At 41.4% G+C, this 144,179-nt stretch overlaps 2 protein-coding genes and 3 long non-coding RNA genes across 6 annotated transcripts in view; 3 read left to right on the top strand and 2 right to left on the bottom strand.

Moving 5' to 3' along the window:
- Positions 1 to 11,630, bottom strand: part of LOC140614644 (uncharacterized) — a 14,900-nt gene extending 3,270 nt beyond the window's left edge. The window contains exons 1-2 of the long non-coding RNA XR_012015437.1: positions 10,479 to 11,630; positions 9,642 to 9,793 (exon numbers count right to left, since the gene is read on the bottom strand). This is a non-coding gene — a long non-coding RNA (uncharacterized lncRNA). The remainder of the gene's footprint in view (positions 1 to 9,641; positions 9,794 to 10,478) is intronic.
- Positions 11,631 to 23,184: 11,554 nt separating this feature from the next.
- LOC140614643 (uncharacterized) lies at positions 23,185 to 24,243 on the top strand. The gene is made up of 3 exons (XR_012015436.1): positions 23,185 to 23,352; positions 23,460 to 23,569; positions 23,955 to 24,243. It is a non-coding gene; the product is annotated as an uncharacterized lncRNA (long non-coding RNA).
- A 679-nt stretch (positions 24,244 to 24,922) lies between these two features.
- On the top strand, positions 24,923 to 27,494 carry FIBIN (fin bud initiation factor homolog). Its single transcript, XM_072793736.1, has one exon. The coding sequence runs from the start codon at positions 25,497 to 25,499 to the stop codon at positions 26,130 to 26,132; it is 636 nt and encodes a 211-aa protein (XP_072649837.1). The 5' UTR covers positions 24,923 to 25,496; the 3' UTR covers positions 26,133 to 27,494.
- Positions 27,495 to 61,121: 33,627 nt separating this feature from the next.
- On the top strand, positions 61,122 to 120,202 carry BBOX1 (gamma-butyrobetaine hydroxylase 1). Of its 2 annotated transcripts, XM_072793733.1 has the most exons (8): positions 61,122 to 61,262; positions 69,044 to 69,297; positions 70,527 to 70,641; positions 86,914 to 87,112; positions 105,893 to 105,998; positions 111,313 to 111,509; positions 117,886 to 118,052; positions 119,678 to 120,202. In XM_072793733.1, the coding sequence occupies exons 2-8, from the start codon at positions 69,079 to 69,081 to the stop codon at positions 119,836 to 119,838; spliced, it is 1,164 nt and encodes a 387-aa protein (XP_072649834.1). In that variant the 5' UTR covers positions 61,122 to 61,262; positions 69,044 to 69,078; the 3' UTR covers positions 119,839 to 120,202. The 2 variants fall into 2 exon arrangements, with proteins under 2 accessions (XP_072649834.1, XP_072649835.1); XM_072793734.1 differs by lacking the exon at positions 111,313 to 111,509 and having other exon boundaries at positions 105,893 to 106,003.
- Positions 68,793 to 114,002, bottom strand: LOC140614641 (uncharacterized). The gene is made up of 6 exons (XR_012015435.1): positions 113,676 to 114,002; positions 107,968 to 108,740; positions 99,747 to 99,847; positions 69,846 to 70,341; positions 69,487 to 69,557; positions 68,793 to 69,061 (listed from the first exon to the last, which is right to left on the bottom strand). It is a non-coding gene; the product is annotated as an uncharacterized lncRNA (long non-coding RNA).
- Positions 120,203 to 144,179: the final 23,977 nt, after the last annotated feature.

Below are 144,179 nucleotides of genomic sequence, written 5' to 3'. Positions count from 1 at the left end.
GTGAAATGTGTGTGTTTATGGTATATTTTAAGAACAAATGTAAGAGTGACTTAATCTTTCAAAAAAGATTAAAACTGTATACTAGTGGTAACGGACGAATTATGACCTACTGGTTGTGTAGATAAACAGCAGAAAACTGGAGATGTATTAAAGTGACAGGAAAAAATAAATCTAAGTTCTCCTGGCACAAACCATGTGTATGATGACTTTGTGTGTGTGTGTGTGATATCATAAAGCATTAATGTCACTGGCCATCGTTGTTAAACAAGTTGTGCCACAGTGAGCTACATATTTTCATGTATGATGTCTGCATATTTGCACTGAGAAAAATATTTAATGTTTACAAACTGTATAACTGCTTGCTGGTTTTGTTTGCTCACCCTTCTAAATACACTTGGGAAGAGGCTGGTTTCTTTGTTAAGATCTAACACAGTTGCTTATACAACATCCATTGTGAGCTAGCATTAGAGATAACAAACCTCCGCCACTCTCCAAAGGATTGTGAAGAGGGAAGTGCCAGAGAAAAGGCCAAAAAGCCTGCAGAATCTCCAGTACAAAGTCCAGAAATTCCTCTGTGTTCATTCACTTCAAGCACACACTTACTCTGGGACAAAGGGCACTTGGAGAGTGTAAAGTGTCCTGCCTTCCAAAAGCTAAAGCAATAAGGGCGGTATCTACTAAAGCTTGATCATTGTATTTAATATGGAAACAAAGAGTGTGTAGCTAATTTTGATAACCTGAAATTTTATTCTCATTGTAAATAAAAGCAGCAAAGTGGAAGAAGAAGGGGGGTGAGGGAAAGAAAAAAGGGAGGAAAAGAAGGGAAGGAAAGGAAAGAGAACTGATGAAAAACAGAACAGAGCATCCAAATTATTGGGTATCTGTCTAGCCCAGGTGTAACTGGAGTCTCTCAAGAAAAGAGGGCAAGAGAAATATATGAAGAAATACAGCTGAGAATTTCCAAAAAAAAAAGGAAAGTTAATAATCCACAGATCTAAGAAGTTCAGAGAACAGTAAACAGGATAAATACACACACACACACACACACACACTCACACACTCACCTCTAGATACATTGGAGTTATCCTGTTGAAAAAGAAAGAGAGGGGAGCCCAGGTGGCTCAGCGGTTTAGCACCGCCTTCAGCCCAGGGCCTGATTCTGGGGACCTGGGATCAGGTCCCACATCAGGCTCCCTGCATGGAGCCTGCTTTTCTCACTGCCTGTGTCTCTGCGTCTCTCTCCCTCTGTGTCTCTCATGAATAAATAAAATATTTTAAAAAATAAAAAGAAAGAGAAAGAGAAAATATTGATGGCAGTTAGAAAATCTGTATATTACATAGAAGCAAAGAAAATTCATACAGACAAGCATGTAAAAAGAAAAATAACATCTTTCAAGTACTCACAAAAAATTTGTCAACCCAGAATTTTATATCAAGCAAAAATATCTTTTAGACAAACAAGAACTGAGACCATTTATTGTCAACACCCCTGCACTATAAGAAATGTTCAAGAAAATTCTTAAGCAGAAGATTCAAGATACCAGATGAATATTTGGATTTACCCAAAGAAATGATCAGGGCCAGAAGGGTCCAAAGGAGAGTAAATATTAAAACACACTCTTTTTCTTGATTTTAATAGTTTTCAGGGATCGTCAATGACCAAATGAAAAACAATAAGAATATATTTTGGAGTACGTCAAATATGTAGAAGTAAAATGTATGCCAACAATAACACAAATGATAAGATGAAAGAATTAGAAATATATGTGTTAAGGTTCTTCTTCTAAATGTGCAGTGGTATATTGCTTGAAAGTAGATGATTATGAGTTAAATATATATATATCAAAAACCCTAGTAGAGCAAATACTTATAGATATAACAAAATGTTATGGAAATAAAATATTTAAATATTCATTTTTTTGAGAAAAGAAGAAAGAGAAAAAGAAACAAAAGGCAAATGGGACAAAGGATAAATAACCAAATGGTAAGTTTATGTACAACTACATCAATAATTTCATAAAATGTAAATTGTCTCAATCACCTCAATTAAAAGACAAAGATTGTCAAATTTAAAAGAAAAAAAATTGTATTTTTGAGAAGTTTATTCTAAATATAAACAGATGAAAAGTAAATAGTAAAATATAGTCAGTATCTGTGTGTAGAAGAATCTAAGGATTGAAGTAAAGTTTTACCTCAAGTAATTGTAGTGTTGTTGTTCATAGAAGTGAAGAGGATGGAAGAATAATAGGTTTGGGAACTACAAACAGTGGTTTAATTATGGACACTGTACTCCTCAAAATCAGAAATTGAATTATGGACTTTAGGCCAAATCCAACTGGCCTCCTGTTTTTGTATGGCCTATAAGCTAAGAATAGTTTTTACACTCATAAACGGCTGAACATCAACAGAAAAATATTTGTGACATGGGAAAATTATGTGAAATCCAAATTTCAGTGTGAAGAGGAAAGCCTGTTGGAATGCAGCAGCACTCATTCACTTACACGTTGTCTTTCCCACTGCAGTGACAGGGTTGAGCTTTTGTGACAGAAACCACATGTGACACCAAGCTCACACTTCCCATCAGCACACAATAAATCACGGCGGCATAGTTACTACTCAGCAATACTATATGTCACGTGTATTATCACGATGTGATATTTTTATGCAATTTTTATTACCAGTGAATACCCACCGCATCAAAAGCAGGAAAGAGAAAAGTGGACCTCAGATGTTATGCTTTTCAGACACAGTGGAGCGTGGATTATTCTGATATCGAATTAAACTGCAAAGCAGTGTGTTCATTATGCGATGACACTGCAGCTAGACAATGCATTATGTGATGACATGTGACCGTATCAAGCATTCACCACAATATTCCCAATTCACAGGAGATCAACAGTCCCAACAGTTAGCTTAAAACTTAATATCTCCTCGCAGCAGAATTTCTTCACACAGATATAAATAAAAGTAAGAATAAATAAATAAATAAATAAATAAATAAATAAATAAATAAAAGTAAGGCTACAACCAAAGTATATTTCCAAGGGGCTCATTTGTTAGCTGGCTAAGCAGGGAAAGTTACAGATGCTGAGTTAAATCAGGTTTGATTGCAGTGGCCCAAGAGATGTGTGCAGAGTACACTTGCTTAGTTATTACCCTTTTAATAACTAAAACCACTGCTCAAAAATAGTTGAGAACATGGGGAATGATATCAATAGTCAAAAACAAAACAACTTTTATGTGCTTTTATGTGCTTCTCACGGCTCTTAATGGGTCAACAATTGTTGCCAACACTCCTGGGTTGTTGCTTATTCAAGGAGTTAATACTGAGTTTGAAGTGACTGAAGAATTAGCCTGAGTGATCTGTGTGAAATAATTGCAGGAAGGAATGCTTTCAAAGCTGAGAAAATATATAACTAAGTATAAAATGAAGTGGAATCTGCTAAGATGTATTACAACTAATCATGATAAAAATACAGATGGAGCAGGAAAAGACATGATTTAATGCATTTACGAAGTTCACGGAAAGTACAGTTTCTGTAGTCTATGGTCATGCACTGCATTATTCATACGAATATTATTCGTTGGGTGATATAGTATGCCGGTAGAGGCAATGGTGAGCTTCGTTTGCTCATGACTTTGTCATTTTGGATTTCTTTATTTTCAAACCTGTGTGAGAAAGAGAAGGAATATGGGGAAGTCACGACTATTTTATCTATCAAAGAACGGAAGTAATAAATCCATTCTGCTTGATTTGAGATTCATCAGAATATGGATGGTATTTAAAGACATTAGAAGGAGCATGAGCATCTATGAGAAAATAGAGGGAGAGGGTGCAAGGAACATGCCCCAGGGCACCTCAACAGATACAGCCCCAGTCAACCAGAGGAAAATATGAGAAGGCCTTTGAAAGTGACAGCTACAAGAGGAAGAAAACCAGGAGAATTTGACGGCAGAAAAGCTAAGCAAAGTCTCAAAATGCAAAGTGAGGGGGCTCCTGGGTGGCTCCATCAGTTAAGTGTCTGACTTCGGCTCAGGTCATGATCTCAGGGTCTTGGAATCAAGTGCCACATTGGGATCCCTCTTTATCGGGGAGTCTGCTTGACCCTCTCCCTTTGCCCCTCCCCCAGCTTGTCCACTCTGTCTCTCTCTCAAATAAATAAAATCTTAAAAAATATATGAAACAAGAGTGTCATTTATGACCTGTGACATTAGTCACCAACTGTCACCAAGGCAAGTCACAACTTTGCGGAACTGCATTTCCCACACCTGTGTGTTAGTATATTGGTAGTACCTACCTCAAAACATCCATTACACAGGTGAAATGCAAAGTGGATATGAAAGGACTGGGAGCCCCACACAAACGATGACAGTGATTGTTATCATTATAGTCATGCGCAAAGATTCCTCCACTTTGTGCCAAATCTGCTTGAAAAGATCGAATTCTCCCATAACCCACCTCCCCGCATAGGTTTTACCAAACTGTGTCAGGTGTGGATAACCACAATCTAATGGAAATTCTGTGAGTCCTAATCTAAAACATTTCTGAGGTCAGACCTATCCAAGGACATAAATCTCTCTTTCAGTAAAATGGGAGCAGTGTGTTAAATCCTTACAATCTTTCTGGAACAAATACCCAACTCAAGTTGGCAGCTCCGGAGCCACCACCAGGCCATAGGCAGGCACAGTAAGCTATAGTCTGAATTCTGGTAAATAGTGCCCCAAACTTCGGGGAAATCATAAAAGCAGATGAATGAAAGCTGTGTCTACAGTGCTCTGGCTGTTAGGCATGATCAACAGTGAAGGTAAAAATAAACAACTATAAATGTGTCTCTACTTAAATCTGGATCTTTCTTTATAGATTTTTATTAAAATGCATTTGCAAAAGTACAAGGGTTAGTTTGTGTTTTCCTTTTTTTTTTTCCACAGTGATATATTGGAATTGTTCAATTGAAACCATATGTTGGCTCAATAATTCACATTTGCAAAATGTGTACCATTTTAAGACCCAATAAAAACAGAGGGGAGGGGACTAATGTAGCAAGATAAAGACTCTTGGATAGATGGACGTATTGTGTTTCCAATCTGTTGGAAAGGAAGAAAGCCTCCTTTTTGATCCATTACCTACAGAGCAGAAATGTAAGGCAACTGATGCAATGGCACACTGGTGTATTGGGAAACAAAACAAAAGATCTAATCTAGAGAAAAAACAAACCTAGATTCAAATCCAGCTTTTCCACCTCTGGCTCTGTTTCCTTTTGAAGCATTTGTAATTTCACTGAGACTCAGTTTCATTTCTTATAACATGAAGCTAATAATGCCTATCTTGGATCTTTGTTACATGGACTAATAGACTTTTTTTTTTTTAAAGATTTTATTTATTTCTTCATGAGAGACCCAGAGAGAGAGGCAGAGACGCAGGCATAGGCCAGTGCAGGACTCGATCCCGGGACTCCAGGATCACACCCTGAGCCAGAGGCAGAGGCTCAACCACTGAGCCACCCAGGCGTCCCCTAAATAGACTTTAGATGAAGCATTCATGTGTGGAGTACATGGTTGAATTTGACACCATGAACTGGATGACAAGTTAAAGTTCATTCTATACTCTGCCCTTCTTTGTTTTCATTTTTTTGTTAGTTTCTGGACATTAATTATGGAAAACTAAAAAGCTGAATGGGATAGTGAATCTGATATACCCAAACCTGAAGCATGAACAGGAATGAAAATGAATCCGATCAGCCATGAGCAACTTCTATGCACCTCTCCACCCAGTTAAAGCTTCTTCAAAGCTAGTGTGCATCCCGATACCCAGGGACCTTGCTAAAATGCAGATTCTGATTCATCTGGCCTAGGGATGGTTCTGAAATTCTGTATTTATAGTAATTCTCAGGGGATAACAATGCTTAATCCCTGGTAAGCAACTTTTTTTTTTTTCACAAGGGATAATTTAAGGAAAATAAAAATATTTATAAGCCACTTTTTTTTCTTCAAAATTCATAGTTTTATTGAACCTTATGGAGAAAAACTCTTGTTATTAGACTTTAGGGTACTAACAATAATCAACATTATTATTGAAATCTTACCATGTGCTAATCACAATGCTAAACACTTTACAAATATTTGTAAAGAATCCTTATGTATCTATTCCTATGTTAAATATCTCCACAATAAAATCCAGAGACCCCAAAAAGTTAAATGGCCTGACCACGCAAACATTTCAGATTTCTTAAAACGAATCAGTTAGATTTCTGAGCCTGTGCAACTTTCTGCCTATGGTTTACTACCACGTAAAATATCAATGACAAATTAGGTGCCATCCATTACAAAAATGTTACTAAACGAGAAAATTAGAAATTGAGGAATGTGGGAACTTCTTTCCAATCTCTTTGGATAGAGCTTTAGAGTTCACAAGGGTATTTATATGCATTGTCTTATTTCATCTTGGAAACTCAAGTTCAGGATTATAATTTCTAGTTTATATCCGGTGCCCAGAGCAGGACCTGGCACATAGTAAGTGTTCAATAAATACTTGCTGAGGTTCGAAAATTATAAACATCTTTGAATAACAATACTAACAATTCTTGCTGAGGTAATGAACCCACAGATGAATGAATGAATTTATTGGCAGTAATTGCCTACAACCCTGCCGAGAAAGATGTAAGGCTAAGATAGCAAGCGTGTTGTGATCGATTCGTGATGTAGGCCATGGCTGTAGCACAGCCTATGTCCTATAGCTTCTATCTTGTAGTAAGACATCAGTCCTGGAGGCCAGATTAATTTAGCCTTAAATCTGGCTTAACAGGCAAGTTGTGCGAGAAAATGAGGTTTAAAAAATGGGGACATTGGTGTAAATAGATTGGCCTCCAGGAGCCAAATTGCAAAATAAAGACACAATAGGAGATTAGAGATTGAAATGTGCAAGGGTTGGCTGCTTTACTCGTGGTCACAACCCAAATGTTCAAACTCAGAAGAGGCAGGAGATTGAGAGTTTGTCCACAAAGAATATGGGAAAGGAGCGAGTCAGAGCGGCAGTTCTCAACAGTGCTGATTGAAGACCATTCAGTGAAGATGGTGCAGTGGTTAAAGGTGCGGCTTCCCCAGTCCTCTTCGGGCAGGTAAGTCCCTATGTGGGGATGGGCGCCTCGGTTAAACATTCAAAATATTTACAGCTAACGTATCTTGCATTTGGGGTATGCTAACTAGAGTACCTGCTAATGTAGTCCTCTCAGAATACCCTAATCATTTCACATTCCCACACGCAGCACTGAACAAAGACAACAGTTGAGGCAGAAATTGACCTCTCTCAGGTCTTTCTGGATACAGTGGGTTATGATGTGGTAACAAATAACTGCAAAATTCAGCAGCAAGCAGACCTAAAGTTTATTTATCACTCATGCCCAGTGTCCAGTTGGCTTGGCAGTGGCTTCTGCTCATTCCAGTCACTCGAAGAAACAGGCTGAGAGAGGTTCCATCTTTTTTTTTTTTTAAGATTTTATTTATTTATTCATGGAGACACACACATACACAGAGAGAGGGGCAGAGACACAGGCAGAGGGAGAAGCAGGCTCCATGCAGGGATGTCCTCCCAAAGACCAATATACTGCCTCTTAAGGTGGCGTTCTGTGGAGCTCCGCCCTTGGCCCCTGTCCAGCAAGACCTAGAGGTTGACGCTATTAGCAATTCTATCCTAATTTTTGCTGCAGCAAATGGACCAGATAAAGAATATTATTTATATCCCGCTTTATTTGATGTCCATTAAAACAAGAAATGTATTCTTTTGTCACATCCCACTTTGCTAATACTCTTAAAATAGACTTATACTGAAAGATTTAATTAAAATAATAGAAAACAATATTAATGCCACCTGACAGGACTCTCTTCAGGACTCTCTCTATACCAACGGACTCTACCTTTTTTTTCCTGGTGATTCAAGATACAGTCAGTCCTTCCACTTGGGCTTTGTTTTCTCTCTAGTAGACCCCACAGACATTAACACTTTAAATCCTGGAGGATCCACTGTGAAGTGCTCCATGATCAGTCATGGTTTCAGTGTCCTTTGGTGCAAATTTTCAAGGGGGTTTAATTCCTGGGTCAACTGTCTGCTCTTAACTCAGTCATCTGTTGCCCAACGGGCAGGAGGGGTTAAACTAAAAAGAAAAATTAACAAATCCAGTACAAATATGTCTAAGCAAGAAGATATACTAGAGGGTATAGCACTAATACCACCAGATGGATCATGGCAGGATATAAAGTTTAGCTTAGCAAAAATAAACACTCTCCAATAATAGAATAAACTGCTTTTTTCTCCATCCCTGGAGAAATTCCAGTAGCCATCAGTGGCCACTTGCTAGTGATATGATTGAGACTATTCCTCTGTTGCACTGGGAGTTAGATGAGATGATATCTCAGAAACCCCCTAGCTATAAAATTCCATGATTGACTGACTCCATAGAATAACATAAGAAAAATCAAGTTGGTTAGTATTATGTCACATACACGACACAAGTAATGTACCGTATCTTTCATAGTGAATAAAGTATCTCCAGACTTAACCCACTTTGTATTGTGCAAACCCCAGCATGGACTCTATTTATTTGATCCCTAAGGAAGAGCTGAGAGATGATAAAAGGGGCCTTGGTATCCCGAGAAGATGTTACTTGTTTGCAGTTATATTCCTGGAACCTCCCAGTGGGTGGGGATGGCTGGGAGAGAGCATGTGATTCTCAATGCAAAGATTTGGGTAAGAAAGCAGCTAACCGGGATCTCTGGGTGGCGCAGCGGTTTGGCACCTGCCTTTGGCCCAGGGCGCGATCCTGGAGACCTGGGATCGAATCCCACATCGGGCTCCCAGTGCATGGAGCCTGCTTCTCCCTCTTCCTGTGCCTCTGCCTCTCTCTCTCTCTCTCTCTCTGTGACTATCATAAATAAATAAAATAATAAAATAATAAAATAAAATAAAATAAAATATAAAATAAAATAAAATAAAATAAAATAAAATAAAATAAAAAAGAAAGCAGCTACCCCAACCCAGTACTGAATCAAAGAAGGAATAGAGGAGGCATAACCCTGAGGTCTTTAATGAATAGCAGTCTCTTGCACCACATCTGGACCTGGCCTCCCAGAAACAGATGTGCTCAGACAGGTGCATGTGGCTCGCTCTCTCACTCTGCTCTTCTCCTTTGCTCAGCTCACTCCATTTTGAGCATGAGAATCTATGCTCATTGCCTTTGGTATTATAGCCAAACAGAAAAAATAGACACAATCAAAATAAAGATGATCACAAGATGGTCTATTATTTGTTGGCTGTCAAGTACTACCTTTTAAGTGGTATTTAATACCTTTTAATATAACAGTAATAGCTAACACTGTTGGACACTGGAGTTATCCAAACTATCTGGACTTTTGCAGGCATCTTTATGAAAGTAAGTTCCCATGACAAGTCTTTTCTCAAAAGTTGTATTTTCCTATAACTTTGGCCTATTATGGGCATTCCATGCTCAGAACAGATTAACAGCCTTTATTCATTCTACGAATGTATAGTGAATACTTACCCGAAGCCAGACAATGAAGCTTGCTTTGAGAGCAAGCAAATAGTTTAGAACAAAAATAATGTCAAAGTGATTTGGGAGAGCCATACTAACCTTGAAGCAGCCTTGGACCCTTTGTTCCAGGCCCCAAAGAAAGGTTAGCACAGTGGTCTGGAGCGTGGGTGCTTGTGTCAGGCAGATTTGTGTTAAAATCTCAGTTCCTCAATTTACTAGTCTTATGACCACGGGAGCTTCAATTCCCTCGTCTGCAAAATGGAGATGAAACGTGGTAATCCGGATTTGCCATGATTAAATGCGCGCTATGTACTTAGTGATAAATGCTCAGTGCTTCATTCCTTCAGTTCTAAAATGCATTTTCTTTTTTTTTTCTTTTTTTAATTTTATTCATTTACTCATGAGAGACACACATGGAGAGAGAGGCAGAGCCACAGGCAAGGGAGAAGCAGGCTCCATGCAGGGAGCCCAACTCAGGACTCGATCCCCGGAATCCAGGATCACGCCCTGGACTGAAGGCGGCGCCAAACCACTGAGCCACCTGGGCTGCCCCAAAACACATTTTCTGTAACATTTTAACATCTCTTGAAATTAGGAAGTGACTTACAATAGACGGGTAGTGTAAATACCTGACAATTAGCTAGTTTTATTATAATGTAAGTGCTGGACATTAAGCTTTGGTTGCCAAGGCGTCCATTTCAAAGACATCCATCTCAAACACATTGGCAACTGCACAACTCCATAAAGAGCCAGGCCTCCCCACCCATGAATTTCCCCTTTTAGAAAGCCCTGTCTGAGTAACCCTGCTTTCCCTTCTCTGGGCTTACTTCCCACTCTTAAGTTTTAAATCCACTTTTAGAGTAAATCTGGAAAACTCTAGGTCTGTCTCTCGGTCTCTGTCCCTCTCTTTGCCTCTCTTTCCACTACCTTACTTACCCCATGGCCCTGGATGTGCCAGGGAGCCTCCAGGACTCGGGAGTAAATACATTTTGTTGTTGATCAAAGTTCCCTAATGGTTGTTTCTGAGGTGTGCTCTGCAATCACATGAAGAACCACAAGGGCCAGTCCAGGAAGAGTATTGTCTCCAAGCAGGAAACATCTGTGAGGGTTCACCCTGGCGTGGGCCCAGGTGAGTGCCCCCAGGCACTTCTACCTTACAGCATTATTGTCAGGAGGCTCTGAGCAACCCAAAACAAGGTAATTTGTAGTCCCCGTTGACTAGGGAGCATTTGTGAGGTCAATGTGACCCTCTGCGCTTGTGGGATTTCAACCATGGATGCCCACGTTATGGTCACTTCAACTGACGTATTTGCATAGCTGTTTGCATAGGTGCTGAGCGTCACTGGCTCTTTCAGTGTTTTTTAAAAAAACAGCACGATGATTCCAATTGACACAAAAGTTAAAACGTATGCCTGAGGTCACAGAAAAGGAATATTGTGACATTTGATATTAAAGACACAAATATCATTGTTGAAAAAAACCCCACAAAATTCCATATTTTCTTGCAAAGCAACAATCAAGACCTAAGAGAGAATGATCCCTGATGTGGAGAACAGAGGCAGAAAGAAACGCAGGTAAAATGGAATGTTTTTATGACCTGCAGCCCATTCACAAATACTTGAGGCAGGCAGCGGGTAACATTCCTCCAGAAACTCCCAACCATCTTCCTGTGAAGGCTTTTCTGGGAAGGAGAAACATTAGCTTGACAATAGTTAGGCCTCCAGCATCCCGGGATCTTCTTTAGCATATGAAAATCCTTGTGGAAATTTCCCCTTATCTTTCCTTTCCCCAACTCCAAAGAGGATAATAAATTGCTCCTCCGTAATCCTGGGCCGGCAGCTCTTACTGCTCACGAGTCCTGTCCCTGTGCTTTAGTAAAACCATCTTTTTGTACCAAAGTCATCTCAAGAATTCCTTCCTGGCCATTGGCTCTGGACCTCAGAACTCCAAACCGGGCCAGTACCTGCAAGTGAGCGAAGCCGTGAACGATTTGCTACCTAGGTATCATCTGTCACACACCAAGCAGTAGAAATAAGGCAGGATAAACTGGTATCTGGAAGAGGCCAAAGGAATCTTCAAGAAATGACAAGCTGATACGACCAATTCATATTTTACATAGCGCAATACGGTATTAAACAAGAATTTGTAAAAAAAAAAAAAAATATATATATATATATATATATTTTTTTTATATATATATATCCTTCTAACTTTGAACTTAAGTTCTAGAGCTTTAGGATCATGAAGACCAAAACAAGAGCGGGAGGAGGGAAGGAAGGAAGGAAGGAAGGAAGGAAGGAAGGAAGGAAGGAAGGAAGGAAGGGAGGGAGGGAGGAAGGAAGGAAGGGAGGACGGGAAGAAGGGAGGAAGGGAGGAAGGGAGGAAGGGAGGGAGGGAGGGAGGGAGGGAGGAAGGGAGGAAGGAAGGAAGGAAGGAATTTCTCTTGTTCGTTTCTTTTAATGTACGCCTCAAAGGGATAAGTGATAAAAACCTATGTTTAAATAAGCTAAAAAGGGCTTTTTCAATAAATTATTTAAAAAATAAGATACCGGGATCCCTGGGTGGCGCAGCGGTTTGGCGCCTGCCTTTGGCCCAGGGCGTGATCCTGGAGACCCGGGATCGAATCCCACATCGGGCTCCCGGTGCATGGAGCCTGCTTCTCCCTCTGCCTGTGTCTCTGCCTCTCTCTCTCTCTGTATCTGTCATAAATAAATAAAATATTAAAAAAAAATAAAAATAAGATACCATTCTGCTGTAGTTTTATTGACTTATTTTTTCTTCTGGTACACAAAATGATGGTACATCCTAAAGCTGGTAACAGAATGGATGAACTATGGTAAGGGTTAGCTATCGTGATAGCTAGAGAACTCTAACGTCAGCAACATTTCTCCCCAAAATATTTATTCATAGAAAAACAGAGCCACTTTACACTTTTAAAATTGCTCCATAACCATCAGGGCCCATTTTATAACATGTACAACAGCGACCAACCAATTAGACAGAAATTAAAAATTCGGCCACTTATGTATCTCTTTCATCTCAAGTTAGGTTTGGTAACCTCCTGTGACTTTTCTCCTGGGGAACTTCTGGTAACACTTCTAGGCTCACACACGTGACTGATTTGCCTGTTTAATCCAAGAAAAGATTCAATAGATTTTTTTTTTTTCCCCAGTGAACTTCCTGCCAGGGCTGTAAGCTCCCAAACCCAATAATGGTCTATAGACCAAGGAAGGCATTAGAGAAGGTTCTCAAGATCATTACCAGGGATAGCCCTCAAAAAATCTTGCCCGTCTTCTGAATTTGTCTTGAGTGTCACCCTCCTTCCCCTTAATAACTCATGGTAAGTGTGCCCACCTGTGCATGCACATACACACAGAGTACTTTTCTGACACTGAGCTGGCTGTGAAATAACAGAATAAAGCTACACACAAGCAATGTGCCAGGAGAAAATATTTACGATTCTAACGGAATGGTAACCTGGGTACATGTGGTATTTTTTTTGGTCTTCTACAATCTCTCTCTGAAGGGATGCAGTGAAAGAAACACAAATAATAAAAATAAAATAACTCAACTTGAAGCTTTTAAGCTCCCAGGAGTTCAGAATTCTAAGCAACAGAATCACAGGAAGCTAACCAGAGTTTCCTCCTATAGAGAGGACACACGGAACTTCTATGGGCCGGAAGAAATAGGAAGAAAGTTTTCAGAGAAAGTAAAAGAGTTAGATAGAATGTGGTGAGCCTACATATCTTTCACTCCAAGAAGAGAGCCCTGGGATAGGAGGAAGGGAAAACAATTGAACCTGTAATATAAATCCCAAATCCCAAAGTAGAAAACTCCTGGGTCATTTTTCTTGGGTGCAGCCCAAGAAAAAGAAATACCTGACACTTGCCAGTACAGCAGTAGGAGATGTGGCAGGGGGGCCCATTGCCTCTGGAGGTATTGAGGGCGGCAAGGCCCTACAAGCTTCCACACTACCAGCGCATATACAGGGGAGTAAGGCATCTGGGTAAATGGCCAGTGTTACACCGACCTTCTAGTGTCCTTACCATGTCTGGCCTCTCACTCTACCGACAGCCTACTGCTGGATTTACTATGGGGTACGTTTGTGAGTCCAGTGATTTATACCATCAGGGCAAGCGTGATCCTACTTCCAGGCCATGTCTTCCCTGGCTTCGTTTTTTTTTTTTTTTTTTAAAGATATTTGTGGTGGATACAGAATTCTTGGTTGATAGTTTTTTGGGTTTTTTGTTTGTTTGTTTGTTTGTCTTTATTCTTTCAGTAACTTAAAGATTCTCTACTGTCTTCTGGCTTACAGCCTTTACCACAAAGGAAATCTGCTGCCACCCTCATCTTTGTTCCTCTGCTCATAATTTGTCCTTTTCCTTCAGTTGATTTTTAGGTCTTGTCTTAATCACAAGCTTGTTTTGTTTTGTTTCTTAAAAGATTTTTATTTACTTATTCATGAGAGACACACAGAGGGGCAGAAACCCAGGCAGAGGGAGAAGCAGGTTCCCTGAAGGGAGCCTGATGTGGGACTCGATCCTGGGATACCGGGATCATGTCTTGAGCCAAAGGCAGATGCTCAACCACTGAGCCACCCAGGCGTCCCTGTCCTAACCACAAATTTTAAGTAGAATGAGTCATGATTATTGTATTACATTGTTTCAAGTTTTTTGGGTCAGAGGGTTTATAGTTTTAATCAAATTTGGAAAAATTTTGACCATGGTATGTTCGAATATTTTTTCTGTTTATCCTTCCTGTTCTCCTTCAAGAACTGCCATTACATATACAGAAGGCTGCTATTCCACAGCTCGCTGATGCTGTCTTCATGCTTTCTTAGTCTTTTGTGATTCTGTGTTTCATTTTGGATATTTTTTATGTCTTCAAGTTCACTAATCTTTTTCTGCCATGACTTATCTCTACCTTTCATCCATTTGGGTTTATTTTATATATCAGGCGTTCTAACTTTCATCTCTGTAGTTGAGTTTGTTTCTTTTTTATACTTCCTATGTCTCTACATAGTATCATCAATCTTTCTTCTAGTGTCTTGAATAAAATAGAAGCAATTATAACTGGTTTAATGTCCTGTTTTAATGCCCTTGTCTAATAATTTAATGTTCTTGTCTAATAATTCAGTCTGTGCCATTTCTAGTTCAGTTGCAAATGACTGATTTTTCTCCTCATCATGGGTTCTGTTTACCTAAATGAGGAATGCCTGGTAAATGTGTATGCCTGGTAATATTTAATTAAATATTAGACATTATTTTTTTAAGATTTTATTTATTAATTCATGAGTGACACAGAAAGAGAGGCAGAGACACAGGCAGAGGGCAAAGCAGGCTCCCTAAGAGGAGCCCGATGTGGGACTTGATCCCAGAACTAGTCTTAAGTTTACTGGTAATATTTGAGGTCAAATATTCTGATAATTTCTGTTTGAGGTGATTTGGGATGGCACATTTCAATCAACAGTATTTCTTCCTCACACTGAAGTATCTATAAACATCTATCTCCATGTTTAGGATTCTAAAGCTAAGATCCTGATGTATTAAAATATCTAGAGGAAGAGTCAACCACAGAAACATCTTGCTTACACGTTGCCAAGTATCTAAAATCTAGACATATCCAAGTAGCCTGATGTTTGGTTTCATATAGACCTAACATCTGAATGCTTACATTTTCCTCTTTCCTGTCAGCTGTTGGAGCTCGGTATCCATGAGTGCAAACCACAGACAATTCACCATTCCAAAGCTAATCCCTTTCTTGCCTTCAAGTAGCTTTGGAATGTAGCCATAACTAAGCCAAGCAGGGTCCAGGAGGTTAAAAATAAGAAATATTTGTCTCTAATTGGAGACTGTAAAAATCATTCTACAAGTGGAAAGCAAAATTTAAATGACAAATCACTTTTAGTTATTTTTAAGCTTGTTTATATTATTTTTGACAGGAATATTTGTCTTCTCTGGGGATCATTTTGTCCTTTTCCATTTGGCTTCTACTTTTGAGATAAAGCCATTATCAATAAACCATTTGAGAGGAGAAAAAAGGAAGATGGCTTATCCTAGGCAGAAAGCCTCATGCTCATCTTATCCAAACATACATGGATCCAGTGACACACCCCACAGCGAAGTGGCTCAGTATACATAGTACTAACTAAAATCTCTAAACTGAGAACATTTTTATTCTGTGCTCTCTCTATAGTAAATATCTTCAATCCTATTATATTACTGTGCTGTCACAACAATGTTATTCTGAGTCACAAGTCTTTCCACAATTCATAAATTAGAATTTGCTGTCAGTTTGTACCAGGCACTGGCCTACTTTGGGGGAAAAAAAGAGATTCTCTATTTTTTTTTTTAAATATAGTTAAGAGTCTGTCTAAACATCATCAGTTATTTGGTTACTTGACAGACCTCCCTGGTGGCATATGCTGTATTTTTAAACTTTCTTAAAATCCAAACTTCATTTTTATTTTTATGCAGCTTTAAAGAAAATACTTCAAAGGATATTTTCTGTGAATTGTGTTAGGACCCAGACAGATTTTGTTGTTGTAGTTTATTAAAACCTGTCCTCTTTATTTTTCATCATTGAGAATGGGAAATCATACTTTTTCTCCTACTTTATTGATAACATTTGCATGTAGATAACAACACATCCTCAGATTTGGTTTAACTCTCCCTGAAGGAAAACTTCATTTACATTAAAAGAAATGGTAAGTATCTATTATTCAGATTTTTTAATTTTCTTGTGTATATTACTGATTTAGTCTCTGAAGCTACCTAATAGAAATTCCTTCCATTTAGATGGTGGTAGGAGGCAAAATCTGGGAAGCAGCAGTCTTAATAAATATACAAGGGACCTGGACTTGAGAAAGGAAAAAAATTAAAATCCATTTGTCTTGAATTATTTAGCTTGACTGTAATTCCTGGATTTTAGGATTTCTGGTTAGAAATCCTACCCAAGTGTAGAGAAGCTTTATCACAAAATAGCACTCTGCAACACATAGGGATGCACTTCCCCTCACCTTGCCCTCCAGCCCATCCCTTAATACTGGCAATAAAAATTCCAATCCAAAAAATTTAGGAATTTAACCTCAAAATCCGTAGTAATAGAACATGTTGTTATTTTGACAGGGGGATGAATTTACCAGAGGTTCCCAAATCCAAAGGATTTGGGTATCTGGCTCCAGCACCAAGTGGTTTAGGAGACCAATGCAAAGTCTGCTGTTTGCAGACCCAGAATCAGGATGTGAGAGAAGCACCCTGCCTAAAGAATGTAAAGTCAGGAACTCTGTAAGGCAGGGACTTTCAGAATGTGGCCTAATATTTTCCTACCTTTCACTACTATTTTCCTTTCTTTCTCTTTTTTCTTCCTAAATTTCATATTACACCGTATTATGGAAAATGTGAGAAAACCAGACCACATTAAAGTATAAACAGCCAGTACCTCCATAGAAGAAAGTATGTTATCTTTTGTCATATTGCCATCTTGGCTTTGTAGTGTTTTTATTGTTTTCTTTATTAATCATTTTTCATATAGTATTATATGACAGTACCTTCTCATTTTATTAAAATTATCTTAAATCTAATTTTCAGGGGCACCTTTGTGGTGCAGTCAGTTAAGCAGCCAACTCTTGATTTCAGCTCAGGTCATGATCTCACAGTTGTGAGATGGAACACCATCTCGCCTCCACATTCCGCGTGGTGTCTGCTTCAGTTTCTTCTCCCTCTGCCCCTCTCCCCTTAAAATAAATAAGTCTTAACAAAAATTTAACTTTCAAAGGTATAAAATCTTTCTAACATAAGGATACACTATGTATTTAATTCCTTTTTTTTTCTTTTTGGGATATTTTGCTTATTTCTACCTTCTGTTCTTAAAAACCATGCAGCAGTGGATGTCTTTGTTTATAAATCTTTCAATGTATTTCTGTATGTACTTATGTTTCTGGCATATATTCTAGAAACAAAATTGCCAGGTCTAAGGATATGAAAAATTTTAAATCTTTCAATACCGATAACTCTATTGCTCTGCAGAAAGGTCAAACCCATTAATATCTCCATCCTCAATATATGAGATTTGTCTTTCTACATAATTATAGCATTAAGAGGAGGTATATCTATTTTATACTAATATGAGGACAAATACTATCTCATTATTATTTTCATTTCTGGTTTTTTATTACTTACAAAGCTCTATACTTTATATGTTAAATAGGAAAGTAATTTTCTCCACTGAAAACTGCCTACTCGTGTCACTTGCTCATTTATCTCCTGAGGTTCTAGTGTTTTTCTTATTGAGAATTAAGAATATTAAATATTTCTTATCAAAATGTGTTGCACATGTCCCAATTCACAATCGTGACTATACCAGTTCTCACGTATGCTTTTGTATATAACCAAATCCACCATACTTTCCTTTTGTAGAACTTTACGTGGTTTTATTTGCTGTTTGTTCTCTGCAGAGCTGCAACAACAAGCTGAAGACAAGGCAAGCTGTGACCCAGACTCACTCCTGACAAACCGAGTTGTTGATTAGGAACAAAACCTTTGCCAGAAAAGGTCATCAGCCAATGAGTATGTTTCCCCCATCTAAATAATCTCTAGTTACACGATCCGTAGACCCTGTTGAAGAGTCTTAACCACACTAATGAATTGTATCTTAAGTCTGTCCCATTGAGCCCTCTTGCGTCCATGGTTCAAAACATACGATCAGTATTAAATTGACAAGCTCACTTATAATCGTTGGCTTAAAAACCTCCAACAACAAATATTTGCTGAGTTCAGATGGAAGAGCATCCTAGTCTTAACCGAGAACGTGCCCTAAACAGATTCAATGCCTGAAGGCATTATTAAGTAAATTGTTACATTGCAAATGTCTCTATGAGGCTACTTTTCTGCCTCCATCTGTTCAACATTTAGGGTCATCAGCAATAAGGACCAAAGGAGGAGGTAACAGGGGTGAGAAGTTAAGTGTAGGTGTTCATTAGGCAGCATAAACAAAACTGCAAAATAAGAAGCAGAGGAAATTGGGTCCAGCCTGGGACTAGGATCTGGAAATAAGCTTTCTGAAATGCATTCAGACTTTTCCTCCCAAAGGCAACACTGACAAGCCCATTTTGACTCGTCTTCAAAATAGCCCCTATCATCTGTTTCCAGTGCATTTCTCTAGAATTAAAAACTGGATTTGGATTCAAAACATAATCAAGGACTTTTTCACTGCGAGACAACTTTAAAACCTCCAAGATCTTGTGAAAAGGCAGCCAAGAACCAAGAAACACAAGCAGGGAAGATGTTCCTGTTTTCTGACAAAGACAGTGAAACGCTATTACTAATCCTGCCACATCCCTCCACACCACACCCCAACTGATTTCGGAGGGGCATCTGTTTGGCCATCTTGTGGACTCCTTTCTGGGTTTTATTAAGACCAGAACTAGCAGAGTTCCTTGAATCAGGGGACTGACTCAGCCCCATTGTTCCTCAGTAACCTCAGTCAGTGGCTCTCGGCCTAAACATTTCATGCCACTTGTCCTATTCCCAAGCTCGGACATGAGCTTTCACTCTGTCAAATCATCACAGTTTCTGCAGGTTCCTCTCGTCTGACCCTCATCGTATACTTCCACTTGCAGACTCTTTGTACCCCAAGTCCCCCACAACCTCAGCAGATTGTAGAGCTGCTTCTATTCCTCCTCGTCCTCCCATGTGGTTGCTGAACTAAGTGCTTGCAGAATCAAAGTGAAGCTGGTATATCCTCTCTCTTTCTCCATCTCTCTGCCTTTTCTCTTCTCCTGCAATTCTTCTGGTCTTTATAATTAAGATGATGAGGAAAAATAAAACACTGCTCAAAGAGGGGAAGCAGACAAGGTTTGATTCTTCTCCGACCTGGCTGGATTATAACCCCGGACATGCACTTCCAGTAGTGAAGCAAAGTGAAAATCTTTACCAGGCAAATAGCAAATTACTCTGCAGGGTGGGTCTGATGCTTCTGTAGCTTACAGACCAGAACACTCGCTGACCGTGTGTACAGACTGCTGCATAGTTTACTTGGGATGGATCGAAAGTCGCCCTTCTGAGTGATACTCCCTTCTGAATGTTCTGAATATTGGAATTTGCAAGACTTTTTCCCTTCCCTCCTGCCAGATTAAGTGTGAGACATCACTGCCTGACTGTTTGCCAGACAAAATATGTACTCAAATAGATAGATTATCTGACCATCATTAAATAATAGAATTCCTTAAATTCTACAGTTTAACTCTCACAACAACCAAGATTTGGCTCTGTGCTGATCACAGATAATATAAAGGTAAATAAATAAAATACACCGCTACCCTTGAGGAATTCACAGTCAAGTGAGGAAGACAGACTAGTTCAGAGACAATCCAATGCAATGCAACACACATAATAGAAGAACGAAGAAAAAAGTGCCATTGAAACACTAACCTCAAAAAAAAAAAGAAGAAAAGAAAAAAGAAACACTAACCTCAGTGCAACTGATTAATCACCAAACTCTACCTCTGAAATTACTAATCCCCTACATGTTAATTAATTGAATCTAAATTTAAAAAAAAAAAAGACAAAGAAAAAAAGAAGAAGAAACACTAGCTGCAAAAAAACAACTTGCCGAAACACAATAGAAAGCGACCACCTTCGCCTCGGGTGTTGACATATAGTCACTCAGCACTTCCTGTGATCCAGGCACTATAGTAGGCACCGGGGAGATGGAAGGGAACATAGCCCCTGTCTTTCCGTAGGGAAAATCAAGCTTGAGAGAGGAACCTAGAACAACCAAACACATAAATTAAATTACAATTATAAACAATGGAAAGTGCCTTGAGGGAAAAACCAGAGTGGTATAAAAGAAACCGAGAGGGAAAACGAATTAAAATTGAGAAACGAAGGAGAGGCTTTCAGAGGAAATGCCACCATAGTTAAGGCGTGAGGGGAGTCACTGGGTCACCCTGACTCGCAGCAGGCTTGAACTTGGTGGTAGCGAGTCGGTGATGTTTGTTACGCAGCATATCACAGCCTGCTCTACCGATGGAGACCGACTGGGAGAACTGACCTCTTCCCACGATACACTTATTTCCGTGCAAGTCCTCCCGTTACGTTTTCATGGGTGTGTTTTATTGACCATATTTCATAGGGACTTTGTGACTGTTCTTGTTAAATAATGCTCTGCCCTCATCAATGTTCTTACAGCAAATACTAATAATCACTTCACTGAGCAACTGGACAAACAGGAGATTAGATCACCAGAATTTCTCCCACTCGCTCTCCTCTTTTTTCCTTCTGTCTTTTCTTCCTCCTTTGCTTGCTACCTTTCTTCCTTCCCTAATTTTCTCTTTTCCTTCTTCTCATCTATTTCTCTTCTTTTCTCCTTCCCACCCTCTGTAGACAATGAAGATTTCATAAATGCTACTGATTAGCTGTTAATTGAAAAGATAATACCCAAAGTGCTATGTACTGGGGACTTCTTACCCTCTTTGTCCTCTTTTTCTCCATTTTCCGACCCCAAAACTTCTACTCTGGTCCAAGCTAACTCCTTGTTCTTGTTTCTTCTCTGACATGGTCCAGGGATTCAGACTGATGGTTTGGGAGAGGAGAGCTGTTGAGAGTGAGAGCTTCCACTTCCCAGAGACACGTTTTGGGTTTCCAGACCTCATAGTGGGACCTCATCTCATACAAGCCTCTTTTCTATAAAAATTCCACTAGTATCATAATCAGAAATGGTCAGGGGATCACCAAGCTCTTTGGCAGGGGGACATCGTGGAGCTTAAGAAGTCTTAGAGGTCTTTAGCGATGGTCCCAGCCTGATTTCCTGCTTCTTTCTCTGAAGTGGTAACTGGACCAAAGGAACACGAGTTTAAAGTTCACTGAAAAGAAGGAAGGATACACAAGCTGTGAGCTAGCCAACCCTGCTGCATCACATGGTGAGGATCGCAAATCAGCAGCTGGTACTGGATGACAGCGCTTACCTACTTCCATGACTCTGGCCACTGCCCTGGGGTCCTCCTTTACTCTTAAATTTACCCACTTCCTGCCCTTTGACTTCATCTCTAGTTTTCAGCCCTAGACTCAACTATCGTCCCTATCAGCAGATGGTACTTCTCGAGTTTACTCTTCCAAGTCCTCTCTCTTGCATGTCTGGGTTTGGATATTTCCTCTGGCTGCATTTACTTCAGGCCAATCCTTAGAAGCCCACTTTAACTCTGACTCTAGGAGACCAGCCCAAGATGGGATTGGGCACATATGGGGGCACCCTTATAATAAGCAACTTTTAAAAATGAACAAGATGAAGCAACAGTGCAAAAGGCCATGGTGTGCTGGAGCTGACTAGCACTGGCTCATGAGAGCCAATGGTTAGGTTTTTGGGAATTTTGCAAGTCAGTTGTTAAACACAGTCATTATTGAAAATTCTGTTATTTAAACTTGTAGTTAAATAAATTATATTACAATTAAAGGAATGCATATATAAAACTCACCACTTTGTAATTATTTTACTATTTTCTATGCTTTAGGGGTTACCTGGATCTAACGGACCCATATGATGGAAATGCTATGTAATGGTGTGCCATTGCACACTTTCTCCTGACTGTGCATTCAGTGACCCAGGCATGGTGAGTGTATTCACACCATGGAAATCAGCAAATGCTACAAAGAGCATACAGCTGGCTGTTAAATACTTGAAGGCACACAACTACAAACGAGTGCTGGTGTCTTTCAAAAGTGGTTGGTAAAGATAAATGCACGGGGTAGGGGAAATATTTGTAGCTACTTCCCCAGAATCCATTCTCATACTACCCCCTTCCTAAATAAGACCTTCAACTCTTCATCCATGTAGTTTTCATGGTACCTTGCCTTTAGCTACTGACCCGGGCCCTTATTGTCTTAAGCCCAGTGGCCAATCCCAAACTCCTGACTACAGTCAGCCTGGTTCAAGGATGAATTAATGAGTCCCATCAAACCAACAAGGCTACTGAGGTTGATTGGCAGGACCTGCCATGCATAACCCCTCATTCCTATTATATCTGAACAAGGAAGTTCGTAGCCCCAGGAGACACTGGGAGCTGTCCTGGAACCTCCAATGAAAAGAACTACCCAAGAATGAATTTAAGCTGAGGAAGTAGAATAAAAAAAAAAAAAAAATGGCGAGAGGGAAACTAGATTCTGGACCAGGCATAGACTGAAAATCTAATTACAGACTTTCTGTAAGTCAGTGAATTCCTTTTTCACTTTAGTGTGATTGAATTAGACTTTCAGTTACTTGTACCAGAGTGATGCCTTCCTGATACATGACATGGAGTTTATATATTTAGATGGGGTAATTGTAGGAAAAAATAAATACTCTTAGCCATTCTCATCATGATTATTTGTGTATATATGCCTGACTCTTTAACCTGCGAGCAAACTCTTTGTAGGCTGAAACTTCTTGCTGCGCATCTTTGCATCTATAGCTAACTTAACACGTGCACGGAGTGGGGGACTCGTAGTAATATGTGCTTAATTTAGGTTTGCTTAATTGAATTGGTTAGTAAGCCAGGGAAGGATTGTGCAAGAAGTGGAGTGAATCCGAGTAAATTCTTCTTCCTTTCTTTGGCCAAGCAACCAAGTTGAATCCATCTGTTGTCATTTGTGAATGTCCCAGGAAAAAAAAAAAGAATGAAGTCATACGGCTCTTGAGTCCAACAGTCCAGTCTCTCCGATGGAGAAGGTGGTAGTTTCCTGCTGGAATGCAGTAAAATAAGTCATGGTGTTTTTGGTTAGCGTTAGTCGCTAAGAAAACTCCTTTTGTCATTGTTTTCACGATGCCAAATATCTGGGTAAGAATCAAAATGTGCAGTCAACGTGTCTCAAAAAATCTATGCCTGTGGCACCGCAGTGACAAAAAATCCAGTAACTTAACCAGACTTCTCATTTGTCTATTCAGGCGTCTAGGTTGTTTATGTCAGAAAGTGACGGAAACAAGCACGACAGTCCCAGAACTGCAGGGCACTGAAGCTCTGAATGACACCAGTCCCTTATGACGTGGACAGGAAGGTAAGTGCTAACACAGGCCGCTCACATGAGTATTTCAGCCACATTCCAAGGCAGACGGGAAATAACTACAAAAAGAGGAACGCCGCCTTCACTTCCCCATCCTTTCCCTGTCTTTTCTCCAACCCCATCGCTGTCAACGTGCAGTCTATCTTCTTTATTTACAGTCATTTAATTTTCGAATATAAGCTTCAAGAGGGCAAGTGTTTGTTTATATATTTTCCGCCCACGGCTCTGTTAGCAGTATCTAAAATAGACTCTTGCATAGAGTAGATGCTCAATAGCTTGTCCTCATTAACACGACTTAGCCTGCTGGGCAGTTCGCCACTAAGTCATAGGTCAGAAACTAATATGGCCTGCTGACACAAAAAATACCTTGTTTTTCTAGGTTAAATGAAAAGGCCCTGGTGCTGGCTGCACTGCAGTCTGACTCTGCGACTACGAACAATTTGTTTCCCATCACGTCCCTCAGTTTCTCCACCTGGAAAATGGACATGACAGTGCCAGGCCTACGCTCTTCCAAAGGCATCTCTAGAGAGGCAGTAGCCGCAAAGGCGTCCGGCTAAAGCTGCATTGCGGACGCTTAGCGTGGATGGGGTTGCACAGGATGCAACAGTTATCTCCGTTGTCAACTTACTTATTAAATTGGCGATAAATAAATAAAATAAATAGGCAAACTTTCGTTTCAGCCTGTGTTCCTGTACATACTGGCAACCGTGCATCACTCAGTTTTCTATATTTTGTTGCTTCCAAAGTATTGCTATTGAGACTTTTAACTAAGTGAGCATTTCCACACAACCTTGCAAACTTGCCTTCAAAGTCACCAACATTTTCATGATAAAAATAGAAACCCTGGGATCCCTGGGTGGCGCAGCAGTTTGGCGCCTGCCTTTGGGCCAGGGCGCGATCCTGGAGACCCAGGATCAAATCCCACGTCGGGCTCCCGGTGCATGGAGCCTGCTTCTCCCTCTGCCTATGTCTCTGCCTCTCTCTCTCTCTGTGTGACTATCATAAAAAAATAAATAAATAAATAAATAAATAAAAATAGAAACCCTTAACGAATCCAACCTGACCGGTCCTTACATAAAATGAGAAGTAGAATTTCTCCGGGGTCACCCCCCTTCTCCCCCGCCTCATCCATTAATAGCAAATCAGTCTTCCTGTTGGAATTCTATTTACCGTGTTCTCATTCTCTGCTTTAAATTCTATTTTCTATTTTTAAGTTTCTATTTTCTCATTCTATTTAAATTCTATTTTCCCTTCCAGTCTTCCAAAAAAAAAAAAAAAAGATTCTGTACCTTTAATAACAGAGACCTGGCGAGAGGTTTCTTTCCAAACTTGTTCCCTGGCTTCCAAGTGACGAAACCAGCTGTAATTCGAGAGCGGAGAGATCCTCGGGATATCATTAGCCAAAGGAAAAGCTCCACATTCCCACCCAGTGCAGAGGTTGAGGTCCTATCAGAAGACTAGAGCCTTCCTGTGCAGCCGGAGGCTCCATCTCTCAGGAGCGAGGGGGGACCTCCCAGAGATAGAGAGGGGCAGGGAGCCGGGGCGGGGGTGCTGCAGAGCCCTGGAGGAGGGGTCCCGCCTCCTGCCCGCATCCCCGCCGCCGCCCGGGGAAGAGCAGGCTCAGCTCCAGCCCCGAGCGGACGCGCAGGCGCAGGGGCGCGCAGAGGGACGCGGTTGGAGCCGCGGTTAGGGACGCGGTTAGGGACGCGGTTAGGGACGCGGCTAGAGGCGCGGAGCCGGGCGCCTCCCGCGCCGCGGGGCCGCGCGACCCAGGCGCCCGGGCTCAGCCACATGAGGCCGGCTGGGGCGGGGGGGCCAGGGCGCAGCCAGCCGGCGGGGACCGCGGCGGCCGCCGTCCCGGGGCGGCGCTGACTCCGGGGCCCCGAGCTCCGCGCGCCGAGCATCCTCGCGGCCCGGCAGGATGCGCGCCCTGGGGCTCCTCTGGGTGGGCGTCCTCTGGCACCTGTGCGGCGGCTACTTCGACGGCCCGCTGTACCCCGAGATGTCCAACGGCACCCTGCACCACTACTTCGTGCCCGACGGGGACTACGAGGAGAACGACGACCCCGAGAAGTGCCAGCTGCTGTTCCGCGTGAGCGAGCGCCGGCGCTGCCCTCCCGGGGACGCGGGCCCGGGCCGCGGGGCGCTGAGCCTCAGCCTCCGCGACGAGTTCACGGTGCTGGGCCGCCAGGTGGAGGACGCGGGCCGCGTGCTGGAGGGCCTCAGCAAGAGCATCTCGTACGACCTGGACGGCGAGGAGAGCTACGGCAAGTACCTGCGGCGCGAGTCGCACCAGATCGGCGACGCCTACTCGCTCTCGGACCGCTCGCTCGCCGAGCTGGAGAGCAAGTTCCGGCAGGGCCAGGAGCAGGCGGGGCGGCCCGACGGCAGGCTGGGCGACGACTTCCTGGGCATGCTGCGCCGCACGGCCGCCCTGCTCAAGGACACGCTCGCCGTGGCCGCGGGGCTCGGCGACAGGTACGAGCTGCTGGCGCTCACCGTGCGCAGCCACGGCACCCGGCTCGGGCGGCTGAAGAACGAGCACCTGAAGGCCTAGGTGCGGGCGGCCGCGGGGGCGCTCCCCCCCACCCCGACCCCCGCCCCGACCCCACCCACCCCCACCCCGGGACCTGCTCCGTCGGGGGCGGGCGCGCTCCTGCGCGGACCCGGGGCGCCGAGGACGCGGGAAGCTCCCCCCCTCCCAGGGCCCGGGGCTCCGCAGACGCACCTGTCGCAGCCACGTCCCCGAGGACACGGGTGATGCAGCGGGGAGCGGCTCCACCCCCAGGGCCCGGGGCTCCGCAGACGCACCTGTCGCAGCCACAAACCCGAGGACACGGGTGATGCAGCGGGGAGCGGCTCCCCCCCCAGGGCCCGGGACTCCGCAGATGCACCTGTCGCAGCCACAAACCCGAGGACACGGGTGATGCAGCGGGGAACGGCTCCACCCCCAGGGCCTGGGGCTCCGCAGACGCACCTGTCGCAGCCACGCACCCGAGGACACGGGTGATGCAGCGGGGAGCGGCTCCACCCCCCTCCCCCCAAGGGTCCGGGGCTCCGCAGACGCACCTGTCGCAGCCACGTCCCCGAGGACATGGGTGATGGAGCGGGGAGCGGCTCCCCCCCCAGGGCCCAGGACTCCGCAGACGCACCTGTCGCAGCCACGCACCCGAGGACACGGGTGATGCAGCGGGGAGCGGCTCCACCCCCCTCCCCCCAGGGCCCGGGGCTCCGCAGACGCACCCGTCGCAGCCACGCACCCGAGGACACGGGTGATGCAGCGGGGAGCGCCCGACCCCCACCCCGTCCCCCGCCCTGGACCCCGCGGCGCGCAGGGCAGCCTCGCCTCCCGCCCTCCCGCTCCCCGCGCCCCGGGCCCTTTCCCGGGCGCCCCGCCCCGCCGCCTCGCCTTCTCCTCGGCTCTCTTATTTATTAACCAGGGTCTCCAAGGTTCTGTGTCTAGTGTGGGGGCTTTCTGGGGTTGCTGGGCTTTAACTCTGGGGGCTTTCGTAGGCGCATCGCCTGCAAACTCTATGCGCCCTTCGCAGCGGAGACGCCCCGGGTGCCTGGGTGCGCGTAAGCTCACGTGGCCACGTGGAAGGCCCGGCGCTGGGGTGGCGCAGGTGGCGCAGGTGCGCAGGCGGGCGCAGGTGGCTGCGGGTGGGCGCAGGTGGCGCAGGGCCCGCCGCCTGCCGCTCGCTGTATCCTGCGCCCTCAGAGCCGCAGCCCGTTAGGGAGACAAGTAGATAGCTCGTTTGAACACACCCCGAGGCCTGGGTCACCCATGCACCGGGCCTGCGTTGGGGGCTTCGCTTCTGTGTGCTTATGGGAAACCTGTACTCCGAGAAGGGGGGATTCTCATCCTAGTAACTCCTGAGCTAAGTTTTATTATTCAGCCAATAAATATGTTCTCGTGTAAGACTGGCTTATTTTCTAATTGATATCCGTGACTTTCCTATTGCAGACAGGGGCGCAGTGCACGAGGCACCAGAAGGGTGGGATTTAAGCCAGTTGCCTCAGAGTGTATGGCGGGTGGCTACCCACTGAGCCACCCTCTCTTCCCTGGCCACCCTTACCAGACTCGAAAGAAAAACATCTAGGTCCTGCGAGAAGCTGATCTCTGCTGGACTGCTTCAAAGCTCCATTCCCCCCACCCCCCCCCCCCCCGTTTTTCCCAGAGAAGCACCTGGAAAAGTTTATGACAAGGCTCATAAGTTATATTCCCTCTAATGCAGAGGGAGGGTTCCATTCTTGCTTGTAGGAGCTCTAACGAGGCTTCATAATTTTGAAACCAGGCCTATGTTATTTATGCCTTTAAAAGGTGGAAATGCACTTTATTTCATGTCTGTCCCTAGCCCCTCCCTCTCGCCTTGAATATGCTTTCCTTTCACACAAACACACACATATGTGCGCACACACAGAGCAAAATAAATAAATGTTCATAATCTCCCCTTCGACGGTGAGCCATCTTTTCTCTCTCATACACAAAGAATCCCGTTTTCTGCCCCTATGATGTGTCCCTAATATCCTCCTATTACTGTAGGGGAAACTGAGGCCCAGAAAGTGACTGACAACGTGTTGTAACAGCTCCGGGTCTCTTAGATTTAAGTACAGAACTTTCCCACATTGCTCCTTGCAAGGATGCTGGGGCCCGAACCTTTGCATAGCTCCCTCATTGTTTAAAAGAGAAAAGAACAACACATGGAATAATACTTAGAATAATCATTTGTAGGCTCTTTGCATCCCTCAGGAGCCTGTTTTTAGCTGCCCCTATCCTGGGCTGCGAGGAGAAGGTTGGACAGGGTTTCCGTCTGTAGCCTATGAACGATGAGGGGAAACCCGCAGAGGCAAAGGAGACAGTGTTTGGCGCTTAAATGACTGTAGCTGGGAGTCACAACACTTAATAACTCAAACCAAAAAAAAAAAAAAAAAATAACTCAAACCTTTCCTGTCACTCACTTCACAGGACTCACGTCCAACCCGTGGACATGTCAAATGCCGTCTCTCCAGTTTTCCCCTCGGTAGTAGGAGAATACTGAGCACAGGATGCGGCTGGAGAACCGGCTGCCCTGTGCCTCTGATTTCAATCAATCGGTGCCCGCTGAGCTGCACGATTATGCTAAGGGCCTAAAGGCAGGGATGCAAAGAGTGTGTCCGCAGTCAGAGAGGCCTCCCGTGGGTGCAGAAAGAGAAGCAGTGGCACATCTGCTACAGATCTGAAAACCCTGAAACAGATTATGTATGAGGTTCTTTCCAGCGCGAACATTCTATGATTCCTGCAAAACCAGAACGAAATGATCTGACATTGAATCATCCGTTGGAGGCTAGACGTACAGCCAGTAATCCCACAGGGTCTCCTGGAAATGGCCGTAGACGGTAAATGAGAATCTCCCAGTTTGGGGGGTGGGGGTGGCGGTGAGCCGTCCTGGACACAGACCCAGAGGCCCAGAGGCCCAGAGGCCGGCATCCACAGGCTTTTCCAAATCCTCTCATGGTGGGGAGCCAGCTCCACTGGATCCTTCCTCCCCACTTCCTTGTTATGCTTATTAGGACTTCCTTACTGGCCAGGTGACAACTTCTTTTCAGGAGTGCTTCTTGATTTCTCAGACCATGAAATAATATTTTGAGAATCTGAAGAAAGCTACATACTTTCTTCCCTGAGAAATCTTACCAAAATGTCCATACAATCTAGGGTATTTATTATTTTTATAAATATTAATCAATCACTTAACATGTGTCTGGTGCTGAGTTAGGTTGTGGGTGCTTCTGGGATATCACCAAGCCTTTGGGACTTAACCCAACTAAACGTTTTAAAAAGCCTCTTGAAGTTTTATCTGAGTAGAAGGCATTTTTGTTATTGTTATAATTTCTAGTTAGTTGTAACAACAAGAAAATAGCTAAATTTTTTGAGAGCTCAGGGCCTGTGCTAAGAACTTTGCCTGAATTACTTCCCTTAATTCTAGCAACAAGCTGTGTAAGGAAAGTAGCATAGAAAAGGAATTAATCTGTGGCCCCAGGGGGGCTCAGTGGTTGAGCATCTGCCTTGGGCTCAGGGTGTGACCCCGGGGTCCTGGGATCGAGTCCTGCGTCGGGCTCCCAGCATGGAGCCTGCTTCTGCCTCTGCCTGTGTCTCTGCCTCTCTCTGTGTGTCTCTCATGAATAAATAAAATCTTAAAAAAAGAAAGAAAAGGAATTATTCAATGCCAAGTGCTTTGAACAGTACCTGACACAGAGTGAATCCTCAATAAATGTTAGTTATTATTATCGTTAGTTTGGTAACTGAGGCCCAGAAAGCCAAGGTAATTGCCACAAGGTGCAAACTGTGTGATGTCTTCTATACTTTCACTTTTTAAACTGATGGTTATCTAGCGGAGTATAGATCAAATAAAAGAAGAATGTGGAGGGTAGGGGTCCACTGGGACCACCAGCTCTCTACTGCAAACGTTGTCCCTGTAGGCCAGTCAACCGGCATCTTACAGCAGTTCAGGTGTCTGACCTGTGGCCGAAGGTGAATGGCTCCTGTGTTTACAGAATTTTGAAACTTTCTGTGTGATGCATTGATAAATACCACGACTCCCCACTCTCCCAGTCCGATCACGTGAAATTTTCCGTATACCTACTTTGAGACATTCCATGGGTATCTGTCTATCTCGCGTCTGTCGATAAAGGACACCAGATGAGGCTAGCCTCTGCATCGGCCAAGGCCACAAAAGCCTGCCGGTGGAGGTGTGTGACGAAAGGCAGCACGGAGAGGCTGTTCCATAGCTCACATACTTCGCATTGCCTTTTAAACTCTTGTTTATAAATAACTCTGCTAAGGAAATAGGCTCAACGCTTTCTGAGCGAAGCCTCGAAACTTAGTTATAAACCATTTTAGCAAGTAATAAAAATGTCCTTGAAAACCACTAAAGATAGGAAGTCACCCTAAATAGGTAGCGTGCTCACATTTCCTTGGGACGTTTTTCAGAGGAGGATTATTAGAATCTTCTTGATAAGAAATAATAATTGGTTGTGAAATATAAATGCCATTGTGGCTTTACTAGCACCCTAGTAACACACTGTTCTGCAGCATATGTCTACCTCGGGTATTAAATATGCTCAATAGCGTAGATCTTTGAAACACCTTAAATCTCCCCTGCAAGACTTCAGGAGGCAGAGGTTCTGGGTTCTAGATATTGCCCAACCATGTGCTAGCTGTGCAGCTTTGAACAAATCTCTTAAGTGTTCTGAAATTCCAGCACTTTGTTTGCAAAATGAAGCTAATAGCCAATATTTATTAAACAGGCACTGCTCGAGTGTTTTTGGTGCATTATCTTACATAATCCTCGCAGAGTCATATTTCAGGAAGATGTTTTATTCTCTGAACTTTTTGGAAAAGGAGACCGAGGCACAAAGAGGTTAAGAGACTTACCCAAGGTCTCACAGCCAGACAGGAATGGGGTCGAGATTCCCAGTGCAGGCAGTCTGAGTCCTCTACTACCCTACTAACCGCTAATGATGCTTTTTCTCTCTGAAGGCGGGAGATGAGACACATGATTTCTCAATTCCCTTCCTATTCTAAATGGCCTATGAAATGAACATTTTCCTTAATGATCTCCTTAATTGAAAAAATCCAAACCCTATCTCTCTCACAGAACTTATTTCTCTGCTTGGTTTTATGTTGGGCGAAGTATCTCCTTACACGTGCGTGTGTTGCTCTGTGATTCTTTGCCCAAGAGCAACTGGCTTCTTGCAAAACCTTGTATTTTCCAAGCACTTTCACCTGTACTATCACAGCTGACAACACATGCGCATTGATGCTGAACTGGCCGGGACAGTTCGTGGTGTTCAGCATTTGGTGATGGGAGCCCAACGTTCGCATCTAGAAAAGTTATTCAGTCAAGACTGAAGGTAGACGTAAAGATTCCCTGTCCGGGCACCACCCCACCCACGTTACAGATCTGCCTTTCCCGCATCGCTTTATCCATTCAAAACACACTCATCTCATCGAGTGCTTGCTTCGGCAGCCTGAATGCGAAAGTTGGAACAAACTACAGTCATTGAATGCCTACTAAGGAGCAGGCACTGTTCAGGGTACAGCAATCAGACAAATCCATGCTCTCCTCCATCTTATATTGAAATATGCAAGTTTAAGGAAGCATTAGGAGTCCTCTAGTGCAGTGATAACAAATAAATTTAAATATATATGTATTATATATATATAATGGGATGTTAGGCAGTGATATGTCCTATTTTAGTTAAGATGGTTAAGAAAGACCTCTCTGAGTAAATAACCGATATTAGAATGGAGCATTAAATCTCGAGTAGAAGACCAAGGATATAAATGTCAGAGTAAAAAGCGTTCCTGGTAAAAGAATAGCAAGTACAAAGTCCTCCAGGCAGAGAAAGTTTTTATGTTTGAAAGGGGCGGGGACTGCAGCAGAGCAAATCAAAGAAACAATTAGAGAACTTGAAGTCAGAGAGGAGATCTGGGCTAGGTGATCTAGGAACTAGATGGACAGCATAAGAAATTTGAATTTTATTCTAATTTTAATGCACTGGAGATCTAAGGAGAGGATATTTTTGGATACTAATTGATATATTTTAGATCATATATGTAAGTAGTATATTTGAGTACTAATGAATAATATTTGGATATTATTCGAATTTCAATGATCTAAATGCCAGTTGAATTTCAATCCACTGGAGGTCTCAGGACAGGAGTGATATGATCTGATTTACCCAAAAAAGACACTCTGGGAAAGATTATCTGTAGGGAAGTAAGAGTGGAAGCAGGAAGGCCACTTGGTTGGGTGGCTGCCAGGTGGTGCTGATGAGAGATGATGGAGGTTTGTTCAAGGTAGGTAGTGGTGAAGGTGGCAGGAAGGGACCCCCATCTTCTACACATCCCATTGCTGCTTTTGTCCCAGAAGAATGTGTGTCATTCTTCCCAATCTTCTCATTTGTTGATCCAATTCCTTCACTCTTGGCTCCATTTCTTCTCTTCCTCCAATTTTCGATTTGACAGCACCGCCTCCCTCAGATTCTTGACCACCTTCCCCTCCCCCACCAAGGTGGTTGGATATGTATGAATGGAATTCAGCTGCTTTCCTGACTACACCAGGAAATATATGGACCCCAGCCGACCCCACCTCGGGCACACCAGCCCAAGCTCTGTCTAACCTCCTTGATGGGCTGGAATGACACCCCTCTGAAGGTGGAGATTTGCACTCAACCACAGGAATGCCTCACATGGTTGGCTAGTGCACAAAAATAGCTGTGATTGTACAAAAGCTTAGATATCAATCTTCCCTTCATTAATGCTCTCAAGCAGCATCACTGTATTTCTGCATTTTTCCTCACAAGAGCTTTAAGTAGAGAAGCTGTATCTAAAGGTAAAACTTCTCTCTTGAGGCTTTCTGATGACTTCAGAATTTTGCATTGCATATATTCGGTGAAGACAGAGAGCATCTTACTTTGACTCTAAGAAGCATTTTCTCAGAAGTCTTGTACACTGCACCATTTTTTGCTATCCCCCTTCCCTCCCCATCAATATGAAACCAAAAAAAAAAAAAAAATCCCACCAGAAGATATTTTGCATGTCAACAGCTTGCTGTTTACAGAGAGGAACCTGACAGGTATGATTAATGAGGTAAAGCCTCCATGCTCCAAGGTTGGCAGTAATGGCGTACATTTTCCAGTTGTAAAAAGTTTCCTCCTGCAGGCAGTTAAAGAAATGTGTTTCCTGAACGTCTTCTCTTGCTTTGATCTTTACCCAGTGTTCATTCCAAGACCAAGCAACTGCGGGTGCTCCACTCAACTTTCAAAATGTATGCTTTGCTGGCAGTCCCACCGAGTCAACCACTAACATTTTCCACATGATTCTACTACAAATTAAATTATAAAGAGCAGAAAACCTAGTGGATTCGCTTTGCTCTGAATTATATTTTTGCCTACCCCTCAAGTGTCAGTTTTCTCCTGCCCTGGTTTCCCCACCCCTCCCCTTGCCTTGACCAAGCTCTTTCCTGTTTCCTCCTTCTTGCTGCCTCTCTTCTTACTGTTAGGAGCATGGGAAGTAGAGGCAAAAAACCCTCTGTTTTCCATAATGCCTCTGCAATGTATTAACTGCAGGACCTAAGCAAGTTGTGTAACTTCTGGGAGCCTCACTTCTTCCCGCTGTGCCATGGGGATTATGATACATAGTTTGCACGGTTTTTGTGAGGATTTGATAAACCCATGTATGGAAAAGAGTTACTATAATCCTGAGTAGAAGTAAGAAGAAAGCGCCAAGTCCCACGCTGACCATGTGTACTGTAGCTCATTGAAGAACCTCTTTGAGAAGGGACAGTCTTTTAAGAAGGTTGAAATTTAAAAAAAGAAAAGAAAAAGTATTTCATTTTGCTTTTAGAAAAAGTATTTCAGATAAGCCTTAGACATTCTAAGGTCCCATGAACCAGTATTGACCTTCCTTCCCGTTCTACGCAGGCACCTCAGAAGGCAAAGATGTGCTTGTTCCCATTCATATAAGAGAGGCTCCTGTGCACGGGTTTGTGCTGCAAGCATTCTTCGCTATTTGGGCCAAGAGAATGAATTCTGCAGCAGTAAATAAGTTAGCAACCTTGCTTACCCTTCCTTGCCAAATGTTAGCAGTGCCTTTGCTTTTTGCCTCCAGCATGGGGGTGAGGTGGGAGTTTCAGCATCTAGGAGCTACAGTGAGAAAACTCTCCAAACTTGGCAATGGGGCTACCAGGTGAGAAAGAATGAGAATATTAATCCCTCATATTTTTGAGTAGCGATTATACACTTGGTTCTGGGCACCTTGGAAAACTCCAGTTGTTAGGCCAATACGACTGAAGGCCAGACCCTCTGTGGTGATCTCAACGTGGAAAGCAGTCGGGTGAAGAAGACATGAGTCTCTTTATGTAACTTCAGACTCTCTCTGTGTGATTTGCTGTCCCCAGCGGCCTGGTGGGCCTCTAGAGTCTCCAGCTCATGGGCTTGCCAGTGCTGACAGAATGGAATGATCCAAGCCTTGTTTTCACTCACATATAAGTGGGCGTCAGTGGGAACACCCGAAGCATTTGTAGTTTTGCAGACTTTCTGAAGTAAGAAGGCAGCTTTGTAATTGTATAACGCACCTGCTTCTGTTTCTGTGCGACCTCTAGCCAGGCTGCAAAGAGGCTGTGGCTCAACTGAACAAGGACTCAGGAGACGGCATGGTGATCCCACAACTCATGCCCAGAAGAGACTTGAATCTACATCCTCTTCAATATGAAAGCAGACATGTTGGCCCAGTGAACATGAATATGTGCATATATTGAGCAATAAATATAGGGGGTGAATAAACAGTATTTTTTTTTCCTAATTAGAGGTATTTTGGTCACTTGGCAAACTTCAGAAGTAGAACAATTTTTCACTGTTTGGCTCAAACAAAAACTCATTCAGGCTTAGAAACTGGCAAAGAGCAGACTAATGATAAATACTTATCCCAAATCACATTTTCCATAGACCCTCTAATTTCCAAGAGTTTTACCATTAAAAGAATCACAGTGAAAAATCTGGACTGACAGTTCATAATAACGACATAATATTAACAGGATGTCAGGGTTTACAGGGCTTTCCCATTTCCTCTGTAAAAACCTCACCATCACCAAAATATGCAGCTACCACTTTGCCTTTCAACCATTGTTTAAAAAAAAATAGGTTTTCAAAGGGGCTATTCATTCATTTTTCTATTCATTCAATAAGTACTTCCTGAGTACCTACTATGTGCAATCATTGGACTAGACTCAGAGGATAATAATTGCAATAATAATGGTAATAACAATAAAACAAGACAATACCAACAAAACCCAGACAATATTTTTATACTACTTACCATGGGCCCAACACACTATTCTGAACATGTCACATATATTTAACACGAATAATCCTCACAACAACCTTTTCACAAGAATTGTTTATAAACCGCTCAGCTCCCCTTCTAGAATATCACCTGATGCCTAAGCCAGCACTTTTTGTTGTCTCCCCCCAGATCTCCAGCCTTGCCACAGCCTCCTCTCTGACCACCAGCCTCTTCTGATCTGGTACATCCTGTCCTCTAGTGGAACCCTTATTCTGGAAGTAGCAGGAAGTCTTTAAATCAGGAGTTCAGGAATATTTGGAGAGAGTTCTTCCTCAGTGACCTAGGGAGCTAAATAAAACAAACTTCGGGTTTAACTGAGAACAAAATGAGAAGAAATTAGCAAGAGAGAACTTGACCCCAGGCTCGAGTTTCCGGGATTGAGCCAGCCAACCTGAGAATGAAACTCAAGATTCCAACATTATGTTAACCTCTGTCAGGTTAAAAGGGTAATAAAACTGTACTTGTAACTATTTCCCTACATATAGTTTTGGCCCTGGGAGCTGAGAACATCAGAGCTAGAAATAACCTTCACACATGGAGAATCTGAAGTCTAAACAGGTAAAGAAATCTGTTCTGGGTCAGATAAATTCATGGTATTGAGGCCAGGGTGTCACAGGATCACAACTCAGAAGGCCAAGCTCCATATTCACCGGGTCACCAACTGCCTGAGTCTTTCCTGTAATATTGCAGCCTTGCCAAGTGAGTGTGGAGCCCACGCTCGCCCTCCTCCAATTATGGGGCACTCCCTTCTCTCTGGAGGAGTGCTTTCTTCTGTCGGGGAGTTCCAACTCTTAGGAAGTCCCTCGGTATTTTGATCTAAAACCTCTCCTGAGAGGGGGGTCATTTGGCGGGATGAGCACTGGGTGTTATGCTATATGTTGGCAAATGGAACTCCAATTAAAAAATTAATTAATTAATTTAATAAAATAAATAAAATAAAATAAAATAAAATAAAATAAAATAAAATAAAATAAAATAAAATAAAATAAAACCTCTCCCCATGTGGCTTCCGTCATTCAGGAACCCACAGCCCCCACTTATCCCTTTTCCACGTCAAGCTAATCAAAGACCTAGCAGCTCCCTGGGGTGGGCTCAATATCCCAAGTTCCTCCAACCCCTCCTTTTGTAATTTCAACAATAACCGAACAATAGCTCTACAGGAAGCCATGATTTATGGTGGCTAGAAGCCTGAGCTTTGCAAACAGATAGACCTATGGGCTGAATCTGTTCTATACTAACGTTAATGTCTAAAGGTAAGTTTACTTTTTCTGATCACACCCTAGGTTCCCTTTATGTAAATTGGTGATGACAATGCGCACCTCCAAGGGCTGTTTGCGTGCATAAACGAAAGAACACACACAAAACTCCAAGCATCCTATCTGGCACTTCATAGAAATTGAAAACCTATTTAAATGGATGAATGAATGAACCCCTAGTCGCATGCTAATGAGGGAGTTTTATAGAATGAATAGCAAGCCTGGAGAACACCCAGTGGAGGAAAAGGCCAAAGGAAAAATGAAGAAGAAAGACCTAAATGAAAACCCAAAGTGGCCACAGCTGATGAGCTTTCTCTGCAGGCCATACTTTCACAAGCTCTTCAACCATCTGATGTGCTTCATGCTCAGGACTCTGTTCAGTAAGGGGTAAGGAGGGAAGAGTCTTAAATTCAAGCCTTTTTAAACTAATGCTGGACTTTCTCATAAAGGTCTGACCACATGCGAATTTGAAAGCCCAAACACTAAGTTATTTTGGGAATGGGAGAAAAGGTACTTTATATCTTTTTTTCCCCCTTCTACAAAAACAGCTGAACAGACTTTCCTAACCCTTTCCCAAAAGTTTCATGTTTGGGCTGAGCTCAGCCCTGGAAGGTCTCACTCTCAAGAGGAAAGCCTGAGAAAGTCATTAAAAGCAAATGAAAGTCCTGGAATGGAAATATACAGGGGAGATGGGAATTCAATTGGCTTTTTCTCCCAGGTGATCCATCTTTCAATAATAGGAAGATGAAACCAAAGCAAACTATCTCCAGGATAATATCGCCTAAATCATTATAAACTTTAGTGTAGCATGAAGGAGAGACCGATGAACAGCCTGACTTGCATTGATCACGGCTCCTTCTTCTGTTATCAGGGCAACCTGTGGTAAATGACTGAAGTCTCAGAGATTTTGAAGAAGATCAAATAAAAGAATCCCGCTTGGTATATGGTCTGGCACGGGTGTTACACCAATCCGTGAGGTGAAAAGTGACAGAGAGCAATCAGTCTTTATCCTATTAGTATGATGTCCCATTAGATTGAAATAATTCATACCTACAGTCCATACACTTTCTCCTATCCCTTGCCTGTTTGGCCTCTCCTCCTCCTCCTCCCCCTCCTCTTCTTCCTCCTCCTCCTCCTCCTTTTTCTTCTTCTCCTCCTCCTCCTTCTCCTCCTCCTTCTTCTTTCTTCTTTCTTCTTCTTTTTTCTTCTTCTTCTTCTTCTTCTTCTTCTTCTTCTTCTTCTTCTTCTTCTTCTTCTTCTTTCTTCTTCTTCTTCCTTCTTCTTCTTCTTCTTCTTCTTCTTCTTCTTCTTCTTCTTCTTCTTCTTCTTCTTCTTCTTCTTCTTCTTCTCTATCTCTCTCCTGGCTCTTAGTAGTAAGGAAAACACACAGCACTGACACATTATCCACCCCACTTCCCAACAAAAAGTTTATCAAGGTGGAAGAACCACACACATTGAGGGATAGAGTGTGACGTGGGAAACAAAGAGGGGGGGTTGAGGCCAAAGAGGCTGACGAGCATCTTACAGTGCACAGGAAAACCCCCATGACAAAGTATTATCTAGCCCACTATGTGAGAAACATTGACCTATAATGTGTAAAACACAGGACACAGTGGGACCAGGGGAGGATCCTGAATATCAGACTAAAATCCTTCCCAAAGGTAATGAGTTTATTACAGAATTCAAGGCATGAAGGAAATAGAGTTTTAGCAAGGTGTGGATTACCAAGGTTTGTCTAATATATTAGAACATATATGAGAGAATTCCAGGCATTCTCATGCAAATTCGTGTATTTTATATAGTATTATGGTTATAATGTCCCAACATCTGGCTAAAAAGTGCAAGCATCTATCAACAGGCTAATTTTATCTCCTTGGCTTCTGCAAACAAAAAGGCTGGGTTTCTGTTCTTTCCATTAATTAGGGCTTCCTCTACACGCTGGCAAGACAATTAAAGGGGATGAGAGGTGTTGATTTAGTCTAACTAATAGTTTGGCATGATGCAGACAAAACAGAAGGTTGATTGGCACTTTTGTTCTTCACTTGGTGGTTTTGACTTGGAGGAATCATAATCATCATTGGGTACTTTCTAGTCATCTCTGTAAACCCAGCTGATAACAGGGTACAATCAACTGGTCCTAAAATAAAGAATTGTAGGTATGAATCTTCAGCCTGAAAGATCATTGCTTATAAGAAAGGGGAGCTCTAGAATTGAGAACGAAGGACTCGAAGATAACCTTCGTTTATGTTTCCCTGTGACTGCTCCTCTTCAAACACCCTCTCACAGTTGTGACCCATAAAAGCATTAGGTCAAGCCATAGTCCTTGGACCAGATGGATGTCAGCCAGAAGACGGGGGCCCCTTTTTATTCCCACATACGTTCCTGTCAGCTCACCAACCCAAGGGAATGTGTCCAGCCAGAAGGGGGAATATTATCTTTTGTGTTATTTGGGTTTTGTTTTATTTTTTATTCATCAGCCAAGAAGGGACACCTTGTTCTAATTCATCTAAAGGAATATTATTGACCAGTGAAGGTCTTTTATCAACCTTTTCAAATCATCTCTATCTTTCCAAGTCTAGCTCATTCCATCTCCCTAAAGCCTTCTCTGAGGATCCTGTAGACAGTGATATGATACATAACAGTTTTGATTGGTAAAAGCTACTGGGATCAGTGTCAAGTAGGATATCAAAGTCCTACTAAAGTTCAAGGAGAAAAACTTCTATGATTCATAATGTAGTGCCTTTGATGATTACAAGGCAGAGAAGAGGTGACATGAATCAAGCATCTGCCTTCCTCATCCTTTCCTGACATTTATTGACATTGTCATTCATGTTTGGTATCAGCGTTAGGTACCTGTGTAGCAACAGTGAGCAACAATAGATACTATCACTGTATTCTTAGAACTTAAAGTCTAGTAAAACTTGTAATCAAGCAATAGTGATCATTTACCTTCTTTTTTTTTTTTTAATGATTTTATTTATTTATTCATGAGAGAGGCAGAGACACAGGCAGAGGGAGAAGCAGGCTCTGTGCAGGGAGCCAGATGCAGGACTTGATCCTGGGACTCCGGGATCGCTCCCTGAGCTGAAGGCAAATGCTCAACCACTGAGCCACCCAGGTGTCCCATTTACCTTCTGATGAATTAGATCTAGTCCCAGCTCTTTACTACTTCATTCATCAGAAAGTGGCATTTACTTCCCTCGTCTTGAATCTTGATGACCTTGTGACTTGCTTTTACCAATAGACTGTTGGAAGTGACATTGTGCCAAGGCTGGACTCAAACTTTAAAACTTCCACCCTTACTCCTGGAGGCTAGCCATCAAGGGGTGAGGAGCACTGGGCTAGACCCCCAAACATAGGAGCCCATGTGGAGAGAGACCTGGGAAGGTGAGAGGCCAATGTTGTTGATCGTAGCAGGCCAACAGATCTCACAAATGTAGCCACATTGGCAAAAACATCTCACAATGTGGAAGAGGACAACTACCCAGGTGGACCCAGTCAACCCAAGAAATTGTGAGAAATTTAAATTGCCATTGGTTTAAGCCACAAAGTATGGAGGCCATTTGTTATGCAACAATAGCTGTAATACATCATATCTAAGGTAGATCTCTACCACATTCTCTTTCTGTCACATTACTCCATTTTATTTTCTTTAAAGCTCCAATCACTACCTAAAGTTGTTTTCTTTACTTTTCTGCTGTCTCCTCCAACAGGAGAAAAACAGTGAGGACAGGGAATTCACCGGTACTGCTTCTTGCTGTAACCCTGTGCCTAGACCAATGCCTGGCATAGGGCAGAATGCTCAATAAATATTTGTAAATTAAGTGAATAGATGGATAGTTGCAACTATGACAGATGAGTTAACTGAGAAGATGTTGCTCTAGCAGTCTTTAAATGAGGGGATTAGAACTGGTGAGGGAATTCAGAGAAGATATGACTTGTTTGACAAAATCTTCACATGATTACGTCCAGCAAGAGAGTGGGAATTATGTTCTTTCCCGTTATTGTTTACTTAACTATTAGGTAAATTGTTAGCATAAATGAATGGATATTCATGGTTATATAGCTCTGAGTTGAGTTTGAGCAAAAAATACTAGCTATAGAGAGATAAGATTCAGATCAACAAGTAAATACAGACTGGATTCTTTGGGATTTTTGTTTGATTCTTTGATTCACCACTTGCAATCCCTAGAAATTAGGAACTTTATTTAGCTATTCATCTCTAAAAGGCAAGTTCTTTCCATTCAGTTCAAGAAATATTATGGATACCTTCCTTGCTAGCTTCAGAGACTACAGCTGTGGGCAGGACGGCTAGCCACTGTCCTCATGGAGCTTAAAGTTTGTCCAGGGAAAGAGACATCCGCAAAGAAGATGATAAGCGAGCTGAGAATCCCTCAAAAGATTTTCATTTAGCAAATTCCCCTTATAAAGTGGTTAAGAGAATTTTGTGGAATAATTCATACAATGTCCCTGGGACTGTGCATAGTCATACACATTCAATAATTTAGAGTTCTAAGCCGCTCAGCCTCAAAGCAAACAGAAAATAGACACCCAGTACTTTCCATAGTTGAAAGGTTGACGAGGGCCAGCTCGTATCTGCCTATTGTCCGTTACGGTGCTGGTGCTTAGAGTGGGTTAGTACATGACGAACTGATGCCTCTTAGAGCAAACACAGCATAAATTATGTAAGCACGTAGCTTTGTAGCACTGCCTGCCCTTTGAGGGCCAGAACGGTGTTTCTGCCACCTTTTACAATCCCATGGTGATCACCACAACACTTGAGAAATTATAGGAAGTGTAGACCAAAGGGAAGACACTAAAATGGTAGGAGAAATAGTTCCTTCTCTGCACATCTCACCTGAAAATTATACAACCTCTAAATGCCAGAATCCCTACTTTCAAGTGGGTTGTGAAATCCTTGCTTCCCTCACAAAACAGTGAAATGAGACAACAGAAGTTGAAAGCGTTCCGAAAACTTTAAGACACTGCAAAAGCTTACAAGAGTGTTATTATTAAGATGTTTTCAGGGTTTAACCTCCTGAAGCCTGGCTTTACTCAACTGTCTCTTCTTTGAGTCTCGTCTCTTAAAAGTTAGTCATAAACTTGGTCTTAACAGTCCCTCGGAGTTGATTACGTCTGTGATGATGACTCGCGCTGAACCGAACGTAGAACCCAGGATATGTGTTTAAAAAGACAAATAGAACAAACACTTCTGGGCCATGTTCTTTCCCAGTAGAAAAGCCACATGGAAGCCAGTTGATCAGAAGGCACCTCGGTAGGCAAAGAACTCGATCTCTTGTGGTCGACTCTGGAGATTGGAATGTTTATGACTCCAGGGTGTCCGCTTCCAGGATAAGCAGGCATCTGCCCGTGGAAAAAAAAAAAAGGGGGATGTTTGTGCCATCTAATCAGGGCACTGGCTTCTCTGGCTTGTGTCTCTGCTTCTGTCTTTTTGGCCAACATCCCTTCTGAATGACACATTCTTTCCTTTGATAAGGTAATGTCTTCAGTCAGGTTTCAATCCTGTCTAACCGGCCAGGACAGCAGCAATCTGTCTCTTGTGTAACTGCCTGTCTCCGATCCATCAAACCTGAAGCGCTGGTTTTTTGGTGTAACTCTCTGTGGCCATCCTGTTTCACTTTCTGGGTGTCCTTCGACGGTCCTTCATTGTTACCTCATCTTTCACCAACAGTAGTGGTCTTCTAACTCATCTCTGAATTCGATGGCCGCTTGTTGGTTCTCATCTTCCTTCTCCTCTGTGCAACACGACAGTGCCCACCTTGCCTGCCGTGGGCAGTGCCCAACATAATCTCTCTTCTCAATGGTCCCCCAGTTTCCTGTTGGGGAGTTACCTTGTCCTCCTTATATTTACCATTGGTGGAAAGGTAATTCCTGGCTTGCAAATGCCCACCTCCAACTGTGGACCAGACTCTGGCTCAGTCAGAACAGGACTGTGGCCAAATCTCAATCAATGGGAAGTTTCTGGGATTTTGAGGGGCAGTCATTCTTATGACAGGGGAGGACAGAGTGGCAGGCACCACGGTATCGCCAGCATACAGAATGCTACGGATATTTGCCAAATGGTCCAAGCAGAGTGCATTGTGGGCTCTGGATTAATATATGTAGACTGACATTTATATAGACACACACATATAATATGTATTATACATACATAATAAATATAAAGGATATAATACATATTATATAATTTACATATTATACTATGCATTACATCTATTGTAATAAAAATAACATTAGCTTATGTCATATCATATTATACATTGGTTTCTTTTTTTTTTTTTATACATTGGTTTCTATCATTTCTAAGTCTTGTCTTTCTACTACCTTTTTTAAAAATGTTGTAATACTTTTATTGCCTATGAGGACATTTCTGATAGATATCTTGAGTTTGAAGCCTTGGCTAGGTAATCCTTTTGTACTAGAGCTCAGATTTCTCTAACACAACTCCATTGCCAGCTATGAGATTTATCAAAACTATTAATTTCAGCACATTGAGTATCTCAACACTTATTCAGCTGCTTATCTCTAACAATCTCATTAGCTCTGAAACAAGCTGAATATAAATACTTAATATACAGTACAAATCAATAGACTTTTCACAGAAGAAAACAACAAAAGACTAATTTTTTAAAACCTGCCCCCTGCTTGTCAGACCTTCAATAATATTGCTCAGGTTATTGCAAAGGTAATAACATGTTATTAATGTTAATTAAATAAATAAAATGTTAATGTATTTATTTGTAATTAAATAAATGTGATTATACACCATTACTCACGTGTTCTCAGATGTTTTATCTGGCTTCTGAAAGGTACAAACAAGGATGCATATGATCAGAATTTATAAACTTTTGATGTTTATTTTGTCATACATCTTACAAAAACAAATACATGGAGATGAGGACAAATGTACAATGACAAGTGTACGTCTAAGTCATTAGTGGTTATATGAATTTTGTTTATATGGCTCTTTGCTCATATGGGAGTTATAAATGACAAGAGAAAATAATTCGGATTTTATGATCTTCTGAAATTCTTCTACTAAATCCATTTGCATCGAGTAGCCAGAGGATTTTTATGACTCACTGCCAAGAAGTATTTAGTCTCCTCATGAAAGCAGCAAAATGGCTTCTCATCACTTCCCCAGTGCAATGCCTTGTATATAATAGGTGCTCAATAAAGTCTGTACAATCGACCTGTTGTGTACTAGGTATTCAGCAACTAGAGATGAATTGAAGTGAACTGAATTGAACAGGCTTTTCTCAGACCCATAGCAACCATGAAACTAGAAGATTTCACCACCTTTCAGAAAACTGAGCTCACAAGATCACAGTCTGGAATCTTGACAAATAAGATTTCAGCAACTCTTTATTTAAACATTTCTTAGACAAATTATGTGTCGCACTGTTACTAGGAGTTCTGGCAAGGGTCTACAAGTCATGTCGTTCCAAAGCAACTGCCCGCGTTTGTCGGCAGCATGTCACTGTGAAGTGGCTCTAAGGGAACGCACTGTTAGCCTGGGCCTCCAGTTTCACTACAGACTCTAACAGCAACACGGGTTTGCAGAATCAGATGGAGCAATGTATGCTGAATCGGAATTGCAGATAATAGTGTGCACTGGTTTCTTCCTGCTGAAGCTCCGGATTAAAAAAAAAAAAAAAAAAAAGTGTTTTCTCCCTCTGTTGCTGGGTTTCTATAGTACCTCCCTTATCCAGCATTATATCAATTCTACTTGGCAGTTGTGCAGAAGTCTGTTAAGTAAAACTGAGAGACTGCAGTCATGTTCCTGGGAAACTCTTCTTCTTAAGCAACTTATTAAGTAAGATACATTTTAAAAATTAAAAAAATGGACTTTGTAAAAAAGATTTATTTCATTGAGAGAGAGAGACATGAGAGAGCGAGAAGAGAGAGAACAAAAAGGGGGAGGGGCGGAGGGAGAGGGAGAAGCAGGCTCCTGGCTGACCAGGGAGCCCAATGTGGGGCTCAATCCCAGGACCCTGACATCATGATCACTGAGCCACCCAAGTGCCCAAGAATGGACTTTCATTGAAAAAAAAAAAAAAAAGGCCAGTATTTATGTGACTCAAAAGTTTACCAAAACAAGACCATCTGCTAACTTTGTCAACTGGTATTTTTACTTCTTCCTGAGAATGAACGTCTCTCCCTGATGAGAACCGTTATTGAAAACCACTAGTTCTTGCTGACCGCAGAGATCTGAATTTCATCAAGTAGGCCACAGAACTCACAAAATACCACCCCGTGCTTCTACGGGGCACACAGACGCCATGGAGACAGCACCGTCTCAGCAGCTTCTCATTCCTGACCCAGTATGTCCTTCCTCAACTTTGCAGAACACTCAAGGCTTGAAGTATCAAAGTGACCCTTGAATGTCATGGATGAGACCCCCACTGAGGGAGATGCGACACTCAGGCACACATGCTTCATCTTCAGTCACTGATTACGATCAGGGAGGGAGGTTTGGGGGGCAATGGTATATGCGCAAGTCCAGGAAAATCACCCTGAAAGATCTTCTTTAAGAGAAATGGCTTAGAGCAAAGCAAATCAAATAATTGTGCCACTAAGAAAAATGTAAGAAAGAAAGTTAAACTGGGTTTGCTAAAGAGTGATGATGGGGACTTTGTCTCAGGGAAGAAAGGATTTGGTGGAACCTATGGAATGCCAAACCCAAATTCCAGAGATTACCAATGGTGTAATAGATAAACCACCACAAATTGGTTATCCATATGGGAAAAAAATTAAATTTCTGCCAGCCCCACAAAAATTAATTCCAGATGGGTTAAAGATCTCAATGTCAAAAACGAACATTTTAGTGGGAAGTATAGGTAAATTTCCTTCTGACCTTAAGGTAGAAAGGGATTTCTTAAAACATGAAATGTGCTGATGTAGGTTTAAAAAAAATGGATGAATTTAACTATATTAAAATCAACACCACTTGCAAACGAGGAGACACATTGAAGAGAATGAAAATTCATGTTATAAACTGGAAGAAGATATTTTTAACATATATGACCAATAAAAGATTAATAACAACATATATGGAACATTTGGAAATCATAAGAAAAGCATAAATAAAATAATAACAAACGGTCAAATGCACAAGCAAGCACTCGGAGGTAAAGAAAATGGCAATATATTGGTATATTGCTGATATACATACAAAAAAAGATTTTGTTTCATCAGATATCCGGAAAATACAAATTACAACATGAGATACCATTTTAGACCCTTTAAACTGGAAAATAATAAAAACGAAAATGCTAATATTTGGCAATTACCAAGTGTTGGGGAAAATGTAGGTGAGTAAGACTGAGAGGTAAAGATTAACTTTCAAAGACCCATCCACTACAAGCTGATCTTCCAGAAATGCAGCTGGCCTCCTGCAAAGCGCCATGGAAGCCAGCCCTGGCCACATCCTTAAGGCAACACGGATTCTGGGTAAGCCCAAGGCTTACACTGCAGCCCCTCTGACAATGTCCCATGAGGGACTCGTGACTCTGCAAACATAAACACTCATGTCAAGTGGCAAATTCTTCCACTCACTCACATCGGCGAATAGCTACAAGTGACAAGAGTGGGAACTCGACCTCCTGATCGCTGCGGGAGAGAGGTTGATGGTACCATCTACTAAGAAGCTTCAACCAGCAAGACAGGGCCGGACTGAAAGTTCTACTATGTCACTTTGCAGTTTTACCTTGGACGCTGATCACGTTGGGAATGGAGCTGGAGTACCTTTAAGAATCAGAATCTTCTATGGTCTTATATCTGGCTATGCGCGATAACTGTGACCCACCCCGTAATGGAGTGGCCCAAGGGGATTTTTCAAGTAAAATTCTAGTTCTTATATGGAGTGGTGAGTCCTTAGGTGGTTGTCATATTTTAAAAACAAATAAGTAATTATAAGCAAATGAGCAAATGACTAAACAAACTCATGAGTCAGTGGTGAGAGTATTTCATGGCCAAAGACTATGATTAATCCAATGCTGTGTGCTTCTAAGTGCAACACAAAAGGAAAAAATGACTTTATATAGCTTTAACTTAGGTGGTTTATATGCCTTATCTAAAATCCAAATAGTAATTTGTGACGTAGCTACTTATATGTCCATATTTCACATAAACTGACTGGCTCACAAAGGATAAGTGAATACCCCACACTAAGTATCTAATAAGAATTAAATATCAGATTTGGATATAATTTTATCTGATTATATGTTGGTTTGATTAAGCTGCAGGGACTCTAACCCCCAAACTTTTGGTGGCTTAACACAATAGATATTCACTTCTCACCCACATAAATGTCCCAGGCACATCACTGGAGTCACTGGAGTAGCTCTGCTCTGTGTGGTCATCCAGTGGCCTACACTCCTTCCACCTGTGGCTCCATAACCCTCTAGATCCTTACCATTGTATGCAGGAAAGAACATGAAAGATGGGGACTTTGGAGTCCCCATTTTAGGGAGTTGTATAGGCCAGGTTTATTTTTTTTTTTTTTTTTTTTTTTTTTTTTAGGCCAGGTTTAAAATGATATTCAGTATTCCTACTCAAGTGGCGTTAGAGAAAATGTCACTCGAGCACATTTAGCTGTGGGGGGGGGGGGGCGGCAAATGTGGAAAAAGTAAATCTGAGTGGACAGCTAGTGACTTCCACTACAGACTCCAAATCTCATGGTCTTCCCAATGTAATGCAGGTTGCTAAATGTGAAAGATCAAAAATGACTTTGTGCTACCACATGATCATGGAGACCTTAAGCAAGAAGGTCCGTGACGCTAGGGCACATGTGCTCCCTGGACTAAGGGACTGCGTTTGCTAGAGTATTAAAAACATAACCCAGGCAAAGCGGTGAGGTGCCTCCTCCTTATGCCTGAATCCATGGATGACCACTAAGGAACTGCATTATCCAAAGAGCTAGTCATTCTTGAATTAGCAACTTGGGGAAGAAACTACACTGACTGACCTGGTATGTGTGTGCACATTGGAGTGAACACAGGGAAATAAAGAAAAATGGAAATGATCGTAACATTGAAAATCAGCATATGTTGACTGTCATCCAAGACCACCTTTCCTGGGAATTACTTCACAAATTATTGAATTTTTCTTTTTCTTTTTTTTTTTTTTTAACTTTGGTCAGATAGTCAATTAGAGTCTATTGCATTCAAGAGTCTAATAATCAATATTGGGGCACCTAGGTGGCTCAGTCAGTTGAGCGACCTACCCTTGGTTTCAGCTCAGGTCATGATCTCACGGTCATGAGACTGAGCCCTGCATTAGGCTCTACGTTCAGTGCAGTCTGCTTCAGATTCTCTCTCCCTCTCCCTCCAGCTCATGCTCTCTCTCTCTCTCTCTAATAAATAAATAAAATCTTTAAAAAAAAGAATAATTGATATTTATTGTAGGTTCTTCAAAATGAAGACGTGTAAAAAGAGACAATTTTTCAAACAATTTCTGTAGTCTATGTTACTAGGAGACAATAGCAGATATTGTCCAGCCAAGCATGGACATGTCCTACTAACTCAATCAATTATCTACTTTCATATTTTTCATACTTTTTCTAACAGTAACCATTTGTTAAGCACATACTGTGTACTAAGAGTTTGTATACATTATACCATTTAGCCACAATGATGCCATCTGGTAGTTATCAGGATTTATAATTTTCAGATGTAGACACTGACTTTAGAAAGGTTAACTGCCTAAAATCACAGAGCTAGGAAGTAGCAGATCAGGATTATAAGGTGAATTTCTCTCATTCCGGCACCTCTTACTCCTCCTCACCATGATAAGCAGCCAAAAGTCTAGCTCAGAGTCAATAATGTTATTCACAATGTACTGGAAAGAATAACGATTTCCTTATTTTGATGAGAGTTTTTCTAATGGGAAGGCTACAGCTGGTACTGTATAGGGTGAGTACAGATGATATCATTGCACTTTGCATAACAAGGTGGTTCCAATTATCTACCCAATTCTGGCCCACCAAGATATAGGGTGCCTGATGTTTAACTGATAATAGAAGAGACAGATGTTCTCTTGGCTTCGTCCTTCTGGAAATAACACTTATCCCTGGGCTCCCATCAGTTTAGAATTTTAAGAGTGTGTATTTTTTTAAGTAGGCTCTGTGCCCAGTATGGAGCCCAACAAAGGACTTGAACTCACTGACCCTGAGATTCAGACCTGAGCTGAGATCAAGAGTCAGACGCTCAACCAATGGAGCCACCCAGGAACCCCTAAGAGTGTGTATCTTTAACCACTACAGGATCTTTCCACGCACTCAAGTTATATCCTGAAGGATAAACAATTTCCCTAGTAGCATGGCTGCTCTTGACTAGAAATCCACTTCACATATACTACGTAATATGAAACTGAATGGAATTTTCCCAATTTCCTTAGAATTGACTCTTAAGACCCAATGCTGACAACAAAAAATGTGATATTTTTAAAATAATGAAAAACAAAGTTGATCCAGACTCTAGGACTTATTTAGAAGCAATGGACCTGGCTCTTCCAAACCCTGCTGTATCTCAGCTACATGAATTCATCTTCCTTTCCCCCTTCTCCCTAGCCTCCAGCCTAAATAAAGAGAAAGTCAGAGCCAGAGGTGTGTGGGCATAAGGAATCATTGGGCCCTCTAACTTCATCCCAAACCAAGTGAAGAGGGCACTCAGGGAACCACATTAGAACCTGGGGGTACCTACGGTGGTGTGGAATTGTCATCCCATTCCTCAGCTGACCTTTGCTTAATCAATACAATGCAGATTAATCTGCCTATTTCAGCAGGGTAAAGGGACTAAGGACAGATGGCAGCATGCAGATGGGGCATCAATGTGAAACTTCCAAAGGTGTGCAAAAATTTCAAGGTTAAGTAGACATTGCAAAAGGTAGTTGAACAGGAAACATCTTGCTGGTAACACATCCAAGAGGGCTGAGCACTCGTAATATATGAAGACGCTGTGGGATAAACTGCCAAGAGCAAAAACTGAATGGTTTCAAGAAGGTTAAGCTAGAAAGCATCTCATATTAGAAAACTATGCAATAAGGAAATCTCAGAGGGCCCTCTTGCATCCCACAGTAGAGCGAGCAATTGAACTCTTCCGTCAGCAGCTAGCTGGTTTTAGCCAGAGACTCAGAGACTGCCAAGGGACATGTGGGATTGAAGTGACCAGCTAAGTTAAAGACACTCCTATTCCATCTTCTTCCATACTAGAGAAAGAGAGAGGAAGAGAGAAAAGAGAGATCTTTACCTTGGGTCAATCTGAAGTTCGATGCAAAAGAGCAGGGCAAAAGCAATACACTGACTATGACATCGAGGCCTTCAATTCAACTAGACTGGATTGAACTTCTTTGTATCTAAAATTTACCAGACACCTGTGAGATCTAAAATAGTTCAGATTACTAGCATAATAAATGTCATTAGGTCATTTGCAAACGGTCCCTCCACCCCCTTGACCTCTTCCATAGGCTGGAAAAAAATAGCATGAATCCTGCCCATTGGTGTGGGGCACGGCTATGGCACTTTCTTTGGCATATGGGGTATTAGCAGACCTGGTATAAGCCAGAACTTAAGCAGCATTTATGCGGATTGGCTGGCTCTTTTCCACTCCTGCCTTTCACCATAAGAAGAACATGCCGCCGTTGGTCACTGGCCAGAAAAGAATGGAAGACACGTGAAGAGGGCATAAACCCAACTCATGAGCTATAGCCAAGCCCCGTCTAGAACAGCTGGAGCCTAACCAGCTGGTGAAATGTGAGGAGTAGATGGATGGAGAGATAATTTAGCCATTCTACTATATTGATAAGCATTAGGTTTTTATCCTTTCAATTTTTTTTAAGTTTCGAATTTGCTTAAATGAACGTCTCTTTCCATATATCGTTGTGCGTATGAGAGATGAGTTCTATAAGCTAGAGAACTAGCAGAGGAATTTCTGGGCCAAAGGTATCGCACACTAAGACTTGGTCATATGCTGCCAAAATTACCTGGAGAGCTCTTCTAACTACGCATATCATCACTTCGACATTCCCTCCCACTGGCTATAAGAGGAGGGCCTGTGTTTCCCTTCCCTCCTAAGGACAGGCCTTAACATACTTTTCCAATTTTACCAAACTGAGGGTGAAAAAAGTCTCCTTCATTCAACATCATTGGTTGAAAATGATAAAGTATTACTCTGTGTGCACACGTGGAAGGGTTTCCACAACACAAGTGAAAAAGCAAGTTGCAGAACTGTACGTGACATGATCTCATTTCTTGTATGCACATAGCAACTTGCACGTGCCTCACATATAAATGTGTGCAAATGCATGTGTGTGTGTATGTAGGCATACCTTTATTTAAGTTTATATAAATTATTAAAATCTGGAAAAATATTCTCCAAACTGTTAGCACGATTCTCTCTTACAAACTCACGTGAGGACAAGGGAATGAAGAGAGAACTTTAGTGGTGTACTTTATTAGTTCTGCATTGTTTAAAATTTTATGATCATGGAAGATTTTATAACAAAAGAAAGATACAGATAATAATGTTTCTTTGAAAATAAAGCAAAAATCTTATTTTCCAGAACTAGGCGGCCATAATCTCCAAGTAATGGGTTATTTCCAACCTCAGTGAGAAATAAGGTCACAGGGTCATGTAAGAGATCACAGCTCTTGTGCGCTTGACATTTACATTAGCGTTATTTGACTTAGTGATATATCAGATATAAGTGATAAATAAAAGTGTTTTAAAATTGCTTATTGATAAGGCAGTCAGTAATGATACTCCTTTTATTAATTACAGAGGGATGAAATCTTTAAAATCTCATTCTAGATATATCTGTGACTGGGCACATGGAAGCAACCAAGTAATGTTAATATAATCTAAGACAAATGAGTCTAGGGGCACCTGGGTGGCTCGCTCCATCAAGTGTCTGACTTCAGCTCAGGTCATGATCCCAGGGACCTGAGCTCTCTGCCTCCCTGACCCGCAGGAACCTTCTTTCTCCCTCTCCCTCTGCCCTGCCTCCCACTTTGCACTCTCTCTCTGTCTCTCTCTCTCAGATAAATAAATAACATCTTTTAAAAAATTTTTTTAATTAATAAATCAAGATTTCCACTTGTATTTCAGGAGGCTTTCAGTCTCAGAGCTCTGTGTTTATCCTCTTTTTTTAAGAAGCCATTAATGGACTAACCTAATCCTTTAATTTACTAGAAGAGTAAAACAATTTCTCTATTGAGATGTTTCCGTATCTCCAGTTTATCTACCTAACAGCATCTCAAAATTGAAATTTACTGCTGTAGTTGCAAATCAAGTGCACATGTCTGGATGAAACTTTTTTTTTTTTTTAGTGTCTTTTGATACTCAAGATGACACATTCTCTGAAGAGGAAAAAATCAAAAAAAAAAGGAAAAAAATAAAAGATTTTGAGGAATTGATATCTGGCTAGACAAAAGCGAACGTACGAGTCATCGTGTCTCGGATGCTTTATATAAGCAGTGTGTCCTCCCCTCCCATTATTCCAGTCATGTAGTGAGTAAGGAGTTACACTCTTTTATGCCAAAAATGCAATCAGAGCCTTGTGAGCTAATTGGAAAAATGATCATGAAAGAAAAACAAAAAGCCCCATAAAGCTAAGAACAAATAAAACGTATTGTAAATACATCTGGATAACGATATAAGATTTAGTTTCAAGAGCGCAAAAGACATTAGTATGCTTTCCCAAATGCAAGCTTGCCCATGACTTACACACATTTGGACCACGTTCTTGAAGAGATTTCAATGTAGCATTTTTTTTTCTAGACACATTCTAAATTCATCTTCCACATTCTAAATCCATCTTCCACAGCATACCATCAAATCCTAAACCCCTTTTCCCAGACATATGTGGAAGTGCTTTGCTGAGGTATTCAAATAGCCTGGAGAGTACTTCATTTGTTAAACAACAATTCAGCCAACAGAATTATCTGTAACTTTGTTGAAGTAATTTGATTGCTGGTTTCCAGAAAGGGTTCATGCGGGAGATACACGTACAAGAAAACAGCACAGGAAAGTTCTCTCGAGTCCCACTGGGTCTCCTAGAATTTAGCTGTAGAATTAAAAACATGGTCCATAATGGAGATCACTTGAACTTTTGTACTGACACTCAAAAGAAACCCATTAATTTCAGGGAGGACGTACAGGATTCAGACCAATGTTGCCAAGTTTACAATATTGGTTTGAGAACCACTTGAAAGTCTTGGGAAGGCAATGATTTATCAGTTTAGGTGCTCAAATCCACGGGTAACGTCCATTTAGTCTCATTTCCAGCTTTTTGAGTTAAGCTCAACCACCATCAGTTTCTAAATGTAAAATCCTCAGCACTGACTTCTGGAAGGCCGTGAAGGTAGCTGAGGCCCGGCTAGTTGCAAGAAGGTTGGCTGGACTAACTGCACTCAGGACTGTAGACAACCTCCTGTCTTGTGTTCAACAGGTGTTCGAAGGAATGCAACGGTTTGCATATCTAAAGCCAAAACTGCAGTGTATCCCTCTGGGCCTTGGCGGACAGAGGCTAAGAATTGCTAGGAGCAGGGCTAGCCCCCAGAAGGAAATATCTGTGTGTATATACACACACACACACACACACACTCGGTCTCCCAAAACTCTCCACCTTTTCCTTCTTGAGCCTTTTACTTGCATCCAGGAGCAGATGTTGTTCCCCTCTTTTCTGCCCTGGGTCCTGCCCATCTGTGTAACTTGGACTCTTCCCACTGCCCCTCCGTCCGCGCATCGGCAGGGATCTGTTCCTCCAGGGCATCACCCTGACCTCCAGCTCACCATTTTTGCATGGTTCTTCTCCCAGCCTGGAATGTTCTCACACTCCCTCCTGTCCTCCTGTTCTCTCTGCCTGGAATGCTTTTTACCCTCTCCCAAAAGCTGGTCTGTCTTACCATTCAGATCTCAGCTGGAGCATTTTCTCCATAAAATAAATAAATAAATAAAACAAAATAATTTTTAAAAAGCTTCCCTGGACCATCGCACTAATATACTAATATCCTTCTCTCAAATTTCTCTGCATCTCATTACAATGCTTAGTATTTTTAGACCACTTACCACTAACTGAAATGATCTCATTAACTTATTCACTTACGGCCTGTGCTCCTCAGTGCACTAAGAGCTCTTTGAGGAGCATCTTGAAGAGTTCAAGGCGGACTCGTAAACATGCTTGTCGAATAAATGAGTAAATGATTATCGCAGTCGCTTTTACTCTCTACCTTGCTACCACAGTAATGAGAAGCTCATGGTTTTGATCTCAGAACTGCATTCGAATCCTACCCTTGCTAATGACAGTTTAGTAACTTGGATGAGTTACCCACCTGTAAAGTGGAAATAATAGCATCTACTTCATTGAGTTCTCTGAAAATTAAACAAAATAAAGCATAAAACACAGACCAAAGTTTCTGCTCCATAAGAAACGCTCAGTAAACACTAGTGAGGAAGTTGGATTTCTATCAAAGGACATTTATGTTTGAAAAGATCAGGAATGTTAAGGAGGAGATGTTGTGCTTTGCCAACAGTGGGACCCCTCCTACCCGACCCCAGGGCTGGACTAGGCACTTGGGCAGACCTGAGTAGGAGGGAAGAAAGCAGGACAGCAGGGGGGAGATTGCCCGGGGCCACCAGTCTCTGCCCAGAGACCACCCCGGCTCCCATAGATCAGCCCCTTTTGTGGTTTAGCATGGCCTGATAAGCCGGAGATAGGTGTCCAATTTTGGAGCATGCACACTTACGGAAAACCGTGCCCTCTAGTAACCCTCAGTTACTTATTAGTTATTTTAAAACCATATAATTAGTTATTTTCATATCATTATAATATCTTTTATGTTGCCTCCATGGGTTTCACTCAGGTGCTCATGGGAAGATGGTGTACATGAGCCTGCGCAAAGGTTGGAGGTGCACAAACCTGGGCGGATCCAGGGGGTGGCATGGCAACGACAAGATAGGAAGGAGGAGACCCAATCGACCGCCATAAAAGTAACCCAGTGAGGAACGCAGCCGGCTGCTACCTACCTTCGAGTCAGGCCACCCTACAACTCTGGGGAGTATTTTCACTTGTTAGACCTTCACTGCTTCAACTCTCTCTCGAGTCTCATCACTGGATCCTTTCCCTGGAGATGAAGAGGACTGAGAAACTGTACAATTCATTACCCCTAATACCAACCTGGACATTTTGGGGGGCAGAGAGGAGATCATAGTAAGAAGGCAAGTTAACTAGCAGTGTTCACATCACACTTTGAAGATAACATTGCCGGTGGAGAAGGCCAGAACTGTCTTTGGGAGAGAAATGGTTGAGACGGGTCAGGTGTTGCCTGAAGGTTACCTGACTGGTGAGAAGGTCGTATCCAGCAGCATTTCCTGAGTGAATTTCCCACGGTCCATTATTAGCCGTGTAGATCCGGGAATGTGAGTCTCCCAGAGCTGATCAGATTCAGTGAGGCTGCCCTGCAATATCCGAACTAAAGCATATAAACGAGGGATCAATTTATTGAATTAGAATAAGAGCCCTTGGGGCACCTGGGTGGCTCTGTGGCTTGAGCACTCTCTTGATTTCAGTTCTCGTGGTGATCTCAGGGTGGTGGGTCTCCTGCTCAGGGTGAGGTCTGCTTGAGATTCTCTCACCCTCTCCCTTTGCCCCTCCCCCTACTCAAAGGCATGCTCTCTCCCCTCCAAAATAAATAAATAAAAATCTAAAAAAAAAAAAAAAAAGGAATAAGAGCCCTTCCCTTCAAATAATTCACGTTAGCCTGAGAAGTTCTGCTAAGAAAAAAAAAATCCATGAAGATGAAATTTTTAGGTAAAATGGCTTGGTGAGCAAGAACTATTTGTGGGTGTTAGATGTTACTGGAGCTCTGCTACCCGACACTAAAGCATCCATCTGTACTGCCTTTGATGGAGCTGGAGGGGTGATATCAGCTTTCCTCTTCTAATTTCTGTTTTTTAATGATCCCTCATCTTCCAACTGATCCCATCCTTAGCTATCTTAGCATCATCATTAAATTTACTAATTTAGCCAGGGGAAGAGATGGAAGAAACTACACAACCGGTTAGCTATGAAATTCCACTATAATTTTCTGGAATTAATTTTCTACAATTGCATTTTCTAAGCATCTTTTTGAAGGTCTTATTATGCTTTAGTACATTCTATGTTTATAATCTATGACTGAGCTCACACATTTGAAAATTGCCAATGACTATAGGAGTAATGAGGATTTGTAGACACTGAGGCTCTTCACAAATATTCCACTTTCTTCCTTCCAATAACATAGCTGATTGCGATTCCCTACCTCCTTGAAGGGATACATGACTATTGACTTGCTTAATTGATGAAATGGGTGGAACCCATATGTCCTAACAGGTGGGAGTCTTTAAAATTCTAGGCGTGATTAGCCATTCTAACTTTCCCTCTGCCGCAGCATCTGGTGATATTCCAGGACATCATCAATCTTGATACTTGAGCTCCTGGAGCCCATCTCCCCGCCCATCCATGATGGGCATATCGTGAGTGTAAGAGACATACCTCCCTCAATTGTCTTAAGCTACTGAGCTTTTGCAGCTATTTGTTTTTGCATGATAACCAAACCTGCCCTCACTAATATAATATTAAAGTGAAAATCTCTAGTGTTCCCTGATGAGTATCTAGGTTATTGGTTGTTATTATTTTTGTTTGTTTGTTTTTTAAAGCTTAGAAATGTGGATGCCCAGGTGGCTTAGCGGTTAAGCATCTGCCTTCCGCTCAGGGCATGATCTCGGGGTTCCCGGATCGAGTCCCACATCGGGCTCCCTGCATGGAGCCTGCTTCTCCCTCTGCCTGTATCTGCCTCTCTCTGTGTGTCTCTCATGAATAAATAAATAAAATATTTAAAAGAAAGAAAAAAATAAAAAAAATAAAAAAATAAAGCTTAGAAATGTTTCAGATTCACCATCTATAAAATAATATTGCTAAATCAGAAGATGTCTAAGACTCTTCCAAAAGGCAAATTATAGTCTGCATTTACTGATGATTTTCCTGAGCTCTGCCTTTAAGTTGATGTTCATATCAATGAGTCTGTGTTTTCATTAACAGCCTGTCGGATGAGTTTCCAACTCTTTTCTGATCTGATCTTTGTGGAGATCATTTTTGATAGTATAAATAAAGGTAGGTTCCCACACAAGATCTTTTCTACATTTATGAGAGATTTCCTTCCAAAGTTTTGAGTTTATAGGAACAGAGCTCAGCTAAGCAACTTTTGGGGAGGAATTGTTGGTAAAACGAAAAACTACTTGTGGCACTGTGAAGAGAAAAAGATGTCTAACTGCTAAAAAAAAAACCAACCAACCAAACAAACAAACAAAAAAACCTGTTGAGGTGTGGGAAAAGGGGCCCATTGAGCACATAGTAGCAACACTGAAATATTTGGAGAGGAAGAAAACATCCTCAAGAGAAAGAAGATACCTGCTATTTAGGAATTAAATTAATTAATTAATTTAAATTTAATTTAAAGAAATTAATTATTTTCTTTCTGAAAAGAAACAGTTCTTCTACTCAGTGTAACCATTACCAGCCAATGGAAGATGTTCATGGGAACAACGTTCTAAGTAGAAATTATCACTCATCATTAAGCTTCATTCAATTAACCAGGCAGAAGAGAAGAATACCACTGCTGAGGCCTTTAGATTTCTGATTTCTCACACGTTTGTCTTAAAAACTCAGTATATTCCTCACTGAGAGAACATATGGAATGACTAAATCTTCAGTATTAATTCAAAGCCATTTTTTTCTTCTCTCTACTATCCCAGGATACAAAATACAGCTGAGAACAAAGTTAGAGCATTAAAAAAAAAAAAAATAGCCTTTCTCCCCTAGGCTCAGATAACAGATTTGTTGCCAAATGGAATTTTACCAAACTTTCTAAAATGAGTAACATTGTGTGAGCGCGGTTCCCTTGGGAACTATATAAAAATGAGATGTCTATCTCAAAGGGCTCTCCAAGAAAAACCCTGAAAGAAGCGGGCATTTGTCTTGACCTAGAGACAACTGCAGAAAATTACAAACACCTAGGAATGGCTTAAACTAAAAAACTTGAATCTTGCCCAAATATGATAATAAAAAGGATATTAAAATTTATTGAATGCCAATTATTCATTCTTTCAACAGCACTTATCGATTGTATATTAGGTGCCAAGAACTATGCCAGATGCTTTTCCATGAACTGTATAATTTGGTCAAGAACTCTGTAAAGTACAGATTACTTGATAGATAAATGGCTTACCTAAAGTCACACAAGTAATGGGGCTTTTTATTCAAGAGGTATTTATTAAGGGTTCACTATATGCCAGCACTTTTCTGTGCACTGGGGTACGTCGTTAGCATTGGGAGGGCCAAGGATGAGGGTATAAATTAAAGCCCCTAGACCACATGTCTAAGTATTTAAAATTATGAACAGAGGTGCGCTGCGTCTAGCTCTAGTTCTTCTAGTTCTGAGCCCAGAAGAGCCAACTGGATTTCTCGCTTCCCAAATTCACATTCAGTCGTGTTGCCTCTGTACCTTAAAATTGGCCACGGCAGGAGCATTTATACACCACAACAAAGGGCAAATGCCACAAATCGGGTGGTGACGGTTGCTGTTTTCAGGGAGCATCTTGGTGAACACTTAACAGCACACCACTGCTTCTAACAATCTAACGGCTGAATGAAATATATTCTATCCTCCAACCTTGAAAAATATACCTTCATAATAACCCAGAAGTCCAACTTTGAACTTAGAATTCCCAGATGCCATATTACACTATATGCTAACTAACTAGAATTTAAATAAAAATATGAAGCAATAACAGCAATTAAAAAAAAATGGAATTCCCAGATGCCTTGTTGTTCCGCGCCAGAATTTGGGAAGGGAGGGAGGGCCGGTCCCTAGACTATAGGTCCCAGCCTGCAGCCTGAGAGCCTCGGACCCCTCCACTTTTCATCCTACACTGAGTTTCATCCTGCACAGGGAGGGAAACTGTGTGGATGCCCCAGAATGCACGTCCAAGCTTCACCTATCCGTACACCCTACACACATGCACAGCTGCCCCTGGATCATCCCCTGGATCATCCCCTGGGCCTTGGTGTGTATATACCAGGGCTACAGTACCACCTCCGTGGCCTGGAGAAACAGAAGAGATCACTTGCAGACCCTAGAAGAGGCACAAGTCCTTGCAGCTCTGAAGTTTCAGGGCCTCGGCTTGCAGAGCATTATCTAAAATAGAGGGATGGTGAGGGCTCCGGCTGGGTCCCTTGGTCTCATAAATGGATGACACATGGTACAGAGGAAGGAGGGCCAGAGTAGGGGCCCCTAAAACCCAAAGCACTACTTCCTATTTGAAGAATGGCACAAAATACAGGAGTTCCAAAGCCCTCATGGAGTTCACGTCCCACTAAGGGGAAAGATACCAGTTTAATTATTTAAAACAAATTATTTCCAAGACCAAATTGGTCATATTACCACCCCTTTCATCAACCCAAGTGGAAAATATTTAATATTTACCATCTATGGACAGTTTGTTATTTACTCAGAATTACTAAGTTCTTGGAATCAGAATGTCTAAAAACCTCAGAGCCTAGCTAGCTGATGATTGATTGCAGTTGGCAAAATGATTACTGGTATTTATTTATTGTCACAGTATTAGTTATGGGACAGACTGAGGACAGCGTCCCACTCAATGCAAATGTTCCTTCTGACCTACCTGCCTGAATCGTTTTGCAAATTCTAGACTGGGCTTGCTCCTTACTCATGGGACCTGTCACCATGGATAATAAAAACACTTGTGTTATTTACTTGAGGATTAGGACTATGTGGTCACCTGTTCATTATTTGCCAGCACACCGCTGGGTTACACATTTGTATAGTAAATGCCTCGGTATAGGAAAAAAAATAATTATTATATTTGGGAAAAGGAATTCAAAAGAGGGAGAAGAAAAACTTTTCTTTAATCTTTCTCTTTTTTTTTTCTTAATAATGTGAGGGCAAGGGGATGATGGGTTATTTTGGTTTTCTTCTTTATATAAAATTATATATAAATTATAGTCTTTTTAATGTCATTCGAACACTTTTTGAACTTTTGAAACCTTTTGAAAATGACTAAAATTTGAACTAGGAGAATGCTGTGTATATCAACTGCTTATATGGCAAATATTCTTCGTAAATCCTACTGTTTCTCCTTCTTCAAAACGGGAAATTGTGCAAGCAGCAGAACTTCTCCATTGGTCCTAGGTTTCGCTGAAACTCGGCCCGGCCATCAACAGGTCCCCGGGTGTCCCCGTGTGGTCACTACAACCCCATGTCCCTGCCCTGCCCCTGGAGCGCCCAGGCCTCCTCCCCTGCAAACACACCTGGCTCCCCAGGGGAGTGGCACCTCTCCCGGTCTCACCCAGACCTCCTGGGGGGTGTAGCCTACGGGAACTGAAGTTCATGTGACTCAACAGGGAGCTGATTTTAAGAAGAAAGTTTTCTTAAATGGGAAGGGAAGGGGGAAAGGGGAAGTGGAAAGGGAAGGGAAGGGGGAAGGAGGAAAGGGGAAGGGAGAAGGGGGAAGTGGAAAGGGAAGGGAAGGGAGAAGGGAAGACAGAAGGGGGAAGACTGAAGGGGGAAGGGAGAAAGGGGAAGGGGGGAGAAGGGGGAAGGGGGAAGGGAGAAGGGGGAAAGGGGAAGTGAAAAGGGAAGGGAAGGGGGAAGGAGGAAAGGGGAAGGGGAAGTGGAAAGGGAAGGGAAGGGGGAAGGGAGAAGGGAAGGCAGAAGGGGGAAGGCTGAAGGGGGAAGGGGGAGAAGGGGGAAGGGAGACGGAGGAAGGGGGGAAAGGGAGAAGGGAAGGTGGGAGGGGGAAGGGAGAGGGGGAAGGTGGAAGGGGGACATGGAAAGGGAAGGGAAGGGGGAAAGAGGAAGAGGGAAAAGAAGGGGAAGGACATGGCCAAGAGTGGGTGTCGGGGTCAAGAGTATGGTGGGTTTGCTGCTTGTTTTCGGGGCGGGAATTCATTCTTCCCTTCCTTCCGTCCCTTCCTTTCCTTCCCTCCTTCCTTCCCTCCTTCCTTCCCTTCCTTCACTCCTTCCTTCCCTCCTTCCCTCCTTCCTTCCCTTCCCTCCCTACCTCTTTTCCCTCCTTCCCTCCCTCCTTCCCTTCCCTCCCTCCTTCCCTTCTTCCCTTCCTTTCCTATCTCCATCTCTCTCCCCGCACCACTCTCCCCCCTTCCCTCCCCCCCCCCCCCCCAAGCTCCCTCTGGGAGTTGCTACACCTTCAGATTGGGACATCCTTCCTCATTTGCAAGCCTCAGCCGTGTCTGGGGGCAGGGCTTCCGTGGAGCTGCCAGGAGCAGAAAGGCTCCCAAGCAGTAGCTACATCACATGTCAGATGTGGGGAAACTGCAGGCAGGTCAATCCGGGATGTGCCGGTTCCCAGAAGGCTCCCTCTCCAGAGGACGGTGAGGATCAAAGCTGACGTTTCCTTTCCTGGGCAAGTGGTGCGTGGTTTGGCGCCTGAAGCACATCTGAGAACAGGTACGATTAAGCTCAGCTTCGCCTTATTTGAAGGGCGCCGGGGCTGGGGGCTGGGACGGGGGAGCATCCCATTGGGAACCCAGGCACGTGTGTCTCCCGGCCTGTGGGCCCCCACGGGGATGGGCCCTCTCACCCCGAATAGGCTTGATTTGGGAATGCGGTGGATCCGATTGCTTCTTGGCAGCCTTCCTTTCCCAATTATGTTTGGCTTAGTCTGGTAGTCAAGTTACTTGACAGTCCCTGGGCTGATCCAGAAAGCCTACCAGGGGACAGAGAGGATACTGTCTAAAGAGCAGACTGGGTGGCGGGAAAGGGCGGGTTCGGGCTGGATTTGGAAACAGTCACCGAATAATCCACAGCCCAGCCCGAAGAAAGGGCTGCATATTGTACCTTGGCCCTTTGTTAAGGCCAGAAAGCTGAGTGTGACGTGCTTCTGCAGGATACTGCTCAGCTAAGACCGACCTTTGTGTGCATTTTCAGTTCTTTTTTTACCCCCAAATGTAGCTCAAGAGGAGACATGACAGGTGTTTTGGATGGATTTTATTATAAAACATAGGATTTCTCATAACGAATACATGTTCTGGTTCAAAGATCTAGACCCAGTGCCCTGCATTACACCCGTCAGGGAGCACTTTGATAGAGGAGTTTGGATCGGATTGGGGTCATTCTCCCAGAGTGAAGCTTTTTGTGAAAAGTTTTCCTTTTAATCATTTAGGAAGGAAGTGTTTGCACAAAATCTGATACTTTCAACACAGTGGCAGGCAGACTGGTGAACCTACTCAAGAGAATGGAGACTGTTTTTTTTTCTAATGGCTTTATAGGACTCATTACCCACAGGAGTATATTCATGAATTATTAAGTGGCTCAGCCTCCTACTAAATCAAGTCAAACAAATAAATAAAAGACAACGGCCTCTGAGCTGAAGGCCCGTAGGCAGCAAGGGTAATGAGTGTGCATGTGTGCAGCAGATACTCAGGTTCAGACGTTCAAACACGCAAATAGAGCCTGGTCAACCCTTACCTTACCAGGTGAGTTGAGTTTTATGATTTAAAGGTTGATATATAAAAGAATAGTAATACTGTCTAAGCCTTTATGGTGTAATGTCTGGAAAACTTCCTCCTCTTCCAATGATGCAATGTCGGACAGTGAGGTCAACTAACAACCAACAAACTCGAGATCTGGCGACTCTTTTAACAGCATATTTTTGGTAAATTAAAATGTTCGCCTGAGAAATTATTCAGCCACAGATTCCCCATGACGTAGTTCAGTGTAGTGGGCAGGTTCCCATTTCCCCTGCTCTCAAGTCGGTTGCTTCTCCTGTCCAAGCTCTAGGTCACCTGTAAAATAGAAGTGATGGCGCAGAGCTCAGTGTTTTCCAGAGGATTAAATCAAATTAATATAATTGAAGGCATTAGCAGAGGGCCAGAACAGAATAAGTGCAAAATGAATGATTTTATACAGAAACACACACACACACTCACACACAATTTACACGTTTCCTGCATTGTGATCATTTTCTGATCCTACCACCCAGGAGCAGGAGGACAGACACGTTGGAGGACCCCGCTATCTGATAGCAGGGCTGATGACTTACCCGAAGAAGAAGGTGGAAATTCACATTTGATAACATGAGCCCTATTCCTTCCTTCTCTTACGAAAAACGGTCCAAAAAAAAAATTATAGTCTTTTATTTTAGGGGTCGGTAATCTAGTGGATGAATCAGCCTCCTTCGATGTATCTTAGTAATTCCCGTCAATTTAAATTTCACGTATAGTAACTGGGAAGCTTCTCATCAACTTCCTGAGAAGCTTCTCCAAACCCCATGGTTCAAATTAGTTGTGATTGGTGTTTGAAGAAATTTTGCACCGTCTTTCATTAGAACCAGGAACTGTTTACTTTATGTGTGCCGGGTGAACTGGCAAAGCCAGGGTGGAGCGGCCCCCCACCAGCCAGCGTCGTGGGCTTGCACATCACACCAGCATCTGAGCGTCCGTCATGCTCGCCTATCAGATGAGGGCACTGAGCCCAGTGATAGCACGAGCTGTTTCTCTCAGGCCCGGAGACTTCGAGTTCTGAGTTCTTTCATTTCCAAGATCAAGGCATAAAATAACTTGCAGAGCTACTTCCTTGAGTTTCCAAACTGTGCTCGAGAAAACCAGCTGACAGAACTTGAATTTATGAAATTTTTAAAAGGAGAGAACCACGCCCATTGCTGAAGTAGGGTAATCTCTAAAACAGACCATTTAGTTGCGCCAAACAGGAGCCCCAAATAAACTTCCATAACTCTGAAGGGGAAAAATATGGTGAGTCAGTTAGGAAGGAACACACACACACACACACACACACACACACACGCGTACACCCCAAGTGCTGGGATTAAATTAAAAGAAATCGATCCTATCAGGTTGGAATCCCCCTGCCCCATGATCTGTTTTTCAGGACAAGCAAGTCTACTCCCTCCCACACAAACCAATCTGATTGTTTCATAAGCCAAATGGTAATTGTAAGGAGAAGCCAAGTAATAAGTCCTAAAAGAAAGAGATGTTTTTGTTTTATAGGTGCTCTTTAACTGAGCAAAGAAGACCCATTGGTAAAGTACATATTTAATATATATTTAGCTGGGAACATCTACTTTTTCCTTTTTCTCTTTTTTTCCTCCTCTTCGAAAAAACACAGTAGTTGATCAGATAACTCCACGTCTATGATGCTTCCACAGGGCTTCAATTTGAACAGGTCACGTGGGCTAAATGGAAAACCAGATTTCAACAAATCATACTCACGGATAAGCCTATAAATTTTTCAGAAAAAAATTTGCCTTTAAATACTGGTGATCCTTGCTTTTTCTTTCTCTTTTTTGAAAGTTCATCGCATAGAATAAAAGCCCAACAGAGCTTTGAGTAACAAGACAGGTTAAAGAGGGAAACAGTTTTCCCATTTCTCTCTGCTTTTGTTTGGATTACCATTCACCTTTGTCATGAGTTGAGAAAGGGATTGTGAAGAGTAGAAATGACCCAGCAAGCTCCTTCACAGACACCCAAACAATCGAGCCTCAGCAACACCCAAGTCTTTCCTGTTCTTCCACACTCTTGCCTGGGCCTGGGGCAGCTCCCATCAGCCACTGGTCTCGAAAGCACCTCCTCCCTTGAAATACCCTCCTCAGCATATCCATTTGGCCAAGCAGGCTGGTGGGGGGCCGGGGGACCGGGGGCATCAGGTTCCCCTATATCTGGAAGTGTGCTTTTTCCTTTCCAGTTCAAACATGTTAGGTAGAAAAAAGGAAAGAGAAAAAGAAAAGAGCGACAGAGGGAGACGGAAAGCTTCAAATGGCAGGTTGGAATGTAATTAGCGTTGCTTGGTTCAGATGCCTGTAGGTGTGAGCACTTGCAGCAGTCAGGGGGACATGGGCACCGTGTCGTCTTCGAGGACAGGGACAACGTTTGTGGTCGTGGGAAATGTACCCTTCACGCAAGGTATCCATCAAGAATCAAGGTATCGAGTTCCAAGTTTTGTAAAAATCCGTTCAGCCAAAACTTCTTCCAACCCGTCAATGAACACGTCATAGAAAATGAGTGGAGTCCGGAATATACACTGACAGGCGTGGGATGTTGGTGATAAAAATAAATGAAAAGAATTTATATTTTCCTTAATTGTCTCACTCCCTTGGAGAGCTTAAGACATTCTGCGGACCATCTGCAGGCCGACACCCCCTCGCCTCTTTCTTCTGCGGCCTATTCAGGTAATCGCAGCACATGTTTCATTGGGTTATGATGAAGATCCAAGGAGTTATCGTCTGTCAAGCACTTAGCATGTGATTGGCATGAAGAAGGCATTTGGTAAATAAAACGTTTACTATTATTACTAGTACTGTCAGCTTACTGTCAATATAACTAAAACCAATATTCTTACTGTACAACCAACCCGGTTACTCTATCCTAAGATCCCATAAACAGTTACCACTATTCTTCCAAACTCTCAAGGTAAAAAATAAATAAATAAATAAATAAATAAATAAATAAATAATAAAAAATAAGAAATCCTTCCTCATTAAGGTACTCATTTCTCTCTCTCTCTCTTTTAACACTAGAAATGTAGTAATTCAAAGTCCCACATTTTGAAAGACATTGATAACCTGGAAAGTAACCATGCATCCTGAAAGGTACAGAATCAAGAGACCCCACGTTATAAAGAATAGGCTGAGAAATTGAGTAGACTTGGAGAAAGAGGGAATGAAGGAGACACGTGATTTTAGTGGACTGTAACTGAAGGACTGGTAGAGTGGGATAAACACGTCCTACACGGTTTTGAAATCACATCAGGACCAAGATGTCGAATGTATCTTAAAAGGTAGCTCTGTTGAGGCGCCTGGGTGACCCAGTGGGTTAAGCGTCCTGACTCTTGATTTCAGCTCATCCTGATCTCAGGGCTGGCATCTGGCTCTGCATTGGGAGTGGAGCTTGCCTGAGATTCTCTCTCTCTCTCCCTCCCTCCTTCCCTTTCCCCCAGCCTCCCCACCCCCCCATGGCCTCTTTCTCTCTCCATCTCTCTCTTTCTCAAACAGAAAAAGGTAACTGGGTCTCAATATAGAGAAGGTGAGTTTGGAAGCCACGTACGTTTATTCAGCGTGTGTTGATATTTTGAGGTGCCTTTTGCCTTTGATTCTTGGCAGGTAGTTTGAGCAAGGGAACAACCCCTCGGTTTATAAATAGATCAGGTTAAGTACCAACAAGAATAAATAACAAGATAAACAAATTAGGATACGTGCATGTATTTTTTGTCCCCACTTGTGTTTTGCCTGTGGACGCTCCATCTTCCATGTTGATGTTTATTTGCTATGAAACCAGAACCTTTTCTACCTGTCGTCGGCTTGCCACCCACTGGAAAAGCATAGCCTTATACAAAGAAGACTTATAATAGCCTCATGTCTGGTACACAGAGGCACATGTCCGTATGGGCGTCGATAGGAGCGAGGAGTCAATGTGCCTTCAGAAGCATTGATCCCATCCCGGGAGGCTTCCTCAGATACACTTTCTCTCTACGGGGGTGTCCTGGAGCCTCTCAGACAACTCAGGGTGCCATTCTTACTTTTGTAATTACCTCACTTTTTCTCGAACTCTGGAACCTCGTGGTGATCTTTGAACTTTCTGGTACAGCACTGCTGGCCAAAAGAAGGGGCTTAGTATTATCTGAATGATGTGTTTAACTTTATATACAAGGAGAAATGAAAGATCTGTTTTCTGTGTTGAAGTATGATTGTCTACCACCGTAATGGAAGCGTGCCTTCCGAAACCCGATTGAGGCCAGGCAAGGTCTTGCCTGTGGGCCAAGTATGGCCTGCAGCCTGCTTTGTCCAGCTTAGGAGGTCAGAAGAGTTTTTACATTCTTACAAATTTTTAAAAAATAAAAACAAGAATTCGTGCTAGGGACTGTAGATAGCCTGGAAAGCCAAAAATATGTGCTGTCTGTCCTTTTGCGTGAAATATTTGTCACCCCAGACTTAAACAGTCACAACATTTCTCCTTTTCTTGTCCTTACGAATGGCACGTTATTTAAGGACCTGGTTATATTATTCTGTACTTACTGGAACCATCACTGTCCTCTGAAACCACCTTTAAGGAAAAACCTGCCAGCCTCCCCTTATGCTATCAGGGAAATTAGGCGCCCTACCCATTCTGCTTATGTTTGCACTTCCTGTGGGCCCCTTACTCGAAATCTATGAGGTAAATGCCCAAGTTTGAACTAAATAATATCTTTGATGATTTCTCTAGGTCATAGTACTGCCCTGTGGCTATTGTAAGGTATTAAGAAAAAAAAAACTGGACGAGGGTACCTGAGTAGGCATAAGCACATGAAGCCCTGCCAATTGCGTCTCTCTTTTTATCATTAGGTAACTTTAGTGTGGTTGAGCTAACTGCAGAAAACAGTCTTTTCTTGTCTTGGCCCGGCTTCATAACCTAAATCATCCAAGTTAATGATTTGAGGAGGTATATGTAAAACTATCACCTGAAAGTTGTGTTCTTTTAATGGAAAGTATTTTTTAAAGTTACGTTAATGGCACATAAAGTCTTCCTATCTGTAAGTTCAAGGAAGGCCACGAGCTGTTTCGTCCTGCCTGACCTTGAATCTCCCAGTGTCTACTGCGGTACCTGGTACATAGGGGGGCGGGATCTACTACGTAGAAGGGGCCTGTTAAGCAGTCACTGTGTGTGTGTGTGTGTGTGTGTGTGTGTGTGTGTGTGTGTGTGTGGATGTGCCTCCCCTTCATCCCATGACAGCGAAGTCCCGTTTCTATGGTCAAGTGTCACTTTCTGCTAATGAGGAGCTAATCATTATATGGAACAAGTGAAGGTGTTCTACTTCTTCTTTGTCAATCTGAAATCCTAGAATATTATATGCGAGGGGAGTGAGACTGACACAATTGAACACTGACACGTCGACCCAATTTCAGAAGGCCAAATATGTAGTCGTTAATGGAATCATAGTCAACGCTGAGGTGCTCAGTCCGCAATGCCTTGTGGCTCTCTTTTCGCTTGATTTTCTTTCCTATAAATACTTCATGCCCTCAAAATTTGGTGTGTTTCTTCATAAAAAGAAGTCATGGATTCCTAAGGAAGATGAAGATTCATAAAAATACTCAGTGAAGGTTTAGATTAAACTAAACCAGAATACGTGGGGCACCCAGGTACCTCAGTCGGTTAGGCATCTGCCTTCGGCTCAGGTCATGACCTCAAGGTGCTGGGATCGAGCCCCACGTCAGGCTCCCTGCTCAGTGAGGATTTGCTTCTCCCTCTGCTTCTGCCCCTTCTGCTGCTCGTGCTCTCTCTCTCACTCTCTCTCAAATAAATAAATCTTTTAAAAAATAAACTAACCATAATATCGAGGCACACTATTTTAAAACATAAAAATCCCAGAGAAATAAAGTGAGACAAGAGTGGGTTGCTCGCAGAGCCTGGGAACTTTTATACTGCATTTAGAAAATGAAACGTATAAGTAAAAAAGTAGATGATGGAAGAGAAATAGCACAATGCACTGGGTGATAGTACCTCCTAGAATAAATAAATTGCATTAAAATCCCCCTCAGTAGAACAAGTGTACTAATTTAGCATCTTAAAAGCATTTTTTCCCCCAAAAGTCATGTGCAATTGAATGTCAGTTAAAATAGCACAGAGATGATTAGTTGTACCTTCAATGTGTGGGGTATTTTTCTCCCTTAAGAAATTTTCGGAGCTTCTGGGGATCCCTGGGTGGCTCAGCGGTTTGGCGCCAGCCTTCGGCCCAGGGCGTGATCCTGGAGTCCCAGGATCGAGTCCACGTCGGGCTCCCTGCATGGAGCCTGCTTCTCCCTCTGCCTGGGTCCCTGCCTCTCTCTCTCCTGTGTCTCTCATGAACAAATAGATAAAATCTTAAAAAAAAAAAAAAAAAAAAAAGAAAAGAAATTTTCGGAGCTTTTAAGCAAACACAATTATGAAAGTGTGTATGTCCTTGGTTCGGAACTTATCTAAAATTTCTGGGAAAAAAACCCACAAAGAACTCTTTTCCTCTGGATCCTGATTCAGCATGTTTATCTATCTTATTTACTTTTAGCCACTGTGTTTCTGTTTACAGCACATGAAACACTCTCCCCAGAACAAAGGTCCCAGCGTTGATAAGTCAAACCCCAAACTCTGGCAGCCGACCGAACGGCAGGAGCCAGAGTCCCCTTGAATTGTTCGCACTCTTAGAAGTCGCGTTCAGACTCGATCTGCCTGAGATTCCTTGTAACTGGGATTTGTCGCTCGCGGCAGGTGGCTGACAGGATTCACCTGCAAGGAGCAGAAACATGCACTGTGCCATCCAAAAGGCAGAGGTGCTGGATGGGGCTCATCTGATGCAGATCTTGTGGCACGATGGCGCGGAGTCTCTCTACCCGGCTGTATGGCTGAGAGACAACTGCCAGTGCCCCGACTGCTACCTGGACTCGGCAAAAGCACGGAAACTTCTCGTCGAAGCTCTTGATGTGAACATTGTTATTAAAGGCTTGACATTCGACAGAAGAAAGGTAACCGGCTCTAAACTCTCCCTCCTTTCCCTCCCAGGTTGAAGGAAGGGCCCAGTCTCCGATAACTCAAATAGTGACCTCTTCGTCATTTGATTGTGCATATAAAATACTAGAGAACCATGTGCACCTGGTGCAAAGTAAGCTCGCTCGGTGAAAGGGGGCTTCTCTTATCGTCACTGCCATCTGTACCTCTGCTCCTGTGGCAGTGTTGCTCAGCATTCCTTCAGAGCGTGACAGCCTCAGACCCGGGCCGGTGACTTCTACAAGAAAAAGAATGCTTCTGGGCTTTAGGTTCCTCACCTGTAAAGTAGGGCTACTAGCACGGCTATCCGTAGAGGCGACACGAGGATTCAGCGGGAAGATGTGGGTGGAAACGCTCACCCCGGTGTCTGGCTCGCAGTGAGCACCCAGAAACGCGGACTGATGGACGCGTTTTGAGTCAAATGAGAGAGTCGATAGGCAAGGCCTGTTTTAGGATTCCCCAAAACCCTAGCTCTCAAAACCACAGACTGGATGGGGCCAGCAGCCTGTGTTTCTCCCAGACTCACCAGGAGAGTTAGCAGGAGAGCAAGTGTGACCAGCGAGGTCACGGCTCTCCCCCCGACTCCTGTCGCCATCTGGGCTCAAGGACTTTATTCCCAGGGTTCACTGGTCGCTCGCTGTGTGACCTTAGAACCACTATTTACCCTTCCGTCCCTCACTTGAAAAAGTGACTACTAGTAGTTCCTTCCTTCTAGAGTCGCACGAGGACGAGAAGAGTTACGCCTGTGGTGCTCGTCTTACAGGACAAGGGGCGGTTGTCACAGTCACTGATTATGATGACGGTGTGTCTCCTCATCATCCCTCCGAGTTCTGACACTCCTAGAGGGGTGAACTCCGTGATGTCTGACTTCAAGTCATCACGGGACGTTTGGAAATGACAGGTGTAGAGGCCACAGCACAAGAACTCTGCATCTAGCTCGGTTTTATTTCTTATGTGGCGTCCAAGAGGCCTCTGACCACACCTGTATCCCCTTGGCTTTCAGCTTGCTTGTCTTCCAAGGCCTGCAAGTACATATGTGAAAACACACACACGCACACACACACACACACACACAAAATAAATAAATAAAAGACTAAAGCCTAATTGCATCCCCTGATTATCTTAAGGTGACCTTCAGAAACAGCTACAGGGAACCCAAGGGCATGTACGCAGAATACAAGGTGACACTCGCTTTCTGTGTTACCAGGTTTGCATCACGTGGCCGAACGAGCATTGCAGTGAATTTGAAGCTGACTGGCTGAAGAAAAGATGCTTTTCACAACAGGCCAGGGAAAAACTCCAGAGAGAATTGTTTTTGCCAGGTAACCTTGACCAAGACCGTCAATGTCTTTTAAAAACTTGTAAGACATTTTGCCCAGAAGCCAATTCAAAGCCTTGTGCTTTGGTTAAGACGTTTATCGTAATTTATGCGGGATGTTTAATGATTTACCAGTGCAGAGCATTTGTTAGGATGAAAGGAAATATAGACGAGTTCTAGACGTCCTAAAGAGACAGGAAGAGAAGAGGGACAGCAAACTTGTCCCCTTGTCGTCTAACACGAACCCAGCACACTGGATACTCCCTGAGTGACCGCGGCAAAGGAGTAGGTGGGGGAAGCAGACGTGCCCTTCTTATTTTTATCTAAAGCCAGAACAACACAAAAGAGACAAAGCGGGAATTCCTAGCCGGGTACCCACAGATAAAATTATGTGATTCCCCTACAATACTGTCGAATGAGAATGGGAGCGTGTGCATGGGTGCACGCATGCTGTGTGTGCTTAGCACATTTGTGTGGGGAGAGATGGATGGGTCTCAAGAAAATGTAAATGTGTGACCACAAAAATGTTCAGAAAATCTGCCACAGTTGGGTCTGGTGGAAAAAGATTATTCTTGACTGAGAGACAGGATAAAAGAAATACCAATACAGGTAAAAAGTTAATTATGTCCTCTCTGTATACTTGGAACGTTTGTATCGTAAGATGACATGGGACAAAGAAAAACTCTGAAAATATCATGATTCCTGTGTATTTAGCAGAATCTTGACTTCTACAAGCACACTGGCCAGGCAGGTCTCCCTGAACTTCCTTTTCCACCGTTGACCAGATATATTGGATGAGCCTTGTTGAATTCTGCAACACCCCCTCTGAGAATTCTGGGTCATGCACCAAGACAGAGACCTCACCTCCTCCTTTCAGATCCGGAATTCTCAAACATGGATAGTAAGTGGTTTCAAACGCTAGGTTCCTGGGTTAGCAGATGTCACTAATTAATGAGCTGGAGCCACGCAGCTCTGCTTTGTCCCATGGTCATCGGTAGGGCACGACGTTGTCCCCTTCCTGTTCAGGCACAGGCCCGTGCGGTCCAGAACTGGGTTCCTCTATGTCCCTAGTTTCATCATTCTGGCAACTGACCAGGTTTTGCTCTCGTGCTTTCTGTCTAAACTGCCAGGAATCCGCTTTCTTCTTTAGCTAGCTAGCTGGGGGAATCCAGATGGGCATCTGGGGAAAGATGTTTATCCGGCCTTCCCTGGTGTGTGCACTGCTAGATTCTTCAAGGAGTCTCCAGTTACATAACTGAGTAGCAATTATCTGGGTCAAATAGCACTTTCACGAATGTATTATTATTTTTTATTTATTTTAGATTTCTTCTGGTACTCAAAATATTTTTCCTTAACTCTGCCCCGATTTTGTAATCCTGTTGGATTTTGCTTTCATTTCCTTCAAGTTCTTCTTTTGATTATTCGAGGAGGGGAGAAAGCCAACGTTTTATTATTACAGCGTAAGCTTTTAAGCTTTGTAAAAAGATACAGCCACCCTCCTCCACTAATACTTCTCGACTAATGCAGTTTTATAGCTTCCATTTCTCAGGACTATCGGGCAGTAGCAAAATGGAAATGATACTACACTCAGTTAAGTAGTGGAAAAAACAAGTCACACTGACAGGCTGCAGTCATGAATAATATACGGAGAACTGGCTGCTATTTAGACCCTGGAAAATACTTTAATGGTTTAAAACAAGATCAGATTTTTAAAATACATTCTCAAGCTGTGCACTTGGTGGGGTAAAGGAGAAAGCGACAGGCCATCTTTGGAATATTCCTTCTATGGCTTTTTGCCTGTAGAACTTGACACCTCATTGTCCTGCCATCGCATATTTCTTTGAACATTGATACTCCAGAACATGTAAACAAACCCGGTTACCTTTGTGAAAAGATTTTGTTTTTCATCCCCAGTGGCCATGTTCCCTCTTCTGCTTTAGAGCGAGGGAAGACTTTTAAAATCTGGCATCAAGATGCAGGCCACTTTTCCTTGATCTTCCCTTGGCACTAGCTGTCGAACTCAAAAAGTGAAAAGATGCATAATGATGAGCCAGAAAAACCAAACAAAACAACTCTTGTCAATGGACAGCCGCAGCTGGAAGGAAGACATGGATAATAGTCATTCCCTCATAAATTTCTATTCAGTTGCACATATACTGAACATCTCTTTTGTGCCGGAAACCCTGTAAGGAAATACCAAGTTAAAAAAAGACACAGATTCTGTCCTCAAGGATTTATCATGTCTAGGAGGGGGGCCCCAGCCATGAAAACAAATAAGTATAATATGTTATTTGAAGTACATGAAAGCATGCAGAGAAGGTTAATTATAATGTAGAGGAAGAAATCTGAAGAGACAAGATAATAATCCTCAGAAGCCTGGTGATACGGGAGCTGGATTTGAAAGATTGGTTCATCAGACAAAGATAGTAAGGAAAGTCTTGACAGAGAAAAGGGCGTGTAGGAAATAGTGGATGTGTAAAATAGTAGGGTAGGCTTGGAAATTGCAATTAGTTTAATATTAGTGAAGTTCAAATCGTTAAGGCAGCAGAGAAGAAGGAAGTGGCCAAACCTTGAAGCAGCATCATGCCCTACGAAGGAGCTCAATCCAAAACCCCATGGGAAGGACATTTCTCAACATCTCAACATAGAGCTCAAGTGTATTTCCTTCCATTTGTTTCCAGCCTGAGTCTCTTCCTATAGGGCCAGAGAATCGAGTTTAATATCTCTGTACGTTTAAGAAGTTTGCTTCATTTTCTTTTGAATGCATTTTACATCTTCAGAATTACATCATTTTGATTTTGACCAGATGCGTATAATTTCTAAAATGCTTACAAGCTTGTGAAGATCGTCTTAGCTTCCTCTTTCTCTAGTTGGGTTCTCCCCTCTTGTGGTAGGACCCGTTGGTTCTTGGCTTGTGTTTCTCTTACAGAAGAGAGTGGAGCGAGCGGCCCTGTGGTGGAAACTCTTGGTCATGGTCACCCGTGTTGGATGGATTGGCGTGGGGAGTGGGGCGGGGAGCAAGGGGACCATAGCATGGCCCAGAAATAGCCCAACAAGAGGCATTGAGAACTTAAGCCAGGGGAGTAGCAGAGATGATGGGAAAGACTTTGTATCCAAGAGAAACATATATTGACCTGTAAGAGAGGAGGTAGCTGGCCTCGTTCCCTATTCTCCACCAATTTAAAAGCTGACTTTGAAGCCTAGCATGTAAATGTTTCCAAACATAGGAATGAAAATTGAAAACTCCAATAAAACATTGGAAATATGAAGATTTTCATGAATGTAATTGTATTTTAGCTTCCATGTCAAATTGAAGCGATTATACACTCATTTTTGTGCTTAATTTTGAGAATCAAAATTCCCAAAACATGATAGATGGGACTAAAATGGGAAAAATCAATATATAGTATGATCTTATATATAGGAACCCGAAGACTTGTTCTTTTTATTAATATTCAGCATCAGAATGAATGCTCATTTTTCTATCTACTTGAACTGGTACTAAAATATTTGTATACTATCCTCTGACTTTAATATTTGTCATGTCAAATTGAGGTTTAAAAGATTGCAATTTGAAGAAACTCTTTTTTCCATGGAAGCAGTCTGCTCACTTTATCTCAGCAGCCCAGGTGCTGAGTACATTGCATAGTCAGAAAAGAACATTTCCCCTCAATTCACTATAGCAGAGCGAATCTTCACCTACTTATTTAGTTGAATTACCACTCACCAGTCCATAGCTATAAGCCCCCCTTTTGTTTCAAAAGGAACATGCCACAAGAGGGAGTCAAAACTCTCATATAACTCGCAGGGCCCTCTAAAATCTCTGGGCCTTTCCCATAGCAGGGGGAAGAAAAAGCAGAGCTCCCCCTTTCTTGCAGAAAGCCATGCATTTCCTTGAAAATGAAGGTTTTTATTATGGCAGGAAGAACAGAGCTGGTTAAAAAAGCAAAAATCACTATTTTTTTTAATTAACAAGTAATGAACACAATACATATGTCTAACTCCCACTGATAATTCCCCCCGTTCCCTAAGCCTTGCTCCACACTTTACTCATTCTTGAAGTCCTACAGGTGGGAATCTGCAGTGCAAGTCAGGGATGGAGTGAGGGTATTTGCTTCATCTACTACTTGGTAATTACAAAAAGGACTGGGAGTATGTTTTTTTTTCTGCCTCGGAGTGCCCCAGCTGTGTCAGGGCTGCCGTTAGTAGGCTTTGGAACAGTTCTTGAAAAAGCTGCATCAGGGGGTGTCTGGGTGGCTCAGCCAGCTGAGCATCCAACCCTTGATTTCTGCTCATGTCGTGGCCTCAGGGTTTGGGGATTGAGCCCCGTGTGAGGCTCCTCACTCAGCGGGGAGTCCGCTCGAGATTCTCCCTCTCTCTCGCTCTGCCCCTGCCCTCACTCACATGCTCTCTCTCTCATAAATAAATCAACCTTAACAAAACAAAACCAATCCGCTGCATCAGAACAGTCAAGCCACCATGTCTTGTGCCCAGATGTATTCCCTTCTCGAGAAAGAACTAGTCAGCATCCCTCGCCTGCTGTCATCCAGGCTCACACTCTGGTGTGCAGGTGGGAGACTGGCTCAGTCGTCATCTGTGTAAGAAGCCAGTCTCTGTTCCTTTGGCCTACCCTGTCTGAAATGGACCTAGTGAGTTTCAGAGAAATGTCTTTGGGGTTTTAATGAAACCTGTAATGTTTCACACACACAGGCGTGTCTTGAATGTCTGTGAGTTTATGAATGTGTGTTTTGCTCCCTGTTTCCTTTGTGCCGTATTGCTGTCTTCCAGTTTGTCCAATTTTTCTCTGAATTACAAGGCATTTATTCTTCTACTCAGTGTCTGCATGTACTCGATGAACTCGGACATACTATCTAAAGAGTCTAACATCCCGACGTGGGATGGAGCCTCCCTTGTCCTGTCCTGTCGGTGGGCTGAGGTGGGAGGCTCACAGCTTGAGAAGAGCCCTGCAGTGCCCTCTATGCAGCAGACGCCACTAACCTGGTGGATGTTCCCACAGCCATCTGCCTAGTTTGGGAATTCATTTCTAAACTTTAGGTAAAATCCTCTTTCTTTCATCCTCGCTTATCTCCATTTATACTTCCAGCAAGAAAACACATAACCACATTCTCAGAAATAAATATTAAAGATAACTCTATCTTACAGTTGGGTACATTACAGAAATACGAAAAACAGAGTCCATATATTCTCTTATTACTTTTAAGAATTCTTAGATAAGAAACATTAACGACATTCTTTTGAAGAAAAAATTTTTTGATTTTTTAAAAAATCAATTTTTAATTACTTAACAACTTCATAGAGGAAAATACCATTGCATCACCCAATGTTACTACTAAACAGGACCTTAAAAAGCTGGTGTCTTCAAAAGTCTTGAAAAAGTCTGTGGCTATTTTTGAGAACCTAAAACAAATGTATCTTAAGGAAGAATTATTGTGGTAGGTTTCCTTTTCCCATTTTCTCAGTATACTTACCACACTCAAAATTAAGGAAAATATACTAACATTTTTTACTCTTGGAAAAGTAATTTTCTGTTATTACACTAAAGTAATTTTTTTTCTTTTCTTTTCTCTGTTTTTCTTTGCTTTTTTTTTTTTTTTTTCCAAAGAGTGTAAAAGTAGAGTGGGCTTTCTTAAATGAGGGAAAAGCTTCAGTTTCTCACAAACTAGGTTTGCTTTTTCTTACAGCCCAGGAATGAATTTTATAGCATATGGCTATTGGATGACAAATTTTGAATTTATAAATTTAGAAAATTCCACATGGTGGCAATTTCAAGAAGTAAAATTGGATTACTTAATATGCTGGCTTTATTTTTCCCAAACCTATGCATAAGTTGTATACTTAACCTGTCATCTTTGCTAGGACCTACACATCAGGAGATTCACCAGTCAAAAAAAAAATGGGACAACTGATTTAAAAGCTATTATTTCTCACTCTGGTTCCACTTTGCGTTTTCAAGATGGCAGACCACTGAAATACACAACTTTAGTTTTGGGATAATAGATATCTTCATTATACTTAAATTCTTCCTTGGAATTCCAATCCCAAACTTTCAAATGTGCCCATGGGAAAAAAAAATTGATTTATTTTTTCTTTCAATTTTTCTATCTCTATAGGGAAAAAAAGATTAAAACAAGTGATGTTGCTATTTATACATTCTATCGATTTGCCTGATTTCTAATTTAGTAAACAAAAAAATAGTTATTAAGCTCTACTCCACTCAATGGATTCCCTAACTTTATTATTTTTCTCAAAATTTTGTATTTTTCTTAATCTGCAACTTTGCTATTAATCAAAAGAGCAACATTGCACGAAAATCAGTGTGCTTGACCCGTGGCCTTGTTAGGTGTGCGATTTTGAGCAACTTACTTTTCTGTACCCCACCACCCTTATCTGTATGATAGAGATAGCACCTATTTGCCTTTAAGGAGTGCCAGGTTAGGTGAAAAGCACTGTCATACTTTACATATAAATTCACTTCATCCTTACACCACTCCCTCGAAAGCACTATAAATAACTAGAGAACAGCTCTGAGAGGGGCTTGACCCTCTTGAACAGTATATCAGTTTCCCAAAAAATTAAAATTAAAATTAAAAATACAGAATTCTGTTAGTGAAATTTTTCTCTTTTACTCCCACTGGCTGTCAGGCTCCTATGCATATGGTCTGCTTGTCCAGAGAAGACTGGTATTCAACAAGTTATAGGGAGAAACGATTGTATGGGCTGTCACTCTTGCCAACAACTTAATTGGAGCTTTTTATCACCTCTTATGTAGATTACTAAAATAACATGGCCTCTGCTCACGCCCACCTTGCACAGCCCTGCAGGGTAATCTTTCTGATGCCCACCTTCAAATCTCTTCTGCCTGGCTCTGCTGTCTCACTGCAGCACGATAAAGTCCTAGGTCTTCACTGGAGCTTTTCAATCATCCCAGCCTGACGCCCCCTCCACAAATCTGTAGATTTTGTCTAAACTCTGCCTGTTTCCTAGATCACTTATTCCATTCTTTCTCTCTGGCCAAACTTCACCTCTCCGTTCTGCAAGGCCCACCTCGTATCCCATTGAAACCCTTTGCCAACAATCGTACCCTATATTTACAGTATCCCTAAGCCAATTTACAAAGTACAGATAAGAAAGAAAGCCCAGAAAACAGATCTCATTTCACTGGTAATACTGAAGTGCAAGGCTGTAACATAACAATGGAAGCATACCCGTTTCTTCAAAAAAGAATTTTGTTAGAATTTGTTAGGAGAGAAAGTCAAGTGTGGTAGGTCAAGAAAGCTCTTCACCTGTGAAACAACATTGTGTTATGGAATGAGAACAGGCTTTGGAGACAGTAGAGCTGGCTTTGACTCTCTGCTCTGTGAACTTAGTTTCATAAATGATCTGAACCTCATTTTTTTTTCATATGTAGAAAGGTAATGCCTCTCAGTTTTGGAATGTAGAGAGTTAAATGGTGAAATGTAGGTGCTTGTTCCCTTTTTCCTCCAAAGTAGACAGCTATGAACATAGATGAACATAGGAGCAGAGGCATAGAAAAGAGTATTTGGGTAAGGACGGAAGGAGAAATAAATAATGGTGACATGACAATATCTTCTGTTTGAGTTCCCATTACATGGAGAATAATCATGTCATGTTCCTGACTAAAAACATGAGGGTGGCTTGGAGGTGAATCTTTGCTATGAGAGGGATTTTAATTGCTCAGGCATTGATTTGAAATCTGAGCCAAAATTTCACCTACTTGGCAGAGGTTTTATTTTATTTATTTAAATAAATTTAAGAAAGAAGTGAAAAGACTGGTCAACTATGAACCTAATTGCAATCAGGGACATAGAAATATTTGCTGAAGCTGGGACGATCAGCAAACTTGGGAGAAAGTGGCTGTGTTGTCTATTAGCTAAGGACTGCTACAGATGAGAATACCAGCCATCAGCAGACATTTTCCACATAGGAGCTAAATATCTTCAGGAAAAAAAAAAATCTCTGACCCAAACTAGCTACAATCTCATGACCATATAAAAGCAGATAATCTCAGTAACGAAGATAAAGGGAAGGTATCTATCTAAAGAGAACAATGTGCTCATTCAAGAAGGAAGCACAGAGTCTCGAAGCCCTAACGTCAATAGAGCATAATAGGAGTTTCTAGAATAAATCGATCAATCCAAATATATGATGGAAACCAAAAGGGGATTTATAAAGTGATTTACTTGGAGCCCCCCCCCCCAATGAGGAAACCGGAGGTAAGACAGCCCCCCTGACAGTACAAATGATTTTAGAGAAACTTGCTCCAGTCTTTCCCATCTTAGTTGAGGCAATGCCATCTCTCTGGGAGCAGGACCATCCTCTTGATCTCTTTTACATACATCCAGTCTATCAAGAAAATCTATTGTTATTTAGATGTCAGTCAAAGTAATCTAGAATCCATCCACATCTCACTACCTCCACTACCAACTACCAACGTCATACACCCTCTTCTTCCTCTGCCTTTTCTACTCCTTCTCCAGTCTTCCTTCTTCGCATTTTTCGAAAGCATTACTCTGTGTCAGGCACTGGCCTCAGTAGCTACTATTTATTGCTCTATTTAATCCTAGCAACAAAAAAATAAATAAATAAAAATAAATAAATAAATAAATAAATAAATAAATAAATAAATAAATAAAAATAAAAAAAATCCTAGCAACAACCTCACAAAAGCAGCGTTAGTATTATAACTCTTTTACACATAAGGAAAATGATAAAAATTAAGTAACTAGTCCAAAATCAAAGAAACAACACAAACACACAACGGAGCCAAGATTTAACATCTGTTCTGTTAAATACCATTCCGTCACTCTCCCCTCTTCCATGTGGTTCCTGTGATTTGTGTGGGCTCCTCATTCTGCGTCACCACAATTGTTGCACTGAATGGTCATTGTCCTGTGTGTTTGACCGTCTTCCCCACTAGCCAGTTGGGGAATAACTAATCTAGGGAAATAATTAATATTAGTAAAGGTGTCATTTATTGAGTACCTACTATGCACTATGAATTTATTCAGCAAATATTTGCTTTCTATGTTCTAGAACAGGTACCGTTCTATGTGGTGGGGATGCGGTGGTGAACAAAACAGAGAAAGACTCTATTTATAGGGCGTTTACATTCTGTCAGAGAAAAAAATCAATAAATCTACAAATATATATATTTTTAAATATATATATGTGTGTACACACTATGTATAATATATATAAATTTGCAAATACATCTACAACATATCAAGTGCCATGAAGACACGGACACAGGGGGTGGTGGGGATGTATGGATGTTCTCTTCTACCTTTTCACCGAAATAAGTAGCAAAGTTGTCAGTTGAGCATAAGTAGGAGGAGGAAGTGGATAGTTTGAGGATGGAGAACATGAGAAATGGTCAGCTAGTAAGAGAAAGTTACGCAGACGTTAGCAGACACACAATAAGAGCAGTCTTGGTGGTGTGTTTTCCTGTTCAGTGGCTCTGGTTCATGTGCAGATTTAATCAGGAACACTGTGTGAAATTGTTCATAGACAGCGTACCATTCACATTTCATAACAACCCCGCAAGTCATTTTCATCCTGTATTTTCCGGGTGGAATAACCAAACTGAGATAGTGTATCACTTTCTGAAGTTCTTGCAGATGGGAAGTCTCAGAAGTCAGGTTTGAATCCAGATCTGTCACCCTCAGACCTCAAGCTACTAACGTTGACACAATGTCCCTAACAAATTGGAGCTGCATCCCATCTCTACACAGGCTTCACACATTCTCAGTGAACTAGCTTTGGAAAAGAAGACATGACTGACAGACAATTTTTATACATTTTTGTTGACTAAAAAGTTAATCTGAGTCAACAGAGTTGAGACAGACAAAAAAAAAAAGATTAATTAAATTTGGGTTGCATGAATGAAAACGAGGCAGCGAGCCCACTGTGCGGGCATGGGCCAGACCACATCTAGTGCTGGTTTCAGACACCAGTGCTGTTGGAGAGCATCAGCAAACTCGAGCACATCACACAACGGGGAGCAGAGAGCCCAGGGCAGGGCTTGGAAGCCATAAAACATGAAAAACCTGGGTAATCCAAGAGCTATTTGAATTTAGAGGAACTTAGCCCGGTAGCTGTGCTTATATGCATCTCCAGGACTGTCCTATTCTGTGTGATTAGGGAGCACGGGGCCTAAAAAAGGGGTGGCAGCAGTAGAGTGTATGTTAGCATGAGGAAGAAGCGTGTGACCACTGGAACTGTCTGGAACCAATATGGACCACTCCATAGGGAGATCTATGTGGGATACACGATGGAAAGTGACCAAGAGGGTTTTCTATAACCTTTTCATGGATGTCATAGGGGATAGTCACAGCATGAACAAAAGGTAAAACTGAATTTCCTGTTTGCCCTGAAATTCTAAGGGACGGCTGAGATAAAAATCTCCCTTCTTGACATCGTATGTGTTTGTTTTCCTTCAACATACACCCCTTCCTGAAGCTCTGTAATCACAGTAATTGTGGGGTTTCCCAGCCCTGACAAGCATGAGCTGTGTGATGCTACACAAATTATCTAAGATCCTTAGGCCTGTCTTCTCATCTATGAAATGGAACGATACTAGGACTTCTGTTATAGGGTTTGTTGTGAGGATTACATGAATGGATCCTCGTGAAGTGCTCAGAAGTGTGCCTAGAATCCTAAGCGCTCGATAAATGTTAGCTCTCGGTTTTCAAGTACTCATCACACCCTGCCTTTTAGGGTCCCTGCCTTGTTTTATCATGTGTTCTTGGATTCTCCACCTAGAAGATCACTGTTGTCATAGGGCTAAGCATTTAGAATACACCAGGTACCTACTAGTCCAAAACAAAAATGTGTTTCTCTCCTTTCAGGCAACATAAACCCGTGTAGAAGTGTGTTTTATACATTCTCGCGGAGACTTTTTGAATTTGGTGGGATTATCAAGACCCTAGGGAAAAAGTTTTATTGATTTCTCCATCTTTTAAAATACTGAAGAGTGCTCAGACAATCTTCTTTTTCAGGGGTTGCTTCCAGTCTCTAGTCCTCATTAGAAAATAAGCAAAGGTTTGTTTGGGATACAGAACGTTTGGGTTTTCTGGAAACCTACTGCTTGCCAGCGTTGGCCTATGTGCTTGGGACTGGGGGGCAGGCAGGGGCTGTGGAGGTGAGGAAGTAAAGACACCTGCCATAGTCTCCATCCCTTGCAGGGAACCTGCAGTCCTAGTGGAAGAATGAGCTGAAGTTTGGCCTGATTGACCCTTGCTTGCTTTTCTGCTTTGTCTCCCATCCTTCGTCCTTCACTTTGCCTGGGTTCTAGCCCTAGTGACTGAGTTCCTCCCAAAAGAGGAGAGATTTTCCATCTTCCTGCTGTCCCTCCCACTGAGACACACCACACTTCTCCCTGGCTTTTTCATGACTGCCTTCTCTCACCCCCTGGGATCTGGCGTAAGTAGCATCTCTTTAGCTAGAACTTTCTTAACTGCCATGTCTAGCTAGGTCCCCCACCCCACTCCCAATTGTCTGCCAATGCGCCCCATTTGTTACCTCCGTAGCACTTGCTACAGTGTTTTTATGTATTTGTTTGCTCATTCACCTTTCCCTTCACAAAGCAGATGTGCAATCACATCTGTTTTTATTCACTAATGTGACCTCTTTAGAATCGCAAGGCTTTCAACCAGTATGTGTTGAATAAGTACAAGATCATTTCAGCGTAATGTGGAGGGCGCTGAGACGGAGGTGTGTTTCGGTGCTGGGGGACCACAGGGGACAACCATCTAGCTGATTCTTACTGGCCCTAGAGGAGGGCATCGCGGAGGCGGGCAATTCCCCACCGTGGCCCCTCAGTCCTCTTCCCATGGATTCCACCACTTGCCTGTGCAGGGCTGCCACTCTGCTGGAGGGTTTTCTCTGGCTTGACTAACACAGAAAGACCCAGAAGTGCCTAGAGAAGCAGTCAATGGGAGTAGGCATGGGTGGCCTGTGCACCCCAGCCTGCTTGTCCCCGGGTAGGACAACTCTCAATTATAGTTTACAGGATTGCCATATGGTCCAGCAGTTCTTTTAACCATTCATTAGAATGATTTCCAGAAGCTTCCTTCCTAGTCTTAATGTCCCTACCTCCTATTAGTTCTTCCAGGGAAATCTCCTCAATACATTGCTTGCATTCAGATCCTCACCTTAGGTCAGCTTCTAGAAGACCTCAGAGTCTAAGAGAGGACAAGTGATCAGATACTTTTTTTTTTAATATATTTTTTTAATTTATTCATGAGAGACACAGAGAGAGAGGCAGAGACACAGGCAGAGGGAGAAGCAGGCTCTCCATGGGGAGCCCGATGAGGGCCTGGATCCCAGGACCCCAGGGTCACGGCCTGAGCCAAAGGCAGATGCTCAACCACTGAGCCACCTCAGGGGCCCCCAGATTCTTGATACGTGTTGAGTTCACCAGACAAGAAGTAAAAGAATATCCAAAGAGGCAGTCTCCTCTTAGCACATGGAAGGGACTCAAAGCCCTATTTCCACCCAGGTATTTTCCTCTACAAGGGTCGGATTTTGGTTTTGGCTGGGTCCCTGCAAAGTATTCCTAGGAAGAGAGAATAAGAGATGGGCTGATCCTCAGCACATTAGACTAGCTGTGTCAGCGCCCAGAGCACAGTGCAGCACCGCCGGACAGAAGGTTCTAAAGGCAAAAGAACACATTGCAACCCAGCATGCTGCCCTCCTGAATCTTGAACTAAAGAGCTTCTTTGTGTCTTTTCCTTTTTTGAAATACAGCTCAGGATCCAGGAATGTGATGCTTAACCCCAAAGAGGAAACCCCTGTACAAATGGTTCCTTGAAAGCCAGCATGTAGCTTGTTCATAAATTTTATGATGTGTGAAGCACATGTTCAAGGAAGTATTTATTAGTAGGCCATAAGTTAAATTAGAAAGGGTGGTTCATGCCTTAAATATTCCGTCATTTTCCATACTGTTTATGTATCCAGACCCACGTGTGAAATTTAAATTTGCTTTTAATGTATTCACCTGACGAATGATTTACTCTACTCAAACATGTTTTCTCTTGGGTCCGTGGTAGTTATGTTTCGTAGTTGGGGGAGACCGGGGAGGTGCTTTTAAATTACTTTTTCAATGTTAAATTTTCTGTGCAGCTATCATGAAATGATTTTACCAGTGGATTGAAACATAGTTTATTTCCCCCCATAAATTAGAATATTTTATATTTGGAAGCTATGATGAATTTAGAAACTGGTTGGTCACAGTGCTATCTCGGAAAGTCACATTTAGTGTAACGGAAGGTATGAGTGGCTCACGTTAGGACACAGTTTCTATAGTGAGCTGTGGCCCTTGGTTGCGATTTTTGTAAAGTCCTTGCCGGGCCATGCCAGAATGAGAGCTTTAGTTGGAAAATTGTGAACTTTGCAGAACTTAAAAGTCCTGGTTACCACCCTCTGATAGTATAATGTCCTGTAAATCAGAAATTCCTTATAGTGGAAGACTAACTGTGTAGAGTACTGACAGCCTGGCTTTATACTGGAGTCTCAGTGTGAATATGGTTAATTTTATACACGTAAAGAGTAACATATTTATTGAAACCTAACTCATTCTGTGTTTTTAAAACAAAGAATAGCGTGTGTGCGTGTGTGTGTGTGTGTGTGTATGAGAGAGAGAGAGAGAGAGATTCTATAATGGGAAAACAATTCATGTAGAAACAAAAACTTGGGGGCTGGGGTAGCTCATTCGGGTTAAACATCTGCCCTCCACTCAGGTCCTGATCCTGGGATCGAGCCCCGCATCAGACTCCCTGCTCGGTGGAGAGCTGCTTTCCCTCTCCCTCTGCCCCTTCCCCCTGCTCATGTTCTCTCTCTCTCTCTCTCTCTCTCTTGCTCAATCTCAAATAAATAAAATCTTTAAACCAACAAAGAAAGAAACAAAAACTCATTAAAACATGCTATAAACGTCTATAGATATATATACAGTATGTGCCCAAGGAGATCCTCCTTGAATCCACAAAGTAGTCAAAATATGAACTTGGAAAATGTTTTTTCAATCTCTATGTGTTCTATTTCCCTGACACACAGTCACCGACACTTTCTGGAATGTGATAATGGCCTTAAGTAAAATCAAATTATCATGGAAACCTGAAATACACTGGTATGAATCAAAGAAGAGAAGCTAGCTGGTTTTTAAGCCTTGGTTCATTTCACAAAAGGTGGACAGCAGTGGTGGTGTTGTATAATGAAACCTACTCATCATGCTTTTTCTGAATTTAAAATCCTACCTAGGAGCAAAGATATAAATATATATATATTTTTTTTTTCATTCCATTGCTTCTTGGCCTTATGGCTAAGATCAGGTATAGAATTTTTTTTTAATTCCAATATAATTAACACAGAGTGTTATATTCAAGATTTATCTTTAAGCCCCCATGCTTGAACAAGTTCTGACAAAGTGGTCCTAAGTGTAACTTGCTTTGCTTTCTTTTTTATCTAGTGGATTTCCTTTGTAAGGGACAGAAGAAGCAATGGACACTCAGACATAGGTTATAAAAATACAGGTGACAACAGTATGTCAAAGCATCACTTGTTTATGTGTAGTCATTAGAATTATAGACTTTGGAATTGGTTGCCTGGATTTGACGAGCTACCTCTGCAAATCATTAGCTCCGCATGATTTGGATCTCTGTTCCCTTCACTATAACTTGGGAATGCTGAAAGCATCTTTTGCAAATTTTTTTTGTGGACATTAAAGGATAACATGTGGAAAGCACCTAGCACTGTGCCTAACATCTAGAAAGCGCTCAGCAAATACCAGCTATTATCATAGGTGGTAGGAATAGCGGTAGTCTACTGTGCCAGGCACTCTACTAGGCTCTTTGCATGGTCAACAGATGACCTGCACAGTAAATATAATTATGACTATTTTATAAGAGAAAAGACACCAGGAAACTAGCTGGTAAGATGCAGGACAATGATTCAAACCCGGTCCCTGTGCCTCCATATTGTTTACCCTATTCATATCCTATTTCATTTGGTACCGACTGCATAGGCTGTTTAGCTGGTGGCTAACTAGCTGGTGGAAGAGCAGGAGGTGACCTCCTGAACCTGCAGGCACTTTTTCACCCCTAAAGCTACTATCTGACTCCTAAGAAATCCTTGTTTCTGCAGAAACAGCCATGTTGACATCAAAGAAGAGGGAATGATTTCCAGTCACAACAACTACAGCGGAACACTGTTCCATTCCTCATTCTTAAACTGGGGGCTTGAGGTTGTTTTCTATGACATGATGTACATCCCCCAGTTTGAGAGGTGAGGCACTGCTCAGGATGATATTGAGATCATAAGATCTCATTTGTCACTTGTTAAGGAAGGTTTGCTTTCCTAAGGCAGAATTTTTTCTTCCAAAAAATAAAGAAATCAAATGGATTAGCTAGAGTTAGGTGTCTCCTGAAGGCAGTTATTAATATCTGAGTTATTTCCCTTGGCAGAATTACATTCTGCCTCCTTTGGGAGAGCCTGGTTTGCAAAGCAAATTATTTTTTTTCCATTTGATTTCCTTTCTGTTTCTTCAAGTAAACATTTTTCATGAGCATTTGGTCATGAGGAATTAGAAAGCCAATGAATGCATTTGGCTTTATCTACAGTGGTGCTGTCATCAAAGGATCTATGCAAAATGCATTTTATATGCATCCCAGGACCACACCTTTCATCTTTTCTTCCCCATGAACCATTTCTGTTGACTCCAAAGAATGATTTGACCTCAGAGAAAGCTTCTTATCAGGTGAAATTAGAGGAAGAAGGAGCTGTACTGTAGCAAACACTCCTCCCACCTCTAGGAATGCGCATATGCTGTTCTAAGTCCGTCATTCAGATTTTATCATCTGTTTGGAGTTGACCAATGTCCCATGGCCATTGAAACACACAGTGTCCCAGTAGGGATGTTTCCAAACAAGAGTCCAGGCAAAAAAAAAGCCCTAAGGACATAGAGATCAAGAACTACCCATAAGCTAAACATTCTCTTGACAAATGGGGTATAGTGAATACTGTCATGGGTTGGGCAGTGGTGGGCAGGAGGTATATGGTAGACTGACATGGCTCCAGGGAAGAAAAACTAGTAGCTTGAGCAATTTAATGTGACTGAAATTTCATAAATTCCATGATCAATCAGAGGTTGACTTCAATGAACTAGTCCCTTTGCTGAGGTTCTTGGTTTTTGTAAAAAACAATGTAATCCCATCTGGTTTCTTCTTTTTCTTACTCACAGAATGTCAGTACTGGGGCGCAGAGCTCCAGCTACCTACACTGAATTTTGAAGATGTCTTAAAAAATGATGAACACGCCTACCAGTGGCTCTCCAGCCTCAAGAAAGTAGGCATAGTACGACTCACGGGAGCATCTGACAAACGAGGACAAGTTTTAAAACTTGGGAAAAGGATTGGTTTCCTTTATCTCACATTTTATGGGTGAGTCACAGAATACTTTATATTTTGCCACTATATACAAAGTTTGATGTATTTCCCAGAAGGGAGACTCTTTTGATTGGAGATACCCTGTTTCCATAATGGCCCTAGTGGGAAGTCAGATGGGAAGATGAGCCTAAAAGTGGCATTTCTCTGAGAATTACTGAGATTTTAAAGGATCCTAAAAGCCCAGAGGCATCAGACATCAAAGATACTAGTTGCAGGTGTTGGGTTAGTTTGCTAGGGCTACCATAAGAGGATCCCATAGAGTAGGTGGCTCAAACAACAGAAGTCCACGATGAAGGTGCCGGCAGGTTTGGTTTCTGGTGAGAGCTCTCTTCCTGACCTGGAGATGGCCACCCTCTCACGGGGTTCCCACGTGGCCTCTCCTCTCTGTACCTGTGCTGCTGGTGTGTCTTCCTCTTCTTCTAAGGGCACCAGTCCTATTGGAGGAGGGCCCCACCCTTACGACTTCATTTAACTTTAGTCACCTTCTTAAAGGCTCTGTCTCCAAATACAGTCACCTTGGTGATTAGGGCTTCGTCATTGGACTGGGGGGGAGGGGGTGGAGCACCGTTCAGTTCATAGCAGGTAGGATGGAAGACTTTGTTTCACGAAGACTTTTATAAATGCTGAACTTCATTAAATTTTTACCACCCAAGACTTGGCGCAAAATAAAGTAGGGCCCTAGGGGAATGAAACCAGCCACCAGATGTGTTAAAAAAAGATAAAACTAACATGCAGAAAATTAAGTCTACACACTGGAGCGAGGAACAGGAAATGTAACTGATTTTAACTTTGGAACAAAAGGCCGTTTGCATAAGAATTGCCTGGGAGGTAACATGCATTATGGATAATGAAACACTAACAACAGGAAACGCTTATTTGGAGGTGGGGGTTATGCATTTCCAATCTGCAGGGTGAACCCTTCCTGTGGGACACATCCAACTATTCTTGGGCTCTCGAGCAGAGGCCCCTGGGGGTGAAAAGGACCTTCAAACTTCAAAGGTTGCAAAACTGGTAGCGCACAGGCTGTGTGCGGATATGTTTTGGTTGGCCCACAAGATGCTGAAAGAAAATAGAATTAGTTGTCAACACTTAAAAACTGGGAGATTTTATATTAAATATGGATCTGACTTTATGTGAAAAATCAAATCTGGCAACAATGGAGACCAAATCTCTGCGTGCCAGGAACCTGCTTGATGTAAGCAGAGGGTGCCCCGGGGAAGAGAGCACGTCCTCAGGGGCCAGTTGCACAAAGTGTGCCCCCACTCCCACCTCAGACCTGCGAGGGCCCTGCCTGCCCTGGAGGTTGCCACCCCTGACCTAGAGCAAGACCCTATCCGTAGGTAAACAGAGGTTCAAAAATAGCTGATCATTTGCCTCCAATGATTGGATCGAGTTTTTTCAGGGCAAAAGACTCTGTCTTATGTAGGCTTCGACGACCCAGCCCCCACCCCAGCCCAAGAACCTACTTGTGCCATCAGCACACTTGTGGCCTACGTAATTTTTATCTCCCCTACATCTGCAAGAATTTAAGCTGTTTTGGGGTGCCTGGGTGGCTCAGTGGGTCAAGCAGCTGATTTGATTCTGACTCAGGTCATGACCTCTGGGTCATGGGAGCCTGCTTGACACCGCCTCTATCCCTCTGCCGCTCCCCCCACTCACCCATGCTCCTACTCTCTCTAAAATAAAAAATAAGTAGGGATGCCTGGGTGACTCAGTGGTTGAGCATCTGCCTTCAGCCCAGGGCATGATCCCAGGATCCTGGGATCGAATCCCGCATCAGGCTCCCCACACGGAGCCTGCTTCTCCCTCTGCCTGTGTCTCTGCCTCTCTCTCTGTGCCTCTCATGGATAAATAAGTAAAATCATAAATAAATAAATAAATAAATAAATAAATAAATAAATAAATAAATATTTTTAAAAATGTGAGCTGTTTTACAGATTATTATCAGTAACAACAGACAAAACAAAGAGTAGGAAAAAGTCTTGAAATTACTAAGAGCCTCAATCCAATTATTTGTTGTTTATTTAATGTCCACAGTTTTCTGAAATAGACATTATCCCCCAGTTCACTGATAAGGAATCTGAAGTCCAGAGAATTAAACTATAATCCAAGTTTTCACAGGTAGTGGAAGAGGAACCATAGTTAGAATCCAGGTCTGTCTGACGCACAGGCTTCCTAATCCACCTCACCATCATGATATGAAGGAAGAGCATGGAAAGGATGCTTTTCGGCACCAGAAGTCAACAGAATACTTCCAAATAAATCTCTTCTATCTTCTTTTACTAAGTTGTTATTTGCTGACAACAGACTTGTTGTATCCCCGCAACACAGTTCACAATTTCACAACAGCAGCCAAAAATGGGGGGGGGAGGCTCTTTGTTATAGTTTCCCAATGCTCACCCCCATCCCTCACACTTAGGGTCAGATCCTTAGTCCTGATGTATGACTTGCCTCCTGTTTCATCTTGTTGTTGGAAATCCTAAAACGACTTGATAATTTGGCCACTGATCTAATATGGTGAAATTTATTGAAATAAATACTCAAGGTTTGTTGTCAGAAACAAATCAGGCCACCTGCTAGGATTGCATTTCCTTTGTCCAAGACCTTTGCAGCTAACCAGGTGGTTTAACCTACTCAATCTCATCTTCCCTGCAGAGGATCACATTTCTTCCCTGAATCTCTCCAACTGTACCACATGCCAAGAAAGGCCTTCCTGGGTTTGTTTGTTTATTTTTTTTTTTAAGTTTTAATTCTTTACTTCAAGAACTTACAGAAGAGGACTTGCTTTGTTTTTAGTTAAGAGGATGAGAAGACTGAATGGTTTCCTGAAGTTATTTTCCTATTCTGCTCCTTCCCACAGTAATGTGGACAGTGATGTTCAAATTTCTGTATCCTGAGATTTAAAAGAAGATGGGAGGGGCTCCTGGGAGGCTCAGGCAGCTAAGCATCTGCCTTGGGCTCAGATCATGATCCTGAGGTCCTGGGATCGAGCCCCACATCGAGCCTGCTTCTTCCTTTCCCTCTGCTGCTCCCTCTGTTCATGCTTGCTCTCTCTCTCTCTCTCTCTCTAGTAAATAAATACAATCCTTGAAAAAATAAAAAATAAATAAAAGAAGGGACACTTGGAGCAATAGTTCTCAAGTGAGGTTGCACGTCGGAGTAGCCAATTTTAAAAATGCTGACATCTGGGTCCATTCTCCTGAGACTTTTCAGAAGGGGGTTTGGATTTGACCCAAGTATCAAGACTTGTAAAGACGCTGCTGGTGATTCTTGTGTGTGTGGCTAAGGTTCCAAGGCTCTGGCTGAGGGGAGGGTCCCTTGGAGAGAAGGCAGGTGTCAGCTGCTGTAGGACTCGGGTGCCCTACATCCTCAGCAGTTATGCGCCCTCAGTGGCAGCATCTTCCATGGTCTTGCTCCTGTGGCAAGGCCTGGACGTGACTCATCTCTGTAACAGAACCAGCAGCGGCCTTCAGCGTGGTCCCCCCCTCTCCTAGCTTTGCTTCCCCACCGGAAAAGTGCTTTGCTCTTATCGGAAAACGAGTTGACAGGTGAGTGAGCGAATGCAATGAATAAATGAAGGCCCTCAGGAATGGAGGGGAGGGACTGCCCGAGTAGGAGCCGGTGCAGAGAGGAAAGTGGAGACAGGAAGGCCAAAGGCGAACTTTGCATTCCATGGAGATTTTTTTCAAGGAGCCTGGTTTCGACTCTTGCTTAGGTGCCAAAAATAATAATAGCCTAGTGCTACTTTACACACGCCTCCCTCAGGAAACAAACACCCTCCTAGCACTTTCCCATTCAAATAGGATTACTGGCTTGGAGAATTTGAATGCGTGCGTCTGAAGTGAGAGTGATAATATCTATTTCTTGGTTCTTGGCTGTCATCTCAATTGTTAAAGGGCTGGTCAGACCAATAAAAACAGTAGAGTCCAGCATTTTGCACAGTCTTAGCAAATAGCGGGAGAGGGATTAGCGTTTAATGACAGATGCACACCTAGATGCTCTCAAAACTATAGAGCGGCAGGTGGATGCAATAGTTATTAGAGCATTTCATGATTATAACATTGTGTTCAGAGGCTAAATCGGAAAGGTAATAGCTTTAGGACAAAAGCATGTGGCCTTTCCATGCCTGTGTTTTCTCAGATGCTTGTCAGTATTTTGTCATTCGTCATCTAGACAATATTTTTGTCATGCAACTCTGTGAAACGCTCAGCAACTGCCTTGAGGATGAAAGCTTTCCTGGGAGAAAAGGATAAGACTTGGTAAAGAAACTCTCATTGTCAGTTTTGTCAGGTGTATATATGTGGGACAGTATGTAATGAGATAACCTTTTCAGAAGGATTTAGACCTTTAATCTGGATCAATATAGTTTTTAAAGAGCAGGGCCAACGCCACATCTCATGTCCCTGAACTTCCCCCCAAAATCAATAAAAATACTTTTCTGGATAGTTCCTTTTATATATATATATATATATATATATATATATATATATATATATATAAAATTCATGAGAGAAACAGAGACACAGGCAGAGGGAGAAGCAGGCACATGAGGGAAGCCCAATGGGGAACTCGATCCCAGGACCCCGGGATCACAGCTTGAGCTGAAGGCAGATGTTCAACTGCTGAGCCACCCAGGCGCCCCATGGATAATTTCTTTTCTAACTAATTATTTATTTATTTATTTTAAACATCTACATATAATTAATATACAGAGTTATACTCACTTCAGGAGTACAATAATGATTGAGCAATCCCCTGCGTTACCCAGTGCTCCTCACAACAAGTGTACTTTTGATCCCTCTTATCTAACTCATGCTCTCCCCACCTGCCTCCCCTCTGGCAACCACCAAATTGTCCTCTATATTTAAATCTGTTTCTTCATTTGTCTCTTCTTCTTTTTTTTTTTTTTTTTTGTCCATCTATTTCTTAAATTCCACATGTGATACGGTACTTGTCTTTCTCCAGCTTGTTTTGCTTAGCCTCGTACTGATTTCATCCATGTAGTTGCAGGTGGCAGGATGTCACTCATCCTTGTCTGAGTGATATGCCACTGTGTACACAGCACATCTTCTTGGTCCACTCGCCTATGGATGGACGCCCGGGCCGCTTCCGTATCTTGGCAACTATACATAACGCTGTAATAAACATAGGGGCATGTACATTTTTTTCAAATTAGTGTTTCTGTTTTCCTTGGGCAAATACCCAGCAGTGGAATTACCAGATTGTATGTTAGTTCTGGTTTTAATTTTCTGAGGACCCTCCCCGCTCTTTGCCACAGTGGCTGCCCCAGTTTGCACGCCCACCAGCAGTGCGTGAGGCTCCCTGGGTCTCCACAGCCCCGCCAGCATTCGCTGTTTCTCATGCTTTTGATTTTAGCCCATCCTGACAGATGGGAGGTGAGATGCCTCATTGTGCTTTTGATGATAATTTCTTCAATGAATTTATGACATAATCTAACCCAATGGGAAATAGTCACTGTAAACTACACTTTTTCTTTTTTTTTTTAATTTTTTTTTAATTTTTATTTATTTATGATAGTCACAGAGAGAGAGAGATGCAGAGACACAGGCAGAGGGAGAAGCAGGCTCCATGCATCGGGAGCCCGATGTGGGACTCAATCCTGGGTCTCCAGGATCGCGCCCTGGGCCAAAGGCAGGTGCCAAACCGCTGCACCACCCAGGGATCCCAAACTATACTTTTTCTATTCACTGCTATCTTCAGCGATTATACCAAGTTAGAATGTTTTCACGAAGGCAACCCGCAGAGGGGGGCCTGGGTGGCGCAGCTGGGTAGGTCTATGCCTGTGGCTCCTGGTCCCCGGGTCCTGGGATCCAGCCCACATCAGGCTCCCTGCTCCCGCTCTCTCTGCCCCTCCTCCCACTGTGCTCGCTCTCTCTCAAATAAATAAATAAAATCTTTTTTTTTTTTTTAAGTATGCAACAGCAGAATAAACGTGAAAGGAAGCCGCTGTCGCTGTCATATTGAGCTCCGCGCAGGCTGAAATCTTCAGCACTAGCTCCGTGCCTGACACACAGCGGTCACCCGGGGAATCCTAATAAGAGGGAATGTCTGCTGCTAAGATATTGAGCACTTGATTTGGTCAAGATGTCAAAAATCCTTTCTCAGCACTGTCGACATTTGTGAGCCCTTAGTTAGAAAAGTAACCTTGTGAGCAACTCTGAGTAACCCTTCTTCATCAGAAAGTCAGGCCGAAGGGATACGGGCTTCAGCCCTCACCAGCAAGGCTGCCTTCTTTCCAGCACACAGTCTGGAAGTTTCAGATTCTCCTCTTGCTAAGAGTGCGTTATTTGCTGGCACCAGCAATTTGCATTAGCACGTGTAGCAGGGATTAGACTAATAAGAATGAGGTGAAGATGAAAACTATGTTTTTCTGAAACACCCACGTCAGGAGTAGAATAGGCGGCGACAAAGAGGAAAAGGGGTAAAAGAAACTTCATGGATCTTGGAAGTGGCCAAACGTGGTCTTGTGGAGACCACCGTGGAAGCTGTACAATCGCTGAATAAATCTTACAAGGTTACAAATTGTAGTGGAAAAATTTAAATAAATACTTGGGAAACACTTCATTCCACAAAGGCGAGGGGAGAGCTGAAGCCCCAGCGCCTCAGAGCATCTGCACTACATTACGGCCCAGGGAGCGGCCCCCAGGACCCAGAGGGGAACACCGTCCAATCGTGGTTCCTCCGCTGGCCATTTGGGGGTGAGAAAGGGATCTAAGCTTTCCATGCGATTGCCCGGAGCTCCAGGAGTCTCCTCTACGGGGGCCTTGCTTCCCTCTTCCTACAGGACTGTTTTAATACCTGGCATGCCCTTTGAAACCTTTAAAAAACGTTTGCTGGAAAGTAGAAGAGCCTACGACTGCTGCCCAGTTTTGCATCTGCATGAGCGCCTTGCGTGCAGGCTTCATCAGATGAATAAAATAATGTCAAACCAAAAATGTTTCTAGTGGGCTCTTTGTCAAACACACCAGCCAGGCCAGTTAAGAATTAACAATATTGAAATGGCCTCTGGGGAGTACAAGAATACATCCTTTCCAGCGTTCACTGGATTTCTGCTAGCATTTCTGTAAGCCAGCCCAGCAGCATTTCACACATTTGGTTGTATTAGAGATTGAGGACGTTATGAGTGAAAAATATGATTATTCCTTGGCTCCTGGCCCCTTAGCAATTGCTCCGACCATTAGCACGGCCTCCCAACCTGACTTTAAAACAGCTACTTGTTTGATATACATGTTACCAGAAAACACTTGTGAAGTGTGGGGCCTCAGCGGGGAAAGAAAAAACACGAGTTTACCCATGTTGGTGAAGTTTCTAGCCAAGAAATTGCTTGAGAAAACCACATAGCCCTTCTTGAATACAAATGGCTCTGAGTTATGAAAAAACCAACCAAATAATGCAATTTAGACTTGGGAAGAAAACAAAGAAAACCTGTCTGGGTTCTGAGTCTACTTGTAATTCCATCCAACTTTGTAAAGAAAAAAAAAAATCACGCTGGGGTTTCTTAATGAGTTGTTTCAGATTTAGTACTGACCCTCAGGGTTTGAGTCCAGGGACAGGACCTTTAAGATGTGTATTCTTGGGAGAGTCTGGGGTTCTCAAGGGGAGACAAGCTGTGCTCCTTCGGCCGTTGTGAACCCCAGCTGACGTCTTGGGCCAAGACACAGCCCCTGGGGCTCCCTTTGTAATACTCGGGTTTGCAGTAATTAAAGTTGCTGCCAGCAAAACCACTTGAGTATGAGGTCATCTCGTGAATGAAAGGAAAAATAATTTCTGTGTCTCATGCTCCCCTAGAAATCACTTGAGGCAATTTTGAGGCCCTAGTAACCCGCTTGCCTCTCCAGCAGCCCTGACCCCCCTGCCCCTTGGTTTTCCTCGGACCATCCAGGACGGGTAGCTGGTATTGGGATGGGACCAAATAATTTCCCATTAAGCACCTTCCATGTGCTGCGTGTTCAGCTCAATGTGTTACAGTCATTCTCTTGACTCTTCAAAATTGTAGTAAGAACCATCATCCCCATTTTAATTTTTTATTTGTTAAAGATTTTATTATTTAACTGAGAGAGGGAGAGAGAGAGAGAGAGCACAAGTGGCAGGGGGTAGGGGCAGAGGGAGGGGGAGAAGCAGACTCCCCACTAAGCAGGGAGCCCGATGGGGGGCTCGATCCCAGAGCCCCAGGAGCATGACCTGAGTCGAAGGCAGATGCTTAGCCCCCCAGGTGTCCCAACCCAATTTACAGATGAGGAAACTGAGGCAGTAGAAACAGCCTTCACACCCAGGTTTACCCAAGTCAACAGTCTGCAGTCCTTCCTTGGGCCGTCCTTCCATGGCAGCCCATCTAGCACTGGCCCCGTAGTTCCTAAAGCCATAGTAATTATTAACTATGAAATGTGGTTCCCACTCGTATTTATGGCTCAGATGCAAGGGAACGCTTCCACAGGATCATACAGAAACTTCTCAACGTAAGTCATGACAACAGCACCAGGGTACTCCTTCCCATCCCCTCCATTCAGTTCAGATTAGAGGCAACTGTGCGAAGGGAAAGGGACGATTGACAACGAATCCGAGAATTTGTGACAAGAGAAAATTAGGTTTAATCTTTCACATCAAACACCTAAACTACCATGTAGCTCCTGTTCTCCAGAAGTAAATTAAGCACAATTTGACCTACCAATCCCCTGCCAAAACTGCTAAATACACTCAATGTGGAATTCTCATGAGTTTTTTTTTTTTTTTTTTTTTTCAATGCACAGGATTCTTAGTTTTTCATAATGAGAGACTTTGGAACTTTGGAAGAAATTGCTATAACTTTTTTCTTTGTTTTTAGAGGTAGTTGCCATCTTTCTATCACTACCTGTCTTTATTTTTACTATTGAGAGTATTATTAGCCTTTCAAAATGAATTTTTAAAAACGCTTTCTCATGATAAAACACAATACAGACATAGAAAAATCACATAAGACCAATGGATAGCTTACTGAATCTTCGTAAGGCACATAAAAGGCCATCCAGGTCAAGAAATAGAACATCGCCGGTCACCCCAGAACCCATCCACATACCCCAAGCAGTCATAAACCTCTCTTTTCTCCCCCAAATGGAAGAGCTCTCCTGATTTTTATGGCATTCACTATCTTGTTTTCCTGATTTAGAGTATTAGCTCCAAAATGTGCAGCCCTTAACAGTAGTTTAGTTTCCCAATTTTTTTAAGATTTTTTTCCCGTGATTAATTCTATCAGTCAATAAAGTTTACTGCTTAGCACCAGTGCTCTGTGAACATATTTCTATTCATTTTGGTTGTCTGAATCCTATTCTCTTGTAAATTCCTCAGGAAGGACCCATGAGAACAATATCCTCTAAATTCTTGCATGTTGACAGCAATTTAAGGTCTTTATACTTGAAAATCCGTTTGGCTAAATATAAAATTCTTGGCTCACAGCATCTTTAATATGTCACTACAGTTTTATTGGTAATCTCATTTTCTTTTCCTTATAAATAACTTGATATTTTTACTTGGATGCCCAAAAGATTTTCCTCTTTAAAGACCAGTAATTTCACAGACTATCTTGGTGTTTCTTGTTCTGGGCCAACTTTTTTTCAGGGAGTGTATGGTTCGGTCTTTCAATGTTTCAAATCTTTTTGTTTAAATTCAAGAATATTTTGAATCATAGTTTTTAATATTTATCCTCTTTACCTTGGGCTTCTTCGAGGACTCCTATTATGTGTATATTAAATCTTCTGTTAATTAAAATTTATTAGAATATATTACTTTCTCTGGGCACCTGGGTGGCTCAGTCGGTTAAGGTCTGACTTCGGTCATGATCCTGGAGTCCTGGGATCGAGCCCCACATAGGGCTTCCTGCTTAGTAGGGAGTCTGCTTCTCTCTCCCTCTCCCTCTGCCCCTCCCCACCACTCATTCTCTCTCTCTCTCAAATAAAGTCTTTTAAAAGAATTTATTACTTTCTCTCAGGTCTTTCATCTCTTTTGATATGTTTTTCTCCTTTTAATCTTCTCATTTTATCCAAAGGTGTTATCTGTTGTGCTTATTATTCAAATATTGCATGCCTTCTAGCTTAGTCTTCATTTTTAGTGAGTGGAAAATTAAAATTTAGTGAGTTCATATCTGAGCATATCATTCCATTTCTGAGTTTCTATCTCTGATGTAAGTTATTCTTTCCTATATTGTATTTCATTAGTGTCTTCTTGACTTGTAGAAGTAGGTATAAATAGAAAACAAAAATGAAACATAGAAAAACTAGAATATTTTTTATATTTGGGGTCATAGCCTTCCGGCATCTATTAGCTATAGGTATGATATTTTGCGTTCATTCTCTTTTTTTTTTCTTTAAAATAACTGTATGAAATGAAATCTTAATCATGTTACATTTCTAATTTTTATGTGAATTTTTTTCCTTAATTATTAAAATGAAATATGATTCAGAAACCTTTGGTTATGGTTTTAAGCTGTATTTCAAAATGATGGCTGATAGCCTTCTAAGACTTCCTGGTGTCCTTCTTTTACTTTTATCTGGAACTTCTTTTTTCTTTGTCCTTATGGTCCCTGAACCACTTGATTTGGAATCTTTTTCACAGAAGGAAACTTCCTCACAGATGAGAGTTTTGTCTGTGAAGTTCTTAGGGTTCCCAAGGGCCCAGACTAACCCTGTCCCTTAGCCTGGACCTCTCAGGCTCAGCTACGTTGGAATTGGCAAGTACCCTCTCAGGTTGACTGCTATTCTCAAGTTGGCCTCCTGCAGGTGCCAGTAACTGTCCCTTAGGGATTTGTGAATGTTTCGATGCCACCCAGTACCTACTTGCTCCCCTCTGCTTCCTCCTCTACACGATTTCTGATACCACATATTGTGGCTTTGGAAGGTCTGTCTCTATTTTTGAGCTTCATGGAAATATCTGTCACCTAATTTTGGTTTAGATGGTGTCCCTGAATTTTGGGGTTTGTACTCTAGATATCCTATGGAGAAATTCGGGGAGAAGAAAAACTGTGCCAACATCCTCATTCCAGGACCTTCCTTGTTTACTTGTATCTTTATGTTTCATGGAGATTTCCATATGAGTCCAATGGACTGACTAAGAGCAATGCTAGATATCAGACAGGTTACTTTTGTTCTTCTTGTTTTTATTAGAGATATTAATTCTTACCAAAAATGGTATGGAATTTTTTCATTTTCAGGAATAAATGCAGTGTAAATGAGTATCCATAATATAGGTAGAACTGAAGAGATGATGGCTTTTTAAAACACAATTTTTCCAAGTACTGTTTATAAACAACTGTAACACATCTCCTGGAATTCTGACAACAAAAATGACTGGTGACCAAATTATTCATAATTTAAATATACCTAAAACATATAGCTTTGGCCAGGATTAAAGTTAATAGCCAGTCGGTCAGGAAAATAACACAATTTACTATTTTACAGTCTATGCCTTCATTTAACAAATATTTTTGGCTGTGGGTTAAATGCTATGAGATAAAAAGTATGTTTCAACTTAGTTCCCTAATGTAATGAGATTTTTTTTTTTTTGTAAGACTTTACAGGACAATAAGGGAAGCAGAAATTTGAAGCAAAGTCAAGAACAGCTATAGAGCAAACTGTCCCCACTCCAGCCCATATTAGACTTCTCTCGCTTCCCCTGATAGGCCAGGGTCTCCCCCTCCACTGCGCATCCTCACACACTATTTCTTCTGCCCACAATGACCTTTACTCTTCTAGATAAATCCTACTCAGTCTTCAGATCTCGACCTAATCTTCACTTCTTTATTGTACTTTAGCTTCGGAACATAAGTCACACTGATTTTTCTCCCCCACATACTGTATGTTCCTTGAGGTGCAAATCTCATGTCAGTCTGTTCACTTCTGCATCCTCAGTTCCTGGCCCATTGTGTGTGTCTACAGGTGATAGTAGAAAAATAAATATCTGAAGCTCAGAAGAGTGACTGTATCTGGGAAGTCATATGTGGATGTGTCACAACTACAGTTAGAAATGATAGGGGTTTCTGGGTGGCTTGGTGGGTTAAGCATCTGCCTTCAGCTCAGGTCATGATCCCAGGGTCCTGGGATGGACCACATGTCATCCTTGCTCAGTGGGGAGTCGCTTCTCCCTCCCCCTGCTCCTGTGTTCTTCCTCTCTTTCTCATTCTCTCTCCCTCTCAAATAAATAAATCTTTTAAAAAATAAATAAATAAAAAATAAATGATACACAGTATAATATTCCTTTGGATGATTATAAATGTTTGTGTTTATTTTAGCTAGGAGATAATTTCCTTTTTTAAAAGATTTATTTATTTGAAAGAGAGAGCACATGTGTGCACATGTGCAGGTGCACGTGAGGGCAGGGGAGGGGAAAGACAAAGGGAGAGGGAGAGAAAGAATCTCAGACTCTCCACTGAGCAGGGAGCCAAACACAGGCTTAATCCATGACCCTGAGATCATGACCTCAGCCAAAATCAAGAGTCAGACACTTAACCAACTGAGCCACCCAGGCGCCCCAAGGAGAAGATTTTATATGTTAAAACTTAAAAAATAAAAATAACATATGAGCAATATGTTTTAGATACAGGACAAGTAATGATAATCAAAAGAAAGCATTCTTTTATTACCTGTTGAGAGCAGCTTGCAGCAGGTTGAGATTAGAGATCGTAGCTGTTGGTGGTAAAAAATCCAGGTTGCCGTTGTAGAACATCTTCTCATGTAAGTGGTACTTTAAAAAAGACAGAGATTAAAAATAAATCCAGCATGATTTTCCAGGTGTGAGCCACTAACCAAAAGATTACAAAATCTATCACCAAGGGTATAAAGAACAAATCTAGCAAAAACAATATGTAAGCATTTCATTAACACTAAAAGATTCGAACTTGTCACAAAGCACTATTAATTTCATGAGATATGAATACTTATGACTGGCCATCTAAACTTGGGTGGATCTAGTGAATAAGTATTCAAACCAAGCCCACAAAAGAGCCTCTAAAAGTCATGATTTCAGTGTACAGGAGCTTTTGGCAAAACCCTTAAATGGAAAATATAAAAGAAATTTCTTTTTTTTTTTAATTTTAAACCTGTGTAGTTAACATACACAGTGCTATACTAATTTCAGGTATACAGTATAGTGATTTAACAGTTCTATCACTCAGTGCACATCATAGTAAGTGCGCTCTCTATCCCCTCCACCTATATCCCCCATCACCCCCACCCCATCGCCCCTCTGGTAACCACCACTTTGTTCTCCATAGTTAAGAGTCAGTGTTTCGGTGTATCTGAGTTTGACAATAACACAAGCAGCTCACTGGAAATACCTAGATTAGTTTAAAATAGTATCACTGGCAAAATCAGGATTATGTGCACGGCTTCAGCTGCCTGTCCCAGCACAACATCAGGCAAGTCTATACCAGGGGGCTAAGATGCTATGCTGAGCCTCCCTCTTTAGTTTTAGAAAAACCTGGGTCCTGCCCCTCTGCTTCAGTCATGACAGTTCCTGACCGTCTGCTTGAGTTGCTTTACTTGGAAGAACATTAGAATCTGTTTCTAATGAAAGAAGCCAAAAAATACACCCTCATCTCACTAAGGCCTCACAAGTGGGTTTTTAAAAAAGTTTCTCTACAGGCCAATGGATCGCATTTGCATTTATTTTTCTGTGTTTTCCTTTGGATTTGAGAAGGATACGTGAAAGCTTAGGGTTATAAACAATCAGCAAGCAGCCTTCTTGGCATGATTCATTTCTATAAGGAGGTAGAAAGGTAGACCAAGTGACATTTCTAGGATTTTTCCAGAGTTATGCTATGACTATTATGAGAATGTTTTATGATTGGAATTGGCAAGCCCCTTTTTCCTGGGATTTATCATTATGTGCAAGCATAGACTTTTAGGCTACGTATCCCATACCGTGCCTAAAACACTTTAGGGCTGAAAAATGTTTATCATCCCCTGCCAGTTAGCACAGAGTGCTGGAGAACTACTCCAATGATGCCAGGTCACAGGCCCCATCCCTGTAGAAGCCAGTTAATGTCAAACAAAGAAAAGATCTGTTCCCTGGCTAAGATGTGCACCTTGAATCTCAGCCAGCTCTAGGCTGCATGAAAATTCAGTTAAGTTCACCCTTGATCATAGGAGGAACCAGGAAAGGGAATGTAGGTGAATCAATGCAAAACCGTCATCACCCCTGAAAAGAATACCCAAATATAGTCATTTCCTACTCACAATGTCAAAGGTATCACCTTCTCAGAAGATATATGTTCTACAACTTGATGAAATTATTATTTTTTGTTTTATTCTTAAATCCTTTCCTACATGTTGATTATTGTTGGAATGCTGACGGTGACAATAGGCATAATCTACATTAGATTTGGGTCCTGGAGCGACAGGAGTTTCGTAGAGAACGTGTATTTCCTGGCTACAGTCACCACAGTACAGTGGTCTGTCTGGCTCCTATTTGAAGTAAGTTGCAACAGGCTATACATACTCCTCTTCTTTCACCGGGTCTCTTTTTGGTTTACGGCCACATATGGATGGTTCTTAAACTTTGGTGAAAGGCTTACCAGGCTTTCCATTTTAAAATTAGTTGAAAAAACAAAACAAAACAAAGCAAGAACCAGAGCCAGATGCATCCTCAATCCCAGAGAATGGGGAAGAAACCCTGTCTTTCACTTCATATTCCTCTTTCTAAAATACATCTCCCAGAAATTCATGTTTCCTTTTCTTCCAGGTCTTCTGGAGCACTTCCCAAAGCATCATCTTTGCTGTGTTATTCTCCTGGCCCCCAATCCTTTTCTCCCCTCTTTGCTTTACTTTCTTCACAGCACTTATTTCTGTTATTACATTTGGTGATTACTTGTTTATTTGTCTCTCCTGTTCCCTGCTCTATCTCTAACGCTAAAACAATGCCTGGAATAGAATTAGTACAATAAATATGTATTTATTGAAAAGTGATTTGATGAATGGGAACATAAGTTAATAAATAGACATTATGACAACAATAAGATGACATGCATATATGGCGATACATTTTCCAAACCAGCTTCGGTTTATTTTAAAACAGAGCTTCCTTCCAACTATGCATTGTCTCAGTCTTCTGAGGGAAAAGCCTTACAAAATCTGAATATTGGTTTGTTTTCTTGCCACAGAATTGCAAACAATCCCTAGTTCACTTATTAACTTTCTTTTTTTTTAACTTTTAAGCCAAGCTATTTCTTTTGGTACTAGAGGTAAATTGATATAACACAAAATTAACAATTTTAAAGTGTACAGTTTTTGTGTCATTTGGTACATGGACAATGTTATGAAACCACTACCTCTATCTAGTTTTAATGCATTTTCATCGATATTATTTTTAAAAGCTAATTATTCATCTTGGAGTGGTAGAAAACTAATCCATTATATTATAAAATGGTAAATAAAGGGGAAGAATCAAGCACTGATTTCATTATCCCTGTGTAAGCTATCTACTTTCCTCCATCTGGTATCTGGTTACCCCATGTAACCTATATGAAAGAAATTAGATATTTCAAACAGTATTCCAAGCGATAAATAGAAAAGAAATTATTAATTTGGAATTCCACTATTTGGGACCCCAATGAATTAGTGGATCTAGCCACTGAGCATAAAAGTGTGTGCAAATATCACAAAAAGAAAGACAACTTGACAATTCTTTTTTTTTTTTTGTAAAAAAGAGCACAATGCCATCTATAGTTCTGCCAAAGAGAGAAAATAGAGTTTGTCCAAGCCTCTGCATTTAGTTGCAAATTTTCTAGAAACACAAAGAACAGGGAAACATGTTGAACCACACCACCATATGCAATCAGCAAAGTCCAAACTGTGAGGAATTCTATGGGTCAAACTCCTTAAGTTCTTCAAACAATAAATTGTAGGAAGAACAGGCTGGAGGGGAACATTAACAGTTGTTGCTAATGGGCAATATTAAACATAGTGTCTAAGGATGCACATTAAGGGTAAAAATAAAAAGAAATACAAAGAAATTATAGAGAAGTCATGGTATGGTTACTTTGGAGAAGAGAGATGAGATTTTGGCTGGGACAGGACATATAACCTTAAAGTTGTATTTCCTGATCTGAGTAATAGTTACAAGAGTGTAATTAAAAATTAATTAAGTAAATAAAATAAAATAAAATAAAATAAAATAAATATTCATTAAGTTCCCTCTAAGATCAGGAACAAGACAAGAGTACTGGTTTTCACCACTACTATTCAATGTGGTATTGGAAGTTCTGGCCAGGGCAGGTAGGCGACAAATAGAAATAAAGGCATCCAAATGAGAAAGGAAGAAGTCTAACTCTACTCATAGATAGCATAATCCTATATATAGAAAACCCTGTACACAGAATCTATGCACAGAAAGGCTACGAGAGCTAAGGGATGAATTCAGCAAAGTTGCAGGATACAAGAACAATACAGAGAAATGAGTTGTGTTTATATATACTAGCAATGAATAATCTGAAAAGGAAATTTTAAAAAAATGATTCCATTTACAATAGCACCCAGAGGAATAAAATACCTAGGAATAAACTTAACCAAGGAGGTGAAAAACTTTTAAAAAGAAAACTATAAAACATTGCTAAAGGAAATTAAAGAAGACCTAATAAATGGAAGGAATCCCACCTTCTTGGATTGGAAGACATAATATTATTAAGCTGTGATTACTACCCAAAGCAGTCTACGGATTCAATACAATGCTTACCAAGATTCCAACAGCCTTCTTGTAGAAATGGAAATGCTCAAATCCATATGAAACTGTAAGGGCCTCTGAATAACCAAGACAATAATAAAAAACAAGAACAAAGTGGGAGGATTCGGAGTTCCTGATTTCAAAACTTACTACAAATCTATAGAAATCAAAATACTGTGGTGCTGGGATAAAGATAAACATACAGATTAATAGAATAGAACTGAGAGTCCAGAAGCAAGCCCATGAATCTATGGCTGATTTTTTTTTAAGATTTTATTTATTCATGACAGACAGAGAGAGAGAGAGAGAAAGGCTGAGACACAGGCAGAGGGAGAAGCAGGCTCCATGCAGGGAGCCCGACGTGGGACTCGACCCCGTGTCCCCAGGATCACACCCTGGGCCGAAGGTGGCACCAAACTGCTGAGCCACCCGGGCTGCCCCTCTATGGCTGAATTTTAACAAGGGTGCTGAAACCTTTTAATGGGGAGAGAACAGCCCCTTCAATGAATAATTCTGGGACAATTGTATATGCACATGCAAGAAGAATTAAATTGGACTCCTTCCTCATACATTATACAAAAATTAGCTCAAATGGATCGAGGACCTCCACATAAAACCGTAAAATTCTTTGAAGAAAACTTGAGTGTAAATCTTCATGACCTTGGATTGGGTGATGGATTCTCAGATATAACACCAGAAATACAAGCAACAATAAAAATAGATGAATGGGATTTCATCAAAATTTAAAATTTTTGAACATCACTAAGAAAATGAAAAGACCATTTATGGAAGGGGTAAAAAATAGTTGTGTATCATATGTCTGTTATGGGTCTAGTATCCAGGCTATATAAAGCACTCAGAGAAATTTAAAAAGGTCAAAGCATCCAATTTAGAAATGGTCAGAGGACTTGAATATATGTTTGTCCAAAGTAAATATACAGATGGCCAACAAGCATACAAATGCTCAACATCGTTAACCATCAGGAAAATATACATCAAAACTATGAGATACCACTTTATTCCCACTAGGCTGGTCAAAACCAACAACGACACCACCACCACCACCACCCAAATCCAGAAAATAACAAGTGTTGATGGGAAAGTAACTGGAACCCTCACATGTTGCTGGTGGGAATGTAAAGTGGCCCAACCACTGTGGAAATGGTTTGGCGTCTCCTTAACAAGTTAAAGATAGAATTATGATATAATTCCATCATTCCACTCCTAGGCATGACCCAACAGAATTGAAAACAGGCATTCAGTTATGTACGTGCACTCACATGCTCACGCCAGCACTATTTGCAACAACCAAGGAGTAGAAATAGTGCAAATGTCCAACAGCTGATGAATCAATAAACAAATTGTGGCGTATCCAGGCAATAGAATATTAGTCAACCATAGTAAGGAATGAAGTAATGATACATCATCCATCATGGATGAATCTCAGGAAGGTTCTTTAAGTAGAACAAACCAGACACAAGAGGCTACACATTATATGATTCCATTTTTATTAAATATCCCCAATAGGTAAATCCTTAGAGACAGAATGAGTGTTGGTGTTGGCCAGGGACTGGGAGGAGGGAAGAATGGGAAGAAAACACTTCTTGAAGGGTAAGAGGTTTCTGTGTGGCGTGATGGAAGTGTCTCGCACCTACATAATACGGGTGATGCTTACCGACCCTGTGAAAGTCCTAAGGGCCTCTCAGTCGTTCACTAAATGGGTCATTTTGCATTATGTGAATTTCATTTCAATAAATGATTTTTAAATGCACTAACCTATTAAAAAGCATAACCGACAATCCCACACGTTCCTCTTTATAAACTCTATGGGATAGACTCACATGTAAATGTACTTTTCTCTGGAGAAGAGACAAGAAAGGAGGAGGTGTATGTTCTCAAATGGCGACTTTGGACAAGGGAAGGTCGGGCCCTCTTCCTGGCTCACATCGTTATGGTAATTATTTCATAAAATGAAAAGTTTCCATTTCCCTCATGTATCCACTTCATTCTAACACATTTCCTCTGGCTTACCCACAGCCTGTTTAAACATATGTTTCTTGTATTTTACAGACATACTTGGCAAGTGCAAGACAAAATTGACGCAAACAATGTGGCCTACACAACCGGGAAGCTAAGCTTTCACACTGACTATCCGGCCCTCCATCATCCACCTGGGGTAAGGTGAGCCTCAACGTATTTTCCACAAGGCAGGCCAAGGACCAATATCCTCCTGTATTTTGAGTCTAAAAGACTCTACGTTTTGCCAGCTAATTTGTCTTACGTAGATCTTCCTTCAAGCACAATCCAGACAAAATCTCTTTGCCTAAACCCGGAATGGCCTGACATTCCCAAGGGATAGAAGATTTTGGTGTATTAAATTCTTTTTTCTTTGTTTCCTTTTAGAAATAACCGTTGGTGCTTTTTGCTTTGCCTAGACGAGCTTCACAACAGCAGTACACCTTGAGGTCTTTTTGCATATTTACCATTCCCAAGAGAGCTAAAAACAAGAGAGGGAATGGACGGTGTAGCGTTTTCCCCCGACGTCACCTGGCCACCATTCGTATCAGTTAGCGGTCACTGGGTAAAAATCACTTCATGACTTAGTGGCCGAGGGGACCAGCCGTTTGCTTGGTGCGTGTTTTTACAACGTGGGCTGTGGTCAGCCGGGCAGTCCTGCTGCGGGGCTGGGAGCCGGTTGGCCTGGCCAACAACCTAGGGTGCTTGGTCTCTGCAGCTCGTGCCCTGTCACCCCCCAGCAAGCCAGCCAGGCTCATGTGGGTCTTCGGAGAGCAGGCCGAAACATAGAGGCCTCGTGAGACCTACGTTAGTAAGCGGCCCAGGTCCCTTCTGTCGTGTTTTACTAGTCTAGAGAAGTCGTAGTGGGTTCGCCCAGCTGCAAGAAGTGGGAATGCAAGGAGAGGAATAACCATGGTTATTTTTGGAAACTGTCTACTGTCCCACTATCAGATTCCTCCTCGAGGAGGGAGATGTTCAGCACAGAGCCCCAGACCCTCCAGGACAGTTTCTGGGAGGACACTCCACCACTACATTTTCACAAAATTGCCATTTTTGCTAAACCAGTGACGTATTTACAAAAGCAGCACCTTTGCTACGCCAAGAAATAAATGGTCAGGACACTACCTTTGAAAAGGTATTTTCTTCATACTTTTATAGCTAAATGGGATTAAATGAAATAGCCACACAGAAATCTGTATCTTCAAAGGTAATGGACGTTTGGGGCGATTCTCTAGTTAATGAAGGCAAAGTAGGCCAAAATCAAAATTAGTCTGGTTTTTTTTTTCCATCGTGTTGATGGAAAAAGTTTTCTCTGCACCCTAGTTGTTAACCCATTTTCCTTGCCAGTAGTAACTTCACACATTTTAAATTATTTCCTTGACTGTAAAACACCACATAATTTTTTTGAACAAAATGATGACAGTGAAATGACTCCTATAGTCACCCTTTGGATAGAGATGAAGGGGTGGGGAGGACACACAATGTGATTTTTCTAAATATGACCCAGAGATTCTCTAAAGCTCTGAGGGGGTAAAAGCCAAACTAATCAGCTCAATTTATCTACCAAAGATAGCTTGGAGAGTTGGACAAGATAAAATTTTAAAAAATTAGACTAGAAAACTAGATTCTAATTTAACATTTTAATTACCTACTTTTTTCTGAGTTCAGGTTTCGTTTCTTGAAAGCCTAAGGAAAAGTGATTATGTGGCTTTATAAATTTTCTTAAAGTATAATATAATGCTTGGCATTTTCATAGCATTTTATACTTTTTAAAAGTACTGCTACATATATTATTTTGTCTAGTTCCTCTTAACAGTCCTTGAGGTAGATGACTGATCCTGTCTTTTTGTGTTAGACAACAAAATGACACACAGCAATGTTAAATGCTTTCACAGAGTGACATCTGACTAACGGAACACATGAAATGGAACCCAGGCCTCTAATTAGTTTTTTCACCATACCATGCTGATCTGGAGTTGGACTTTCTAATTACCATAATTTATATAATGTGATGAGCATCTTCCAATCTTCCACTTTTCTCTATCTCAAGACATAACCCAGTACCTTTCACATAAGGGAGACTTCATAGATACGCTATAAAGAGGCAAAGAAATGCCACAAAGTCTTACCTGTCTCCATCAGCAAATGAAACTTTCGAAGATAAATGACCTGATAGAAGACTTTTTAATGAAACATGTTTTCTAAAATGTCTAGATTGTAGTAGGAGAATAATTAGAACGTAGGCACCTGTTTGTTTTCAAGGTTCCATTTAGAATCACTCAGGGGTCTTTGTACCAAAGTCCGAGCTTTTTATAACAAATAGAGTAAGTCACTTTTCAGTGCAGATGAAATGATTGGAATAACAAGTTACCTGCTGAAAGTTGAATTTTATCAATTTGGATCATGTAGGGCAGGGATAAGGTGACACATCTTTAAAGAAACATAGATGTTCCTTTGCTCACTGTCTTTGGGCCTAAAGTCACATGCTGCCATAAAGTAACATCTAGAAAGAAAACATTTTTGGTTCTGAATGAATTACATGAAATTAAATTGGATTTTAGACACATCAGGTGCATACATACTTTTTGACTTAGTGATGCAAGTGTTGTCTGGGACCATCATCTTTGTTCTTTCATAAGATTGCATTAACTTATAATTACATAAAAGAAGATTATTACTTGGCCTTACTATATATGTAAAAGACATCAGTTGATCTTTTTAAAAGATTTGTATTTGAAGTATTCTGTGACTTCATCATGGCAAAAACTAAGAGGATTTAAAGAACACTGGTTCTCTCAGAGACAAAGCTATGCCTTTGTTTTGCCTTCTGGGAGTTCGGTAGACGAGGTTGACGTTTCCATCTCCTCCTCTCGTTGATCATACCCCTTCATTCCTCGTCGCCCTGGTGATGAGAGAGTTTTCTACAATGACTTTGTCAGCTTATGCACATATTTTTTCAAGTTTAAAAAACTGGTATCAGTTTAAGGACGGAACAATAATGAGTGTAAACCAGGTCTCTCCTAACATCGGAAAGTAAGAGGGACCCCGGGATGGCACGGTCGGGTAAGCATCTGCCTTCTGCTCAGGTCATGATCCCAGGGACCTGGGATGGATCCCAAATCAGGCTCCCTGCTCGGTAGGGAGCCTGCTTCTCCCTCTCCCTCTCCCTACCACTCCCCTGGCCTATGTTCTTTTCCCCCTCTGTGTATGTCAAAAAAATAAATACAAAACATCTTTTAAGAAGAGAAGGCATCATCAACCTGAAATGGGGTTTTAAGCCTACAGAGCACATACATCCACACACCACACGATACTGAATTATTAAGAGTCCCATAAGGGGATTCTGCCCTTTTGTAGGAAAGGAACTTGCTGTATGATGATTTTAAGCCAAACAGACTAAGGTTTGAAAGTCAGTTTTACCAGGGAGGAGCTGAGTTCTTACTAGCTGGCCAACTTTTTCTCTCCTGGGTCCCAGGTTCTTCAACCATAAAATGGAGATGAAAGTACCAAATTCTAAGGGATGTTGTGAGGAACCGATAAATGTACAGTCATAATTTGAAAACAAGTATGTAGAAGACTTAAAAAAAATTGAGAAAAAAAAATTGTGCAGTTTGGGGAAGAAGGCAGGATTTGTGTTCTAGATCTGCACTATGCAATAGTCACTAGCCATATGTGATCATTTAAATTTCAATTTAAAATTATGTTTAAATAAAATTTAAAATGCAGTTTCTCATTCACACGGACCACATTTCAAGTGCACAACAGCCATGTGGGACTGGTGTCTACTTTATTGGGCAGTAGAGAACAGTCTGTCACCACAGAACGTTCCAATGGACCCTGCTCTAGACCATCTATGGAAATAACCAAGCCAAATGGATATTTTTCCCACTCATGTTCCCGCTGTTCTGGATGTTTGATAATATTTGCCTCTTTCTTATTTTTATTTAACTCAGAATGTTTCCATAGTTGAATAGTGTTTGTTTCTTTAAGCAGAAAATCTGAATATTCTTTAAATAGAAAAAAATCATTAGGTGGAAAATCTTAGGTATTCAAATCACTCACTCATGCTGACGTAACAAAAGGAGTCATAGGAACATCATTCAAAAAATATACTTCTAAATTTTACTATATTTTGTTTTTCAGAATGAAATAATGTCCAACATGTCCCCATAAATCTTAGTTAAAATAACTATCCTTGGGACGCCTGGGTGGTTCAGTGGTTGGGCATCTGCCTTCAGCTCAGGTCATGATCCCGGGGTCCTGGGATCGAGTCCCCCATCAGACTCCTTGCAGGGAGCCTGCTTCTCTCTCTGCCTGTGCCTCTGCCTCTCTCTCTAGGTCTCTCATGAATAAGTAAATAAAATCTTATAAAATAAAATAAAATAAAATAAAATAAAATAAAATAAAATAAAATAAAATAAAATAATAAAATAAAATAAAATAAATAAAATAAAATAATAAAATAAAATAAACTATCCTTTTGGTTTTTTTTATTCCCTATGTTTCTTGGGTTTATCCATCCTCATAACTCCACCCAACCTCTATTTCCTTCTTGTCCTCATACCTGAACTGTCTCATTAGACTCTCAAGTAGTTACTGCCTCACTAATTGCTCCTTTATAAAAAAAAAAAAAAAATGTATCCCAAGTAACATCACTGAACTAATATTCTTCAACTCAGTCTTGGCTACATTATGTCTGTATTCAAAAGCCTTCAACAATTCCCCTTGGTGCACAAGAGAAAGTACAATTTTGTTCATCTGACATTCAAGACTCCACGATGAGAGCTTCAAAGACTTCTTCCACTGGATCTATTCTTTTTCGTTGTGACCGTCTGTTGTGGCCAAACTTTTGATAGCCAGGGAGGTGTGTATTTTTGCACATCCATTATCAATGCACTTGATTTGCTCTCTCTCTATGTCCAAAATCTTATCCATCCTCCTTTGCCTAGTTTTTTTTTAAGATTTTATTTATTTATTTATTTATTTATTTATTTATTTATTTATTATTTATTTATGAGAGAAGAAGTGAGAGAGCACATGGGGAGAAGGAGAAGCAGATTCCCCACTAAGCAGAGAGCCCAGTGCGGGGCTCCATCCCAGGATGCTGAGATCATGACCTGAGCCAAAGGCAGATGCTTAACCCACTGAGCCACCCCGGTTCCCCTCCTCTGTGAAGCCAACACAAAGTGTGCAAATATTCCAACATGAAGTGTTCGCTTGTTGCAGCTATTATGATCCGTCTTTGGTTTCCTAAAGAACATTTTCATGCCTATGTTCATGTCTCAAACTGAAACAATGTTTGAACGATAGAACACTGATTAAAAGCAGTTTTTTCTCTCCCAACCCTTTCTGTGCTGACACAGAAGAGATGTAAGAGGTTAGTTGACGTCCGTGCCTCCATAACTTTCTGAATCTTTAAGTGTCCAACAAGGTAAATGTTTAGCATTTTGGAACACATCTATTTCTTTTTGCAGGTTCAGCTTCTGCACTGCATAAAACAAACAGTCACTGGGGGTGATTCGGAAATTGTAGATGGGTTTAATGTATGCCAAAAGCTCAAGGAAAAAAATCCTCGAGCGTTCCAGATTTTGTCCTCCACTTTTGTGGACTTTACAGACATTGGAGTGGATTACTGTGATTTCTCCGTACAGTCCAAACACAAGATAATAGAGTAAGTACTATTTATACTTTTCTCATAGCAACAGAATAGCTAACTGCAAAAGCTTCATTACCCTAAACCTAAAGCTTAAACAGAAGAAAAGCTCTGATTAACTCCAGAGTTTACTTTTTATTAACAATTTAATCCAATTTTAGAGGGAAAAAAAGAATATTTTCACCATAAAAAAATCTTCATCAAATTCTCTGAGCTTTCTCTTCCTAATTAAGAAAAATAATTAAGACTATATACACTTGATTTTTTAAATATACAAGCTCTACAGAATTATAATCAGTGTGATTGTAGTAGCCAGAATCCTTTCAGCCAGAAATGAGAGAATCTAACTGAAATTAGGTCGATCCGATAGATGAACATCCATCCTCTGTGTTGGCTTCCTTTTCAGACATGGCAACAGAAGCTCTGCATTTGCATTGTCCTCAGTGCTGGTAATCACATACACAAAAGCCCTCATTTCCCCCAGAGCTCTAACAAAAATAGGTGACCCACTGCCAGATTTGTATGTAAGTCTGTCCTTGAAGCAATCCCCATGGCCAGGCAGTCAGAGAATTCCGATTGGCCATTCCCGGATTACATGTTCCTCTCTGGACCAAAGTCCGTCTCATTGGAACCACGTGGGCTGAGAATGAAACAAGAATGTCTGCCTAAATTGATGCCAACAAAAATCATAATTCCCTACGTACATTTTATTATTTTTTTTCATTTAACAGTATTTCATCATGATTTTTTCAAGTATCTACAAAGACCACAAATCTATCCTTTTATTTGAGAATTATCTTACCCTGTGTTGCTCAGACATAATTTTATTTAATCAGACATGAGTTCATAAATTTTGTGGTGTTTCCAATTTTTTATTTTATTTCATTTTGTTATGTTTTAAATTTCACTTGGTTAAGAGACATGCAGTATTGGTTTCTGAAGTAGAACTCAGTGATTCATCACTTACAGCAGCCAGCGCTCATCACAAGTGCCCTCCTTAACACCCACCCCATCTAGCCCACCCCCACCCACCTCCCGCCGTGAACCCTCAGTTTGTTCTCTATCCTTAAGAGTCTCTTATGTCTTATTTCCCTCTCTCCCTAACCTCCTCCTTCCCCTATGTTCATCTTTTTTCTTTTTTAAATTCCACATATGAGTGACATCACATGGTATTGGTCTTTCTCGGACTTATTTCACTTAGCAAAATACAGTCGAGCTCCATCCACGTCGTTACAAATGGCAATATTTTTTTTTTTTTGATGGCTGAGTAATACATGCCATTGCGTATACATGCCACATCTTTATCCATTCATCAGTCAATGGACATCTGGCTCTCCATGGTTTGGCTATTGTTGATAACACTGCTATAAACATCGGGGTGTATGTGCCCCTTTAAATCTGTATTTTTGTATCCTTTGAGTAAATGACTAGTAATGCAATGGCTGGGTCTTACGGATATTTCCAAGTTTAGAGTTGAGTTTGTTTTCTTCTTTTAGTAGAAACAGCCAAATAATATGAAAATTAACTCATCTAACAAATAATCAAGTCCCCAACATACTAACTCATCTTTCTTATATAAACATATGGCCTTCATGTACTCATCCAACAAGTATTTGTTGAAAAAGCAGCCGCTCTTCTTGGTGGTTGGGATACATCTGTGGACAAAACAAAGATTCCTGCCCTTGTGTAGCCTAAAGTCTAACAGGGGAAGAGAAAGTTACAGGTTTTAAAACAAATGAGTAAATTACAGTAACCAATAAAACAGTTTTTTTAAATATTGAAGAATAAAGAAGAAGTAGGGTAGAATTAGGGGAATCTGTAAAACCAAAGACTTAGAGAAGATGGAGGTTGCATCATTAATGTGTGGTGAGGAAAAGCTTTACTAAGTAGGTGATATTTGAACAAAAATCTAAAGGAGTGAAGGAATTTGCCCAGAAGAAGAGCAGTTTCCAGGAACAGCTGGAGCAAATGTCCTAAGACGGCCCTGAGACCACAGGGAGGGGACAGCGGGGACGCCGGCATGGAGCAGAGTGTTAAGGAAGGAGGTCAGATGGGAGTAAGTTCGTGTCAAGCCTTGTTACCCATTGTTTAAAAATATATTGCCTTTCACTCTTAGTAAAATAGGGAGCTGCTGCATGGTTTTGACCAGAAGAGAGACATTTATATTTATGTAACTTTACTCACATTTAAATGGGTCACCTGGGCTGTTTGTGCTGAATTTAGTGAAGAAGGGCAAGGGCAGGAGCCAGGAGACGAGTCAGGAAGCCACTGTAGGACGCAGGCTGGACGGGACGGGGGCTTGAACGTGAGTAGCCCACACGGTGGCAGTGGCCGTGTGGAGAAGTATCTAGGCGTGTGGTTTGCAGGTTGGAACAGCATATTTTCCTGACAGATTGGATGAAGGGTGTGAGAGAAAGGAAGCCATCAAAAATAAACTCTAGTTCAAAATAATATTCTCTGAGAGGTCAGTCATCAAGGTGGGAAAGAGAAGAAATAACTTGGATTCCCTGTTTCAACATGACCGTTTTAAGTTCTCACAAATCACCTTAAAAACCCACCGCAGATTGTAATTTGGTTGTGGCAGGATATAATCGCAGATTCTGGCAGCCTAGTGAGTGGAGACAAAACAAACAAACCCTAGTTATTGAGTAAGATTAATTGAATGTTCACCATCTGAATCACAGTTGGTTACTTTTCGTAGTAAAATTCCAGAATTTGGCCATTTTCAACGCCTCGGGGATAGCCCCAGAGAATACCAAGTGGGTAAGGTTAATCCACTTAAAAAATGTATTTTAACAACAGGACATAAAACAAATAGGGCTTTCAATTAATGGAGGGACTTGCTCACCTGTGGGTTTGGGTTAACTTAATTTTCCTCACGGTGAAATTTTTTAACTCCTTTGAGATGTGTTGTCCTACCTAGTACAAGCAGACCTTGGCGGCTGCCGGCAGAGTTAGGAGACAATGACAATGACATTATTTCCAGCATAATGAAAGGTAAGCAGATAAAGAAACTAGGAAAAAGTAATAAATGGTGAGATGAAGCGACAGCAGGGCACCCGCACGGTGGCAGATTCAATCCCATGGATGCTGCTCCTCGTCCGTGGGGCAGTCGTGGTCTGGTGACTCAGGCTCGCTGAGCCAGCGTCTCTTTGCCGGGAAAAGGGAGTAAAATCACTGCCCGCCACATACAGTCGCAGTGGGAATTAGAGAGACAGTAGATAGACTCCCCTCCCGCGGGGCCTGGCTCGGAAAGGGAAGAATAAATCGTAGCTGGCCCAGTCCTACAAAGTCCAACACAGCTACCAGTGAAAGATTTCAGTTTCAGCTTTGAGCTTCTGCAGACCATCGCCCGGAGGGGAACGGGGTCAGTTTGCAAGTTCCAACATACTTCTGAAGTGTGAAAGAAAGTTTTCCTGCAGATCCCAGGAGAATGTGAAGTGGTGGGCAGCACCGCAGTGACACACCCACCACAAATACAAGTGGTCCCACCAAATATCAAAGCTCTCCATGGGGCAGACTATGGTAACTCCCGAGAAGTGGTCACAGCACCAACTCTGATCACAGGACGTGACCCTACAGTCCTTTCACTGGGTTCTTTTGTTGGCATCACTGATGACATTTTGCTTTCGCTGATCTGCAGTCACCAGGATGCTGGTTTATGTGTAAATGTTTGTCCTTTGTGTACTGTTGGCATATAGCAAGTTGTTCTTCTCGTCTTTGGAGGCTTTTTACCCTTCCTTAGCCTGTAACCCTGCACTGGGACCTCCCTTTCATTCTGCAGCTGCACCCAGAATGCTTACTGGGACGCAATTTTGCATTTTAGGTTACCTTTTCCTTGATTGGTCCTTCGTTCATTAAGCTGCAACCTGCAGGCCACAGAGTATTCTCTACCTAGGTGGAGAGGATGGGGGAAGGAAGGAGGCACTTCCTGCCTAGTTAGTCATATTTGTTTTTTAATCAATATGTGTAAATTCTGGTTTTAAGAGTCCAAGAGCCTTATTGAAAACCTGTTCCTTTCTTTCACTTCCTTTCCCCAGTGTGGGTTCAATAGGTAGTTCACTGTCACTATCAAAAAGCAAAGAGTTGCCACTAATGACAGGTTCTTGGAGTTTACGATTACAATTGCCTCTGGCTCAGAGGACTGGATATTAAGCACAGAGACCCAGAGAGCCATAATTTATACATCACAGGCAATCACGTTTCCTCCTGTACCCTGATTTATTGATAATGGTTTACTCTGTGTAAGTGAAATATGATCTAGACCCCAAATCAGTGTCACCAAGCCTTGGCACATGTGATAGTCTATTGGTTTGACCCATCAGGTCTGGATTCCTGTCCAGGGTAGGCTCATAGTACCACCTCCTGGGCTGTCCCAGGGACAACTCTAGGCACTTTGCCATGATCCTCTCCCACTTTCAGTTTTTGTCCATCCTTCCTTTCTTTTCTCTAAAGAGAGGATAGAGTGGGTAGATGCTTTAGGACTGGCTAAAAGTGTACCTTCCCAGTAAGCTTAAAATATATACGTTCCTTTTGCTTCTGTGTGTAGACAGTGCTCATGCTGTGCTTATTACAATGAGCATAGTTTATTTTTTTATTTTTTATTTATTTATTTATTTATTTTTAATTTATGATAGTCATACAGAGAGAGAGAGAGAGAGAGGCAGAGACACAGGCAGAGGGAGAAGTAGGCTCCACGCACGGGGAGCCCGACGTGGGATTCGATCCTGGGTCTCTAGGATCGCGCCCTGCCAAAGGCAGGCGCCAAACCGCTGCACCACCCAGGGATCCCTGAGCATAGTTTAAATTCAAATTAATGATATCTTTTTTTACATATCAAAAGTAATTTTACCTTACATTATCATGATCATGATCCATATTCTAAGGAAAGATAGAGAGATCTCAAAATGCTATCTCAAAAGCACTAAAAAGATGTTAGTACCCTCCCAAGGTACCAAAAAGAAAAAAAAAAGTCACATATCCAATGAAATGTATTAACTGCCTGTTATGTGCAGGCCTATGTTAAGAGCTAAGAATACAACATTAAATGAGGTAGAGTATTGATCTTCTAGAAGCCTACCTACTAAGATACACAGCATAGGTTGAGAGATACAAAGAACATGTCTTAGGCTAGATTCTTTTCTTCTCTGTCATGGTTTCCATACCTGCAAACTAAGGATTGAATTAGAAGAGTGAACTTCAAACTCAGAAAATAGATTTTTATTCCCAATCATTCTTCAGTAAAATCATACTTAAAATCCCGATAAGGAAAAAAACTCCTAATAAGGTGGTTGACCCATGAACTTGTAACATAAAAATACTTCATTCCATAAAAGCTACTATTTTAAAGAAGGAAGAATAAATTCATTTCCCTGAATATTAAAAATTTAATTAGAATCTTTCAGTAACATTTATTTTAAATTAATTTGAATCATTCTGGTACTTATAAGTAAGATTTCAAAAAATACCTGCTGGGATCCCTGGGTGGCGCAGCGGTTTAGCGCCTGCCTTTGTCCCAGGGCGCGATCCTGGAGACTTGGGATCGAATCCCACGTTGGGCTCCCGGTGCATGGAGCCTGCTTCTCCCTCTGCCTGTGTCTCTGTCTCTCTCTCTCTCACTGTGTGCTGATCATAAATAAATAAAAATCAAAAAAAAAAAAAAAAAGAAAGAAAGTTTTAAAAAAATACCTGCTAAATGGGTGGCCAACATGAAAAGATGCTCAACATCACTCATCAGGGAAATGCAAATCTACATCACAATGAGCTATCACCTCACACGCGTCAAAATGGCTAAAATCAAACACACAAGAAACAGCAAGTGTTGGCAAGGATGTGGCAAAGGCACCCTTATGCATTGTTGGTGGGAATACAAACTGGTGCAGCCACTGTGGAAAACAGTACAGAGATTCATCAAAAAGTTGAAAATAGAGCTACCCCATAATGCAGTAATTGTACTATGTGGAATTTCAGAAACTAGACAAAGAAAAAAGAGACAAACCAAGAAACAGACTCTTAGCTACAGAGAACAAACGGATGGTTGCCAGAGGGGCGTGGGGTGGGACAATTGGCAAAATAGGTAGAGGGGATTAAGAGCACAGTCCCCTTGATGAGCACTGGGTGGTGTATACAGACTTGCCAAATGCTACACTGAACAATGCCGCCTAATATGACACGGTATGCTAACTACGCTGGATTTAACATCTTTCAAAAACTGCTAAATGAACGAATCAAGAACAAATGACTACATCGTACCATAGACAACCTTAATACCTTTTGTACATGTTTTTGGATTCTTTAGTACCATGTTTCAGACACATCTTCCAAGACAAACTGATCCTCAGAAATGTAAATAAATACTTCATGGCTTTTTAACTTTTTTCTCTTTAAAAAATAGATTAGATGATAAAGGCCAAGTGATTCGCATCAACTTCAACAACGCAACCAGAGACACGGTATTTGATGTACCCGTTCAAAGAGTTCAGCCTTTTTATGCAGCTCTGAAGGAGTTTGTTGACCTCATGAACTGTAAAGAATTCAAGTTTACTTTCAAGATGAATCCAGGTCAGTGGACACATTTTCTCAAACAACTGAAAATATGGATGTTTTTCAGCCTTAACCATTTAGAGCAGTTTTTCTCAAATACAGCATGTGGGACACTTAGGATCTTTGTGAGCAGCCCTCACCCCTGCTCTGTTGCCTCTCCGGACTTAAAAATACTTATTCTTAACAGACCCCTAGGGAATCTTTAAGCACACTGAATTTTTTTGACTTCCGACTTAAAGAAGAAATACGTGAAAGACAAGCTGTAAGCCTCATGTCTGAGGTCAAGACCTGACGACCTGTATTTTCTGTCCTGGTCGCCAGTCAATATGAACGGAGGCTTCTACTTAATTTTTCGATCCCAGCAAACAGATAGAATTATCCCCATGATTCCCGCTCATGAAGTACATGAGTCATGTTTACTCGTTTAGCTTATCTGATCTGGCAAACATAGTGCTACCTGAAATAAAGGGGTATTTGAAGTAGTCCAGCTACTTGGAATAAAGAAACAAAGTGTTGTGTTTGTTCTGGACCATCTCTACTCAGCGAGGTGACCTCAAGCTTGAGGCTTTCCATATCTATAGTAAACGGAATTTCTCTCCACTGCTGTTTTGGCCAAGTGGAACATACTTTTAACTTCTGATTATTTTTTGAATTGATCTTTGGCATGATAAAGTAATACTAGAAATCTCTACAAATCCACTGATAATGCAGTCAGCACAGGCTGATTTTAAGAGCAGTAACATACAACATTGAAATACCATGTGAGAAAAATGCCCCCCCCCAATATAAATAAATACAAGTTGGAATCCAAGCTCCACTATTTAATGGTGTAACTTTGGGCAAATCCCTCAACCTCCTGGAGCCTCAGTTTTCTCACACAAAAAGATGAGCCAGCACTCTTTTCAGGATTTTCATGAGGCTTAGAAATAAGGTGCACAAAATACTGAGAACAGAGAAGACAAACCAAGTCATGATCCTTAAAATCATTTGAAGCCATTAAACTGGAAACAAACATTTCTAAGTAAGAGCTAAATAACAACCGGAAAAACAGTTCGAAGTCTTACACAAAGATAATATCTTAAGTAGAAATCCTAAAAGGGTCTACTTTAGAAAGCCTGTACTTTGAATGTCAAAAGGTCTAAAGCGGTTTGCAGTCCAATGGCCTGATGTGCAGGAAAAAGTCAATGGGCCATTTTCAGTCAGAGAAAGACAAATACCGTATGATTTCACTCATACTGGAATTTACGAAACAAAAACAGATGAACCTAGAGGGAAAAAAGAGAGGGAGGCAAACCATGAAACAGGCTCTTAACAGAACAAACTGAGGGCTGCTGGAGCTGAGGTGGGGGGCTGCGGCCTGGACCTGGGCTGGGGACTAGGGGGTTGCTGGTTGCGATGAGCACTGACTGTTGCATGTAAGTGATGAGTCACTAAATCCTACTCGTGCAACTAGTACTACACTATGTTAACTAGCTAGAATTTAAATCAAAACTTGAAACAACAACAAAAAAATAAGACAAACCTACTGTTTCTTGATACGAAGGAAGTAGCAATGTAATTTTGCATTTTCCATTTTATAGCGCTGCAAATCTTTTAAATCCATGATGATCGTTCATGTTGAAAACACAAATTCTTCTGTCTAGGTGATGTGATTACTTTTGACAACTGGCGCTTACTGCACGGCCGACGCAGCTACGAAGCAGGAACCGAGATTTCCCGGCACCTGGAAGGCGCCTACGCCGACTGGGACGTAGTGATGTCCAGGCTTCGGATCCTAAGGCAGGGGGTCCAACACAGAAACTGACTCTCCCGTCTGTGAGCTCAGTAAGGTTCCAATGACTATATTTTGTCCGATATGGCAAGGTGGCCTTCCTCGACCATGACCCATGGCCTTTACATACTAATTTCTTTCCCGTCGAACACGTCCCCTCTCTTGAACGGGTTCCCTTCCTTTGTGCTCATACAGCGAGCCCACTCTGTAGACGGCTGAGCCCTGCTCTTCCCAGATAGAGCATCTCTCCGGCTCTATTGTACGTATGACCTAATTTCTCTTGCCTGTATATGAGTCTCCAGAATGCCTACAAATAGTTTAGTGTCAAATAAAACTTGGTCAGATAAAGCTCTTTTTAAATAAAGCTTGTGTTTCCAATAAAACTCATCTCAAAATATGTTTCCGCTCAGTTGCCTGCAGAGCCTCCGTCTTCATGACGACATGGGACCGTCAGCATGATTGGAAAAAGGCCTCATATTTTCAAAGATCTGTTTTAGTCACTGTTATTATAGATTTCTATCATCTAAATTTTCAGACCTCAACCACCTGGGATCTCAACATCTTCTTTAACAGCTGAATTATGACACCAAACCCACACATGTAAAATTAAAAAAAAAAAAATCTAGGCGCCCTAAGTTTCTCTTGCCCTAAGTAAATGCTCCTAAGGATTGCCAGGAGAGCTTACACCCGTCTGTGAATCAGTTCTCACTCCTTCCCTTCAACTACTAACTAGAAAAGATACAACCAAGGTGCGTGCAACACTCACACCCAGAAGTGATGTCTCTAACCTGAGGACAGCTTCGCCTGCTGATCTTGCCTGCTATGGCCACTCCTTGTCCCCAGTGGTGGAACACAGATGTCACTGCCAGCCTTGGAAGTCTCGCTCCTGTGGAGCCCAGTCTCTTCTCTATCCCTGTTGAAAGCAAATTACCATTTGCTGAAATCCTGGTAATACATAGATTTTTAGTTGATACTTTTGGGGACCTAAATAACCAGCCTCCTTACTTTTAAAGTGTTAATGACTCACCACCGTGGAGCTCTACCTGTTGCCTTAAGACCAAGTGAAAGCTCTACGTCCATCCGTGTGTTACTTCTACTTCACACTCCCTGGGTGCCCATGGCAATGGGAGGCTAGATCACAGGGGCTGTGAGCCCACGTCAGCATACTCTTCTGATTCTCTAAAGTCTGGGACTGAGTCCACATCGCCCGCCTAGACTCCCCTTTCCCTGACAACACTGACTTTTTCTGGCCCTTCATTGTCCGTTTCCATCATCTGGTCTTGATCAAGGCGATGGTAATATATCATGTACAGCTAATGTCTTTGAACTTCAGAAGGAATGGGTTGGGTCTTCAATCCCATCCCTCCTAAGGCACTCCTAGGATGAAAACAGGTGAGTTCAATAGAGACGTGCCCTGATTCTAAGAGGCAGCATTCAATACGTAAAAATAATTTTCTGGAGGGACCCTAGCTTCATCCATTTAAAGCATCTAAACCCTAGGCACTTGCCAGGCTAACGTGACTTATTATACTTTTATTCATTTAGCAGATATTTATCACATACCTGGTAAAAATCACATACTCTGCTAGACGAAGGTCATAGAACAACTTGAGAAGTGCCTGCTTGTAATCTGGTGGGGGGAACAGAGAAGGATACAGATGATGCCATGTCAGCAGAATGGTTCACAGGAAAGCAAAAACGAGACTGAGAAGATTGATCAGAACTTCAGTCTGAGTTGAATGGGTGTCAGTCGTAGTTCTCCAGGCAAAGAAGGGAACATGACTTTTTTCCAAGTCAGAGGGCAGAAGCGGCACAGAGAACTGAGAGTGAACAGAGTGCACGTGTTGACTAAAAGTGAAAAATCCGAGGAAAAGCAGTGGTATAAATTCTGGGACTGGATGCCTAGGTTCAAACTACAATGATGACAATCAATTAACTGTGTATTTAGACATATAACATCTTTCCTGAAGCCTCAGCTTTTCTATCTATAAATGACCAGTGACAGTTCTTATCTCATTAAATTTTTATGATTAAATGAAAGTTCACGTAAAAAGCAATGTTTTCCCAAACTTCTCAAATGATGAACCACCATGTTGACTTGTGTGTGTTGTTTTTAAGTTTATGTGTGTGTGCATGTGTGTGGATATCTATCTATCATCTATCTCTCTATAATCTTCTTTTTTTGACTTTTTAAGTTTTTATTTTAATTCCCATTAACATACCACCAGTTTGTTCTCTATAATTAAGAGTCTGTTTCTTGATTTGTCTCTCATTTTCCTTTGCTTTATTTTCTTAAACTCCAAACATAAGTGAAGTCATATGGTATTTGTCTTTTTCTGACTGACTTATTTTGCTGAGCATTATACTCTCCAGCTCTGTCCATGTCATTAGCAAGATTTCACTTTTTTATGGCTGAATAATATTCAATTGTGTGTGTGTGTTTGTGCACACATCTCTGTACACTTGGGCTGCTCCCATATCTTGGCTATTGTAAATAGTGCTCTTATAAACACAGGGGTGCATGTATCCCTTTAAATTAGTGTTTTTGTATTCTTTGGGTCAATACCCAGTAGTGCAATTGCAGGATCATAGGGTAATTCTATTTTAACTTTTTGAGGGACCCCATACTGTTTCCCACAGTGCCTATACTGCTTTACATTCCCAGCAACAGTGAGTGGGGGTTCCTTTTTTCCACAGCTTTGCCAACGCCTGTTATTTCTTTTGTTATTGACTTAGCTACTCTGACAGGTGTGAGGTGCTATCTCATTGTGGCGTTGATTTGCATTTCCCAGATGATGAGTGATGTTGAACATCTTTTCATGTGTCTTTTTAGCCACCTGGATGTCTTCTTTGGAAAAATGTTCATGTCTTCCCCCATTTTTAATTGGGTTGTTTTTGGGGTGTTGAATTTTAGAAGTTCTTCATAGATTCTGGATACTAGCTCGTTATCAGCTATGTCATTTGCAAAAATCTTCTCCCATTCCATAGGTTGCCTTCTAGTTTTGTTGATTGTTTCCTTCTCTGTGCAGAAGCTTTTATCTTGATGAAGTCACAATAGTTTGTTTTTGCTTTTGTTTCTCTTGCCTCATCAGACATATCTATAAAGAAGTTACTAGGTTGATGCCAAAGAAGTCACCACCTGTGCTCTCTTCTAAGATCTTTATGATTCTAGGTCTCACATTCAGATCTTTAATCCATTCTGAGTTTATTTTTGTATATGGTGTAAGAAAGTGGTCTAGTTTCTTTCTTTCACATGTTGCTGTCCAGTTTTCCCAACCCTATTTGTTGAAGATGCTTTTTCCCATTGCATATTCTTTCTTGCTTTGTCAAGAGTAATTGACCATATACTTGTGGGTTTATTTCTAGGTCTTCTGTTGTGTTCCATTGATCTATGTGTCTATTTTTGTGCCAGTACCGCACCGATTTGACCACTACAGCCTTGTAATATAACTTGAAGTCTGGAATTGTGATTCCTCCAGCTTTGCTTTTCTTTTTCAAGACTCCTTTGCCTCTGCAGGGTCTTTTGTGGCTCCACACAAATTTTAGAATTGTTTGTTCTAATTCTGTGAATGTGTTTGTTTTAATACAACTTCCTAGACTCATTCTCAAAAGACTGTGATTCAGTGAGTCTAGGATAAGGACCAGAAACTGTGTCTTTATCAAAGATCTCAGGTGATATGCCTCATCAGAGACGTTTGAAAAATATTTATGTAAAGCATTGCATATTTCCTAGCTGAAAGTAAGTATTCAACAGATATTAATTATTATTAGTTACAATAACAGAGGTTGTAGAGGAAGAGGGTCGATTAGGGTAAAAAGACATATATGAAGCTGGAGACAGAGACAGGGCTAAGTCATAAAATGTCGAAATGTATGTTGTACTACAGAGCTGATATTTTTATCTTGAAAGCAATGAGGAGCCATTTAGATGTTTTTAAACATTAAAGTGCCTTGATCAGATATTCATTATTTAAAGATGCATTTGACTACATCGTGGATGGAATGAGCAAGACTAGAGGCCATAACTCCACTTCTGAGGTTGTGAATCTATTTACTGCAAGAAGCCAGATGAGAAATTAGAAACGATTGAATGAGAAGGGACAAGGATAGGAGAGATACTTAGACACCAAATCTAAAGAACCTGAGGACCCAAGGCACATAAAGAAGGATGGAGATGTTTAAGATGTCTCCTGAGTTTCTACTTGGGATAGGTACTTTAACAGCGATTCCTAGTTACAAGGAGAGAAACCACAACAGCAGAAGCAAGCTTTTTGGCAAGAAGACAAATCCACTTTTGAACAGACTGAATTGGAATTGCCCCTGAGTTAGTCCACTTGGCAGCTGAACGTATGTATACACACACACAGTTCAGGATGGACACCTGGATTGGAGAGCCCCATTTGGAAAGTACATAGGTGGTGGATGAAATCATCACTTGTTTTCCTGGAGACATTTAGTGATTGTGACCAAGGTCACAAGCCTCATGGTAGGATGATAAGCTAATGATATTGGCCTAGTTTGTGGAATCAATTACACTTTGAACATAAAGAATCTGCAGTGGCTTACATTCCAACTCAGCTAGACCTCTTACATACCATATTTTGTTGCTAGAAGACAGCATTCCAAGCCAGCACCCCATGGCCTGGCTGTTTCCTTCTCTGTCAGAAATTATTTCTGTCCTGGAAAGGAGGGACAGAAGGATTGGATGCAGTTGCAACAATTTCTGAAGTGTTATATAGGACATGACATATTATGGGCTACAGCAGCTGGTGCCGACTAAAGATGATTGGGTTTCCTGGATATAACGGTCTAAAGATTTGACTTTCCCCCAAACTCATAATAGATCTGAGGTAACTTGGATTGGAGTTTACCCATATTTGGCAGTGGGGATTCTTACTGTCTGTTCCATTGCTCTGATTTGACTTGGAGAATATTAGCTGCTTGGCTAGTTAATTGGAAGAACTCCACAGGTCACGAGAATGACATGCCACAAAATATCTTTGTTGGTCTCTATTTCTCCCTCTAGCCAACCATTAAAAGGTAAGGAAGTGAATATTGGTACAGGGAATTTATGTGAAAGAAGGAATTCTATGGAGAAATTGAGTGGCACTGAGGGTAATCTCACTATTCAAGAATTTACACTAGGAGACAGGAAACATTTTATAAACAAAAATACCGTTTTATATTAAATATTATTTTGAGGACACATTCTTGCAATGAAAATGTGATTTAGTTGATCTTAATGGTTTGGAGCACACTTCTCTGTCTCTGCACAGCTGCCTGGAATACTCTTCCCTACTGTCTTTTAAGCCTAGAAAATTCTTCCCCCTTCAAAATTCAGGTTAAATTTCACCTCCCCTATGAAACCTTTCCTTATTCTTCTAGTATGGCTTAAGAACCCTTTCTTCTGGGTCCAGTGGGAGCTTTTCATACAGGTTTATATATTTATCCATTCATTCTAGCAATATTCATGAGCAAGTAGTATGTACCAGACACTATTCAGTGGACTGGTAATGCAGTGATGAGCACGACAGACAAAAGAGCTCTCTTTAGAGCTAATGGCTTAGTGGGAATATCAGGCATTGATCAAATAATTACAGAAATAAATAATTTTGAATTATGGCAAATGCTATAGGTGGGAAGTCCAAGAGGCTACAGGAGCAGAAAATAAGAGGATAGGACTGACAAGAAGAAAATGGAGCTCAGGGAAGGCTTCCTCAGGAAGTAGCTCTTGAGATGTTCGATGAAGAATGATATACAATGATGATCCTTTGACCTCAATTAACAGGAACTCTAAATCTAACAATAAAGACATTTTTTAAGGATTTATTTATTTATTTATTTATTTATTTATTTATTTATAGAACGGGGGGGGGGACAGAGGAAGAGGGAGAGAGATAATCTCAAGCAGACTCCCCACTGAATGTGGAGCCCAACACAGGGCTCAATCTCACAACCCTGAGATCCCAACCTGAGCTGTAATCAAAGGGTCAGAAGCTCAACCACTCAGCTTTTTTTTTTTATGGTTTTCCTTTTTATTTTATCAAAGACTGGTGGATAAACATAAATACAGCACAATTACTTCAGATCATTCTTCATATTGTATACACACAGACTGATGAACGTAATCTGAAAGAAACCTGCAGTCAGCAATGAAATGCATACAGCTTTTCCTTCCCAGGCACCCCAGTAAGGAAATTTTTTAACCTCACAAAACATGAAGTCCAGAAGCTTCCCCATATTGTGTACCCCCATTCCTGCCTCTGTGTAGCTATCCTGCCTGTCTTCCTTCATGTGTGTACTTTATCCTCTGGTAAAGCTAGTAAAATGACTACAGAAGGTCCAGGCCTCACATTCAGACATGACTGAAGAAGGAGAAAGAAAGAAACAGACTTTTCTTATTTTTCTTTCTTAGAGGCTTACAAACCCTTCTGAGAACCCCTTTGACAGGCTTCTCTTCAGGCCTTCTCAAACACAATTAGGTCAAATACACTCTCCTCAACCAACTACTGGCAGAAGGAACTGGGATTTCCATGACAAACTTAAAGGATCCAGGACCTTCCTTGTGGCTGGGGAGGTGGTTTCTATCACTGGTGCTTGTGGTTGTGTGGAGGAGGAGTGAATAACTAAAAATTTGAGATAAAGATGAAGGTTAGATGGTATGTTGGCTGATAGCACAGTGTCCTCACTAGATAGGAGAAACTTGTCTAGATGAATGCAGAGCAGGCAGGGAGAACAAAGAGTGAAGACTCTGACATGGAAGGCAGCATGATACCCTTGAAGAAGGCCATGAGTCTAGAAGCCAGCTAGCCAACAAATAGTGTCCAATATATGATGAAATCTTTAGGCAGAGATATGTTCATTTCTGTCTCTCTGGTGCCTCAATGTTTGTGAAATAAGTGAGGGGAACTAGGGTGGTTGTTTCTTTGAGTACTTTGTTTTACATCCTTAATGAAATCAGATCACATCCTCAGGATCTCAATCATCCAAGAAAGTCTCAATTTTTTTCTATCACAATAGGACCTCATTTCTTTCTCCCTCTCTTCTACATAACACATTTTATACATGCACATACCAAATTTCAGCCTCAGAGGCTTTCCCACTCTCTACCAGAATCAGTCCCTTCACCAATTTAAAACACTCTGATAAGGAACTTCCCATTTCCAATCCTTGCTCCATCCTCACAGGAAGTAAAAAAAATGGAACAGACTGAAAAATCAACAACTCTTCTTAGATCTATCAGACAAGTGAGATCATAGGGGAAACTGCTGCCCTGAATATTGTACAAACAGAAGGCAAATACAGAGAATCACAACTCACCAGAGCAGAAACCTCCACAGGAACCAGTGCCAGGGTAGGAAGACCTGAATTATAATTGGCAAACTGCTGAGGGCTCAATGTGGACAAGCCAAAGAGAAAAAAAACCACCAGGGATACTCAATCATAGGAACGCCCTCTTGCTTTTGTGAGTTTTGCCTCCAGGAGCCCTATCGGGTCCTCATAGTGAATATCAGAAGAAAAAAATCCTCTGATATTAGGGATATCAGATAGGGATACCTATTAGGGATGAGGGAGAAGGAAAGTGAGCCATTTTGAAATGTGCCAGAGTATTCTATTCTCCTTAAAAAGGACCAGCCTCTGGATAAACTATTTTACCAGAGCTTAAGCTGCTGGGACTATATCAGAGCCTAATATGCCTGGAAGATATAAAATATACAACTCTAGACTCCTTCACCCATCCTGAGCCACCTAAAGAAGGGAACAAATTGAGAAGCACTGAAGTTCACAGTCCACAGGCACACACTCACCAAAAGACTGAGACCTAATCATAGGATTACAGAGCATTTCCCCTCCCTCCTAACATCTGATCACTACCTTATTAAAGGACTATTTACCACTATTCCATTTACTTCACATACCATGTTCACCTTTCAACAAAAAAATTACAAGGCTTACTAAAAGATTTTTTTAAAAAACCAACAGAATTTGAAGAGATTGAACAAATCTCAGAACCAGAGTCTGATATGGTAGGTGTGTTGGAATTATCAGACCAGTAATTCTTAAAAAAAAAAAAAAAAAAAAAAAAAAAAAAAAAAAACCTACGATTAATATGCTAAGATCTTTAATAGAAAAGTAGGAAACATGCAATAACAGATGGAAATTCTAAGAAATCATCAAAAAAGAAATGCTAGAGATCAAAAATGCTATAATGCTATGAAAGAAATGAAGAATGTCTTTGACAAGCTCATAAATGAAGTGGACACAGCTGAGGAAAGAATATCTGAGCCTGAGGGTGTGAAAGTAGAAATTTCCAAACTGAAAAGCAAAAGGAAAAAAGATTGAAAAAAAGAAAAGAACAGAATATCCAAGGACTGTGGGACAGCTACAATTTGAATATAATTGATTTGATTTTCTATCTGGATAACCTATCTGCTGCTAGAAGTAGGGTATTGAAGTCCCATACTATTCCTGTATTGCTGTCTATTTCTTCTTTCAGAGCTGTTAGGATCTGCTTAATGTATTTAGATATATAGGCTCATATATCTGATAAGGTGTTCATGTCCAAAATATACACAGAAATCATACACCAACAACAATCCATTTGAAAATAGGGCAGAGGAACTAAGTAGACATTTTCCCAGAAAAGACATACAAAAATGGTTGACGGGTACATGAAAAGATGCTCATCACTAATTATCAGGGAAATACAATCAAACCACCATGAGATATAACCTCACACTGTTAGAACTGCTATCATCCAAAAGACAAGATAAGTATTGGCAAGGACGTGGGATAAAGGGAACCCTCTTGTACTATTGGTGGGAAGGCAAACTGGTGCAGCCACTATGGACAACAGTGTGGAGGTTCCTCAAAAAATAAAAATAGAACTACCATATGATTCAGTAATTCCACTCCTGGGTGTATATGCAAAGAAAACAAAAGCAGGATATCAAAGATATGTCTACACTCCTATGTTATTGCAGCATCATTTATAATAGCTAAAATACAGAAACAATACAAGTGTCCATCAATGGATGAACAGATAAAGATGATATACGTATATGTTAATATATATAATATATAATAATGTATAAAACTATAATATATATATATAACATCCCATTTCATTATGTAATATATATATATATATGTATATATACAATGGAATATTATTTCACCATGAGAAAGGAAATCCTGCTATTTACGGCAGCATGAATTTACCTTGAGGGCATTATGCTAAGTGAAATAAGTTAGAAAAGGAAGACAATACTGTATGATCTCTTTTATATACAGAATCTAAAAAAAAACCAAACAAACTCAGGAATAGAGAGCAGAGTGGTGACTACCAAGGGTCCATGGATGGGGAAACAGGGAGATGTTGGTCAAAGAGTGCAAAGGTCCAGGTAGAAGATGAGTAGGTTCTGAGGACCTAATGCACAGGGCTGTGGTCATAGATGACAATACTCTACTAAGTACTTTGAAATTGGCTAGGAGCTTCTGTCTTAAATATTCCCACCACAAAAAGACATGGGAATTGTGGGACACTATAGACGTGTCAGTTAACACTATGGTAGCAATCACATTGCAACATATAAATGCATCAAATCAAGACATTCTGTACCTTAAATTTACACAATGTGATATGTCAATTATATCTCAATAAAGCTGAGAAAAAAATGATGTACTATAAGTATACCGCGAGCAGATTTGGAATTTCATTTCTGCTACAACTGTAATGTTTTTTTTCAAATTCCATTCTAGTTTTAGTGATTTGAAAAAAGAAACAGATGGCGTTAGCAGATGTTATTAAGAAAGATATTTCTTGCTTAAATACTGTGTACTTGATATAAGCATTTAATTAAATATTTGAGTAACACTAAGTGCCATTCCTTTTGAGGAAAAAGGCTCATTTTTTTAAAGATTTTTATTTATTTATCCATGAGAGACACACCGAGAGAAAGAGAGAGAGAGAGAGGCAGAGACACAGGCAGAGGAAGAAACAGGCTCCACGCAGGGAGCCCGATGCGGGACTCGATTCCGGGACTCCAGGATCACATCCTGGGCTGCAGGCAGGCGCCAAACCACTGAGCCACCCAGGCTTCCCAAAATAGATCATTTTTTTGTCAGCTTCTACTATAGAATTTTTGCCTGATAATCACAAATGGTTGACTTTTCAGAAATTGCTTTATAAGTTTGGACTTCTTTTCTCCCAAAAATATTGAAATAACCATTTGCATGATATTCTAATAAACACTTAGATTCATAATGCAGAAATGAGTCTTAAACAGTATTTAATTTACTGTTACCCAAAGTATCATGACAATATCATTAACAATATGTACTATTAATTTAGAATTTCAGGGATAGACTTTTAAAATTTTTAATTGTTGTATGTTTTATAGTAAGTGATGATTGGTTTCCACTTATGGTGATGCCATAAAGCTTCTTAAAAAATTAACCTTAAGTAACTATTAAAAGATAATATTTCTAATCCTGTAAGCAGTACTATTTTGAAGGTGGTACTGCACTGATCAAAGTTTGGAGAATGCTGACCATTTTGTGAACAAGCAAACAGAACTGACAGGAGAAAATACTTTCCATGACCATATATAACAATACATGAACAATTCAAACACAAACTGGGTTTCCAGTTCAGGTCTCTTTCCACTTTTCCACACTATGAATATTTCAATTTCACGTAGAGTTAGGTCGGCTATTTTCTATTTCTAAATGTCTGACCAATGGCTTTACTTTATATTCCCAGAATTGATGCAGGGACAAAAGTCAAAGGATAAAAAAGGTCATATGAGGATTTCATAAACATGAGAATCTAAATCAGTACAAAAGTTGTCAAATGATGGAGGGCAGAAAAAAAAAAATCTGGAAGCTTGTTTAGAATGCTGACTCCCAATACACCTCCATTTGGTTCCTATAGGCTAGGTCTACAAATCTTGACATTTAACAGGAATCTCAGGGGTAGGGATGTAGGTGGCCACAGACCACACTTTCAGAAACAGTGTTCCAATCACATGATCCCAAAGAAGCATTCCAGTCCTCACTGAGAAGGCCTCTGAGACCTTCAATAGCCACACTTTGTCTGCACTTGCTTTGTTCTTCTTGCTCAGGACTTCCCTTCTTCTCCTTTGGTACACGCTTAGCAAAAAGAGGTATATCCTAGACAGGGTCTCCTACCCTATTGTAGATTATTAGGGATCACTGACTCTCCTTACAAACTGAACGGTTCCTTGGCAGCATTTACCCCTGTAATCAAAGGGTTTTCTGCATAATTAATTATCTGGGGTCTTTTCTTCCCCCTGAACATTGTTATATTCACAATATACAGTATACTTGGGAGCCAGAAGATACTCAATGAACAGTTGCTGACTAAACAAGCAAACTATCACCTTTGGGTATAGATTTTTTTCTTTTGAAAATATTCAAATTTCACATTTGGTAGAAGAGAGGAAATTTTTTCCTTCCTTTTAGTTTTGGAGAAAGTAGCATTTCTAATGGTCATCCTATGATGTGCCCAAGAAAATGCTGATTACAAGTGTTCTCAAGTTGCTGAAATGAATATAATGAGCAAACATTTACAATGTGAGCAAAAGGGGTGCTTTTGGCTTATTTGTGTATGATGCAAGCAGTGGTTCGGCCTAAGCTTTACATTCTCAGAAAGCCATATGGAAACAATCACTGTCAATGATGCTTGATGAACCCAAATACTGCTATGATTTCTCTCCAAGAAATCTCAGAGTGCTGACCCAGCTGCATAGTGTCCATTATATATTTAAAAACATAAATCACAAGGTTTCCCTTTTAATACATTTATGTAAAATTACAGATCTTACCACCAGAATTGTTCTGGGTTAAATCGTACACAGAGAGACCTAACTCTTCAGCTGGTGGTGGGAAGGCACGGTAGAGAAGATGCAATGTGTATAGATATGTGGTTTCATTCTAAGACATAAATCACAGCATCTCCTTTTTAATACGCTGAGGCAAAATTACAGTCCTTGTTGTTCTGAGTCAAGTCATGCATAGAAAGACCTAATTCTTGGTGGGGCAGGGCCAGATGGGAAAAAAAAAAAGATGCAATGAATATAAATATGCACATTAAAGAAAATTTATTTAGTGGTTTTTATTTTTCCCCTATACAGTTTGCTTTCAAATTTTAGGCAGTGTCTTTGAAATATTGGATTCAACAAGAATTCAAATGAAACTCTGGTGAAAGCTAACATTTAGCAATCTGCAGAAAGTCCTGTATTTTTTTTTTCTTGGATACAACTGAAAATACTGGTAGTGATGAATAATGCACCTTCTTCCCCAGGAATTAAAGAAAGGTCTGATCTCAAGTCTGAAGACCACATCTGAAGCCATCACCGAGTTGTTCCCCGTTGGCGTTATCTGCTGAAGAAACTGAACCAGGATCCAAGTAGAAAACCCCCTAAGTAAGACTTAAGTAAGATGCCTTTTGCTTTCCCTTGGCAGCAACCACAATTGTGCAGCCTTTTACATTCATGTTAAAAAACAGTGTGGTATTTAAAAAGAAATAGAAACGAGTATGATTTTCTTATCTAGTAAGCCAACCAAACCATACAATCCTCACGCTGACTGCTGATTTTTAGCATATTTTACTTTCTGTGTTTTGGCATGCACAAAAGGGTATTCAGCAAGTATTTCCGATTAAGATTGGGAGCCACAGCCAGCATTGCCGACCTGGAGAGGTGTCTCATCCTTGGTGATAGAATGTGTCCTGAGAGTAACGACAGCAGAGCCGCTGGTGGTCCAAGAGCTCGGTAACAGAGCCTCTTTAGTCCATTCATTATGGTATTGGCACTGAATAGCCAAACAGATCAGTGAAAGGGAAGAGGGAATCCAGGAATAAAACCTACCATGTAAACGAATTTATCGTATGACAAATATGGTAGTTCACTTCTCAAGTAAAAGGATGGATTATTTACTGATGATGACATAGAAGTTTATCCTTCTAGAAACATAGAAATTTCCCCATCCTTACCTTATACCAGCCACAGAAATAAACTATGGATAGATGAATGGCTTCAATTTTTCTGAAAGACTAAAATCCTGAAACTAAACCTAGGCGACTGCATGTACAATCTGCATTGAAAACCCAAAACTTACAGAAATTATCACCATTCAACTATACAGAAACAATTTTTTGCAAGTGTTTTATTAGAGTACAGACCAGCAGGGGCTGCTGCTGGCTCCTTGCTGAATGTCAAACCTGATAAAACCACAGACATAAGCGGGGATAGACGGATTCCCAGAATCATCAAGGAAATGCAAAGATGACTCCGTAACTGGGTTGTGTAGGAAATGGTAAATGCGGCATGGGCCAGGAATGGTCTGGAAAACAGTGAGATCAACTGTAGAAAATCCTTTCAATTCTCCTCCTGTCTCAGTCTTATTTACCTTGGGGAAATCATGGCCTGTTCCTTAAGCACCCAAATCAATAATTGCCAGAGCTACCGGAGTCAGCCAGGTAAAACCAAGGCCACCCTAACAAGGTGAAGAATTATTGAAAACGGATACCACTTCCACAACCTACCCTTCTCTCTCCAAAATCCCAGGACTGGCAATATTACAACCTATAGCCACTACTTCCTCTGCTACTTCTCCCTAAGAGTTTAAAGAGAAGTTAGCTGGCGGAGCAGACGTCAACAAGAATGATTTGCAGGGACACTGGGGTGCAAAGCCTCATTCTTCTCCCCTCCTCAAACCCACTGTGGTGGACAGAGATGAGGGCTTGGCCTTGGCCCTTAAGTAACCTCATTTCCAGAGCAATTATTACCTTTAGGGCGATGTGATCCCACAAGACAAAATAACAACTCACCTAAGGATGTGACCACTTGAAAGAGAAGCAGCAACTAAAGATCCACCCAGAACAGAGCGGCTGATAATTTAAAATAAACATGAAAATGTATCATTAAGGAGATAAGGAAATATAAGAGTAATATAAAGCAATAATAAAAATTCATCTAAAAAGTTAGGGACTGACTGGGTGTTATTCTATATGTTTAAATTGAATTCAAATAACATGATTCTTTTAAAAGTTAGGGAAAATAACAGATATGAAAAACACAGTTGTTGAAATCAAGAGTGAAATATATGAGACAAAGAGCAGGATGAGATCAGCTAAGAATGGATGAGGAAATTCATCATTAGTGGGATTAGATTAAACTAGAAAGACAATACAGTGAAATTTTTAAGTAAAATAGGATGGCAAAAATAAGTCTCAATATAATTGAAATTCTATAAATAAATGAAAGCCAGCTTGAAGGGATTCCACTGACCATATATGGGACAATTTGAGCTTCAAATAAGGGACTACGGCTACAGATTTACATAAAAAGTAATTTCAGAGTCTATACTGATATAAATAAATAGAGGGAGGTGAATGGAAAGCTCCACCTTTCAGTAGAATGTCCATTAATCATGTGGAAGAGATAATGGAATTAAACTGCCATGATAGTAATAACTAATTCAGATAAAAATGTTCAGTGAGAGACTCCTGGGGGGCTCAGTGGTTGAGCGTCTGCCTTCAGTTCAGGGAGTGACCCCCAGGGTCCCGGGATCGAGTCCTGCATCAGGCTCCCCACAGGGAGTCTGCTTCTCTTTCTGCCTGTGTCTCTGACTCTCTCTGTGTCTCTCATGAATAAATAAATAAAATCTTTTTTAAAATATCTTCAGTGAATATTGAAACTAGTAGGTGAAAATTTGTTGAGGAACAGAATATTTACATAGTCTCAAAGTTGCTGCCCATAAGGCACGTATTAACTACTTATTAACATAATTATGTATTAGTGGCTAAGTACAATATACCCACAAGTGAACTTTAATGTAGAAGAAGCTTGCAGGCACCATCTTAACCTAGTGATAAAAGTCAACATCAAAAGCAAGGGTTCGAATAGATGCCATCTGCTTCCTTGTAGGAAGAACACAGCATCCTTATGCTATTCTGGCCAAAGGAAAAAAGTGTACAACATCAATCCAAACATGGGAAAACATCAGATAACCCAACTGAGGAACGTTCTACAAATCAACTTGCCTGTACGTAAAGAATGTCAAGGTCATGATTGACAAAGAAAACAAAATGAGAAAACTCTTCCTTGATTAAAGGAGATTAAGAGGATGTGACAATTTAATGTAAGCAGATCCTGGAGAAAAAGGAAGGGATGTGTTTACAAAGACCTTATTGAGACAATGGGCCAAAATTTAAGTGGGGCCTGGGTCTGAATGTTAGTATTGTATCGATATTACTGGCTTCTAATTGTCCAGTGATTTTATAGGAGAGGCTTCTTCAAGTATTAAAGAGCAATAAGGCATTTCAGCTTCAATTTGTTCTTTCTCTGAAGTTTGAGCAATAATAATACAATAATAAACATTATAGGTGAAATATGTGGAGGGGGAAGAATGAACAGGTAAATATAAGAAATAAAGCATTTCTATAAATACAGAATGTTAACGTTTAGAGAATCTGAGTTAAGATTTTACAAAAGTCTTTTTTACTATTCTTGCAACTTTTCAGTAAGTTTGAAAGGAGAAAGGAAAGAACCTTTAATATGGAGGTAATCATATTTACCTTGTAGATTTAAATAATATGTATAAAGTGCTAAGTGCTATAACTCAAGCATAGAAGGTCCAATAAATGAAAGCTATTCTACAACCTGGAGCTCTCAAAACTATACCTCTGCAGTGGTTCTAACAGGCTTTTGAAAAAGTTTTCTGACAAGTTTTTATTTCTCTTTAACTTACAGGGGTATCATAGCATGTAGGGATAGTTCAGTCACAGGAATCTCCCAGAGCTCCTCAAATCCATGAGAAGTCTTACCTTTTATCCAAGGATTTTAGTAAAAGTTAGAATTCTACTGAAAATCTACGTTAATATAAAGCATATTGCCAAATGCTATCTCATTAGATACTTCTAAGGACCCTGTAAGAAGTTAAAATTATTGCTCCCCTTTTACAGATGAGAACAGAGAACAGCAACAAAAATGTTCAATGTTTATATGAGTGGGGCACAATCCCATTTTTTGTGATTCTAAATCTAGTATTTTTTTTCCTAGTTCGAATTAGTGCTACCATATCACTCAATGCAAGAATCTTATACGATTCAAACAAATCAGTTTCTCTGAGACCAATAAAATCTTGCCCAAACAGGATTGGCAATACCAACTAGAGGAAGCAATTTAAAAGGAAACTTAGAATATACAGGAATAAATGAATCTGGCAACAGATGTGAAAGATCCAAATAAAAAACAATGTTAACTTTACCAACACCCTTTGAAAGACATAGACAACGTAGAGTTACCCTTGTCCTGGGTGTAAAAGCTCAATGTTGTAATATGTCAGTTCTGTTCTAGTTAATTAATTCATAATAAAGTGAAATTAGAACCATAATTCCAACTAGATTATTCTTTTTAAATATTTTACTTATTTATTTGAGAGAGAGAGAGCTTGAGTAGGGGCAAGGTAGAGGGGCAGAGGAAGAGAGAGAAGAGAAGCAGACGCCCCACTGAGCAGGAAGCCTGATGCAGGGATGGTCGTAGGAGCCTGGGATCATGATCTGAGCCAAAGGCAGAGGCTTATTGACTGAGTCTTCCAGGCGACCCTCCAACTGGATCATTTATGGACTCTGACAAGCTATTCTAGAATTTATGTAAAAGATAAAATGTGTAAGAATAGCAAAGAACATTAAAAACAGAGTAAAGGAAGAAGAACAAGGGCTTCTACCCCACCCCATGTCAAAGAGAACTATGTTGTAGTAACAGAAACCATGGTGTTGGCACAAGAATAGAAGACTCATGGTATAATGTGGAGTCCAAAAATACATCTATAATTTATTATAAAAGTGGCATTTTATGTCAATAGGGGAAGATGTTCTTTTTAATGCTGGAAAACCATTGGCCATCCATTTTGAAAGTATTAAATTCAGACGCTGTGCATTACAAGACCTCACTCTCTACACACACACATACACACAAAACCTTCAGATAGATTTTGGATTTAAAATAAATGTGCAAAAAATAAAAATAAAAAAATAAAATAAAATAAATGTGCAGAATATGAAGATATAGTAAGAACTATTAGAGAGTATTTTATAATCATGGAGTAGGGAAGATTTCGTGAACAAGATATAAAACCTAGAAAATAAGGGGAAGATCAGACCTCACAAAAATGTAAAACTTCTATACTACGAACATCGACGTAAATAAAGACAAAAGTCAGATGATGGACTGAAAGAAAATATTTCCAAAACATTTAACAAATGACATTACAGAGAAAACATGAAAAACTACGAATTAATTTTTCAATAACAACTCAGCTTCAGGAAGCTCTCCCATTTCTTCTCCTATTGTGGGAGATGGTCCTTCATTGCTCGTCTGTTTAACCCTCTATCGAAAGTTATTTCATTTTGCATTTTATTTATCCAATATAAATATATGGAGTCACCCAAAGTGAGAGAAACTAGGATTTACTGAGTACCTCCAATGTGAAAGTCACTGCCTAGCATTCCACACGATGTTTTTCCATTATTCCTTAGCAGGTCAAGGAACAGACGGTAAATATTTTGCTCAAGGTCATTAGGTAACAAGGTGGAGAGTCACTGTACAAATCCAGTCTTTCTACTGCAAAGTCTGTATTTTAATTCCTGTGCCTCGTGACTCTTGGCCTATAGATAAGCTGTAGTCACAACATGCTGTAGGGTGACTAGCCGTCTGATAGAAACCCCTCTATCCTGCTCACTTGACGAACTGAGTAGTGGAGCCCAGAGAAACCACAGGCAATCTCTGATGGGGAGGAGGGGATGTTTAGAGAAGGAGGGGCCCAAAATTATGCATAAGAACTTTGAATTGTATGTGCTGGACACGCTGAAATGACTCACCTAGAATTGAAAGAATCCATCTGAGATTTAAACTTCCACCACAGTTAAGACAGACTTTCCAGCTTGAGTTTCACCAAGTTAGTTGCCTGCTAGAATAAAAATATCAATACTCCTTGGAGTATTAAAACAGTATACAGAGTCCTGATATATAAACTCACATCTGAAATTATTTGAATGTGAAGAACAAGGAAATGGATAGCATATGGGTCATTTCGGTCCAAAAGAGAAAAAGAGAATGAAAAGAAAAACCTATTTGAAGAAGGAATACTGAAAAATTCCTAAATGTAGTAGAGGATATGTATACTGATCCAAAGTTTAAAGAACCTCAGCAAACACTAAACAGGAAAAGTGTGAATAAAAATCCCATCTTGGCATATCATAACCAAGTTGCTGAAACCAAAGATGAAGAGAAAACATTGAAAGCAACCAGAGATAAACATATTACATAAAGGGACACGAGGATTCAAATAACCATGAACTTCTTATCAAGAATTATAGGGACCAAAAAAAAAAAAAAAAACCAGTAGAACCACATCTTTAAATTGCTAAAAGAAAATTATCAACCTGGAACTCTATATCCAATGAACATATCTTCAAGAATGAAAATAAAAAAAGCTGCTTTCGTGTAAAATAAGAGAACAGATTGCCAGTGAATCTAGATGAGAAATACTAAAAGGAGTTCTTCAGGCTGAAAGGATTTGGTAGCGTAGGTAAACGCAGGTGTTTAAGAATGAGCCGAGCGTATTCAAAATTGTAAAAAGAGTAAACTAAAAAAATAAGTTTTCTTTCTTAATATCTTTAAAATACATATAAATGTTTAAAGCAAGTATTGCCATGGTCATTGATTTTTCTGTGTCAGGTTAACTGGGCTCAAGATGTCCAGACAACTAGGAAAATACTATTTCTGGGGGAGTCTATGGTGTTTCTGGAAGAGGATTTTCAGGCCAGCGAAATTTTTTTGTGTGATACTCCAGTGGTGGATACAGGTCATCATACATCCGTCAAACCCATAGAAGGTACAACGCCAGGAATGAGCCCTGTTATGGACCTTGGGTGATGATGAGTCCGTATCAGTTCATGGATTTTAACAAATGTACCACCTGTGGTATAGGAGGTTGTTCACACGTACGTACAGGGAGTGACAGAGATTCTCTATGCTTTCAGCTCCATTTTTCTGTGAACCTAAAACTGCTCAAAAAAATGTTTATTAATTAAAAAATAAAAATAAACTGTCTATGAAAGCACATTTACATGTTCAGCACATCTATCCACTGGCTAAGAATCGAATGGAAAGACGAGAACAGCAGGCCTCAGTATTGCTAAATTACCAAAAGGATTTTACTTCTCAATGTTTTATTTTGCTCTCTGAAGAGATCCTAAGTTTGATCCAGCCACTTAAGTGAAAAAGAATTTGGACTGAATGAAAAACTAAATTTTCCTTGGAAAAGTTTTGAACAGTTTTCCAATAAATGCAACCCTTAAACTCTCCTTATTTTCTGTTTTGGGAACTCTGGGCGGAGAAGGATATTTAGGCTACTGGATGGTCATCGGCGCTTACTTTCATGAGAAAAAGGAAGAGGAGGAACAGAGGGAGGAAAAGGAGGACAGGATGGGAGAAAGGGGAACTGAGGGAGGAGAAAGTAATTTTAAATAGTCTCTTTTCATAACTTTGCCCTCTGCTTCTATGGCAGATCATATTTTGATTGACCTAAAAACAACCATTATGCTATTGTCATATCCTGTTCTTATGGGACAGGGATTATTCATGGTATCTGGGGTTAGAACAAAATACAGGCCCAATGTCAATTTTGCCACGGGCCTTGTCTGCACTCCCCTGTCGGGAAATCTCTGTAAAATCACAGTAAATTAAACCAGTATGGGGGCCGCCTGGGTGGCTCAGTGGTTGAGCGTCTGCCTTTGGCCCAGGGTGAGATCCCGAGGTCCAGGGATCGAGTCCCACATCGGGCTCCCCGCGGGGAGCCTACTTCTCTCTCTGCCCATGTCTCTGTCTCTCTGGGTCTCTCATGAATAAATAAATAAAAATCTTTAAAAAAAGAAGAAGAAGAAACCAGTATGTGTTGTGTTTGATGGAGTTTGCAAAACTTATTTTGAAGGAAAAAAAATAAAGAAAATATAACTCTTAACAGAATCAGAATGGAAAAGGGTTTTTGTGCGTGTGTGTGTGATTTCATGTAATCCTAAAGGCTACATAGAACTATTTGGACCTAAAAGAGAGGAAAAGAGATCAGATCGGAGGACTCCGTGTTTAATAAAATAAAATCTACATACAGAAATGCTGGCAGGATGGCAAAAAAAAAAAAAAAAAAAATGAACTTAGTAAACATTACGTCCTCCTTCCTGGCCCCCTGGGCTGGTCTTACACAAAACAAAATGGTTCCCTTGGCGTGGACACGTCTGCCATTCCTGCATGAGGGCTCTCCTCCACCCTGGACTGCCCAAGGCATTCGCTAAGCCATGAAAAGGAGGTCTCAGAGGTAAACCTCAGGGCCTGATCCCCCAGCCAAGCTGAATTCACATCCCCCCTCCCTCCACACTCGCTTCTCCACCCTGTCTCCTAACTCAGGAAAGAGCTCCATCAGCCACCCCCTGGCCCAAGCCCTATGAGCAAGCCTTGCTTTTCCCTCTTGCTCAGTCTCAGCGACCATCACTCACCTAACCCCTCTGCTGCCGCATCTAACATCAGGCGATGCTGTATGATCCCCCTCCATTCCCGGCGCAGCTCTCCAAGCAGAGGCCTCACCATCGCGTCCTACACTACGGTGACGCTCTCTTCCCTAGCCTCCCTCTAACCTGGGAGGGATGCCTCCCATCTCTTCTGACCTTGACCCTAGATCAACTTCCAACACACAAATCCAGCTGATCCTCAGCCACTATGTACCCATCTTGCCATAACAGTTGTTGGAGAGGTTATTGTGAACACCACTTGTTAAATACTGAGCCTCATCCCATTGCTCACCCTGTCGCCCTCTTCCTTAAAACCATTCTCTTTTGATTCTTTTTAAAATTTATCACTGTCAAGGGAAACAAAGGCAAAACCGAACTATTGGGGCTTTGTCAAGACAAAAAGCTTCTGCACAGCAAAGGAAACGATCAACAATACCAAAAGACAGCCTACAGAATGGGAGAAGATATTTGCAAATGACACATCAGATAAAGGGCTAGGATCCAAGGTCTACAAAGAACTTACCAAACTCAACACCCAAAGAACAAATAATCCAGTCAAGAAACGGGCAGAAGACATGAGCACACATTTCTCCAGAGAAGACCTACAAATGGCCAATAGACAGATGAGAAAAGGCTCAGCATCACTTGGCATCAGGGGAATACAATCAAAACCACAAGGAGGTGCCACCTCACGCGGGTCAGAATTGGCAAAATTATCAAGTCGGGAAACGACAGATGTTGGCCAGGATGCAGAGAAAGAGGAGCCCTCTTACACTGCTTGTGGAAATGCAAGCTGCCGCAGCCACTCCGGAAAACAGTGTGGAGGTGCCTCAAAAAGTTGAGAATAGAGCTGCCCTATGACCCAGCAATTGCACTACTGGTATTTACCCCAAAGGTACAAATGTAGTGATCTGAAGGGGCACCTGCACCCCAATGTTTAGAGCAGCAGTGTCCACAATGGCCAAACTGTGGAGAGAGCCCAGATGCCCATCGGCAGGTGAATGGAGAAAGAAGATGTGGTCTGTATCTATGGTGGGAAACTACTCAGTTCTTTACTGTATGGTCTCACTCACATGCGGGATTTAAGAGACAAAACAGAGGAGCATAGGGGAAGGGAGGGAAAAAGAAAACAAGAGAAGATCAGAGAGGGAGACAAGCCATAAGAGGCTCTTAATCATAAAAAAAAAAAAAAAAACCTGCTAGAGGGGGGCATGGGGAAGTGGGTGATGGGCATTAAGGAGGGCACATGATGTAATGAGCACTTCAGGATATAGTCCAACTACTTAGCAATGCAAAGAAGGCAGGATAATTTCCTAAAAGAACAATATTTGTTTGTTATCACCATTTCCACCTAATATCTTTTCCAAACCAGTAACCAAACTTTGTGATTCCTTGCCTTAGGGATTGTGTTGAGAAAAAAACTAACTAGAAGCTTGAGTGTTTTGTAAAGAGCTAAACCTTTTGAAGACATCAGATTATATTAGACGTGATGAAGTCAGAGCAGACAATTGCAAGACATTGCAGGGAAGGGAGAAATGTGTCGACGGTGGGGATCCAAGCCCTACTCCCCGACATTCCAGCAAGAACGTGGAGAGACCTTGGACAGGAACACAGAATGGCCCGTCCAGAGAATCCAGGTCCTGGGCATTGGAGCTCTCACCTCAACAAAGATTGTGCTGGGTGATAAAACAGCAAACCTGCAGGGACCATGGAGACTGAAGCAATGGGCTCTTCATGACAACCATTATGGACAGATGATTGATACCCCACTAGATACTCTCTAATGACATGACGTTGGGAGCATGAGACACCCCAAGAATAACCACGGGCGTCCTATAGTATATTCTCCATCACAGATCTGATACACAACGAAGTTACCATTTACCTGTCAGCCCAGGGGATAACTAATTTGATCTGTAGAGGGCCAGACGGCAGATATTTTAGCCCCAATTTGCAACCTGTGCTGTCTGTTGTAGCCACTCAACTCCGCTATTGTAGCACCGAACAGCCAAAGACAATACCTGAATAAATGGGTAGAACAGTAATTCAATAAAACTTTACTTACAAACACAAGTGGTAGATGAGATTTGCCCTGAGGGCCAGAATTTGCCAAACTCTTGTCCAGCATATTGCATTACATGTTCACTGAGGTCGAAATCGTATTTTCTGTTGATTCAGCGAAAATTTGTTGCGAATTTATAGCCAACTCAGCTGGCATCAGCATTTAGTAGCAAATAATACAAAATCTGTGCTCTAGTGAAGCTTGGATTCCAGCATGTGGGGAGACAACAAGCAAAATCAACAAAATCGGAGAGTAATTGGTCTCTGTGACCAGTTGTGCCTAGTGTTCAGTACCCAGTACGTACTGGGAACGCATCTGCTACTAAAACGTTTTATAGCCGGCCGTCAGCTCCGATCTTCCGAAGTCACCAGAGGCCTAAGCTGCAGAGAACTGCAAGAGAAGGTGGCGTCCTCGGCTAGCCCTGAAGCAGCTGGCTCGGCCACTTATCATTTAAGGAAGCTGCCACCAAGAGCTGATGAACAAGCATCTTCGATGTGGGTGTTTCCGCGGGGACGCTGTGCCATCTCCTAACATGACAGGCCTGAAGGCGATAAATTTTATTTTTTTTAATTTTTTCCTTCTACATTATAACATCTAAATTCAATTAACATATAGTGTATTATAAGTTCCAGAGGTAGGGGTCAGTGGTTCATCAGTTGTGTATCACACCCAGTGCTCATTACATCATGTGCCCTCCTTAATGCCCATCACCCACTTCCCCATGCCCCCCTCTAGCAGGTTTTTTTTTTTTTTTATGATTAAGAGCCTCTTATGGCTTGTCTCCCTCTCTGATCTTCTCTTGTTTTCTTTTTCCCTCCCTTCCCCTATGCTCCTCTGTTTTGTTTCTTAAATGCCTCATGTGAGTGAGACCATACAGTAAAGAACTGAGTAGTTTCCCACCGTAGATACAGACCACATCTTTCTCCATTCACCTGCCGATGGGCATCTGGGCTCTCTCCACAGTTTGGCCATTGTGGACACTGCTGCTCTAAACATTGGGGTGCAGGTGCCCCTTCAGATCACTACATTTGTACCTTTGGGGTAAATACCAGTAGTGCAATTGCTGGGTCATAGGGCAGCTCTATTCTCAACTTTTCGAGGCACCTCCACACTGCTTTCCGGAGTGGCTGCGGCAGCTTGCATTTCCACAAACAGTGTAAGAGGGCTCCTCTTTCTCTGCATCCTGGCCAACATCTGTCATTTCCCATCTTGATAATTTTGCCAATTCTGACCCGCGTGAGGTGGCACCTCCTTGTGGTTTTGATTGTATTCCCCTGATGCCAAGTGATGCTGAGCCTTTTCTCATCTGTCTATTGGCCATTTGTAGGTCTTCTCTGGAGAAATGTGTGCTCATGTCTTCTGCCCGTTTCTTGACTGGATTGTTTGTTCTTTGGGTGTTGAGTTTGGTAAGTTCTTTGTAGACCTTAGATCCTAGCCCTTTATCTGATGTGTCATTTGCAAATATCTTCTCCCATTCTGTAGGCTGTCTTTTGGTTTTGTTGATCGTTTCCTTTGCTGTGCAGAAGATTTTGGTCTTGACAACCCCCCCAATAGTTCATTTTTGCCTTTGTTTCCCTCAAAGGAGATAAATTTTATTTTTTATTTTTATTTTTTTATTTTTTCATTTTTAAAGGCAATAAATTTTAAAGAGAATCAAAAGAGAATGGTTTTAGGGAAGAGCGCGACAGGGTGAGCAATGGGATGAGGCTCAGTATTTAA

Source organism: Canis lupus, chromosome 23 (genome assembly GCF_048164855.1).
Source record: "Canis lupus baileyi chromosome 23, mCanLup2.hap1, whole genome shotgun sequence".
In the NCBI taxonomy this organism is placed as follows: Eukaryota; Metazoa; Chordata; class Mammalia; order Carnivora; family Canidae; genus Canis; species Canis lupus.
Note: the sequence above shows the minus strand (reverse complement) of the source record. Positions and strands in the feature narration are given on the sequence as shown.

Bases quoted from the DNA above. Each gene is read 5' to 3' on its own strand.
- FIBIN (XM_072793736.1), top strand. From the start codon at position 25,497: ATGCGCGCCCTGGGGCTCCTCTGGGTGGGCGTCCTCTGGCACCTGTGC.
- BBOX1 (XM_072793733.1), top strand. From the start codon at position 69,079: ATGCACTGTGCCATCCAAAAGGCAGAGGTGCTGGATGGGGCTCATCTG. The intron at 87,113-105,892 runs GTGAGTCACAGA...TGTATTTTACAG, and splicing joins CTTTATCTCACATTTTATGG to ACATACTTGGCAAGTGCAAG. The intron at 118,053-119,677 runs GTCAGTGGACAC...TCTTCTGTCTAG, and splicing joins TACTTTCAAGATGAATCCAG to GTGATGTGATTACTTTTGAC.